The sequence below is a fragment of the Dipodomys merriami genome, unplaced genomic scaffold (assembly GCF_024711535.1).
Source record: "Dipodomys merriami isolate MVZ:Mamm:240054 unplaced genomic scaffold, mDipMer1.0.p SCAF_26, whole genome shotgun sequence".
NCBI lineage: Eukaryota > Metazoa > Chordata > Mammalia > Rodentia > Heteromyidae > Dipodomys > Dipodomys merriami.
This window is the reverse complement of record NW_027204048.1, coordinates 4,616,429-4,754,754: the sequence shown is the minus strand read 5'-3', so window position 1 is coordinate 4,754,754 and position 138,326 is coordinate 4,616,429. Positions and strand designations below refer to the sequence as shown.

The 138,326-nt window shown below is 53.8% G+C and overlaps 5 protein-coding genes and 1 pseudogene across 18 annotated transcripts in view; 3 read left to right on the top strand and 3 right to left on the bottom strand.

The window, feature by feature from the left end:
* Castor2 (cytosolic arginine sensor for mTORC1 subunit 2) overlaps positions 1-21,229 on the top strand; it is a 22,336-nt gene extending 1,107 nt beyond the window's left edge. Inside the window, exons 2-9 of the mRNA XM_070035586.1 lie at positions 10,236-10,306; positions 13,993-14,186; positions 14,281-14,413; positions 14,728-14,851; positions 15,233-15,343; positions 15,728-15,810; positions 16,914-17,008; positions 17,154-21,229. Coding sequence (XP_069891687.1) covers positions 10,236-10,306; positions 13,993-14,186; positions 14,281-14,413; positions 14,728-14,851; positions 15,233-15,343; positions 15,728-15,810; positions 16,914-17,008; positions 17,154-17,219 — 877 coding nt within the window. The 3' untranslated portion in view covers positions 17,220-21,229. The remainder of the gene's footprint in view (positions 1-10,235; positions 10,307-13,992; positions 14,187-14,280; positions 14,414-14,727; positions 14,852-15,232; positions 15,344-15,727; positions 15,811-16,913; positions 17,009-17,153) is intronic.
* A 2,370-nt stretch (positions 21,230-23,599) lies between these two features.
* Positions 23,600-35,112, bottom strand: Rcc1l (RCC1 like). Of its 2 annotated transcripts, none has more exons than XM_070035582.1 (11): positions 34,753-35,112; positions 33,453-33,582; positions 31,811-31,939; positions 31,444-31,510; positions 29,876-29,927; positions 28,807-28,891; positions 27,936-28,117; positions 27,254-27,341; positions 26,359-26,532; positions 26,056-26,141; positions 23,600-24,327 (listed from the first exon to the last, which is right to left on the bottom strand). In XM_070035582.1, the coding sequence occupies exons 1-11, from the start codon at positions 35,068-35,070 to the stop codon at positions 24,250-24,252; spliced, it is 1,389 nt and encodes a 462-aa protein (XP_069891683.1). In that variant the 5' UTR covers positions 35,071-35,112; the 3' UTR covers positions 23,600-24,249. The 2 variants fall into 2 exon arrangements, with proteins under 2 accessions (XP_069891683.1, XP_069891684.1); XM_070035583.1 differs by lacking the exon at positions 34,753-35,112 and adding an exon at positions 34,472-34,494.
* A 2,830-nt stretch (positions 35,113-37,942) lies between these two features.
* LOC138836904 (general transcription factor II-I repeat domain-containing protein 2B-like) lies at positions 37,943-57,968 on the top strand. Of its 5 annotated transcripts, none has more exons than XM_070035577.1 (17): positions 37,945-38,233; positions 39,452-39,555; positions 40,614-40,752; positions 42,372-42,491; positions 42,601-42,717; positions 43,477-43,660; positions 44,244-44,272; positions 45,160-45,214; positions 46,075-46,118; positions 46,868-46,960; positions 50,908-50,961; positions 51,495-51,557; positions 52,285-52,362; positions 53,647-53,730; positions 54,534-54,717; positions 54,975-55,003; positions 55,659-57,968. In XM_070035577.1, exons 2-17 carry the CDS (start codon positions 39,457-39,459, stop codon positions 57,215-57,217), a joined length of 2,931 nt encoding a protein of 976 aa, XP_069891678.1. In that variant the 5' UTR covers positions 37,945-38,233; positions 39,452-39,456; the 3' UTR covers positions 57,218-57,968. The 5 variants fall into 5 exon arrangements, with proteins under 5 accessions (XP_069891679.1, XP_069891678.1, XP_069891680.1 ...); XM_070035580.1 differs by lacking the exon at positions 37,945-38,233 and adding an exon at positions 40,405-40,525 and having other exon boundaries at positions 39,477-39,555; XM_070035578.1 differs by lacking the exon at positions 53,647-53,730 and having other exon boundaries at positions 37,943-38,233.
* A 517-nt stretch (positions 57,969-58,485) lies between these two features.
* On the bottom strand, positions 58,486-65,571 carry Ncf1 (neutrophil cytosolic factor 1). Its single transcript, XM_070035576.1, has 11 exons — positions 65,476-65,571; positions 63,472-63,552; positions 63,313-63,388; positions 63,014-63,179; positions 62,465-62,520; positions 60,977-61,099; positions 60,573-60,680; positions 60,166-60,283; positions 59,151-59,258; positions 58,936-59,057; positions 58,486-58,686 (listed from the first exon to the last, which is right to left on the bottom strand). Exons 1-11 carry the CDS (start codon positions 65,545-65,547, stop codon positions 58,562-58,564), a joined length of 1,155 nt encoding a protein of 384 aa, XP_069891677.1. The 5' UTR covers positions 65,548-65,571; the 3' UTR covers positions 58,486-58,561.
* Positions 65,572-68,357: 2,786 nt separating this feature from the next.
* Positions 68,358-135,495, bottom strand: Gtf2i (general transcription factor IIi). 8 transcript variants are annotated; one of them, XM_070035567.1, is made up of 35 exons: positions 135,153-135,494; positions 116,275-116,378; positions 114,420-114,558; positions 113,220-113,354; positions 111,416-111,599; positions 111,234-111,262; positions 103,511-103,565; positions 103,162-103,205; positions 100,589-100,666; positions 98,711-98,770; positions 96,996-97,052; positions 96,039-96,101; positions 91,285-91,395; positions 88,600-88,665; positions 87,141-87,324; positions 84,822-84,880; positions 83,929-84,000; positions 80,650-80,833; positions 79,807-79,865; positions 79,355-79,426; positions 78,350-78,533; positions 78,174-78,232; positions 77,739-77,813; positions 75,130-75,231; positions 74,733-74,798; positions 74,064-74,247; positions 72,664-72,719; positions 72,257-72,337; positions 71,879-71,962; positions 71,551-71,734; positions 70,540-70,568; positions 70,147-70,188; positions 69,481-69,522; positions 69,096-69,172; positions 68,358-68,996 (listed from the first exon to the last, which is right to left on the bottom strand). In XM_070035567.1, the coding sequence occupies exons 2-34, from the start codon at positions 116,371-116,373 to the stop codon at positions 69,114-69,116; spliced, it is 2,997 nt and encodes a 998-aa protein (XP_069891668.1). In that variant the 5' UTR covers positions 116,374-116,378; positions 135,153-135,494; the 3' UTR covers positions 68,358-68,996; positions 69,096-69,113. The 8 variants fall into 8 exon arrangements, with proteins under 8 accessions (XP_069891668.1, XP_069891669.1, XP_069891674.1 ...); XM_070035568.1 differs by having other exon boundaries at positions 98,711-98,767; XM_070035573.1 differs by lacking the exon at positions 77,739-77,813 and having other exon boundaries at positions 135,153-135,495.
* Positions 105,249-105,804, top strand: LOC138836784 (S-phase kinase-associated protein 1 pseudogene; annotated as a pseudogene). The gene has a single exon (XR_011375061.1). The product of XR_011375061.1 is annotated as an S-phase kinase-associated protein 1 pseudogene (transcript).
* Positions 135,496-138,326: the final 2,831 nt, after the last annotated feature.

Below are 138,326 nucleotides of genomic sequence, written 5' to 3'. Positions count from 1 at the left end.
TGATTTGTCTTGACTGAAGATCCCCGTCCAGCCATTGTGTGGGGACAGTCACTTTTATTGCAGACAGTCTACTTTATTCTCCTCCTCCTCCCCCCTCCTCCTCCCCCTCTTCCCCTCCGTCCCCTCCCTCCTCTCTGGGCCTGGGTACATACAGCCTGAGGTCTTCCGATTGCTGAAGGTAACCCATTCAACCAGTTGTTTAAAACCCAAAGCAAACAGGTTCCATTCAGAGCCCCCCTCCCCTAACGTTCGCCCTCCCTTCTGCCGCCTGCTGCCTCTGCCCTCAGCCCTCAGCCCCAGGCAGCCGCAGGTCCCAGGCTGGAGGTGAGAGAATTCGAGCAGGGGGCTGGCCAGGGTTTTCTCCAGGCCCTGGTCTTCAGCCCCCATGGCCACCATCCTCGGCCACCATCCCCCAGACTCAGGCTGTTGTTGAAGGCCCTGGGGTGGGGGGAGGGCCGGGGGCTTCTTGGAAAGGCAGTGCCCTGTGGGCTCCCTCAGCCCCCCCCCACCGTTCCCTTTGTGGAGGGACTGGCCACCTTGGCCCACCCCTGCACCCCTTGCAGAATTCACTTTGGAAGTCTCAGAAATAAGCCTGGCTCACCTGCCTGACCACAGGGAGGCCGGCCCCTGAGGCCCCCCTCCTGTCCAGTCCCCTCCTGTGTCCCCCTCTCCTTCCATAGACAGCTGGTGACCAGTCCAGTCTCAAGATGACTCAGAGGTCAAAGGTCACCTTTGGTCTGGTTCCAGAAGGTGCCTGCACATTCGTCCAGTGGCCAGGGCCTGCACATGCTGTGCCCTCTGCACCCAGGCGTGGCTTGGGGCAGCAAGACCAGCCCTCACGGCTCTGCTCTTCTCTGGGGTCAATTCCTGGTGTTCAAGGCCTTTGAGACTCTGGGTCCCGGTATACACGCCACACCACTCACCTGCTTTCCCTTCTCTCCACATCCCAGTAAATTCCACTTCAGCCCTCAAGATGCAGGGACCCAGGGCCCAGGTGTGGTGGCCAGAGCTGTGATCTTAGGTCCTGGGGAGGTGGAGCCGGAGGAGGGAGGCTGAGGAAAGAGAATAGAGGTTCCAGACTGATCAGGCAAAGTGTGAGAGACCTTATCTGAAGATCAGACTAAAAGCAAAAGGGCTGGGAGTGGCCCAAGGCGCAGAGCCGCCTGCCCAGCATGCACAGGGGCCTGAGTTCAGTCCTCAGCAGTGAAAAAAATAAAGGTGTAGTGAAGTCACCCATCCTCAGCCCTCCCTTGAGCCTCCTCCGCCTCCGGGTGACTTACTCACTTCCTCCCTCTGGTGTCACCCTGGGGTGGAGCAGGCATGGGGGGCACAGAGGCCTCCAAGACACCCCCCTCTCCCATCAGGAGCCAGGCCTGTGTAGCAGAGTGGAGCCAGGTGTGGTCCAGTGGGGTGGGGGGAGTCCAGGAGGCTTGCTGTAGGAGACCACCGGAATGCAGGGGCTCGGCCAGGTGGGAAAAGGAGTCTTAGACCTTACATGTGGTGTGCCACCGAGCCTGTGGCTCCAGGACAAAGTTACTCACAGTCACACAGTAAGGGGAGGACCAGGGATTGGAACCAGCCTCCAGCCCAGCTTTTTGCTGGTTATTTTGATGATAGAATCTCTTGGTCTTTTTAGCCTTCAAACTGCAATCCTCCCAATCTCGGCCTCCTGAGTAGCCAGGGTTACAGGCGTGACCACCAGCACTGGAGATACTCAGTTTGGCTAGTGTGGGTTGCGAATCATACCTATACCCAACAGTGCCGCCCTGCCCCCATCTGTTCTGGAAGCTCTGGGTGCACAGGGCTCACACCCAGCCCCTTACTTCCTGAGGGTCTGTCCCACACACTGCCTCTCCCCCAGGCTTCTTAACCACTGTCCCAAACCATGCATGTGCTGGTCTTGTTCTTCCTGCTGGACCTGACCCTTCACCCAGAAGGACCCCCTCACCCTTGACCTTTACCCCCTTGCAGGGGGAAGCTGCACGTGATGGATTTGCACCCTGAAGGCAGAGTGACCCAGATTTCAACCAGGGATTTGAGGACCCTCACCCCCCCCCGGGGAGGGCCTTGGAAGACCCCTGGTGGACAGAGACATACCTCACAAGAAATGGGCTAGGTGCCCTGCCCTTCCTTCAGGGGACAGTGGGCTCACGGGGCTGTGTCTGGAGGAGGGGGTGGCCCGGTGCACTCAGTATCTGATAAAGCTAGGCAGGGGAGTATAGTGGACAGTTCACGGTCAGGTCCCTCAGCAAGGGTAACGTCAGCCCACCAGTCTGTCTTGTGACCACCACCACCCCAACACACAGTGTGTCCAGCCTCCAGGCCTGAATTCTGCCCCTTTGCCTGGAATGTTGCTCCCCGTTCCACCCGTCCTCTTGCTCTTACTTTTAGAGTCTGCTTTCAAGTAGCCTCTTCCAGGAAGTCCCCCCAGAGCATGCTACCAGCCTTACCTGCCCTCCACTAGGGGGGGGCCTAGAAGATGACAGGTAATGGAGAGATAACCGTCAGGATGCTTTGGGCTGCAAATAAGAAAAGGCCAAAAAGTTTTTATCTCACTTTACAAGAAGTTGCAAGCAAGGCTATTCCTGAGTCAGTTAATGGGGGAGGGGTGTGCGTGTGTGCACGCATGCACACACACACACACACACACACACGCAAGCAAGTGCGTGTGTGTGCTGTGCACACACGCACGTGTACGCATGCAAGTCCTAGGGCTTGAGCTTGGGGCCTGAGAGCTATCACTGCACTTTTTCACTGAAGGCTGGCGCTCTACCACTTGAGCCATGGCTCCACTTCCAGCTCTGTGTGTGTGTGTGTGTGTGTGTGCGCGCGCACATGTGCACACGCACGCACACGCACGTTCGCACACATGCATGCTTAATTGGAGATAAGAGTCTGAATGGACTTTCCTGTCCAGGCTGGTTTTAAACTGTGATCTTTGGATCTCAGCCTTCTAAGTAGCTAGGATTTCAGGCGTGAGCTGCCAGAGCCTGGCTTCTTGTTATGATTTTAAATGTAAGAAATTAAGTCATAAGGGCAGGCATGATGGTCATGCCTGTAACCCAGCACCTGGCATATGTTGGGACTTGCTAGTTGATGGCCAGAAGCTCGAATGCTACCTGCTGTCTGAATCCAGGCCGAAATCCTGCTCTGTTCCTTCCATCCCTGGAATCTTCCATCCTTCCATCCCTGAATCTGTCATTCCTGGAGCCCCTGCCATGGGCTGGCCCCTCCCCTAGGGGACACCTAGGGAACAAGCCAGAGTTACAAGAGTTTATGAGGCTTGATTGCCCAAGACTGAAAATAAATAAGAAAAAATATTTCAGATTGCTGCTAAAAGCCCAAAGTCACTAAAACAGGAAATGGGGAAAGCAGCAGTGGTGGGGGAGGGGACAGTCATTTGTCCTGGAGCGAGGCCAGGCCAGCCAGAAGCTGGAGCACCACACAAAGATGGGGTGCTCATTAAACTCCTCAGGATAGCTACTACGGGGTGGGAGGAGGGGTGTTGGCAAAGAGATGCAGAGATTGAACCTTAGTGCCCTATAGAAAATAGAAAATAGAATTAAAAGTAGATTCATCATGTGATCCATTAGTTCCCTGCATTTCTAAGTGTGTGTCTCAAAGAAGCAAAGCAGGGTCCCAAAGTAGCATCTGTACACACAAGCTCATAGCAGCAGAATGTGGAAGTGGCCACAAGTGTCCATGGGTGTGTTTGGGGCAGGGGGTGGTGGATGGATGGCTGGCTGAGTGGATGGATGAGTGGATGGATGGAAGGAAGGAGGGGAGGATAGATAGGTGCATGGATAGATGGGTAGATGGCTAACAAGTATCACACACATCTGATGAAATACTACTCAGCTTAAAAAAAAAAAAAAGAGGGGCTGGGAAGTTGGCTCAGTGGTAGAGCGCTTGCCTTGCATGCCTGAGGCCCTGGGTTCGATTCCTCAGCACCACATAAGCAAAAAGAAAAAAGCCAGAAGTGGTGCTGTGGCTCAAGTGGTAGAGCGCTAGCCTTGAGCTGAAGAGCTGAGGGACAGCGCCCAGGCCCAGAGTTCAGGCCCCACGACCGGACCAAAAAAAAAAAAAAAAAAAAAAAAAAAGATGGCATGCTAGGACTTGCCACAGCCTGGGACAAATTTGTGACAACAAAAATGAGCAGAAAATCGGTCTTCAAAAATGACCGTGTGTGATGCTGTTTAGATGAGGTCATTGGAGTTGTCACAACCATAGAGACAAAAAGACGAATGTGGTTGTCAGGGGCAGCTGGAGGTGGGCACAGAGCTGTTTGGTGGGTGTAGCTTCAGTCGTGTGAGATGAAGAGACCCGAGGATAGTGGTGACCATTGTTCAACAAGATACATTTGCTTTATGCCACAGAACTGTTTGTGCTTAAAAAAAGGGAGCCCCCCCCCCCCCGCCCCGGCCGGTGGCTCACACCTGTAATCTTAGCTACTCAGGAGGCTGAGACCTGAGGATCGGCATTCAAAGCCAGCCCAGGCAGGAAAGTCCATGAGACTCTTACCTCCAATAAACCACTAGAAAACCAGAAGTGGCGCTGTGACTCAAGTGGTAGAGCACTCGCCCTGAGCTGAAGAGCTGAGGGACAGTGCCCAGGCCCAAAGTTCAAGCCCCACAACAAAGAAAGAAAGAAGAGAGAGAGAGAGAGAGAGGGAGGGAGGGAGGGAGGGAGGGAGGAGAAAGAGAAGAAAGAAGAAAGAGAGAGAGAGAGAGAGAGAGAGAGAGAGAGAGAGAGAGAGAGAGAAAGCAAGGAAGAAAGGAAGGTAGGTTAAAATGGCCAGTGTTATGTTCCATAGGCCTCACCATAATTTAAAAGCTCAACTAAGAAACCCATCACTGGTACCTATCATCCTATTGGGATGATGAGATCTGGAGGATCACAGTTTGAGGCCAAACCATATAGAAAAGCTCAGTAGACCCCATCTTATTGCTAGACATGGGGGTGTGCACCTTTCATCCTAAGCTACATGGTTCCAAGCCGGCCTGGGTAGAGAAAGTCCATGAGACTCCATTTCCAGATGAAAGCTGGATGTCATAGCACATGCCTTTAATCTCAGCGATGATAAGAAGTTTAAAACAGGTGGATCAAGGTCCAGGTACATACCCAGGCAGGAAGCAAGATCTTGCATCTCAGAAATAACTAGTGCAAAAAAAAAAAAAAAAAAAAAAAAGAGTTGGAGGGAGGGGAGGGGAATAGGATCTTAATCTTCTCCCCACCCATGCTAGAACCAGAGCTTGAATTCAGGGCCTTGCAGTCTCCGTGAGCCTTGTTCACAGCTGGGGCTCTACCACTTGAGCCATGCCTCTGGGTCTGGTATTTTGCTGGTTAATTGGAGGTGGAGACTCACAGACTTTGCAAACTACTTTTGAAGCCCAGCTGGCTTCATACTACAATCCTCCACATCTCAGCCTCCAGAGTCGCTAGGATTGCAGGTGTGAGCCACCAGGGCCCAGCCTGGGACCATGATCCTCCTGCATCAGGCGCTCAGGTAGCTGGGATTACAAGCTAAAATAAACATTTTCAATCTGCTTGTCTGGCCACGCTAGCCATGACTTGGGGTTTGATCCCTACCTGGCCAGTAGGTACCCATAGGACATCCCCCCCCCACATACACACAATCCACTCCTGGGGACCTACACCTCCTCCCCCCACACTGATACTGGCCCTGTCCCGTCCCACTTATTGAGGTGAGGGAAGCTAGGGGGCAGGCACAGGTGAGCCATCTACAGGAGGACCAGTGGGAGCAGCCACGCTCATGGGGGAAGGGAGGGCAGCAGGCCCAGGGAGCTCCCAGGCCAGCAGCCTGCACAGTTTACCTGCAGGGTGGAGCTGGCATGAGGGCTGTCTCCTCTGGCTGCTTCTACTACTGGAGACATACCTGCAGCCCCCTTTTTATTGCATTTGTTTTTGAGATGGGATCTTGCTTTATGCCTGGACCTACCGGGATTGCAGTCCTCCTCTGTGTGCTACCCTGTGCCGCTGGGATGACAGGGGTGTGCCACCACACTTGGCCACTGGTTGAGATGGAGTCTTATGAACCTTTGTACCCAGACTGGCCTCCCAGTGGGACCCTACTACCACCAATCTCTGCCTCCTGGGTAGGTAGGATTACAGGCTTGAGTCACCCACCCAGACCTTCCTCTAAACTCTAAATCACCCTAGGTGATTACTAATATCTGATACAAAGTAAACACACAATCAAGAGTTGCTGCAAATAAAAACCAAGTCTTTACTGGCTCAAGATGGTCGCTTTTTACTTGAAGGTTTTTGATTCAAAGTTGGTTGAGTCTGGATATGGAATGATTCAGGTTTGAAATCTGAAATGTCCCTGGAAGGCTCCCACTGAAGACTGGTCCCTGGGGGGCAGGACCTGCTGAGAGGAAGTGGGTCACAGGGGCGTGTCCTTCCTGTCTGCTTCCTGGCCACCATGGGGATGAGCAGCTCTCTCCTCCATAATGTCCAGCCAGCCCCGCTTCGCTCATAACTAAAACTGAGGGCCTCAGAGAAGTTAAGTCAATTTCCCAAGGTCACACAGGCAATCCATGGCCAAACCAGGATCTGCACTCCACATGGGAAATGCCCTCTTCACTCCATGCTACGAGCGGGGACCTGGCCTGGGTGCATCGGTGGAGGTGAGACCCCTGGTCCTTCCCAGTGGTCACTATGCACAGGCCTCTGGTTCTGGCCTGTACAGGGTCCAAGGTCACTGTGACCTTGGGCAGATCCTTTCCATGTTCTGAGCCTGGGTTTCTATATGAAGATGGCCCATCTAGGCCAGGCGCAACGCCTGTACAGACTCATGCTCTGGCCCCAGCTGCTGGGACGCGGAGGTCAGGAGATCTGAGCTTCGAGGCCAGCCCAGGCTTTAGAGGGCAAGACTGCGCGCTCAGCAAGCGAGTGGGGTGCGGCGGCACACAGCTGTGATCTCGGTCATGCAGTAGCAGCAGGGTCCAGGGTCCGAGGACCCTATCTGAGAAATAACTCAGGCTGGGATCCTGGCTCAAGGGGTAAAGAACCTGCCTCGCAATTGCAAGCCCCTGAGGCTTAAACCCAATACCACCAAAAGAAGAAGTCAGTGTATAGGAAACTTCTAGAAGTCAGCTATCCCCGATGGGACTTGACCTCACAAAGGAGTGGCTTTGTTCCTAGAAATGTGTAGTGGAGGCCCAGCCCACACCTGCTCTGCTGGGGCTTCCCTCCTGTGTACCCCCAGCCCTTTGGGCGGCTGCTCTTCCCGGCACCCTGTGCCCAACCCCCTGTCGGGGTGCTGCCTTTAGCACGGTCCCTGGGAGCAGACCCTGGGGCATGCCTCCCCTCTGCCCACTTTGCCCTGTTCATGGCCACTTCGGCCCCTTCTGCTGGACACTGGCCTGGCCCTCCCCGGGGTGAGGGCATGTCTGTGGCTCGGGGCCCTGCGGGCACCTGGGGTCTCAGGGACAGGCCCGGGCAGAGCCTGGCTGCGCTGGGCCCGGCAGCTGAGAACAAACAGATCGGGTTTCACCGTGATTGAGTTCAGTGTTCTGAGGGGACTCAGCTTCTCAGCCCAGCTGGAGCCTCACCTCAGCTGGACTGCACGGCTGACCTGGCCCAGAGGTCGGGTCTGCCTAGGCCTGAGGGCACTGTGCAGTTGCCCCCCCCTCCCCGCCAGCCGCCTTTGGAGGTTTGGGGTCCAACACCCAACACCACAGAAAGAAAAAATAAGTAATAAGAGCCAGGTATTGGTGGTTTATGCTTATAATCCTAGATATTCAGGAGGCTGAGACCTGAGGATCACGGTTCAAAGTCAGTCCAGGCAGGACAGACTGTGAGACTCTTATCTCCAGTGAACCACCAGAAGCCAGAAGTGGTGCTGTGGCTCAAGTGGTAGAGCACTAACCTTGAGCAAAAAAGCTCAGGCCCAAGTTCAAGCCCCAGATTGGCACAAAAAAAAAAGGAGGTGGGGGAGAACAGAGGCACAGAGGGAGGGGAGGGGATAAAGGAAGGTAAGGGGGAGGAAATGGAAGGAAAGAAGGAAGGAAGAGAGGGAGGGAGGGAAAAAGATCTAGAGTGGGCAGAGAAGGCAAGTTTGGGCCACTTGAGGCCAGAGGATCCTGGGGACCCCCTGGAACTGCCCCCAGTGGGGAAGAGCCAATCAGAGCTGTCCCTGCCAGAGTGGGAGCCGAGGAGGTGGTGCACCGTGTGGCCAGTCCCAGCTTCCAGGCAAAAGCCGGGCCAGCAGGTGCGGCTGGTAAAGCTGTTGGCTGAGCCGGTTGGAGGCCCCGGGGGGCCCAGCAGAGGGCTCGGGGACTGGCCAGGTGGCGACGGGCCCAGGGTGGTGGCCCAAGGAGACAGGAATGAGCAAAGGTCTTTTTTAGGCTGGGGACACTTGAGCAGGGAGAGAAAGAAGCAGGGGCAGGCAGGCCACTTGGAGAGGCGCCTGGGAGCTTGCTTGCCAGGCATCGGGGGTGGGGGGGTGGCCAGGACATTTGGGAGGGGCCCTCTCCAGCTGGGGGGCTGAGCGGACCCCTGGAGCCTGAGCCTGAGGTCAGAGCTGAGGTCACTGAAGGCCACAAAGGCCACGCTGCCCTGCAGGCTGCCTGCAGCTGAGGGGCTGGAGGGGGCTTGACCACTGACTACAGGAGCACAGGGGGACCAAGGGACAGGCACTCGGGTTGCCAGGCAATGGGACAACTGCTCTGGCAACAGCTCCCCCCTTCCCCCCTGGGAACACGCAGGGCCAAGGTGACTGGAGGACCAGCGGGGTCACACACCATCCAGGGCTGACTTTTGCTTGGTGTCTGCCGTGATTCCCCCAGGGATGCCTCGAGCCCCTCTGGGTGGGGGACAAGCCCAGGGGTTGTGTAAATGTCAGAGGCCAGAATGGGGTCCCAGCCCAGACCCCACCTCCATCATGCTTTCCAGAAGCTTCACATCTCCATTAACTCTGGCCCAGGGGACCAGCTTGGATAAAGACTCGTCTGTCTGTGTAACCTGGTGTGGTTGGGGCACATCTGTGCTCAAGCAACTGAGGCCAGAGGGTCATGAGTTCAGGTTCAGCCTGGGCTCCACAGTGAGGCTCTGTGTCAAAAGGAACGGAGGGGAGGTCAGGGACATGACTCACAGAGCACTCTGGCTGCCAAGTGCAAAGCCCTGAGTTCAAACCCCAGTGATACCAAAAAAGGCGGGCAGACTTGAGTTGGGAGGGGGTGGGGCTTAGCTGGCTGGTGACAAGAGCAAGTGACAGGCATGTCCACCTGCTGTCCCCTGCTTTGACGCTCAGCCTGCAGCTGGCAGGCCCCGGCGCTGGCCCCCAGGGGCGGCTTGCTCCCAGGAATCATGTCCACAGAGGCCACGGCTCCCTTCTGTGTGTGTCTGTGAGTGCCACAGTTGCTGGTTTGGTCTAGCTCTGTAGCGCCCCCACAGCCCTCCAGATTATGGGAGCCCACACAATGTCCCCTCACTGGCCTGGGACTTGAGATTTTAGGGGAGGCTATGCAGGGGCTCCCTGAAAGGAGCCAGGCTAAACCCACAATCTCCACTGAATGGGGAGCTCACCACCGAACCGGGAGTAACTCCAGATTCCATCTCTCCAGGCAAGCGTCGTAAACCCATTAGGGGGCAGGTAGGGACAGAGAGGCCATGTGAAAAATGGCCAGGCACGCCTGAAATCCTAGCTAATCAGGAAGGAGGCTGAGATCGGAGGATTTAAACTTGAATCCAGCCCAGACAAGAAAGTCTATGAGACGCTTCAGCCACCAAAAGCCGGAAGTGGAGCTGGGTCTCAAGTGGTAGAACCAGCCTTACACAAAAAAAATCTCAATGACGACACCCAGGCCCTGAGTTCAAGCCCCAGCATGGGATAAAAGGAAGGGATAGAGGCAGGGGGCAGGAAAAGGGAGGGAGGGAGGGAGGGAGGGCAGGCAGTTTGTCTTCTTCTACACAGGCGGCTTCCTTCCCCAGGGAAGGTGGAGCAACACTCTCAGGCCTGGCCGATGGCTTCAGGTCTGGCTGGCTCAGGTCCTCTGGGCTTCCCACAACCTCCTCTGTCAGAAACAAGGAACATGGTTTGGATAAACTGAGTCACATTCCACTGGCCATGGCCGTGCAGCTGTCACCAGGGACTGCCAGAATGTCCTCTGTCCACTCAGGACTGACCAGGCATCCTTTGTCCATATGTCCACCCAGGACTGACCAGGTGTCCTCTGTCTGTCTGTCTGTCTGTCTGTCTGCCTGCCCAGGTGCAAGTTCTTCAGTCTGACGGAGACTCCTGAGGACTACACCATCATCGTTGACGAGGAAGGCTTCTTGGGTAAGGCTGACCCTCACACAGGGCTGGTGCTGCACCTGATTCATTTTCTTTCTTTTTTTGCAGTGCAGACAAGTCCTCGGGGGACCCCAGAAACTTAGACTTGCTAGGCAAGCTCTCCCCTAGTCCTTGGGTATTTTTTGTATTTTGTATTTATTTTGTCAGTCATGGGGTCTGAACTCCGGACGTGGGCGCTGTCCCTCAGCTCTTCAGCTCAAGGCTGGCACTCTAGGCCCTGGGTTCAATTCCTCAGCACCACATAAGCAGAAAAAGCCAGAAGTGGCACTATGGCTCAAGTGGTAGAGCGCTAGCCTTGAGCTGAAGAGCTGAGGGACAGCGCCCAGGCCCAGAGTTCAGGCTCCACGACCAAAAACAAAACAAAAAACAAAAAAAAAACCCTGCCCTGGAAGAGCCCACCTCACAACTCACACCAGGGCAGTCAGCACGGTGAGCATGCGCAGCGTGGCCAGCTGAGACCCCAGCCACTGGGAATGAAAGGGGTTCTGGGGTGTCCTCAGTCCAGCGTGGCCTGGAGGCACACACCTGTAATCCCAGTACTCTGGAGGCAGAGGGAGGATCACAGCCCGAGGCCAGTCCCAAGCAAAGTACAGAACCTCTGAAAAGCAAACAGCAAACGAAAGAGAAAAAGGCCTGGCAGTGTGACTCAGAGTAAAACACCTGTCCAGCAAATACAAGGCCCTGAGTTCAAACTCCAGAATGACAGAGTTATGTTGTGGGAAGATTATGAATGCATTCTCCAACATGTTTCTCCCTTTGCCGTGGCCACTCATGAACCCTTCCCCAGCACTGATGGCTGACTTGGTTTCCGCGGCAGCACCAGGCAGAAAGATCCGAAAGCTATGGGGCCTGGGGCCAACTCTGTGGGTGTGGAAGGCAGGTGTGCAGAAAGTGCCAGAAACAGGGAAGGGCCCTGCAGTGAGGCCACTTAGTCTGAGCCCCCAGGCGTGGCAGGACATGGTGGTTACCGACAGAGCTGCTGGTAGGAGGCCTCCCTGGACCACAGCCTAGAATGAGACAGGAAGCCCGCCAGGCTTGCATACACGGGGGCCAAGCCACCAGCGCAGAGTGCCCACTCAGCCCATCGGGCCCTGGCAGGGACACCCGCGCCCCCCCCCCCCCCCACACACACACCACTGTCCATCCACGCAGCATCCTCCCGTGCTCCTGTGTGACATTGGGAATCGTAAATCAAACCAAGCTATGTCAGGGATGAGCCAACACTGCTCAGCCGGCATAGGTGGCCGAGTGCAGTGGTACATGCCTATAATCCTAGCACTCGGTAAGCAGAAGCAGGAGACTCTCCATTCAAAGGCAGCCTAAGCTACATAGTGAGACCCTGTCTCAAAAATAACCTAAGTTGAATCCAAACACTGGTGGCTCATACCTGTAATCCTAGCTGCTCAGGAGGCTGAGATCTGACAATTACATTGAAAGCCCACCTGGGCAGAAAAGTCTGTGAGATTCTTATGTCCAGTTAATGAGCAAAAAGTCAGAAGAAGAGCTGTGGCTCAAATGGTAGAGCACCAGCCTGGAGCAGTAAAGTTCGGAGGCAGTGTCCAGGCCCCGAGTTCAAGCCCTAGTAAGTTGATATGTGTCACAAACCATGACCCACAGTGCTAAATACTAGAAATTGGGGTGTGTGTGTGAGAGAGAGTGAGAATTCAGGGCCTCATGCTTGGTAGGCAAGTGCTCTACCACTCTAATAATACCTCCAGTCCTGTTTTACTCTTTTAGTTTTTCTTCAAGTAGAGTCTTGTATTTTTGCCTAAGGCCAGACTCTGGCCTTGACCCTCCCACCTGTGGCCTTCTGCAAAGCTGAGACCACAGATGTGTATCACTCCACTGGGTGCACTGCTTGAGATGGGATCTTGCTAACTTTTTGTCCAGATTGGTTTTGAATTGTGAGGTCTCCACCTCCCCTGTCCACAGGACCAGCCAGGAGCCAGGAATCACTCTTTCTATCCTCACTTGACACAGAAGATACTGAGACACAGAAATATTGCCCAGCTTGCCACAGGCCTTATGGCTTCAGAGTTGTGGCATTTCTGCATGCCCAGGACTGACCTGGGCAAGGAGGTGCAGGGGCCCAAGCTGCATGTCTGAGCATCTTTTAGCTCATTGGCAGAAATGCAGGCCAGAGCCACAGTCTGAGCAGGCAGCAGTACCTAGTCCTGCTTGGCAGGAGAAATCTGGGAGGGCTTTCCATAAGAGACATGCCCACAGCAAGCCCTAGGAGAAGAAGTGTGCAGCCAGGGTTTCTGGGACTGGGGCCTCGAGAGTGAGGAGGTGAGGTGACAGGAGGGGATGGGACCCGTGGCTCCCACCTTGCTGGAGGGCAAGGCTGGCTTGGACTTGCCTTTGTACCCACCCCTGCGGCTCATCTGAAGCCCCACGGCTGTCCCTGGGGCGCTGTCAGGACTCTTACATGATGGTGCGCCTGGAAGATTCACCACAGAGACCACGGGACATTCGCTTCCCTTTCTGAGCCTCAGCCTGGCGTGGTGACATGAAGAAGGGACAGCCCCGCGCCTGGCTCTGGAAGAAAGGCCTCGCCTGCCCTGGCCCCCGCCACCCACCCTGACACACACACACACGCACGCATGCACGCACGCACGCACGCATGCACACGATATTGGTGCCTGGGAGAAAGGGCCCACCTAGGGGGCAGAGAACCCTGCCCACCCAGGAGGGACAGAGGGCATCTCACACTGCCCTGGTTAAGCACCCTCCATCGCTAGGTAGAGGATCCTTAGAGCTAGAGAGGATGAAGCTGGGGTTCTGGGGTGCACTGGGGAATTGTCCTGGCTCCCCTCCCAGCCGCTCAGCTCACTGGCTGACCACAGGCCCTTCTGGGCCAGCATGGCCAATGGGCTTGCGTGGCTCCAGTTGCCATGGCGACCAGAGTGGCAGGTGGAAGCCCTGCAGGCCTCCCTCCTCCTCCCCAGTGTTCCGGGCCTGAGGCCTGAGGCCAGCCCAGCCCCCTTCCCTGCCTGCCTCCCCATTGCTCCCCCAGACAGCCCTGCCTTCCAAGTCACATGCATTGGACTCCTGGCCTGTCTCAGTAACTTGAGGGAATCCCTGGCCCTCTTGGGCACCTGGTTTGGGGATGGGTGCCGGGGATAACCCTGCCTCTCAGTGGGGTATGGAGCATCAGTGCACTCGGAGGACCTTGCTCCCTGCCCCATTCTGGGCCCCCGCTGTGGCTGCATGTGGGTTCCTGTGCCCTAGGCTCCTTGGTGGGGGGGTCCCTGCAGGCCCATTCCCAAGGTCTGCCGGGTAGAAGAGAAGCCAGGGCCTGCTGAACCCTCCTGCCCCTCCACCAAACTCCCGGGGAGCCTGGTTTGAAAACCTGGGCACAGTTGCATGTGAGATGAGGGTGACAATGGTGACAGTCCCTTCCCCCCTACACACACACATCGCAGGGAGGTGGGAGAAGCACAAAGGCATTGCCAGCTCTGCTTTGCAGCTGGGGAAACTGAGGCACAAACCCCTTGGCCACATGCTCCCTGCCCTAGCATGTCTGGCTTATGGACAGCCACTCAGGAGGGCCCTGGCTGGCAGGGTGTATGGGAATGGAGCTGCAGGCGTCATGTGGATCCATGAGGGGCAGCACTGGCCACCAGGCCACGGCCCCTGTCCCGGCCTCAGCCTGCCCTGCCCTCCTGCAGAGCTACCCTCGTCGGAGCACCTGAGCGTGGCCGACGCCACCTGGCTGGCCCTCAACGTGGTGTCTGGCGGCGGCAGCTTCTCCAGCTCACAGCCCATCGGGGTCACCAAGATCGCCAAGTCGGTCATTGCACCCCTGGCTGACCAGAACATCTCCGTGTTCATGCTGTCCACCTACCAAACGGACTTCATCCTGGTGAGCGGGGCTCCCCGCCCCTCACCCCTGCACTCGGGCTCCCCCCGCCCCCGGGGCTGCTGGGCGACGCTCAGGGTCCCCGCCCTCTCTCCAGGTACGCGAGCGAGACTTGCCCTTCGTCACGCACACCCTGTCCTCCGAGTTCACCATCCTGCGTGTCGTCAACGGAGAGACGGTGGCAGCCGAGAACCTTGGCATCACCAACGGCTTCGCGAAGCCCAAGATGGGTGAGTTGGCCGCGGAGTGGTTCACGTGGCAGTGCATCAGTCTCGAGTGGAAAAGCCAAGGGAGCGCAGGAGGTCCTGAGTTCAAGCCCCAGGACCGGCACAATTTTAATAAGCAAACACATCCCAGATGGGTGAGACTGGGCCCGAGGTTCACACGGGATGGCGTCGGGTGGCTCCCAGGACTGCCCGTTGGTCCCGCGTCCTGAAGAGGGCGCTGTGAGTGGCGGAGGCCAGACACCAACAAGTGGCCTGGGCTGGCCCGCCCCCCACAGCCTCCTCCATTCCCGCCTGAGCGCGTCCCCATGTCCTCACAGTTCAGAGGCCTGTCATCCACCCGCTGTCCAGCCCCAGCAACCGGTTCTGTGTCACCAGCCTGGATCCCGACACGCTGCCTGCCGTGGCCACACTCCTCATGGACGTCATGTTCTACTCCAACGGGTAGGGGGTGCCCCCGGGCTGCGGCCAGGCCCTGGAGCTGATCTGAGGGGGGAGGTACAGTCCTCGCTGGGAGCTGGTCTGAGAGAGCCTAAGGGGAGAACTGGACTCTGGCATCCACAAAATCTGATGAAGTCTGCAAAGGGCCCCCCGGGGGCGGGGGGGGGGTGTCCTGCCCCCGGGTCTCCAGAAGCAGCATGGGCAAAGGCTGGCATCCTTCCTCATCTTCTGTGAAGCTGGAGTCCAGCACATGCCGGAGACCTGCACAGTGTGTGCCAGGCCCAGCCGCAACCTCTGATGAGACCAGCTTGTCTCTTGCATAGGGGCTGCTGGGCAGGTGGGTGGGACCCCATCCCCCGTCCTGACCAGCACCCTGGTCCCCAGAGTGAAGGATCCCCTGGCGGCCGGCGAAGACTGCGGCCATATCCGCTTCTTCTCCTTCTCCCTCATCGAGGGCTACATCTCCCTGGTGATGGATGCGCAGACCCAGCAAAGGTGAGCAGCTGAGTCCTTCCCCAGGGTCCTCCCCAGTCCCCCACAGCATCCTCCCTACTCCCCTGGAGTTCTCCCCACTCCCCACATCCATGGGATCCTCCCCATGTCCCACGGGGTCCTCCCCTCTCTCCCCAGGACCAGAGCATGATGACATAATGCAGGGCTTTCAACCTGGCCCTAGGCTTGCCTTTCCCCAAGATGAGGTGTGTGGGCACCCCTGCTGAATGCCCGGTCGCAGTGCCCCTGGGGCCCTGAGCTCTGCCCTACACCAGGCCTGGGCCACTGCCCTCCCATCCTGGGGCAGTGCTCATTGAGGCTTCCCTGGAGCTGCTGGAAGGGGGTGTGATGCATGTGCTTCCTCTGAGCATCCTCTCACGCCCGAAGGTTCCCCAGTAACCTGCTGTTCACCAGCGCCTCCGGAGAGCTGTGGAAGATGGTGCGCATCGGAGGGCAGCCTCTAGGGTTCGGTGAGTGGTGGCCGGGGTGCAGAGCGGGGGCCGGCATCTGCACAGGGACGGGGGGCTGCTGGCTCAGAATCTGGGTGATGCAGTCCCACATAGCTCCTAGGAAGACTCCAGCCGCCAGGGACCCCAGGGGCAGACACCCCCACTTCTCTGACTCTCAGTGGCAGCGTACCCGCCTGGCAGGCACAGGGCCCTGGTTCCAGCCCCAGCACCACAGAAGCGATAAGAAAGGAATGACAACCCCAGCAATGGCGGCTTCCACTTGATATCAGGGAAATGGAAGGTGGAAAAATATCACTGGGAACTCAGAATGTTAGTCGCCTTCAGCACTTGGATGTTTGGCTTCTCCAGTGAGCCCGGGACACCCTAGCCCAAAACCGTGACCTTGCCTTGACCTTGTCACGCTGACAGGACCCTGCAGAGAGAATTGCCCACCGGTCCCTAAAACCCAGCCTAGTGCCCTGTCCACAGTTTTTCCCTCAACCTTGGTCTTTGGTTGGTTGGACTGGGTTTGGTTTGGGGGCATCTTTCTCTACATGGCCCAAGCTAGCCTTAAATTCATGATCCTCTTGCCGCTGCCTCCTGAGGGCTGGGATTACAAACGTACACTGCTGTGCCCAGTCTTAGAATGGTAGCTTTTTTAACTAGGTTGAGAAAGTTGGTGACTGGTGTTTTATAAAATGACATAGACCAGCTGGGTGCCGGTTGGCTCACACCTGTAACCCTAGCTACTCAGGAGGCTGAGCACTGAGGCTTATCCTGGTCAGGAAAGTCTATGAGATGCCTGTTTCCAGTTAACCAGCAAAAAGCTGAGGTTGGAGACGTGGATCAAGTGGTAGAGCACCAGCCTTGAGTGAGGCCCTGAGCAAGCCCTGTACCAGAGCGCACGGGCATGCGTGTGCGCGCGCACACACAAACACACAACACAGGTGACAAAGACAAGGAAACAAAAGGCCAGAGGGACAGAGGCAGGTGTAAGGCTCTATGGTGGTGCTTTGGTGGCCCGTGGCTAGAAAAGGGCCTGGATGGACAGGCACATAGCTGAGCCCCAGGGGGGGCAGGGGAGGAAGCCTCTGAGTGGGCATCCTGAGCACCCTGTTTTGCAGATGAGTGTGGGATCGTGGCGCAGATCTCGGAGCCGCTGGCTGCGGCAGACATCCCTGCCTACTACATCAGCACGTTCAAGTTTGACCACGCGCTGGTAAGTGGGGCTTGGGGCTTGGGGTGCCAGGGGCTGGGCAGTGCCGGGGGGAGGGGGAGCGGGGGGGAGGGAGCCTCCAGGCTCGGGCATCCGGCTCTGTATCTTTCCGGCCTCTGGGCTCAGGTGTTTGGGTCCATGTCTGCAGATTCCAGAGGAAAACATCAGCGGGGTGATCAGTGCCCTGAAGGTCAGTCATGCAGAAAAGCACTAGAAGGTTCTGAGCTCCCTGCCGCCACCGCGGGGCCACCGGCCCCTCCTGGAAGGTTGTTCTCGCAGTGTTTATCTAGAGACTGGAAGACGGGCCAGGGGACCCCGGAAGGGGCCTCGGGGACACTCCTTGATTGCCAAGGCCCCCCCAGCCCTCCCGCCCCCTCCCAGAGCCCCGCCCCTCCTCGTACCCCACCCCAGAAGATGGCTTCAGGTTCCAGGGGCTGGGGAGAAGATCGCCCTGACATCGCGTGCGCACGGCCCAGGGCCCACACCAAAGGAAGTCAGTACCCCCCCCACAGATGCTGGGGTCTTGTTCCTTGTGATGTCTTGGGAGAACAGTTGGGGGAGGGGGCGGAGGGTATGGAGGTCGCTGGACTCCAGTTCCATCAGCTCAGGGCTGGTTCCCACAGAGTGGAGGCCAGTGGGGCCCCCAGAGTGACAAGGGGGGGCCCAGTTCTCCCCTGCCCTGCCCCTGCCTGCCAGTCACAGGGCCTGTACCCCAACCCCAGCATGACTGCCAAGGGGGACCCTGTCCACACCCCCTCCACAAGCACCAGGTCCTGGGGGACAGGCGCCCGGGAGAGCCACCAGCCTGGAGTGCCAGCTCCCGCCTATTGCTTTCCCAGCACCCGCCTTGGGTGGGTGGAGCCTCAGTTTCCCCACAGTGGGGGTTTCCCCGGCTTCCCAGGCCTGGGGTGTCTTAGGTCACCCCCTACCTCCCCAGTCATTGACTAGACCAGCCTGGGGCTTCCCTGTCACCCTCCCTGCTTCACTTTTGGGGGACAAGTCACCCGCCGCTTCCCACACTGCAACCCAGGGTGCTGGCGGGCCCCGTACTTGGCTAGGAGCAGCGTGCTAAGTCTTGATGGACGCCGGCGCCTGGCTTTGGTTTTTGTCTAGTGTGTTTGTGCCCAGCCGCTGTGAGCAGTGGTGGCCGGGGGAGCTCTAACAGGAGGTTCTGCAGGTCTTGCAAGTCCTCCGGGACACGGTGGCCCTCCCAGGCCCTCCCAGCCAGCATGGACTTGTCTGGGGCTCAGTGGGGACCAGGAGACCCGAGAGCCGCATGGAAGAGGCCCAGGAGCAGAGCCCCCCACTCCCTGGGTCTTCCTGCCTTTTCTCAGGCTGTGGCTGAACCCCAGGAGGTGACAGATGGGGGGGTGTCTCCTTGTGAGGGGCTGGTGTTGATTAGAACCCCACTTTCCTGTCCACTCTTGAAGTCGATTTATTTTGCACAAAACTCTTGACCAACCAAATCTTGAAAATCATTCGCTGGTTCCAAAGGGAGGTGGGCAGGGGGGCAGCCTAGGGTGCCCGGTCCGCTTTCTGCCCTCGGAGGGCCTCGACTTTCTGGGGTACACCTCTGCATACCCCTTTCTGTCTGCTTTTCTGGTCGGTCGTTCCTTCTCACCCTGCAAGTGTATTAGCCCTGATCCCCCAGAATCGCGTGAAAGCCCCTCCCCTGATCCCCCAGAATCGCGTGAACGCCCCTCCCCTGTACTTCCAGAATCGCGTGAACGCCCCTCCCCTCCCCAACATCCTGGAGTTGTCTGTTGTACACAACTATCAATACCTGTGTTTTATGTCGATAGAGATATATACTGTAAATAGCATATATACTTGAGCAATATATACGTTAATATATTCTGCGTGCGTGAGCGTGGACACGTGTGGCCCAGCACGTCGGCCACGCGCACACAGACACATTTGAGCCACCGAGTTTTTGAATTCAAGTATATAGGCAATGCCTTCAGAGGGCAGGCCATGGTGGCTCAGGCCTCGCCGGTGGGGAACGGAACCCACGCCCCACCCCCACCCCCGAGCCTGGGGCAGGAGTGGGCCTGCGCCCTTTTGGCATGCCTGTTTGATTTGGGGAAATGCTGAGCCAGGGAAACAGGAGTTGGGACTTGTTGCTTTGAAACAGGCTGGTCCCCTCCCTAGCCGGGATCACACCCCCCCCCATCCTCGGATGGCTATGAAGCTGGGGATGCCCGCCTTGTATCCAAGCTCAGAGATGTCTGGCTTTCCCTAGCCTGATGTGCACCAGCCCTGTGTGAGCCAGGTGGTCCCTGCTGTGGGGGCCCTCTACCCCCCCCCCCAGCTTGTTGAATGTGAGGGTGAGTCCGGGTCCCACGTGGAGACACGTGTTTCCATGGCGTCTACGAGGCTCCCTGGGTGCTGGCTGTGAGGTCTGAGTGAGTGAGTGAGTCGGGAAGCGTGAACACTGAGATCTTGCCCTGGCGTGTGACAGCGCTCTTCTGTACCCTCAGCCTAGTTCTGGTCCAGCTAGATGACAGGTATTGCCAGCTTACACCCCCAAAGATGCATGTGGCCCTGAGCCCATCGCCTCCCCTCCCCAAGACCCTGGGCAACGCCTCCAAACCACCAGCCCTTGCCCTTGCCAGAGGCAGGGCCCTGTGGGCAGGGGTGGCACTGGGCCTGGGCCTGGTGCCCTGGCCCCCACCAGGCAGCTGGACCATACTGACCAGTCTGGTGTCCAGCAGACACTTGGTCTGATGAGGCCCCTGGAAGACACGGAGTCAGAAGGGAGGACTTGGGCAGGTTCCAGGGCGAAGCCCTGCCCCCCACCAACCCTGTGTCACCATGTGATTGAAGTTCTTCAAACAGGGAAGCTGGGCCTTGTGCCACCAGTCCCCCATCCATCCTGGGCCAGCTCTGAGCCTCTAGGTTCGATGTAGGACAAAGGCCCCACTTTGGAGGTGCTCCCTGGAGACACCCCACCCGCGGTGGCCATGAGGGCCATGGCTCTCCAGCAGGAACAAGGCAGATCCTTGGATTTCCTGCCACTCTTGGGTGCAGCCCAGAGGGAGGAGGTGGGGGTGATAGTCTGGGGTGCCCCCACGGCCTGGGAGACTGCTCCACGCTTCCCATTTCCTCCATCTTCAAACTCACCCCAGCCCTTTGCAGCCAGGCATGCTTACCTGTCCCCGCTCTTTCCCACAGACAGGTGAGGGAGCAGCCGCCACTCCAGACTGCTCTCCAGGGAAGGCAACCCAGTTGGCCTCGGGCCGTGGCACTGGGGGATGGCCGGCCTGCTGGTGGAAGTTTGTGGCTCTTGGTGTAACAGGAGGCAATAGACACCAGGCCAGGCCCTGTGGGCCAGGGTGCTGTTCAATGTGGAATTCAGTTCATGCATGTGTGTGCCTGTATGTGTGTGTGTGTGGACATGTTCTAGGCATGAGCCTGTGTGTGTGTGTGTGTGTGTGTGTGTGTGTGTGTGTGTGTGTGCGTGCACAGAGCCCAGCCAGGGACTGGTTCATTAAGTATTCAAAGTCCTTGGGAACACCCTCTAGGCTCTGGCTCCCTGGAGAAAGGGGTTGTCCAGGTAAGATGGCCTCACCCCAGTGGGTGCTGGCAGGACAGAGGTATCTAGCAGCCGGCCAGGCCTGCCCAGAGTAGGGGCTCTTCAAATAACCCCAATTCTGAAGACAGTATTCACAGAAAGAGGAGGTGCCCCTCATCCATGGGGGCTCTTCTGGGAATAGAGGTAAAAGGCAGGGCCAATTGAGGGCCCCACAGGCCATGCCCAGTGCATTTCCTTGTCCACTGCCTCAGTTTCCCTATTATGAAACTGATCCAGGAAGGGTTGGGCAGGGTTGCCTTGGGAACCATCGGGGACTGACAAGGATAGAATTCCTGGTCCCCCCTCTTGTTCTATGCCAAAATCATTTCCGTTATCCCGAGATGGAAGGGTGGATGGATGGATGGATGGATGGGGTTCAGGGGACAGCAGGGCGGACACGCCCACCCTCAGCCCCCAACCCTCCTGGCACACTCACCAGCACCAAGGCACCTCCTTGGGCCTGGGCGATGGGGAGACCAGGCAACAGCACCCCAGGGCCCTCATGATTTCTTTTCTTTGTCGAAGAAACACAAAACCCTTGAAATTCATGTACTGTATGATGGAGAGAAAAAAAGTACTTAATGTTCCCTAAAAAAGACAGTATATTTTGTACTTTGTAAAGTGTTCATTAAAATGAAGGGGAAAACGTGGTGGCCGCTGGTGGTCTGGTTTTGTGTGGGTTTACCCAGTCTCTTTCTTCTTCTCCATGCTGTGGTTGGGGGGAACACAGGGTCAGGAGTGGGTGAGGGAGGACTCCTCAGAGCTGGAGGGCTGTATTTACCACTGAAGCTCTGCGAGGGGCCCCAAAACTTACCATCACAGAAGCCGTGGCACATAATCAGGGACAGTTTGGCTCGGCCATGCTTGGGTCATCCTGTCTTCATGTCCTGGCCCATTTCCTGTTCCTCTAGCCAAATACCTGAGCCTGCCTGCTTCATAAAGGAGAGGTGTTTTTTGGTTTGGGTTTGGGTTTGCTTTTTTTTGGTCGGTTGTGGGGTTTGAACTCTGGGCCTAGACAATGTCCCTCAGCTCTTCAGCTCAAGGCAACAGCTCTTCCACTTGAGCCACAGCGCCACTTCCCGTTTTCTGAGTGGTTAATTGGAGAGAGAAGTCTCACGGACTTGCCTGCCTGGGCTGGCTTTGAATGCGATCCTCACATCTCAGCCCCCTGAGTAGCTAGGATCACAGGTGTGAGCCACCAGCGCTCAGCAAGAAGAGGTTTATGAAGCTCCTGGGTTGGGAGGTCCAGCTCAGCATGGCGGTGGTATCCTGGTACAAACTTGTGGGAGAGGGACCCAGGCACATGACAAGACAGGAAGCCGGAGGGGCTGGGGGCTGGGCTGACTCTTCACAAATACTCAGTGTTTTTGTGTGTGTGTCTGTGCCAGTCCTGAGGCATGAACTCGGCCTGGTTGCTGTTCCTGAGCTTTTGTGCTCAAGGCTGGTGTTCTACCACTTAAGCCGCAGCTCCGCTTTCAACTTCTTGATGGTTCATTGGAGATGAGTCTCATGGACTTTTCTGCCAACGCTGGCTTCCAACCACAATCCTCAGATCTCTCCCAATACTCAGCCTCTTAAGTAGCTAGGATTTCAGGCATGAGACACAGGCACCTGGCTAACAACTCACTGTGGCAGGAACTAGCCAGTATCCCTGAGAACTATTTTAATACAGTCCCAGGCCACACTCCCACTGATCCTGCCTCTTAAAGGTTCTTCACGGCACCAGCATGTGGCTGTGGGGCCCCCTCAAACCACTGTACTGAGGGCATCAGCTCCTGAAGTAGTTGATTCTGTGGGAAACCAGGCGGGCCTGGTTGAGGCATAAGGCCATGGTTCTTCCCACAGGACGGGGAGTTTCCTCACAACATGGCACCTGCCCCCTCCAGTTCAAGGGAACCAGAATCCATTCGCCACTGCCCGCACCATATTCTGTAGTTACTGACCCCAGCAGAAGTGACATGGGGGCGGGGGGGAAATGAGGACACTGAGGCCCACCACCCCCTGGACCCCTGCCTGAAACCTCCTGGGCAGAAGCCCAGCAGCCCTGCGCAGTTCCCGCCCTTCTGCATTCCACCTGGGCCCTCAGGGCCTCATGGACAGCAGATGATGAGAATGACATGGGGACACGGCGTGCCGCGTGGCCTCCGCGCTCTGCTCGCTGGAGCGCGAGGACAGCAGGCTTGCAAAGCTCTTATCGCAGCACGGAGCGCCGTTTCTGCTTAGCTGACAAGAGCAGGCCCGAGCAGATGGCAGCCAGGAGAGCCTAATCGTGACCAGGGCCCCACTTCCAAAACCAACCCTAGCACAGCCTTGTACACTAGCAACCATGTTCATGGTGACTGTGGGGAGGGGCGATCCCATGTGGCCTGGGCTAGTCCTGCCCTTCCTCTCAGCCTAGCGAGGGCCAAGATTACAGGCATGGGCCAGAGCATCCAGCCGCTAGGTATTCTCATTGCTGTATCTGTACGTCGGTGGCCATTTGTGGGTTTGAGATCCTAACTTCCAGATAATCAATCCCAGGACCATCGTGAGCAGAACCTGTCCCCCCCCCTCCCCCACCAACTCCCGTCCCAGCCTCCAGGGGTGACCTCAGACCTAGCCCAACTAAGGTCTTCAGAAAGCAGAATGACACGTTTTCTAGTACTATCTATGTAACCCTAGTTTGGCCTCACATTCTCAATCCTCCTACTTCAGCTTCCTCTGTGCTCTTTGTCAAAAGCCTTGTTTGCCAAAGCTAATCTCATAATGATCAGTAATAAAAGACCTTTTGTCAGCCAGGCCCAGTGGCTCGCGCCTGTAATCCTAGCTACTCAGGAGGCTGAGATCTGAGGATTGCAGTTCAAAGCCAGCACAGGCAGGCAAGTCCATGAAACTATCTCCAATAAACCACCAGAAAACCAGAAGTGGCGCTGTAGCTCAAGTGGCAGAGATCTCATCTTGAGCTGAAGAGCTGAGGGACAGTGCTCAGGCCTAGAGTTCAAGCCCCACGACTGACAAAAACAAAACAACAAAAAGAAACCTTTTGTTCTTAAGCAGAAAATAGATTTTATTCTAGAAGGTACTTTTAAATGATGCTTTTCCAGGAAAGACGTGTTCTAAAGCAAATGTTTCCCCCAGTTTTGGAATCTTCTCCAGGCCATGCCCAGCCAGGTGCCGCTGTGGCCTGGCACAGAGGTGGCTTCAGGGAAGGCCACTGCGGCCCACTGGTGCAGGCTGGCACAGGCCCAGGCCGAGGAATACAGGGCTGGCGGGCCATATGCATGCACACAGCATGTGGGCACAGTGATTGGTCATCAGAACTGGGCTGGCGGACCATATGCATGCACACAGCATGTGGGCAGTGACTGGTCATCAGAACTGGGCTGGCGGGCCATATGCGTGCACACAGCATGTGGGCACGGTGACTGGTCATCAGAACTAAGGCCCAAGGTAGCCAGGCCCTGCGGGGACAGCTGAAGTGTCAACAGAGAGTCCAGCGCCTCCCAAGTGCTTGCCCTGCCACACAAGCACAGAACTGCGGTGTGCACCTGGCAGGTGATGGCCATCCTCGAGTCAGTGCCCAGTGTCCTTAGGAGGGTGCTGCCACCTCCCAGCGCCATTGGAGCCATTGCAGGGCCGCTGGCCCCACTCTGCCGGGCACTCACAGCCCAGGCCCAGCAGCTCCAGAGGCTCAGACGAAAGACTTGGCCAGAGTCACCATGTGGTCCACCCCACATGCCACGTCCACAGGCTGGCCGGGAAGCGTCACCTGGAACAGAGAGGGCACAGCATGGTCAGCCACAGGCCCCGGCACTGCCCTGCCTGGCTTAGCCTTTCCCGCCTGGGGTAGAGGCAGGAACAGGCCCTGCCACCAGCCAAGCGGACCCCTTCCCCCGCCCTCGGGGACACAGCCCAGCTGTCACTAGGGTGGCTGGAGCCTGTGCTTCCTAGGGTTCACTGTTCTATGTCCTTGGAGACAGATACCCCGAACTGTCTTGGGTCTATCTCAACCTGTCCCCAAGAGGGCGTGTTCTCTGTTTTTCTTTTGTTCTTAGTTTTCTTGCTTCATTTTTTTTTTTCAGACAGGGTCTATGATACATAGCCCTGGCCAGCCTCAATCCTCTTGCTTCAGCCCCCCAAGGGCTGGGATTACAGGTGTGTGGAACCACGCCTGGCTGTCCCTATTTATTATTATGGCTAACAGGCAATTCGATCACAATGCCACACTACAAAGGGTGAAAAAGAGCAAAGTATTAAATGTCTCTTCCTATTCCACCACCCTCTGCCCCCGCGTAACTACAAACTAAATGCTTGGGTCCTTCCAGAGGATGGTGGTGGTTGTCTGGAATTACCACACTACAACCATACAACCATGCACACGCAACAACCACACACACGCAACAACCACGCACATGCAACAACCACGCACATGCAACAACCATGCACAGGCATGGAGGGGTGCTAGGGCAGATGGCCTGGCTGAACAGTGGCAGATGCTGATCGTAGCTCTGCACCTGAGCCAAGGGCTCAGGCTATTAGGGGCTGCTCCTGACCACAGAGGCAGAAGCGAGGCGCCCGTCCTTTCCTGCCTCACCAAACAGCTGGGGCAGATATCACTGAGCAAACACGGGCGATGGCGGGCAGTGAGCCCTGGCGCAGACCACAACAACGGCCGCCAGGTGGACTCCTAGCAACCTCTGCCTTGAGAGCTGTTTACCTCCCCACAGAAGCCAAGTGAGAGTAGAGTCTGAGCTGAAGCCCTAGTAACGGCATTAAAAAAAAAAAAAAAGTGGGACGTGGGGTCACTGGTTTGGTTTGTGGCCTTTTTTTTTTTGTTGAAACAAGATCTCAGTTATGTCGCCCAGGCTGCCTCAGTCTCCCAGTGGGTGCTGGGATTGTGAGCATGTAGCACCGTACCCACAACAGAGACTCTGCACTCAAACACAACAGTTCCTGGTAACTTAAAAGACCCAGCACAGGGCTGGGGAGGTGGCTCAGTGGGAGAGTGCTTACCTAGCACTCTTGCCTGGGTTCGATTCCTCAGTACCACATAAACAGAAAAAGTTGGAAGTGGCACTGTCCCCAGTGCCCTGGCCCTGAGTTCAAGTCCCAGGACTGGCAAAAAAAAAAAAAAAAAAAAGACCTACTACAATTGGACATCCTTTCCCCTTTAGTTCTGTAATGGGCTTCGTGTACCGCACCCCAGCGCTCAGCGCTGCCTGCAGTCTGTCAGCAGGCGCATGCTTGCTCACTTGCTTTTCCTTTCTTCGGCTGCTGGGACTGAATGGGCTGTGTGCACCCCCAGACGCGCAGGGCCTCTGAGCCACCCCCAAGGCCAGCCACCTTTCTTTCCAGCTCGGCAGAAGGCATCCACAGTGCGGGCTTGGCTGCGGGCTCTCTGAGGCCATGGCTGGGGTGGTGCCCGCGGCGAGGCGGGTCCTGAGCCCCAAGTCCTAGCTCACAGGGCACTGAGAAGGGCAGCCAGGGCCCACCTTACCCGCCACGGGAAGTACTGGTCGTCCAGGCGGCCGATGCCCAGGCAGCCACGCACATTCTTACCCCACACGAACAGCTCGCCTCGGTCTGCAAGGCAAGGATGGCACTGGGAGCGAGGAGCCCTCCCGCCCTCACCACGCGGCTCACCCAGCCCCACCCGCACAGTACAGCCAGGCCTGTGCTGCCCTTTCCTTAAGAGGTCCTGGGCCTTGAACTCAGGGCTTTGCAAATGCCCCGCCCCTGCCCCTCCCGAGGGCCCCGCCCCCTCCCAGTGCCCCTTCCTGTGCCCTCCCCCCCCACTCACCAGTGATGGCTGCGAAGTGGCTGAGCCCGCACCGGAGGCGCGCCACCTGGACATCGGGGGTGAAGTCCGTGGCTCCAAAGAGCGAGGGGGGGATCATCTCGGGCAGTGCTGTCTCCACCAGCCCTGGCCCCTTCCCGAGAATGCCGTAGCCCCAGACGAAGACCTGTCCTTCCTCTGTGGGGCACAGCCAGTCAGGGGCCTAGGCCGCCGCCTCCATGCTGCCCCCTCCCCACGCCGCCCTCTGTGGCAGAGACTTGGTTGTTTTTGAGTTAGGGTCCTCACTACTAGCCCAAAGTAGCCTTGAACCTACAACTGCCACCACACGAGGCTGTGGGTCTGTTTTGTTTTGCAGGCAGGGAACCAGGCCTACCTGCGTGCCAAGGCGGGCTTGACCACGAGCTGGACCCAGCTCTGGACCTGGCTCTGGCCAAGTCGGCCCGGGTAGGGGCACTGGTGGCAGAACACACGCGGGGCACACACAGGCCCAGAAAAGGAACTTCAATACTTTTTTTTTTTTCTTTTTGTCTGTCGTGGGGCTTGAACTCTGGGCCTGGATGCTCTCCCTCAGCTTTCAACTCAAAGCTAGTGCTCTACCACTTGAGCCACCGTGCCACTTCCAGCTTTTTCTGTTTATGTGGTGCTGAGGAATCGAACCCAGGGCCTCATGCATGCACGGCAAGCACTCTACCACTGAGCCACCTTCCCAGCCCCCAAAACTTTACAACTAAGTGGTGGCAGGTGTTTAGGCCCAGGGCCTCGGGCTCAGCAATGCATCAGCTTCTACTCTAGGATAGGACTACAGAGCTAAGCCCTGTCCACACTCCCGTCCACACTCCCACCCATGCCCTCCAGTCCCACCCGGTCCTCCCCAAGCCCAGCCAGGCAACCGCCTCACCATTGAGCACAGCGCAGCCGGTGCCCCCGCATGCCGCCTGCTTCACCCTGCCCACCTGCGAGAAGGGCAGGTTCCGGGGGACATTGACCTATAAAGGAAAGAGGTTAGAGCCAATCCTGGTCCCCGCACACCCACCCACCAGTGCACCCCAGCACCCGACCTCACTAGAGATCAGAGGGGACCCACTTTCCACCCTTCTAGTCCAAGAGAAAAGACATCAGCAGCCAGCCAGCTCCAGCCACACTGTGCGGAACTGAGAGCCACACTGGGGCTGGTGCACAGGCGGCCAGCAGCCCCCACAAGCCAGATCTCACCTCCTGAGGAGCCAAGATTACAGGCTGGAGGCACTGAGCCCACACTCGCTGCTGGACTCCAAGAAGAGGCCGTTTTATGACAGGTGCACTTTGCATAACCAAGCCCACACCTGCAATCCCAGCTACTCAGTAGACTGGACATCCACAGGATCATGGTTTTTTGAAACTAGCCAGGCAGAAAAGTCCACAAGACTCCATCTCCAAAATATCCAGCAAAAAACAGGATTAGAGGCATGGCTCAAGTGGTAGAGCACTAGCCATGAAATCAAGCTGGGCAAGAAGGCCTTGAGTCCAAACCCCAGTACTAGCCAAAAAAGAAAAATGAAGAAGAAAAGCAGCTCTTAGAATCTTCTTTGCTGGTTCCAAACCTGTGTAGATTCCGTGACAGAGGCCAGCTGCAGATACTCAGAGTTCCCCCAACCGAAGACACCTCCATCGGCAGAGACGGCCAAGCAGCAATCGCCATAGGTGGCCACCTGGATGACCTTCACCCCCGAAAGGTCTCCACCAAGCCTGCAGGGGGCACTAGTGGTGTTGTAGTGACCCAGGCCTGCCACCACCAGAGACATGGATTTCAGTGACTTTCTCTTTGCTCACTGACCTAGGACCAGGCTGGTGGCCAGTGCTGGACAGTGAGAGCAAACCACTCCCCTGCCTGCCCAGCTGCCCAAGGTCACATGACTCCTCAGAAGGGAACAAGACCAACTTAACTGACTGCAAAGTTTTAGAAAACCTTTCAAGATAAAATAGTACTATACAACAGACCTTTTTTTTTTTTTTTTGGTCAGTCCTGGGGCCTGAATTCTGGGCCTGGGCGCTGTCCCTCAGCTCTTCAGCTCAAGTCTAGCGCTCTACCACTTGAGCCACAGCGCCACTTCCGGCTTTTTCTGTTTATGTGGTGCTGAGGAATCGAACCCAAGGGCCTCATTCATACAAGCACTCTATCACTGAGCCACCTTCCCAGCCCCCACAACGGACCTTTCTGACTATGCACAAATTAAAAGCTACTTCTCTTGTCTTTGGGGGTTTGGTGGCACTGTTGGGGGGGAACCCAGGCCCTTCCCATGCCTGGCAATCACCCAGCCCAACAGCAATCCTACTGTATCACTGATGGGGCTTGTGGAACACAAGGAAGCCGGCATGCTGGCATGCCCCTGAGTCCCAGCATCTCAGGACACGAGGAGGAATGACCTGTGTCCCCAGGCTCTGGGCCGCCCCAGGCAGGCAATGGGTCTCTACCTGTCTGCCCGTCGGCGCCCCATCCGCAGGAGTAGACCTCGCCTTTGTCCGTGAGGAAGAGGCTGTGGTCCTGACCGCATGCGACCTGCCAGACAGACGGGGCCTGCTGAGATGAAGTTCCAGCCAGCCCCAGCCCACTCCTCAGAGCCCCAGCAGGGGCGAGAGCGGCCAGCACCATGCCAGCCCTGGCCTTTGTCTCCCTCACCATCAACAGTGCTACTGGAGCTCAGGCCTATTAATCCCAGCTACTCAGGAAGCTGAGATCTGAGGATCGCAGTTCAAAGCCAGCCTACACAGTAAAACTGGTGAGACTATTTCTGATTAACCAGTAAAAAGCTGTGGCTCAAGTGACAGAGCAAGCCTTGTGCAAAAAAGAACACAGAACTAAGAGACATTGCCCAGGCCCTGAACTCAAGCACCATTACTGATGAGAGAGAGAGACAGAGACAGAGACAGAGAGATAGGGAGACAGAGATAGACAGAGACAGATACACAAACCCAGGAGCCCCTCACCACCCATGCTCAGCTGTCTTCTGGAACCTTCCCACTGGATCTTGGAAGCAGATCAGCCTCCAGCCAGAGCCTGGGCAGCGCCCGCCCCTCTGCCATCAAACCCTTCCAGTCACCATGCCTGGCCTCAGGAATGCTGGTGTCTCTTCAAGGAGGCACTCCCCCCCACTCCCAGCAACTCCAAGATCCCCACGGTGTTCCACGAGGTACTGTGGGCACTCACTGTATTTCACACAGTACCTACTGTGTGCTAGGCACAGCCCTGTGCTCAGGAATGAGGCGAGGAGTAAGACACACACCAGCCTGGATCACACATCCTGCCAAGTTGCAGGTGGCTCTGCGGCCGGGCGCCTCCTGCCCACCCCACTCCCTCCAGTCCTAGCCAACTCTGGAGTCACAGGAAGGGAAGTAACTTCCAGCCGATTACAGGCAAATCACTAACTTCTACACTAAATGAGTTCAGGAACTTCCCTGCCCAACTTCCCATTACCCCACATGGCTTCAGGTCCTGTAAAAGCTCCCCTGGGACCGGAAGGCACGCTTAGCATCCAGCTCTTACCTGGACCACTTGTCCGTCAAAGTCCTGCATTCGGTGCACTCGGTGACTCTCCCTGCACGCCACATGGAACAGGGAAGAGACAAAAGCCAGTGAGGAGCCTGGTGCAGGGGCGCACACTTGGATTCCTAGCTATTCATAAGGCTGAGCTCTGAGGATCACAGCTGGAAGCCAGTCTGGTCAGGAAAGTCCATGAGACTCATCTCCAATTAACTACCAAAAAGCCAGTGGGGCTGTGGCTCAAGTGGTAGAGTGCTAAAAAAGCAAAAATGCTCAAGGACAGCTGCCAGGCCCTAAGTTCAAGCCCCAGGACCAACACAAAAAAAGCAAATTCCAGCTTTCGTACCAGTACCATGGCTTGCACTTTACCATCTGAGCCAGTCTACTCTTTCCCATCTGCTTTTTGCTGGTTATTTTGAAAATGGAGTCTAGCAACTTCGACTCAAAGTGACCTTGAGCCACAATCTTCAGATCTCAGATCCTGAATAGCTAGGATTACAGTCATGGCGCCTGACCCAACAATGATTTTTTTTTTTCCTGGTGGTGAGGCTTGAACTCTGGGCCTGGGCGCTGTCCCTGCACTCTTCAGCTCAAGCCGAGCGCTCTACCGCTTGAGCCCCATCGCCACTTCTGGTTTTCTAGTGAGTTATTACGAGATAAAAGTCTCATTGACTTTCCTGCCCAGGCTGGCTTTGAACTGTGATCCTCAGATCTCAGCCTCCTGAGTAGCTAGGAAAACAGGTGAGAGCCACCGGCACCTGGTTAACAATAATTCTTATAAACAATTTAGGAGACCAGAATGTAAGGAACTAGAAGGATTTTTTTTTTTTTTGCCAGTCTGGGGCTTGATCTCAGGGCCTGGGCACTGTCTCTGAGCTTCTTTGGCTCAAAGCTAGCTCTCTACCACTTGAGCCACAGAGCCTCTTCTGGCTTTTTGTGTTTATGTGGGGCTGAGCCCAGGGCTTCATGAATGCAATGCAAGCACTCTACCACTAAGCCACATTCCCAGCACAGAAATTTTTGTCAGTCATGGAGCTTGAATTCTGGGCCTGGGCACTGTCCCTCAAGCTCTTCAGCTCAAGGCTAGCACTTTTACCACATGACCCCCCAGTGCCACTTCCAGTTTTCCTGGTTGGTTGTTGAGATAAGAGTCTCATGGACTTTCCTGCCTGGGCTGGCTCTGAACCATGATTCTCAGATCTCAGGCTCCTGAGTAGCTAGGACCTGGCTAAAAACTTGATTTTATTACTATCATTTTGCATTTTATTTATTTCATTGTATTTTGTTGTTTTGAGGAAGGCTCTTGCAGGCAGCCTGGTTGTCTTGGATCTTAGTGGGGTTTTAAACATCAAAATGAAAAGACAGACATGAAACAAAGTTGTATTTGTGGTCTTTTTTTAAGTTAATCAAATTGGAAAAGAAAAATGTTAAATTAATACCCATCCTCAACAGCTTGGCCTCCAGTTCACCCAGCTCACACTCGGGGCTCACCATGGGAGCAGCCCAGGGGCTGCGGGCTTGTCTCCAGAGTGAGGGCCTGGAAACCTGGCCTGCGGGCCCGCGCAGCTCACCTGTACACCTCGTTCTCCACCACCTGGCGTCCACACTGCCCATACGCGTTGTTGCCCATGCTGAAGACTGTGGAGCAGACCAGGGTACGTTAGCTCTGTGGACCCCGGGGCCCAGTCAAGGCTGTGCCCCAGCTCTCTCTCCCTGCACTGGGTCTCCAAGGGCACCGCAGTGTCAGGTGCTGCTCCTGAGCCCCCCAACCCCAAGGGCAGCACCAGCTCCCCGGGCCTATCAGGGACCCCACTCAGAGGCCAGCACCCACTTCCCTGCCACCCCTGGATGTCCACCATCATCCTGCTAGCCCCAACTCCACCATGGTCCTCCAAATACCCCTGGACCCCAAAATAGCCCCACAACTCCCACACTCACCACCTTCCTGGTCCGTGAGCACCAGGGCATGGGCCCGGCCGCAAGCCACTTGCAGCACGCGCGTGTCCTGTGGTCTGTCCAGAGGCAGCGGCACCGGTGACGGCTCCAGAATATAGTCATAACCCCGGCCTGGCAGAAGCGGCGCTCAGCACGGGGAGCCAGGCCCCGCCCAGCTCGCCAGCGGCTCTCTGGGTTTTACTTTCTGGTCCCTTTTTCCCTCGCTAGCATCTCTCACTCAACAGGGCTGGTTTGGGTACCACTCCCACACGTGCCGTGACAGAGTGGGTGGAATCTGCCCACCCCCACTGCGGTGTTCAGCGGGGCTCCCCGGGCCATTTCCATACACACAGAAGATAATGTACCTCCATAAGAGCCCCTTTACCCCACAATCACATCCCCTGTCACCCCATCCTGTCCCGGGCCCCTCCCCACATGCCACAATCACACCACACAGGATACATCTCACAGTATTTTTTTTTTGGGGGTCCGGTTGTGTGGCCTGAACTCTGGGCCTGGGCACTGTCCCTCAGCTCTTCAGCTCAAGGCTAGCGCTCTACCACTTGAGCCACAGCGCCAGCGCCACTTCCGGCTTTTTTCTTTTTGCTTATGTGGTGCTGAGGAATCAAACCCAGGGCCTCAGGCATGCAAGACAAGTGCTCTACCACTGAGCCATCTTCCCAGGCCACACAGTATTTTTTAAGTATATTTTAAATTACATATTTTTTCCCTTTATGCCAAGATGAGGAATTGAACTCAGGACCTTGCATTCTGGATTCTTTTCTGCTCATGGCTGGCATTCTGGATCCTTTTCTGCTTGTGGCTGACATTCTACCACTTAAGTCACGCCTGGGTTTTCTGCCTGAGATGGGTTCAAACCACAATCCTCTAGATCTTAGCCTCCTAAGTAGCTAGGATGACAGGCATGAGCCACGGGCGCCTGGCAAGCATGCACACATGCACACAGCACACACCTGCACACTTTAGGTCTAGATTCCATGTATGAGGGGAAAAACAGGCTCCTGCCTAGCATACACAGGGCTCCATGCCCAGCTGGGATTACAGCTGTGTGCTACCACACAGGGCTAGAAGTGGGCAGCCACTGGGAATAGGTCCTTCAGCCACCTGGGTAACCACGCTCAGTCTCCAGCAGAAGGGTGGGCATTGCTATCTGCTCCTGTGTGAAGATGTTCCTGTTACCTCCCAGAGTCCTTAGTGAGAGTTCAACTGGAGTCTAGAAAACACTAATGGATTCCTTATCATGGTCACACATCACCCTGGCTACTTGGGAGACTAAGGACAGAAGAGGCTCTGTCTAAGGCCAGCAAGGCAGAAAAGTCCACAAGACCTCAACTTGATGGAAGAAGCTGGGTGACACAGCACACTCCTGTCATCCCGGCTATAGTGGGAGAATAAAAAAATAAAAAGGAAAAAAAATAGGAGGATTGTGGTCCAGGCACATATCTGAGCCAAAAAGCCAGACCATATCTCAAAAAGGGTAACCAGAGCAAAAGAAGGGTTGGGGGTATGTCTCCATGACAGAGCACCAGCCATGCAAGCCTGAGGCCCTGAGTTCCAATCCCCCCACCTCCTGTCACGCCAACTCCGTTTACTTGCTGTCAGGGGCACAAGGTGCCTTGCTCACTTTGGTCTCTCCGGCTCCTGTGGAAGCCAAGCTGGGAATCCTTGTTGAGGCCCATGCCCCAGACCTTGGTGACGTCTTTGGTCCGAGAGGCAAGCAGCGTGAACCCGTAGCCACAGGCCGCCGAAGAGATCTGAAACCAAGACCCGAGGAAGCATGAATTGACTGGCGACGTTCACTTCCCCCAGGAGAAAGGCAGGCGCTGCCCAGGTGCACACGAGCATCAGCCACCCTGAGCACTCCTGCTCAGCCCTGGGGCCCTCCCCCCAGCCCACCCGGACAGCCCCACACAGCTTGGCCAGGCCTGCCTGCTGTGTGTCCTGCTGATGGCTCTGCTTCACAGGGGTGTAGGGAGGGTAAAACACAGTCAGTTCATCTGGGCTTGGAGAGTGATGAAGCTGAACACCACCGCCCTCCCCCCCAAGCCAGTTGTTTCATAATGCCAAAGGGCTGCCACAGCGCCGTGCTGCACAGCCACCTTCTCACATCACCACCACGAAGACCAAAAAGTGTCCCAACTCCTGATTTTCTACAAGGGCTCTGCTGGGCGTTTCACACGCTGTGTCCAGTCCTCACCACACTGCTGGGACGGGGCAGAGGGGGCCCTTCCCACACCACCAGTGACCAGTCCTCAGGCAGCCTGAGGCAGTCCTGGTTTATACCTGACATCCCAAGATTCACTCTCAGACAAACTAAATGACGAGGGCTAGTCATCCCAGTAGCCCTCCTGGCCAACGTCTCAGCAGCTAGTGATTTATCAGAGGCCTGTGTAGTGTCTCAGAGACCCCATGAACCTAACCGCTTGAGTAAAAAAGCTGAAGTCAGTGCTCAGGCCCTGAGTTCCAGACCCAGCCCTCCCTCTTCCTCCTTTCCCCTCCCCTCTCCTGCAAGATGAGCCCAGGGGTAACACTTCCTCTCTGGTCTTTCCTCCAGCGTTGCAGCCCACCCACATTTCCCCTGACTTTTTTGAATTTTCCTTCCCTAACACCAGAACTTGTCGTCAGCAAGACCTGAGTTCAAACCTTGGGCCTTGCCTCTGCGTCCCTCCCTTTTCTCCCCTACAGCTGGAGGTGAGCACCACTGACTGAAAGGCTGCTGGCCCAAACGCCTGGCATGTCGCTGTCACCCCATAAACAGCGAGCTCCCCGCCTCCGACTAAGTCCCCCACGCCCCTCCATCCTCCGCTTCTTGGGAGGAGCGCGCGTGCGCAATGAGACGGAGGCGGCGCGGTGGGAGGGGGTGAAGGCGCATGCGCGGTGGGGAGTGGGGGGGGGGGGAGCTGGGGAGCGGAGCGCGGGCGCACCTGGGACTCCAGCTCCAGGCGGTAGGGCACGGGCTGGATCCTGCGGCGCGGCCGGGGGACGCCGCGCGGCGCGGGCCGGGAGCTCGGCTGCACGAAGGTGGGGACGCCCAGCGCCCCCGAGAAGCTGAAGCCCCACACGAAGACGCGGTCGGCGCGGGCCGCGCGCTCCCCCACGTACTGCAGCACGGGCGCGTCCGCCTCGGCCTCCGCCGCCTGGCGCCGGCTTCGCGACCGCCCGGCCGGCGTCCAGTGCCCGCGTGCCAGCCCCGGCCGCGCCAGCCCCGGCCGCGCCAGCCGAGCCCCCGCCGCCAGCGCCATTCTCAGCTGCACGCCTCAGCCGACCCTGGGTGCCGCCATCTCTGCGTAACCTTTGACCTCACGTCCTGCCGGAAGCGCCCATGGTAGCGGCCATCTTTACTGAGGGCTGAGGGCAAAGCGCCTCGGGAGCCTGCGCGGCCGCCGTCCGCCGTAGCGCCCGCCGCTCCCTCGGCCCGGAGCTGAGGCCGCCGTGTGCCGCCTCCATCTATGGCACCCCTAAAATGTAAAGTGAGGCGGTGGGGTCGTCCGGCCAGCAATCCCAGCAACTCCGGAGGCTGAGAACTGAGACGCCTATCGACAGTTAACCCCCGGAAAAGCCAGGACTGTTGCTGTGGCTCAAGCGGTAGAGCCCGACTTAGGAGAAAAAGCTCAGGAAGCAGTGCTCGGGATCCGAGTTCACGCCTCAGGACTTACCAGAATAAACTTATCAAAATTTAAAAGTGAGCCGGGCGCTGGGGGCTCACGCCTGTCATCCTAGCTACTCAGGAGGCTGAGATCTGAGGATCGCGGTTCAAAGCCAGCCCGGGCAGGAAAGACCGTGAGACTCCTATCTCCAAAAAACCACCAGAAAACCGGAAGTGGCGCTGTAGCTCAAGTGGTAGAGCGCTCGCCTTCAGCTGAAGAGCTGAGGGACAGCGCCCAGGCCCAGAGTTCAGGCCCCATGACCGACAAAAAAAACAAAATTAGAAATGAATAGCCTGAAGCCCTGGTTCGATGCCTCAGCGCCTCGCAAACAGAAAAGGCTGGAGGTGGCTCTGTGGCTCAAGTGGTAGAGAGCTAGCCTTGAGCAAAAGCAGCTCAGGGACAGCGCCCAGCCCCTGAGTTCAAGCCCCAGGACTGGCAAACAAACCAAAAAAATGGCGCTAGGTGAGCCCACCTGGTAGGCACAGCGGGCCTGAACGTGCTTTTCTGGAAAGCCTCGATCGGCCGGAGCTGTCGCGGCTCTGGCCACTGGGCGGCAGTGTCTACCCGGCGTTCGCCTGTTCGCTGAGAGGGACCGGGAGCTGGGTGTGGCTCCGCCCCGCTCACAGAGCGACTTCCCCATTTTGCACATCAGGATCGGCTTTACAGACAGATTTCTATGTTGGCAAAGGCTGTTTTTTTGTTCATTTTGGAAAAGATGGTCCCACAGCAAACGTTCCCTCCTCCCTCCATAAGACAGCCTGTACTGCACTTGGACTGTAAACAGGACTTTCTTTTTCGTCAATCCTGGGGCTTGAACTCAGGGCCTGGGCGCTGTCCCTGACCTTTTATCACTTAAGGCGCCCTACCACTTGGAGCCACAGCTCCACTTCCACTTTCCTGGTGATTAACTGCAGATGATAGTCTCAGGAACCTTCCTGCCCGGAGCTGGCTTGGAACTGTGAGCCTCAGCTCTCAGCCTCCTGAGTAGCTAGGATTACGGGTTTGTTGAAACCCCTGCTCAGGACTACTTTATTTTTACTTTTTTTTTTCTTTTTTGCAATGGAGTTTCCTTATGTTTTCCCCATTGTTACATTTTTACCTGTTGGTCTCAAACTCCTGGACTACATGCTCTACAGAACACGCCAACGTGTTTGGCTGGCTTCAATAATTTGAAGTCGATTTTTTTACTTTGGTTAGCCCACGTTTCCATTTTTATTAATAACTTATTTATATGACTGACTGTACTTGGTTAAAAAGAATTATCTAACATTACACGGGGTGCAAGTGGCTCACACCTTTGTGATAGCTGGGGGAGGAGGGGGGGCAGTCAGGAGGATCCCAGTTCCAGACCAGTACAGGTGCAGAAAGTTTGAGAGCCCACTCAACAAAAAGCAGGGTGCAGTGATACTCACCTGTCACCCCAATTACACTGGGGGACAAAAATGAGAGGATCACAAGCCCTGCCCCCCACCACCCCACCAATGCAAACCCAGCTGGGGCACGAAAGTCCAAGAGGCTCTTATCTCCAATTAAGCAGCAAAGAGCTGGAAGTGGAGGTGTGGCGCAAATGGTAAGAGTGCCAGCCTTGGGTAAAAAAGCCAAGGGGAGTGTGAGGCCCTGCTTCAAGGATCACTACCAGGACAAAACAAAAACGGAAAAAAAATGCCACCGAGAATACATGATAAATTTCCAAAAATTTGCGAGTCAATTTCTGGAAGCTGTTCCAAAGGTTTATTGTTGTGCTAATACAAGGTTTCAGCTGCTGAGAATATGCTAATTCTATCAAAAATCCCTGCTTCAGCTCTTCTTTTCTCAAAATTGACTCTGCTATTCATAACATTTACTTCCTGATAAATTTAAAAATCATCTTGTCAAGTGGCATAAAAACATCCCACCGGGTAGGAGATGAGCTGCGTTCAATTCAGGCGGTAATGAGAGAGACTGACTGGGAGACACGACGTCGGGGCTGATTCGCAACCCTGAATGCAGGCGCCACGGTGACCGCGGGCCTCGGCCACGCACCTCTGCCGGGAGAGAAACGCCAACACTCAGGACATCTTCCAGCGCGCATGCGCCAAGTATCCCAGGCACGAATCTGAGCAAAACTCAGAATCGTGAGCCACAATACAACCTCCACATACACCGGCCTCTATCCTAAAATGTGCCCCCAGCCGCGCAGGAGGCGGCAGCTCCAAAGCCGCCCCAGCAGGAACTGACCCAGAACCCAGCTCTAAAATAACCAGCAAAAACTCGGTCGGGTCCGGAGAGAGGCTGGAGAGGCAGAGCACGCGAAACAAGCAAGCAGGCGCCAGCCCCGCGCCGGCCGCAGGGCCCGCTGGGCCGGGCGAGGGCGGCGCGAGGCGAGGGTGGTGACGTCAGCGCGCCCGCCGCCGCCCCCGCCCCCCCCCCCGCGGCGGGGCCGGCGACCGCGGCTGCGGGCCGCCCGGGGGCGGGCCACACTCCCCTGACGCAGCCTCGGGGCGCGGGACCGGCGCCGGGAGGGGGCGCGGGGGCGGGAGCCCCGACCCCACCTCCGGGGGGCGGCGTCTGGCCGAGCGGAGCGCGGGCACCGGAAGCGGCGCCGCCCACTCAGGAGCGGCGGACGCCCCACAAAGGCCTCCCGAAAGCGAGAGTGGAGGAGAAAAAAAAAGCCGAGACGTCCAGGAGGAAGGAGCGCGGGCGGCGTGCGCGCCCCCGCCCCCGTGCGCGCGCGCCTCCCGCCCCCCGGCCAGGCCTCGGACCCCGGCCAGCGCCTCAGGTGGGTACCGACCCCCGCCGCCTTCACGAGCGGGTACTCGCCACAGAGACTCTCCTCCGGCAGACCCGGGGAGGCGGCCTGCGGCCGTCGCACATCCCCCGAATCCCGTTCCCACGGGCAGGCCCGGAGCAGTGGGGGTGGGGCGGAAAGCCCTGCCGCGCGGCCTCCGAGCGCGCGCCCGTCCTCCTCTATACTGATTGGCTGAGCGAGTTCAGGAGGCGGGGCTCTGCGAGACCGGTGAGCGTGAGCTTACGCTCCGCCCAGCGTACGTGTGGCGCGTTTAATTGGTTAGGTGAGGAGGCGGGGCCGCCGCTGTTGCCTGGTAACTGCTCTCCGGCTCCGCCTCCTTACATCACGCTTGGTGTGGGTTTTGTGGGCGTGCCCGACCGGGCGGGGTTGGAGCGCGGCTCTACGCCTCCCGTGCAGAGTTCATGGGGGAAAGGCTGGCAGCGCTGGGGGCTGCCCTCCCGCCCGAGCTAAGGGGTTAGAACGCCGTCAAGGCCCGGCGCCAGGGTTCACCCCTGTAGAATCCCAGCTACTCAGAAGGCTGAGACCAGAGGATGGCAGTTCAAACCCAGCTGGGTCAGGAAAGCCCCTGAGACTTACTTCCAGTTAACCAGCAAAAAGCTGGAAGGGGAGCTGGCTCAAATGGTAGAGCGCGAGCCTTGAGCAGAAAAGCTCTTGTTTTCCTGGGAGGGACGCACATGTGCACACACGCACACACACCTTACCATGTTTAGCTTCTCCATACAGCTGCCTCTGTTTGCCCAGTTTTCTTGCTGGAACTGTTGGTAAAAAAGCTGTTCAGTGTGACACCATGGCAGTGCCACTCACTGCATCCCCACTCACTTGCTAGGCTGACACTCTGCCACTTGAGCCATGCCTCCATCTCTCCTTTGGTCTCAAGAGCTTTTCTACTTTGGCCTTTTCTACTTTGGCCTTTCGGGTAGGTAGGATTACAGACTTGAGACACAGGCCTTTCCCTGACTCAGTAGTTTTGAGGTAAGACCCTGAAGTTCTTTTAATAGTTCAAGGCTGGGCTCAGTGGTGGAGCATAGCCCAGCGCAGAGCTGGCCTATCCCCTGGACTGCAAACACCTAACAGGAAAAGCTTCATCTGGGAGGGAAGGTTTTACCTGTGAGCACTCTCCCAGTGAGTGTGCAGTCAGAGGGCCCCTGGGGCTGTGCTACTCACGTCCTCCTTGCCCCTCTTGCCCAGGAACCATGGCCCAGGTAGCGATGTCCTCACTGCCCGTTGAAGATGAGGAGATGTCAGAAAGTCGGATGGTGGTGACGTTTCTTGTGTCTGCACTGGAATCTATGGTGAGGTGGCATCTGCCCTGAGGGCTCCTCTCCCGTGGGGGAGGGGCGAGTCCAGGTGTCAGGCTGGGTGATAGCATACACTTGTAATCCCAGCACTCAGGAGGATGAGGCAGGAGTATTTCAAGTTCAAGCATAATCTGAGCAAGGAAACAAAACCTCTGTCTCATAAAAATACAAACAAAATGGCAAAAGCAGAGGCTTAAGTGGTAGGGGCATGGCTTAAGTGGCCTAGCACCTGCCTAGCAGGTGGGGGCTCTGAGTTCAAATCCTCCAAGAAATGATTGTTGAGATGGAGGCTGTCACACTGTAGTGGAACATTGCCTCCCACTCTACCTGGGTCCCTGATAAAGATGAAGAGGAGGCTGCAAAAGGAGAGTACAAGGTGGGTACCAGTGGCTCACGCCTGTAATCCTAGCTACTCAGGAGGCTGAGCTCTGAGGATCGCAGTTCAAAGCCAGCCCAGGCAGGAAAGTCCATGAGACTCTTATCTCCATAAACCACCAGGCCAGGTGCTGGTGGCTCATGCTTGTAATCCTAGCTACTAAAGAGGCTGAGATCTGAGGGTAGCAGTTCAAAGCCAGCCCAAACAGGAAAGTTGGTGAGACTCTTATCTCCAATTAACCACCAGAAAACTGGAAGTGGCGCTGTGGCTCAAGTGGTAGAGCACTAGCCTTGAGCTGAAGAGGTCAGAAACAGCATCCAGGCCCAGAGTTCAAGCCCCATGACTGCTCCCCTCCCCCCCCCCCCCGAAAAAAAAAGAGGAGAGTGCATCCACATGTAGATGAGGCTGTGGGGCTGTACAGTTTGCCATAATGTCTGAAAATGGCTTTTTTCTTTTTTTTTTGCCAGTCATGGGGCCTGAACTCTAGGTCTGGGCACTGTTCCTCAGCTCTTCAGCTCAAGGCTAGCGCTCTACCACTTGAGCCACAGCGCCACCTCCAGCCTTTTCTGCTTATGTGGTGCATGCAAGGCAAGCACTCTACCACTGAGCCACCCTCCCAGCCCCACCAAAAGCGTTTTTGATAGTTTCTCTGCCACTTTTGTCTGTCTGCTTGCAGTGTAAGGAGCTGGCCAAGTCCAAGGCGGAAGTGGCCTGCATGGCCATATATGAGACCGATGTGTTCGTAGTTGGGACAGAGAGGGGACGCGCCTTCGTCAATGCCAGGAAGGACTTGCAGAAGGACTTCTCAGCCTACTGTACGTGCTGGCTTCATCCTCGCCCTGAGTTGTGAAGCCCGCAGATCTTTGTGCCCACGTTCTCCACGCACACTCACGTTCCCCACATTCCCCCACGCCAGCGTCGTCATGGTGGACAGCTGCCTCGTACCCGGCTGTCCACGGCCTCCACCCCAGGACACTTGAGTTTTGTAGGATAAATTCAAAGACTGTAGACTAAAGTGTCATTGGATAGGGCCTGTGTTGCCCAGGCAGGTCTAGAACTCCTGGGCTCAAGCCATCTTCTGCTACAGATTTCCAAATGTGTGGAAAGACATGTGCCTGCCACCAGGGCCCTGCATGTCCAGGGTTGTTTCATTTTTATTTTACTGCTGGCATCAGGGCTCAAACTCAGGGCCTTGACTCTTACATGGCTTGATTGCTCACAGCTGGTACCCTACCATTTGTGCCTTGCTTTCCAGTCCAGCATTTTGCTGATCAATCAGAGATAGTCTCCTGGATTTTCCTGCCTGAGCTGTCTTTGAACCTGTCTTCCAGATCTCAGCCTCCTAAGTAGCTAGGGTGGACAGATTAATTTCAGGGATAAGCAACACATTTGCAAACACCCCACTCTTTCTTTTTTCTTTTTTTTTTCCAGTCCTGGGCTTGAACTCAGGGCCTGGGCACTGTCCCTGAGCTTTGCTCTAGGCTAACACTTTACCACTTGAGCCACAGCACCACGTCCAGCTTTTTCTGCTTATGTGGTACTAAGGAATTGAACCCAGGGCTTCATGCATGCTAGGTAAGCACTCTACCACTGAGCCACATTCCCAGCTGTCTTTCTTCTTAATGACAAGGAATTGATATGCAAATGTCCTAATGATATCCAGATACAGTCCCTGTGTGCCAAGTAAAAAGATATTCTGGCCAGGCACCAGTGCCTTACATCTGCGATCTAAGCTACTCAGGAGACCGAGATGTGAAGATCCGAGTTCAAAGCCAGCCCTGTCAGGAAAGTCGAGACTCATCTCCAATTAACCACTAGAAAAGTGGAAGTGGCACTGTGGCTCAAAGTGATAGAGTGCTAGCCTTTAACAAAAGAGGTCAGAGAGGGGCTGGGAAGGTGGTTTAGTGATAGAGTGCTTGCCTAGAATGCTTGAAGCCCTGGGTTTGATTTCTCAGTACCACATAAACAGAAAAGGCCAGAAGTAGTGCTGTGGTACCACTAGTGGTAGAACACTAACCTTGAGCACAAAGAGGCTCAGGACAGAGCGCAAGCCCTGAGTTCAAACCCCAAGACTGGCAAAAAAAAAAAAAGCTCGGAGCCGGGAACCGATGGTTCACACCTATAATCCTAGCTACCAAGGAGGCTAAGATCTAAGGATTGCGGTTCAAAGCCAGCCTGGGCAGGAAAGTCCATGAGACTCTTACCTCCAATTGACCACCAGAAAACTGGAAGTGGCACTGTGGCTCAAGTGGTAGAGTACTTGCCTTGAGCTGAAGAGCTCAGGGACAGTGCCCAGGACCAGAGTTCAAGCACCATGACCAACAACAACAACAAAAAAATTTTAATCTCTGTTTTGTTTCTTCCTCTTGCTTCGGATCGCAGGGGACAGTAGAATGAGCAGATTCTAACCCCACCCCCTCACCCCTGTTTTCAGGCTGTGAGGAAAGGTGGAGCAAGGAGAAGCCTCCAAGCCCTGCAGTCAAGCCACAGGTGCACTGTGGGGAGGCCGAGGTGCTCAGGAGAGCGGTGGACGCCTACTTCTGCTCATGTTATGGTCAGTACATGTCGTACACGAGTCTCTAGATGGTCCCCAAAGAACAGGGACCGAGCCAAGAGAACCTGGAGCAGGGATGCAGGGGGCTCGCCCCTGTCCTCCTTCCTAGCTACTCGGGAAGCTGAGATCTGGAGGATCATGACTCAGAGCCAGCCTGGGCAGGAAAGCCCAGAAGACTCTCTCGAATTGATCAGCAGAATGCTGAACTGGAGGCATCACTCACGGGGTAAAGCATCAGCCATGAATAAGCAAGCCAAGGGCACAGCTGGATGCAGATGGGTGTGCAAGTGTGACTTCAAACCCAGGCTCGTGTCATACACAGCCTAGTGCTTGGGGACCTGGCTGTGTCACCCAGAACACAGCTCGGTCATCTCCCATCCATCCAAACCCCACATCTGTCAGTCTTGTCCTTGATCCCCCTCCAAGAGCCTCACACAGGCCAGGACTGCAGTGAAAGACTTCCCACATAGATTCTGTTGCCTCTCAGCCCTCTACCACCCTACCCCTTCCTCATGTAGTAAGGTAGGCATTTATAGCCAGGTACCCGTGCTCATGCCTGTAATCCTTGCTACTCAGCAGGCAGATCTGGAGGACCAAGGGTGGTTGGTTTTTATTTTGTTTTGTTTGTCAGTACTGGAGCTTGAACTCAGGGGTTTGCACCTCTTGTTCAACTTTTTTCATTCAAAACTGGTGTTCTACCACTTGAGCCACACCTCCACTTCTGGCATTTTGCTGGTTGATCAGAGATAAGAGTTTAAGAGTTTCATACATTTGTCTGTCTAGGCTGGTTTTGAACTACAGTCCTCAGATCTCAGCCTCCTGAGTAGCTGGGATTATAGGCATGAGCCACCGGCTGGGATTACTTTAATCTGTAGATGGGGAGAGTGATTGAATGTCCCTTCAAAGCCCAACACCATGTCTGCATTTGTGGTGTGCCTTTGTGGTGGATGTTAAGCGAAGCTGGTGTCTGCGCACACTGTTCCAGGCAAAGCCCTGGGGACTGTGGCCCCGGTATCCGTGCCCTACGAGCAGATGCTGTGTGGCCAGGTGGCTGTGGGGGTGTACGGGCTGCCAGAAGGACTGGCCTTCCAGCGTCCCGAGAACTACGACCTTGCCACCCTGAAGTGGATTTTGGCGAACAAGGAAAGAATCTCCTTCGTCGTCAGCAGGTGACGTGTTCGAGGCCATCCTAGTAGTCTGTATGAAGGAAGGCTGGGGCTGGACGTGGCAGCTCGTGCCTGTCATCCTAGCTACTTGGGAGTCTGAGATCCAGAGGATTACAGTTTCAGGCCAGCCCAGGCGGAACAAGCCTGCGAGACTCCACTGGAATGAGCTGCTCGTGGTGGCATGCCCCTGTCACTCAGCTCCAACAGGAAAAGAACATAGGAGATTTGCAGCCCAAACAACTGAGTAGCAATGAAATCCCATCTCTAAAACAACCAGTAACAAAATGAGCTGGAAGCATGTTACCTTGGTAGAGCGCCTGCAGCTGGGAGCTTAAATGTGATCAGCTTATTACTGCCTGTTACATTGAAAAGTTCAGCCAGATCTAGTGGTGCATGCTTGTAGTCCTAGCTACTAGGGAGGTGGAGGTAGAGTAGTCGTAGTCTGAGGCTTACCGAGGAAAATGACAGAAGAAGAAAGAGCTGAGGGTGTGGTTTGGGTGGTAGAGCCCTGTAGCAAGCATCAGGTCCCAGCACTGCCCACAGTGCTAACTGTCCACATTTCTCTTGTGTGTCGTTCTTCCTGCAGACCTGTCCATGGAGCCAAGGGGCTGCTGGGTGAGTGACCGCTTCTTCCCAGTGTGGACACCCAACAGGAGCCCACGCTGGAGCGCAGGCCTAGGGAAAGGTGTCACCCGCCCATGGGGTGTTGGCCAAGCCTGGCTGGGGAGAGAGGGGGCGGGCGGAACCTGACTCTCAAGGCCGGGCACAGGGGGTGGCGTGTGGCCTTTGTGAGTGGCCTGAGACTGTGACTGCCACCATGAACCATAAGTAGTGGGGATGAGCCATGGGTTAGGGCTGGTGTGGTGCCGGGCTCAGCTCCAAGCACTTGGCATGGCCCATGGACCTTATGTGTCCGGGGCACCATTCTAAGCCCTGTGGGGCCTCACGGCTGGCACAGAACAGCGTCACCTCCAGACCACACATCTGGTGAACAAACACAGTAGAAATGGCTGCTGTTCAGAGCTGGATGGGGAGGAGTGACATTTGGAGCTTGTGGGCAGACAACAGTTCCCCCCCTCACCCCATTCTGGGACAGCAGAGGCGGGGGCTCAGCAGGGTCCTGCAGCCAGCCACCCCATTGCTGGCATCCTCACCGCACAGAGAGCCCACGCCTGCACCAGACACAGCCCACATCCACACACAGGGCTCACACCTACACATGGGTCCACCACAGGACCACAGCCACACATAGGCCACATCTGCATACAGAGGCACCCCTGCACACATGCATACAGGGACCACATCCGCACATGGAGTCTCAGTACCTGCCCCACCACAGCACTTCCATAGTCTCAGCTGCGGTGGGCTCCTGCCCCTGCTCCCAGCCCGTGGGCCTGAGCAGAAGTCCCATTGCCTCTGTGTTTCCTTTCCTTCCACACGCCTGGCCAGCGGCCATATCTGAAGGTGCTCATGGAGACCAGTGTGTCTTTATTCCTAAACAGATGGCTGTGGGATGCCCATGGAGGCTGAGCGACCGACCCTGCCACCAAATGAGAGGTAAAGAACAGAGCAGCGGCTGGGTGCCGGTGGCTCACGCCTGTCATCCTAGCTACTCAGGAGCCTGAGATCTGAGGATCGAGGTTCAAAGCCAGCCCTGTCAGGAAAGTCCGTGAGACTCCTATCTCCAGTTAAACACCAAAAAACCGGAAGTGGCACTGTGGTTCAAGTGGTAGAGCACTCGCTTTGAGCTGAAGAGCTGAGGGACAGCGCCCAGGCCCAGAGTTCAGGCCCCATGACCGACTAAAAAAAAAAAGAAAGCACAACCAGGAGTCGTGGCACATGCTTGTAATTCCAGTCCTGAGATGACTGAGGCAGGAGGGTCACAAGTTCCAGGCCAGCCCATGCTATGTAACATTCTCAGAAACAGCCTGGGGCTGTAGCTCACACCGGTCATCCTTACTACTCAGGAGGCTGAGATGCGAGGATCAAGGTTCAGGGCCAGCCCAGGCAAGAAAATTTATGAGACTTCAGCTCCAGTTAACTACCAAAAAATAGGACTGGAAGTGTGGCTCAAATGGTAAAGCACCAGCCATGCAAGAAAGTTGAATGAGTGTGAGACCCTGAGTTCAAGCCCCAGTACTGGGGGAGGGGGAGGGATAGACACAGTATAAAAGAGAGTGGACGGGTTCCTCCTTACTGTGTGTAGCTTTCATTGGGAGGAATCCAAGGAATATGAGTTGAATCCTACCACCATGTTTAATTTTGTAGCCGATCATTAAGAACTTCCTGGTTATAGTTGAGGTGGTTTTGCATGAGGTTGATGAAATGGAGTGGGGACCTGGGAACTCTGCATGTGCAAAGGGCCTGGGGCCTGGCTTTTACTGCCTGTCTGAACAGAGTTCCCTTGCTTCTTGCAGCTGTGGCCCCATTGATGTGAAAACTGAACCTGAGGAGGATTCTGGTAGGTGCATGGACACTTCTAGAATCGAGTATTTAGCAGTCTATCAAGTGTTTGTGTTTTTTTTTTCTTTTTTTTTTTTTTTTTTCTGTTGGTGCTGAGGCTTGAACTCAGTGCCTGGGTGCCATACCTGAGCTTTTTTGCTCAAAGCTGGTACTCTACCACTTGAGCCACAGGTCCACATTCAGCTTTTGGTGATTCATTGGAGATAAGAGTCTCTTGGACTTCCCTGTTGGAGGCTGGCTTCAAGCCTAGATCATTTTTTTTGGGGGGGGGGAGGGGAGATCCGGTCATGGGGCCTGAACTCTGGGCCTGGGCACTGTCCCTCAGCTCTTCAGCTCAAGGCTAGCACTCTACCACTTGAGCCACAGCGCCACTTCCAGCTTTTTTCTTTTTGCTTATGTGGTGCTGAGGAATCGAACCCAGGGCCTGAGGCACGCAAGGCAAACGCTCTACCACTGAGCCACCTTCCCAGCCCATCAAGCCTAGATCTTCAGATCTCAGTCCCCTGAGTAGCTGAGTAGCTGGGGTTACAGGCGTGAGCCACCCGTCCTGGCTCCCACTGGTGTTCTGTTACTTGGCAGCTGCTTTTCAGAGAAGCATGCTGGTCACAAGTGGGTCACCAGCCACACACAGTGTCCCGTTTACGCTGGTCCCACGCAGGCAGCCACTGGCAGAGCACAGGGTCACTATCCACACAAGTGGGACCAAAAGACGTGGGTGACTCTGACTGTACTGTTTGTGTCACACAGGTGTGTCACACACAAGTGTGTCGCCGAGAAATGAGGCCGTGTCTGTCAAGAGAGAGTCAGAGGATCCTGAGGACGATGAGGGTGGTGTGCAAGGTAATGTTGCCTCCAGCACTTTCCTTCTCCATGTTTCAAATGACAGGAGGTGACGTCCCCACCCATGCATGCTGACCCTGCCCCCCCCAAGCCGACAGGTGGCAGAGCCTGGCCCTGCGCATGTGCAGGGAGCAGTCACGAAGCACACTTCGGCCAGGCCAGACCAGCCCATCCCCTGGCACCAAGGCCACTGAGAGGGGAGCAGGAAGCGGTAGAGCAGAGGCCCATGCCACCCTGATCGAGGCTCTCCCACAGCTGGTGCTAGGAGGACCATGACAGGGTGGGCAGGCCACACACACATGGGCAGTTAGGACTGGAAAGCAGGACAGACTGCAGTCACTCCAGTGCCCAGTCTCTGCCCATGCCACGAGGATGCAGACGCCATGGCAAAGTGAACAAGTGCCACCAAAAAGTAAGAGTATGGCACCAGCAGCTCACACCTGTAATCCTAGATACTCAGGAGGCTGAGTTCTGAGGATCACAGTTCAAAGCCAACCCACGCAGGAAAACCCATGAGACTCTTATCTCCAATTAACTGCCAGAAAATCAGAAGTGATGCTGTGGCTCAAGTGGTAGATTGCCAACCTTGAGCACAAAGAAGCTCAGGGACAGTGCCCAAGCCCTGAGTTCAAGCCCCACGACCAGAAAAAAAAATAAAAAAGAGAGTCGAGGGCATCTGGAATGTGGAGAGCAAGAGCTTCAGCATGTGGTTCAGGCTGAGCCAAGGAAAGAGGTAGAGATGAAAGAGGGACATGCAGCCAGAGGCCAGTAGCTCACATCTATAATCTCACCTACTCAGGAGGCTGAGATATGAGGATCATGGTTTGGAGGCAAGCATTCCTTGCCTTGCATGCATGAGGCCCTGGGTTCGATTCCTCAGCACCACATAAGCAGAAAAAGCCAGAAGTGGAGCTGTGGCTCAAGTGGTAGAGCGCTAGCCTTGAGCTGAAGAGCTGAGGGACAGCGCCCAGGCCCAGAGTTCAGGCCCCATGACTGGCAAAAACAACAACAACAACAACAGAATGACAAGAATTAGTGTATAACGTTCAGTAATAATTCTGGAGATTAACGATCTCAATTCTCCATTCAGGCATGGACTGGGCTTTGGCCTGGCATATGGGAAGCCCTGGATTCAGTCCCTAGGAGCACAAAAATAAGGAATAAAATTAGATCCTAACTTGGCACCAGTGGCTCACACCTGTAATCCCAGCTACTCAGGAGGCTGCTATCTGAGGATTACAGTTCAGAAGCCTATAGGTATAGGAAGATCTTTCCAGTGAACAAGCAAAAGCTGGCAGTGGAGCTATGGCTCAAGTGGTAGAGCGCTAGCTTTGAGCACAAAAGCTCAGGGACAGCACCTAGGCCCTGAGTTCAAGCCCCAGGGCCAGCATTTAAAAACAAAAATTAGAAGAGATGAAGAAAGTCACACTATATAAAGGAAGCATGGGCTGGGAAGTTGGCTCAGTGGTAGAGCGCTTGCCTTGCATGCCTGAGGCCCTGGGTTTGATTCCTCAGCCCCACATAAGCAAAAAGAAAAAAGCCGGAAGTGGCACTGTGGCTCAGGTGGTAGAGTGCTAGCCTTGAGCTGAAGAGCTGAGAGACAGCGCACAGGCCCAGAGTTCAGGCCCCACAACCGGACCCAAAAAATAAATAAATAAATAAATAAAGGAAGCAACCCCCTGAGAAGCTGTGTGTAACAGTACCAAGGTACACATAGCCAACTTGGACATAAAGAGACTACAGGACACAGAGAGACCCACAGATAGTAACAGCGAGCAACTTCAACACCTCCCTCTCACCATGGACAGGTTAGCCACACCCCAAAGATCAAATCAACTTCCAAATTAAACGACACTGGAAGCATATGCATTTTTTTTTTTTTTGTCGGTCGTGGGGCTTGAACTCTGGGCCTGGGCGCTGTCCCTCAGCTCTTACAGCTCAAGGCGAGCGCTCTACCACTTGAGCTACAGCGCCACTTCCAGTTTTCTGGTGGTTTATTGGAGATAGGAGTCTCATGGTCTTTCCTGCCCGGGCTGGCTTTGAACCGCGATCCTCAGATCTCAGCCTCCTGAGTAGCTAGGATTAGAGGCGTGAGCCACCAGCGCCCGGCAGCAGATGCATTTAACACACATCTACAGAATACTTCTATAGCATCTTTAGCCCAGGGAATTGTCTCCAAAATGGATCATATTTAGGACATAAAACAAATCTTCACAAATACTACAAATAGAAACAACCACCTGTTTTATCAGACAACAATGAAAGAAAACTACAAATCAATGGCAAAGAGAAATATTCAAACATAGAGAAACAGAACAATAAAGCCAGGCGCTGACCACTTACACCTGACATGTTAGCTACTCAGGAGGCTGAGATCTGAGGATCACAGTTCAAAGCCAGCTTTGGGCAGAAAAGTCCATGAAACTCTTATCTCCAATAAACTATTTTGAAAAAGCCAGAAATGGTGCTGTGGCTCAAGTAGTAGAGCACTAGCCTTGAGTACAAAGAGGTTTAGAGATAACACCCAGGCCCTGAGTTCCAGCCCCAGGACTGGCACAAAAAAATAAGAAGGTTGGATCAGACATAATCACAGCTTCCTGCCGGGGGTGGGCAAAAAATATGCCGCCTTTGGACAGGATTCTCACCACCACTCCACCCCAAACAGTCCGATCAAGCCTCTTGATGTAGCCAGCAATTTGCAGGAAATATTGGAGGCCATGAATAACCTCCACAAATTCTGTAAACACCAGAACTTGAGGCAAAACCAGCAAGTTCAGGTCAAAGAAGACAAAAGCCAGGGCAGCTCATCATGTGACATCTTGCTGGCTTGTTACTTGGCTCACGGTAACAGGAGAGCGAGGCCCAGTTCAGTCTCCAAAAACGATGAAAGATACTTGAGGTGCTGGGAAGGTGGCTCAGTGGTAGAGCGCTTGCCTTGCATGCATGAGGCCCTGGGTTCGATTCCTCAGCACCACATAAGCAGAAAAAGCCAGAAGTGGGGTGATGCTCAAGTGGTAGAGTGTTAGCCTTGAGCTGAAGAGCTGAGGGACAGCGCCCAGACCCAGAGTTCAGGCCCCATGACCCACCAGAAAAAAAAAAAAAAAGATACTTGAGTGGCATGACCATGTGTGCTGTGAGGGCACTTGTCAGCTTCTCTTGGGGTGCTGGAGACCCCAGCCCAAAGCCTTGGGCATGCTATGTAAAGCCATCTGCCATTCTGACCTCCACGTGTAAGTTTTGGTAGACTCTAGATTTAAACAGCCACTTATTGCATAGTGGAAAGCAGCTGCAGTGGGAAAAGCACCTTTTATTTATCCGTTAGAATAAAATACTGAGTAAAGCAGTAGTCATCAACGTATGATAAATTTAGAACACAATATTTACACAGTTTAATTTTCTCCTGAGACCGCTTAACTATCACAGTTCACTACAGCAGCAACAAAGGCTCAAACCCAGAAAGAACTCCATGAGAAAGATGCTCCTGAGTTCCATGCCGCCCACCCCTGCACACACCAACAGCCACCCCCATTTATCCACACCCACACGGGCAGGTTACATTCCCAATGAATGGAACTGTCAGCCAAACCCAATCTGATCGGCTGCAATGGGCATTTGCCTGCCTTCTATGCACATGGTCTGATCAGTGGGCAATTTGTGATCAGCTGAATCTTGACTGCTGTGATTGACCAACCTTCAGTTGCCTGGTTACAAGAAAAGCAAAAAAGCCATGGGACAGCATCCAGGCTCTGAGTTCAAGCCCCAGAACTGATGCACACACACAATAAAACAATAAAAGCAGTTTGCTTACCTGCATTCCAACATTCTACTCCAAGTAGTAGAAGTAGTTCAGCATTCCTGTGGGCCTTGAGTTGTATGTGTTGTTAAATCACCTTTTTCTAATTTATGTTTCTCCCTTCATCCTTACATTGCTTACATTTTCCTTTCAGGAAGCCACGAGTCCACGAGCAAAGAAGCCATGGAAATGGATGTGACAATGGGAGGTTAGAAACATGAGAAGCGGGTTCATGCTCGCCCCCTCCCTTGCTCTCTGCTTTTGGAAGCTTGCAGGATGTTTGTTGCCGTTTGCTTATTTGTTTTGTTTGGTGGGTGCTGTTGGTACTGTGGCTTAATTGGAGATAGATAAGAATCTCTCGGACTTTTCTGTCCAGTCTTGCTTTGAACTGTGATCTCAGATCTCAGCCTCCTGAGGAGCTGGAATTACAGGTGTGAGCCATAGCCCCTGCCATCTTTTTTTCATAGTATTCCTAATGACAACAGAATGCATTGTGAGCCTGTGATGCTCACAGCCCTTCTAGAAGGTGGGAGCTGATTACAATGGGATCTGAAGGGCTCTGTCTCCTCTTAGCCTGCCAAAAAAGTCCCTCAGGGTCATCTGCCGTCTCAGTAGAAGCCACGCCCCCTGTTCACCTCGCATGCGATCAGAGTGGGGACCAGCTCCCTGCAGGGTGGAGGGCCACCTGCGGGACTCAGGAGGGCGCATTGCAGATGTCATTTGAGATGGTTTCTTTCCAAGAATCTGCACCACTGAGCTCCTCTGAAGCCAGCGAGGCCCCCCAAGCCCACGTGAAAATGGAAGGTTGGTGGCCAGTTTCCTCATCACAGTCACTTTGTGTGTTTACTCTGCTTCCTGAACAGCTGGGGGAGGGCAACTTCACTTGAGAGAGAGAGAAGGGAGAGAAACAGAGAGGAAATGGAAGACTGATAAGTAGAAGGTGATTAAAAAAAAAAAAAAAAGAGGGAGATCTAATACAACATAGTTGGTAACATCCCATCATGGTGTTTCTTCCCATAGTGCCTTGGGCTCCTGCTCCAATGCTTCCTGCTCAAACACTTCTTCCCATAATGCCCTCAGTCCCTACTCAAACATGACTTCCCATAATGCCCAGGGTTCCCACTCAAACACTACTTCCCATGATGCTCAGGGTTCCCCCTCAAACACTTTCCTTAATGACCTGGGTTCCCATTCAACCAAAGAAAAGAGCCTGGGTGGTCTGTGCACCAGCTGTCAACCAATTAGCACACAGCCCTGGGGAGGAGGTATGGGAGGAGCCCATGCTCTAAAACCCACCCCAGAGGACCGGATTGGATCCTCTTTAGACCCCTTTACATGGAGAATTTCCTTAAAACAAAGGCATTTATTTTCAAGCAAACTTACTCTTTACCTTAAACCCTTTCCTGCCAGTTAATTCTTTAACTAGTAGAGAGAAGGACTCTACCCCTAGATGGTAGCCATGACACTCTGAATCTTTGTGGAGAATTGGCCTTATTCCCCCCACATTCTGAACTGAACTTTCTGTTTTAAGGACACACAGACTCGTCCAGTATCACAGCTTCTGCAGCAAGTATGGAAGACCTTAAGATCGTGCAGGTGACAGTTCCGGGTAGGGATGTTCGTTTGATTTGATCTAATTTATATTTTGTCTAGTTCAGCCATAACCATTATTTATTTATTTATTTATTTATTTTTGGCCAGTCGTGGGGCCTGGGTGCTGTCCCTCAGCTCTTCAGCTCAAGGCTGACACTCTAGCACTTGAGCCACAGCTCTACGTCCAGCTTTTTCTGCTTATGTGGTGCTGAGGAATCGAACCCAGGGCCTGCCTCATGCATGCATGCAAGGCAAGCACTCTACCACTGAGCCACCTTCCCAGCCCCTGTCGTAACCATTCTGTGACATGAATTATTCTCTTAGAATTTTTTTTTGTGTTTTGCATCATTCAACTTGAATACTAAGGAATATTTCAAGATTATAAAATATACTGTAAGTTACCACATACCCAACATGTTATTCATAGCACACATTTTGTGTGTGTGTGTGTGTGTGTGTGTTGTTTTGTTTCGTTTTGTACCAGTACTGGGACTTGAATTCAGGGCCTGGGTGCTGTCCCTCAGCTCTTTCATTTAAGGCTAGTTCTCTGCCACTGCTCCACTTCTGACTTTTTGATGATTAACTGGAGATCAGACTCTCACAGACCTTCCTGCCCAGGCTGGTTTTGAACTGTGATTCTCAGATCCCAACCTCCTGAGTCGCTAGGATTATTTGTTGTTTATGTCTCTGGAATTTTAGATAGTTGTTACTCACAAATTTAAAACATTGCAGAATATGCCTTCCTTTTTTTTTTTTTTTTTTTTTGTCAGTCATGGGGCTTAAACCCTGGGCTTGGGCACTGTCCCTGTGCTCTTTAGCTCAAGGCAAGTGCTCTACCATTTGAGCCACAGTACCACTTCCAGTTTTCTGGTGGTTTATTGGAGATAGGAGTCTCAAGGACTTTTTTGCCTGGGCTGGCTTTGAACCCTGATCCTCAGATCACAGCCTCCTGAGTAGCTGAGTGGCATGAGCCGCTGGCACCTGGCTTAGAATATTCCCTTCTAGCCCTGATTTCTCATTCCTTTTTCTTGTCATATTGCACTGGATAAGATTTCTACAGTAATTCTGAGAAGTGTTGGTTTTGCACAGTATTGAAAATGTTCCCCAGAGGGTGGATCTGTCACTGGGGAAATTCTCTCACCATCTATGATGGTGTCCATTTGCAAATGTCCAAAATGCTCACTTAATGCCAGAAATGACCTGAATAAGGCAGGTAAGTGCTAACTGGGACCCATCACCAGCATCTTTCCCAGTGGAAAAATAAAGTAGCAACCCTTTTTGGTTATGTCATTCTTTTTAGACAGTGAGAAGAAAAAGTTAACAAGCGTGGAGAAGATCAAGCAACTGCGAGAACAGGTTAACCACCTCTTCAGTCGGAAATTTGGTACATTTTTAAATTTATGTATCCAAGAATTATATACTTGAAATATTTCATTGGAAAAGAGTATCTTACAGGAAGTTGATCTGTGTGTAAGGGAGCTGTCTTTAAAGGTAGTGTGTATTTTAATAGCTGCCTTTGATTTGCTCAGTTCTTAGCATGGATGAGTATAATTTAGTACTTGGCATGTATAGTCCTCAAATCTTTCAGGTAGGTACCAAGATAATTCCTGTTTAATAGGTGGAGAAATGATCTACCACTCACACCAACTTCAAAGTCAGTAAAAATCAACCAAGTGACTGAGGCTCACACTTGTAATCCTGGCTAGTTGGGAAGCTGAGATCTAAGGATCACAGTTCAAAGCCAGACTGGGCAGGAAAGTCTGTGAGACTCTTACTTCCAATTAAAGCCAGAAGCAGAGATGTGACCCAAGTGGTAGAGCACCATTTTAAGAAGAAAAAAAAAAACAACAGGCAAAAGTACAAGGTTTTGAATTCGAGCCCTAGGACTGGCACAAAATATTAAATATTTGGAGATTGCCTTTATGCTCTCCTCATATGTACCTGTGTAATATATTTGATCCTCCTTATGCCCTCCATCTCTTGCTGCTGGCTCACTAAATTTTTTGCTGGCTTCAATCATAGACCCTTCTACTACCGCCTCCTGCCTAGCTGGGATTACAGGAGTGAGTGGCCATTGCTGGTTTTCACTTGATGAGGATGTCTTGTAAAACTGTACTTTAAACGTAGAGTGCCGTGGAGAAGAACACAGAGCCCCCATGTGAAGCATCTTTGCCTTTTGCGTGGCAGGTGAGGCAATAGGCGTGGATTTCCCCGTGAAGGTTCCTTACAGGAAGATCACCTTCAACCCCGGCTGTGTGGTGATTGATGGCATGCCCCCGGGCGTGGTATTCAAAGCCCCTGGGTACCTGGAGATTAGCTCCATGAGGCGGATCCTGGAAGCTGCAGAGTTCATCAAGTTCACGGTCATCAGGTGGGTGAGGGGCCCGGCTCTCTCCATCATTATGAAGTGGAGTGAGCTCATCAGGGTCCAGATGCTGCCCTCGCAGACCAGGGCTGCCCAGGCCCGAGTCCCCAAGGCCCTCTGCCCCGTATCACACAGCGTTTGTCTTGGGGAACATGCCTGGTGCCAGCTCCTCCGTGCCTGTCATGGCACCAACAAGAAGCCAGGCAGAGCCCAGGGACAGGAGGGGACCGTGCCATGCACTCACCATGTCTCCTTCTCTGCAGGCCGCTGCCTGGACTGGAGCTGAGCAACGGTGAGTTCTGGGTGCCGGGTGCCAGGCTTCAGGCCCAGGCTCCCACCGCCCCTCCCCCAGCCCCACCAGCCAGGAGTCTGTACAAACCGTTTCATCTGTTAGATTCTGTGTTAACATTTACTTGTTTCCATCCTGGGGATGGAACTCCAGACTCACACGCATACCAGGCATGCATTTTACCAATGAGCTAACCCCCAATCCTGCCTATGTTTCTTTCTTTCTTTTTTTTTGTCAGTTGTGGAGCTTGAACTCAGGGCCTGGGCGCTGTCCCTGAGCTCTTTTGCTCAAGGCTAGCATTCTACCACTTTGAGTCACAGCACCACTGCCTGCTTTCTGGTGGTTAATTGGAGATAAGAGTCTCACAGACTTTTCTGTCTGGGCTGGATTGTTGAACTTCAGTCCTCAGATCTCAGCCCGCTGAGTAGCTGGGATGACAGGCGGGAGCTACCAGCGCCTGGCTTTCCAGGAGACTCTTATCTCCAGTGATTTCCCCCAAAAGCCAGAAGTGGTGGTATGGCTCAAGTGGTAGAACACCAGCCTTAAGCAAAAAAGCTCAGGGATAGTGCCCAGGCCTTGAATTTTCAGCCCTAGGGCTGGTGCACATAAAAAGAAAAGGAGCAAAGTGAAGTCTTTCTTGCTTGTGTCTCTGTCCAAGTGGGCAAGCGCAAGATCGACCAGGAGGGCCGTGTGTTCCAGGAGAAGTGGGAGCGCGCCTACTTCTTCGTGGAGGTGCAGAACACACCCATGTGCCTGATATGTAAGCAGAGTGTGTCTGTGGCCAAGGAATACAACCTGCGGCGCCACTACCGCACCAGCCACAGCCAGCACTACGACCGCTACACCGAGCACGCACGGGATCTCAAGCTGCTTGAGCTCAAGACGGGGCTCACCAAGTACCTCCTGGGCCCCCCCGCCATTGCACTCCCCAATGCTGGCCCACCAGAACCCACCTCGGCCGAGCCCCCGAGGGAGGACTCAGCCGGGGGTCTGTGGGCCAGGCTGCGTGAGAAGATCCGGTCGTTCATGGCCTACTCCCTCGCCATCGATGAGATCACAGACATCAACAACACGGCACAGCTGGCCATCTTCATCCGTGGTGTGGACGACGACTTTGAGGTGTCCGAGGAACTTCTGGATACAGTGCCCATGACGGGCGCCACATCTGCCAGCGAGACCTTCACCCGCGTGGAGAAGAGTCTGAAGAAGTTCAACATCGACTGGGCCAAATTGGTCAGTGTGGCATCCACTGGCTCCCCCGCCATGGTAGACTCCAGCCACGGTCTGGTCCCCAGGCTGTGCGCCAGGGCAGCTGCAGCCAGCAAGGGCTCGGAGCTGAAATCCCTGGGCTGCATCATCCGCCCTGAGACCCTGTGCGCCCAGAGCCTGGACATGGAGCATGTGATGGAGGTGGTGGTGGACTCGGTGAACTGGATCAGCTCCCGGGGCCTGAACCGCGGCGAGTTCACAGCCCTGCTGTACGAGCTGGACAGCCAGTACGGCAGCCTGTGGTACCACACCGGCGTCAAATGGCTCAGCCGAGGCCTGGTGCTCCAACGCTTCTTTGAGTCGCTGGAGGACATCGACTCCTTCCTGTCCTCCCGGGGGAGGCCGCTGCCCCAGCTGAGCTGCAAGGCCTGGGTGCTGGACTTGGCCTTCCTGGTAGACGTGACCACTCACCTCAACTCGCTGGCCCTGGCGCTGCAGGTCCACCCCCAGCTCGTCACCCGCATGTTCGATCTGTTTCGCGCCTTCCTGGCCAAGCTGGCCCTCTGGGAGACCCAACTGGCCCGAAACAACCTGGCCCACTTCCCCACGCTCAGGGCCGTGTCCCGCAGCGCCAGCGACGCCCTCGGCTACATCCCTAGGATTGCGGGGCTCAAGGCAGAGTTCCAGGCACGCCTGGCTGCCTTCCATGCGCAGGAGTCCGAGCTGCGGCTGTTCAGCTCACCCTTCTCGGCTACAGTGGACCACGTGCCCGAGGAACTACAGATGGAGGTGATCGACCTGCAGTGCAACTCTGCGCTGCGGGCCCAGTACGAGCGGCTGGGCGTGCCCGAGTTCTGCAAGCACCTGCAGAGCAGCTACCCCCGCTTCCGCGCCCACTGCGCCCGCGTCCTCTCCATGTTCGGCAGCACCTTCGTCTGTGAGCAGCTCTTCTCCATCCTGAAGCTGAGCAGGACGGAGGACCGCGCCGGCCCCGGGCCCGCCTCCTGAGGATGGCCCAAACCCCACCCGCATCGGAAATAAGCGCCCGCCCCGCCTGTCCCCCTTCAGAAGCCACTGTAGCTGACAAAGTTCTGTGTGTTTCTAAGCTTTGACATGCCTCGTGCCTGGCCTGCTTCATCCACTCCTATTACCTGCCAGACCCAGTAGAAGAGCAGTGGGGATCCAGAACCTATCAGAAGACAGGGCCAAGACGTGGTTTCAGTGAGCAGGTTGAGCAGGGTGTTGGGAAGCTGGGGTGTCTGGGTGGCAAGGCTCCCCTGACGGGCTGGGCTGGTGTTATTCCAGTAGTGGCATCTCGGTGATGTGAGTGGGCGTGGCTTATTGTCAGAACCCTAGCCCTGGGTAACAAAACCCACTGAGCGCCGAAGGCCCTGAATTCAAGTAGCAGCCAAGTGCCAGTGGTTCATGCCTGGAATCCTAGCTACCTTGAGCTGAGTATCAAAGCTGGCCCAGGCAGGAAAGTCCATCAGTTTCTTATCTTCAACTAACCACTAAAAAGTCAGAGGTGGAGCTATGGCTCAAGTGGTAAATCGACAGCCTGGAGTGGATAAAGCCAAGTGTGACAGTGCAAGGGCCCCAAGTTCAAGCCCCAGGACAGGCACACAAATTAGCAGTGCAAGCAGGTAAGGATGATGGGTCTCGTAAAGCTTTAGAATGGCAGGGAAAGACCCGGCTCCTCCCTGTAGCTCTGCCACCTTCTTGCTGTTTTTACCTTAAAACAAATCCTACATTTTCTTCATCTGGCACTCTGAACTAGGACTGTGGGGGAACAAGCCCAGCACCTGGCTGGCCTGCCTTGGGCGGGCACGCACGCACGCACGCACGCACATAGCCCACTTGTTCTATTCCCTACACGGGATGGTGCTCTACCCCTTGAGCCACACCTCCTACTTCCGCTTTTAAGTGGCTGGCTTTGAACCACGATCCTTAGATCTCAGCGTCCAGAGCAGCTGGGATGACAAGTGTGACCCACATTGCTGACAAGTTGCTTCGTGTGCGCTGTTGGCCTTCCCTCTCCGCACCGCACGGTGGCCTCGGCGTCGGGGACGACGCTAGGGTGGGCTCTGGGCCCCTGCGGGGAGGCTGAGGGCGGCAATGGGTCCGAGGACCCTCCGTCCCTGCCTAGTCCGTCCCACCGCGCGGTTCCAGGGCTCTCCCGGACCTCTGCCCCCCCCCACCCCACCCCTGTGAGGACAGGCCGCACCCACGATCCCACCCCTCCTCATTCTGGAAACATCCCCAGGGGGAGACATCGTCCGCACACTCCAGCGTTTATTGAGCGGGGAGAGGCCTGAGCTGCCGGGCACCCCCAGACTGGCGGGCGGCTGGGGCTCAGATGGCGGGCGCCAGTTTTCGCTTGGTGCTCTCGCTGCAGCGGTGCAGAATGAGGTCGGCGCTGGGCCGCGGGGGGACGGCGGGCTGCGGCTTCGCGCGCGGCGGCGTCTGAGGGCTGGCCTCTGGGGGCAGGCCGGGATCAGGAGCCCGCCCCGTCCGGCCTGCCTGGCCCCGCCCACCGGGTGCTCGGTCGACTCGCCCCGCCCCACCCTTGGCTCCGCCCACCAAGCTGCCTGGCTCCGCCCCATTGCCTAGGCTCCAGCCTATCAGCGCCCTCCGGTCCCTGCCTCTCTGGCTCCGCGCCATTGCCCTGGCCCCCGTCAGCGCCCTCCCGCCTGACTAGCTCCGCCCTGGGCCGCGCCTCTGCTTACGCCGCGGGCTCTGTCGGCCGCGCTGCTGCTGCAGGAAGCGGACGCTGTTGCGGCGGTAGGCGTCCTGGCTGAGGCGTTTCCGTGCCCGCTGGTGGATGCTTTGCGCGTTGCGAATGGTGGATCTGGCCGGGCGGGGCGGACACGAGGTCAGGACCCGGGGCCCCGGGCCCCGCCGTCCCCCCCCCACCGAGGGTGCGGCCCCACCGCCAGCCCACCTGCGAGGCGGGGCGCCTCTGCCCCTGGCGGGGCGCGGGGCCTGCGCCGGGTCCTGCCCCGCCCTCTGCAGGTACATGGACGGGAAGTAGCCGGTGGCGTCCTCCTTCCTGCAGCGGAGAAGCGGGCCGGGGCGTCTGTCCCCCGCCGTGCCCGGCCGAGCCCTCCCAGCCTCCCGGCCCTCCTTCCCCATCCGCGGGGACGACCCTGGCGGGACCCCAAGACAACCACCACCACCTCCGCTTCTATCCTAACGCCTGGTTTTCGATTTCATCCGGGCCGGAACCGTGATCCGGCCAAACAGCAGCCCTTGTCTGCGCGGGAGGTGGGGCGGGGGCGTGTCAGTGCGGAGGGCTTTCATTCAGCTCCCGGCACCCTGTGCTGAAGATGGTTCCATCCATCTTTGAAGCCAAGCCTGGTGACTCATGCCCAGAGTCCCAGCTACTTGGGAAATGGACTGCAGCAGATTGAGGGGCAAGGTGGTCTCCGTTTGGGAGAAAAGACAAGTTCATGAGGCTCAATCTCAACCAATGGCGGCGGGGTCAAAGTGGGCACCAGTGACTCACACCTGTAATACCAGCTACTCAGGAAGCCCCGCACAAGTAGGAAAGCTCATGACACTCTGATCTCCAATTAAACACCAAAATGCTGGGAATAAGTTATGGCCCAAGTGGCAGAGTCTCCAGTTAACCACCAGCTGTGACTCAAAGCAGTAGAGTGCTAGCCTGGAACAGAAAAGCTCACAAACAGCACCTAGGCCCTGAGTTCAAACCCCATGACTGACAAAAATAAAAATGGAGGAGGATGGGCCAAGAAGGAGAGAGGCCTTATTTGGACAGAATTCTGAAACTCACAAGACAGGCAAGGTGGGCTCATCTTTCACCTTCCAGCAATGTGGAAACTGAGGCCCAGAAGTGCCGAGGCTTACCCAGAGTCACCTCGAGTTAGTCCAGAGCCCCAGCGGGCCTCCTGGCCGGGCCGGCTCAGGGTGTGGAACATGGGGGGAGGCTGTCCTACCTGACAACCCACCAGCCGTCCAGGAGCTTGTGAATGACCTCGATGGCGTCCCCCTCGGACAGCGACACCTCATCATCCTCCACCGCAGTGTAGCCTTTGATGGCAATGTAGGGCTCTCCTGGAGTCCAGGATGGAGATGCACATGCTGCCAGGGGCCGCCCACACCAGGCTTGCCCCCCACTCTCCCCTCTGGGTCTAGAACTAGCCCAGCTGCCCCCACCAGCTCCTTCTGGCCCCTGCCTGTGCTCACCAGCCCAGGTGAGCCCCCAGCTGCCCACCCCTACCAGAGCCCGGGAGCTACAGCAGTCTGGCCAGGCTCCCACAGATGAGGTGTCCAGTTGTTGGGTAGCCCCAAAAGCATCTGGCTCCTCACATTCCAGCCCTGTGTCCCTCTGGAGGCCAGGTACCTGCATAGTTGGGCTCAGGGTCTTCTGCCTCATCTGGGCTGTCCAGAGGCTCCAGGAAGGACGCCGGGACCCAGCCACGCCTCGCCTTTGTCTGGCAAAACCACCAACCTGAACCAGGGGCGTGGGGATGTGAGTCAACACCCTGGCCTCCCCAACCTCCTCCCCAGCCTCCCTGGGTCTCCCCTGGCCTCCTCGGCCTCCCCCATCTCCCCCAACCTCCCCTGGAGTCCATGGCAGAGGACATGGACACAAGGCATCTGCAGAGCCAGCCTGTGGAGTCCCACACAGGCTCGGGGGGGACGGACTGTGCCCCCAGTCTACTGTGCCCATGCCAGAGCCTCTGCAGGGCCTCAAGGCTGGGGGACCCCACGGGGAGATGGGGCAGCAGCAGGGCAGGGACTGACCACTCTCGCTCTTTTCTACCACGTCCACCACGTCGCCCGCGGTCACCGCCATCTCAGAGGGCGAGCTCTTCTCGTAGGTGGCGATGGCGCGGTAGGTCTGTAGGATGAGGGGGCCTGTGATGTCTGCAGAGGGTACAGGGGCATGGACTGAGCGGGCACAGGGGCAGCCCCCCCCCCCGCTGCAGGCTCACAGGGTGCGCATTTATTCTGTATTTTTTTTAATATTGTCAAGAGGCTGGGAATGTGGCTTAGTGTAGAATGCTTGCCTACCATGTATGAAGCCCTGGGTTTGATTCCTCAGCACTACATACACAGAAAAAAAAAAAACAAGTGGCACTATGGCTGAAGTGGTAAAGTGCTAGCCTTGAGCAAAAGCAGCTCAAGTTCAGTGCCTAGGCCCTGAGTTCAAGCCCCAGGACTGGCAAAAAACAAAAACTTGTCTATCATGGGGCTTGAACTCAGGGCCTAGTCACTATCACAGCTGGTGCTCTACCACTTGTGCCACAGCACCACTTCTGGTTTTCAGGTAGTTAGTTGGAGATAAGACTTTCCTGCCAAGCCGGTTTTGAACCGTGATCCTCAGATCTCAGCCTCCTGAGTAGCTAGGATTACAGGCGTGAGCCACTGGCGCCTGGCTAGAGTGGGTAGTTACTAAGTGCCTATTGTCTTCCCGCAGGGGGACCAGTCCTGGGCCTAGGAAGTTAGCAAAGGGATCAGAGCACACGTGCATATGCGTGCATGTGCACACATGCACACATATGTCCATTACTGGAACATGAACACAAGTCTTCTGCTTGACCACTTGAACCACACCCCCAGCCCTTTTTGCTTTCAGTTTATTTTGCAGATAGAGTCGCACACTTTTGCCCAGGGGATCAGCTTAGGTGTAGGATCTTTCTGCCTGTACCTCCCGAGTACCTGGAGTTCAGGGTGTGCGCCTCACACCCTCAGAGTTAATGCATTGTATACCACGCCTGGCACACTGTAAGTGCTCGGTAAATGCTAACCCATAGTATTAACAGCTCCGCCACAATCAAGATTGAAACCTGGGAGGCTGGGAGTGGGGGATACTCCTGTAATCTCAGCACCCCGAAAGCTGAGGCAGGAGGAGCAAGAGTTCAAGACCTACATCCAACGCTTGTCTCAAAAACCCAAAAAGAAAAAGAACAAAGATGAGAAGCAGACTGGAGATGTAGCTCAGCGGCAGAGTGCAGAGCCCTGGCTTCCATCCCAGCACCAGAATGAATGAATGAGTGAGTGAATGAAAGAATGAATGAGCTGCCCTGCCCGGCTCCACCTCTGAGGCCACCTTGGCTCCTGGAACCCCCTCAGGATCCACATACCCCCCAGGACCCTGGGAGGGCTCTATACTGGGTTTGTAGCTACAAGGACACGTTGCCACCTGCCGGCTGTGGCCCGCCACGGGCCCATGCGCATCCTGCACCTCCCCCTTCTGCCTCCCCCCACTGTCCCTGCCCAGCGCCTCACCTGCTGCATTGCCTCGGCCATCCTTGGGCATCAGGTACGTCTCTGGCTTTTTAGCTCTGAGAAGAGAACACAGCCTGGTTCAGACCCTTCCAGTTGGGGCTCTGGGTCAGACCTGCAGAAGGACTTCCCATGACCACTGCAGAGAGAAGGAGGTGTCTGAGCCAGGTGGGGTGGAGCCTGTGGAAGGGGAAAGGACCCTGGGCCCCTACAGATCATGTGGACACCAGCCGGGCAGCCTTCCTGGAACCCTAGCCCACAGGGAGGGGACCTGGGGTCGCCATCTCTGCCCACCAGCCATCCCTGTGCGAGGCATAGGTGCCCTCCAGGAGGCTGCTCAGCCTCTTCCAGAGGCCCAGGGCTGCCCAGACTCCCAGATCCCCTGCACCAGAGTCCCCACCAGGCGAGCACAGCCAGCCCCATAGTCGGGTGAAGCCGCTGCCCTGCCACCGCCGCGCTGGGCGCCCCCCGCAGCTGCCTGCCCTCTCCAAGCTGGGGGCTCTGGGCTGTCATCCCGCCCTCCCCGCACGGCGGCTGAGGACATCCACTCACTGGCTGTCTGTGGGCAGCTTCAGGTCATCCGGGCGCACCTTGAAGAAGTTGAGCAGGTGTGGGCAGCGCGAGATCTTCGTGGGCAGCGCCAGGAGCGTGTGGAGGTACTCGGAGAGAGCGCCCTGCCGGCTCTCTGCCGCTCGCTGCCCGTCAAACCACCTGGGGGCTTGGGCCACACACAACTCATTCATAGTGCCATGGGGGCAGGGACAGGGGACAGGGTCATGGGACGGGGGACACAGGAAGGGGACATGGGATGGGGCCGCAGGGCGGGTGGGGACACGGCGGGCTGCCCTCACCTGGGAGGTGCGGGATCACCCGGCTCTCGGGGTTGATATCTCCAGCCTCAATAGGAAACATTTCTTTGAGCGTTTTCTAGGAGAGAAGGAGATGGAGGTGAGGGTGAGGGCGCCACGGGCTGGGGCGGGTGGCGTGGCCCCTGCAGCCCCCACACTTACGTGGAACTCATAGATCTCAGTGAAGCGCCGGTAAACCACCTTCTCTGACAGATCCTGCCACTTCACCAGGAACATGTACACCTGGGGAAGGGCCTGCTCAGTGCCTGCCGCCTGGGCCAGGGCTTTGGGATAGCCAGGGCCACTGAAAGGGACTCAGGAGCTGCCAGCCCCAGGGCCAGGCATTGTGACTAATTCCTATAATCCCAGCTAGGCAGGAGAGAGAAATCAGGGAGATCACAGTTCAAGGCTAGCCCAAGGGGAAACGTTGGTAAGAGTCTATCTGCATCAGTGAACCTGGTGGTGGTTTGTGCCTGTGATCCCGGCCATGAAACATAAATAGGAGCGACGTCCAGGTGCCTCCCCTCCTCCTAGGCATATATGAGACTTCATTAATAAAGTTACTAATGCCAGGTATGGGTGAGGGGGAAACCCAGCCATAGGAGGGGCAGGAGCACGGGGCAGGGGGCAAACCCAGCCTGGTCCACAGCCAGCACTCATGCCAGAGAGGTAGTGACACCCTACAATGTCACCAGCCTGCTCTATTCCAAATGACCACATCCTGGAACTCCAGCCTGGGCTGGGTAAGGAGATTCCCATCAAAAGCAAGGAAACAAACCAGTGCAGTGGCTTATGCCTGTAACTCCAGCTATTCATGGAAGTAGAGGTTAGGAACTCAGGCAAAAAAGCTGATGAGACTCATCTCAACAAACTAGCCAGGTGTGGGTATGTAAATCCTAGCGTTGTACAAAACATATAGAAGTGAGTTGGTGTTCCGGCTGGCCTGGACAGCGTTTTTACTTAAAAAAATAACAAAAGCAAAGGGGCTGGAAGGGGCCCAGGTGGAAAGTCTGTATTAAGGAAAGCAGAGGGATGAGACCCCCATTGATCCTGGACTCTTGATCTCAATAAACTTTTCACCACAGGGCCCGTGTGGGGCCACTGAGGAGGCCAACGCTGTCCCGCGTGACCCTTGTTTGTGTGTGTTCACTTCCTGGTTATGTAACAATGGGCCAGGGCTGAGGAAACCCAAGCACACAGCTGGACCTGGTAGCTCACATCTGTAACCCTAGCTATTCAGGGGATAAAGATCTGGAAGACTGAGGTTTGAAGCCAGCTTGGACAGCCAAATCTGTGAGACTCTGATCTCCAGTTTATCATCAAAAAGCTGGAAGTGGAGCTGTGGTTCAAGAGTGCTAGAGCATCAGTCTTGAGCAGAAAACGCCAAGTGAGAGCTCAAGGCTCTGAGTTCAAGCTCCAATACTGACATAAAAAGGAAAAAAAAAAAAAGCATGAGCCAGGTGCTGGTGCTTTTGCCTGTAATCCTAACTACTCAGGAGGCTGAGAACTGAGGATCATGGCTCAAAGCCAGCCCAAGCAGGAAAGTCTGTAAGACTCTTATTTCCAATTAACTACCAAAAAGCTGAATGTAGCTGTTGCTCAAGTGATAGAGTTCTAGACTTGAGCAAAAGCAGCTCAGGGACAGCTCCCAGGCCTTGAGTTCAAGTCCCAGGACCAGCGCGCGTGCACACATACATACACACACACACGCACACGCACACATACACACACACACACACGCATGCGAGCGTGAATATATTTGCACTGTTGGCACTTGCCCTGACTCTGAAATGATTTCAGAATTAAAACGAGTCAGAGCATGAAGTACTTGTGTCCTGGACATCACCTCCCGATCTAAATGGGGTCCTGGTTGACACACAGGGGACCCCTGACAGTGCCCTGGGGTGCTCGCTGATCTGGTCTGGGCAGGCTAGGCTCCCCCTCCCAGGAGGGGGCCCTAGGCTCAAGATGGGGATGGACGGTAGGCGGGGGGGGGGGGGGGGAGGGGATGGGGGCTCCGCTGTACAGGACTCAGGTTTCCCCAAGATGGCATCGGTGGACCCCAGAGTTTAGTGAGACCCAAAGGCTCAGGGTCCAGAAGGGCACCCTGGGCCCTGCCTAGCTGGTGGGTGGGGAGGTGGCTACGCCGAGCCTGGGTGTACTCACGTAGTGCTGGCTGGGGACAAAGCGTTTCTCGAAGCCTAGTAGGGCGATGTGGCGGATGGCGGTGTCCCCCATGGCTGCAGTGGGTGCCCTTGCCACTCTGGGCCACCGGGGCTGGGCCTTATATGTGCTGGGAAGAGGAAGTTGCTTGTCTGGGGCGGGAGGTTCAGGGTGGGGGCGGGGGCTGGGAGGACGCACAGGGCCTGGCTGGTCTCTGGTGGTCTGTGGGGTCCTGGCAGGGACTCAGGCAGCAACTGCGGCCATTCGTGCTGCCCTGACCCCAAGGGGGCAGCACAGAGGGTGCTCCGTTCTCCCAGGGCTGTGGCTGGGTCGGGCAGAGCGTGATCGAGCTTTTCTGCACTGTGTCCACAATGGTTCTGGGGGTTGCGTTTGTTTCTTTTGTGTTTTGGTACCTGTCCTGGGGCTTGAACTCAGGGGGACTAGATGCTGTCCTTGAGCTTTTCCACACAAGGCTAGCAATTTACCACTGAGCGACAGCTCACATCCAGCTTTTTGGTAGTTAATGGGAGATAGTCTCATAGACTTTCCTGCCCCACCTGGCTTTAAACTAAGATCCTCAGATCTCAGTCTCCTGAGCAGCTGAGATTATAGGCATGAGCCACCATGCCCTGTTAAATGAGGTTGTTTGATGAAAGTGAGTGTAGGGTTTGTGCTGGTCTTTCTACGGACACGTGTTGTACAGGAAAAAGCGAGAAATAAAGGAGGCAGCTCTCCTCATCTGGCCTGGCTGGACAGGTGGCGGTTGCAGAAGGAACAGGGGGCCCTTTGGGGACTTCCCACACGACAGCCGCCTCCCTCCCCTGCCAGGCCGCCCCACTTCCTTCCCTTCCTTTCCCCCTTGCGCAAGGCAGTCAAGACCTTGCAAACACGGAGCCTGGCCAGGCCTGTGGAGATAAGCATCTCGTGGACTTTCCTGCTGGACGGGTTTCAAACCCTGCCCCTCGGCTCTCAGCCTCCTGAGCAGCTCAGATCACAGGCATGAGCCACTGGCATCTGGAGCAAGATTTCAAAGCTTTCACTGTGAAACATAAACGTGCACAGGCTATACCTGTGTCCCAGCCCCCCAAATTCTGAAGCTCTGGGGTGCGTGAGCAGGAAGATTTGTGCTGGGCCAGGCCTTGGCAAGTGTTTTTGTCACCCACAGGGAAACTGAGGCACATGGGGCATGGTGGTCGCTGGCCGGCCTGCACACCGCCTCCCGGCAGGTGAACAAATGGCTGGGTGGAGTGGGGAGAGGGGCTGAGGGGCCTCTGGCTGGTGCGGACACCAAAAGTGAGAAGTTGTCACCCAGGCTGCGAGGCGGGGGGCCCCCCAAGACCTTGACTTCCGGGGCCAGGCTGGCCATTTCCTTAGCCAGGAAATCCCCAAGGAGCACCAAGGGCCAGCGTGGGCAGGGGCCTGGCACCGGGGCAGCACTCTGGGGTCAGGGCTGTCGTTCATCCTGCTTGTGCCCAGGTCTGTGGCGGTTTGTGGCATGACCCTGCCAGGCTCTGGGGAGACAGCAGGTCCCACAGAGCTCGGCGCCACCTCGCTTCAAGGGCAACCACCCAACAGCCCTGTGCTGCCCAGTATCCCCTCCCTCCCTCCCTCCCTCCCTCTGTCCCTCCCTCCGTCCCTCCCTCCCTCCCTCCGTCCAGGGATTGCTGGCCTCAGCAGGCAGCCACCACTCTCTGCCCTAGGCCTTGGAATGCACTCTACACCCCCGTGGGTCGTGGGCATGGATGCGCTGGGCCCCATCATCTGCTCCCTGGGCGCGGGGAGCAGGGCCAGCTGCCAGGCCGCCGCTGCCCCTAACCTGGCTCAGGTTAGCCCTCCCAAGCAGGGACTCCAGGCGGGAGTGCCCCGTCCGGCTTGATGGTGTGCTCTCCTATGCAGTGGGGCCACACACAGCGCCTGCGCTTTGGTGCGGGGTCCTGGCAGGGCCAGGCAGCTCACCCTCCAGCGGAGGCCAGTGAAGGCTGCAGCTCGCACCATCGGGAAGGACGCTGAGCCCCACGGCCGCAGGCTTGTGACACGCACACGCGTGGCTCTCACATGCCAGAGTCCCAGCCTCAAACCCGATGCCTCCCTGTGGGAGGAAGCCCGCGCAGGCCAGGCTGTCCCCCAGGCTGGCTGCGGGGGTGTCAGCTCCTGGGGTGGAGACTAAGCAGAGCGCCACCAGGCCCACCTTTCCCACAGGCGCCCTGGCATCTGCCCACTCAGGGCCCACCAAGGGCCCCGCCAAACAAGGACTCCACGTTCTCAGCCCCAGGCTCAGGATGCTATAGAAAGGGGGCTGCGCTGGTTTCTGGGTGCCTCTCAGCCTCGGGAGCAGTGCCCTGGGCCCTACATGCACACAGATGTGGGGCGGGCCCACCGGTACCACGTACCCCAGCACGGCCCACACCCTGGCAGGGCCATGGAGCTTGCAAGCTACATGTGGGGTCCTGACACCTCAACACTTCCCAACTGGGGCTGGACTCGGGGACTCCTGAGCTGCACCCCAGCCCTGACAAAAGCCAGCAGGTCCCCCTGCCTGGTTGTAGGCCGCCATGCTGAAGGCTCCATAGAGCAAGACCAGGGTCCCAAGTGACGGAGCCTTGCATGGGTCACGAGTGGGTAACGGCTCAGGGCCCTTCCTGTCCCCACACCCCCCAGCTTCTTGTCTGTTACCCCAGTGCCAAGCCCAAGATGGCCAAATGAACCCCCAAACTGCCACAACTACCATTGTGCCATGTACAGGTTGTGCGAGGCCCCAGCCACCTTGGGGCGTGGTACCAGGTGCCCCCCGCTCTGGCCTCAGCCTTCTCAGATGGGGTGCCCCCACCACCTGGGCCCATGTGCCCCACGCACCCAAGAAAAGTCCGAAAAAAAACAGCCACGTGTGAAAGTCATGGATGGACTTTATTTGTTACCCTATATCTACAATCTGAGGTAAAATATAAGCAACACAGAAAATGCCTATTTCTGCTACCATGTGATATAATCTCCGTGGGTATCTTCGTGATAAAGCTAAGGAAACTATGCTCCTTGCACTGCGGCCGTCTGTGAACCACGCAATCTACCAGCGGGCGGAAGAGCGAGTGGGGCCCCGGCTCTGCGGCCCGCGTGGCGTGCAGGAACACGCGCTGCAGCGCCCTGCGCCGTCCCGGGCGCAGCAGGCTGGGGCAGGGCAGCCGCCAAGGAGCGGGCAAAGGCGCTGCCGCCGCCGCTCGCAATTGTGACAAAACCACAGACCACAGGGGTGGTTCGGGAGAGGCCAGTCCATGCTGTGACGCAGACTGTCCACTCGGGAACGATTTTTCCAATAGAAAAACTAAAGAGCCGCTGGGCCCGGGAGGAGGCCCACGCCCCACAGCGCCACCCGCTGGCCGCCGCGCTGCAATTCACAGAACGGCTGAAAAAGTAGACATTTCTATCTAAAAGTAGAAAAGAAGGTTTGTATAGAAGGAATTCTGTTATACAAGTACTGTACACAGCTCGGGGCATGGCCGCTCCGCTCTGCTCCGCTCCCACGCCGGCGGCTGCGAGGACAGAGGGAGGAGAGAGGCTCAGCGCCGCGCCCGAAAGCCACACCCCACAGACGACCGCGGCCGAAATGCACAGAAGCACCCGTGGCTCACCTGGCCCTGGGGAGCAGCCTACCACGTGGGGTCAGGCTCCTGCTTGATCTGGGAGCTTCCATCTGCCTCTTTCATTTCTGCCAGGACAAACAGAAGGGCGCCCGTGCGCTGTGCTGTGCGGCAACACACACAGAAAGCAACCCCACACCACAAGCCACTCGATGGGACGGTCCTATGCCCGGTGTGGCCTGGCGTCACGGCAGGGGGACACGAGGGCTGCACCGGCCACCCCACGACTTCACAGAACACACACGTGACACACGAGGCTCTGAGCTGCCCCGCCCCCAGGGACCGGGACACAGCAGCCACTAGCACAACATGCCACCTGCACCCCAAGAGCGACCCATCCTGAGTGCCAGGCCAGGCTCAGTGGGCACCCCCGTACCTTCCGCCACAGGAGCTTCCAACTGACTCTGCTCGGCTGACTCTGAAGGACACACGAAGCACAGCCCAGGTTATTCAACAGCACCTACAGTGCTTGCTCTCTTCCTCTCCCCTTATGCTGGTCCTGGGGATTGAACTCGGGGCCTGGGCGCTGTCCCCAAGCTCTTTCGCTCAAGATTAGCGCTCCACCACTGCACCACTCCCACCTTTTGGTGGTTAATTGCAGGGAAGAGCCTCATGGGCTTCCCTGCACAGGCCGCCTTCTAGTAGCTAGGATTCCAGGCGTGAGCCACCAGCGACCGGCAAGTTCTTACTTTTCTGAGGCGCTGCACGTGAGCAAATCACCAGCGTGTGCAGGCTCTGCTCACATGGAGCTCATCCATGGCACCCACCTACCTCCCCTCCCCCAGCCTGCACAAGAGCAGCCAGCTCCCCCCCCCGCCCCCCGCCTCCTCGGCTTCCATGGTCCCCATGCACAAGGCCCTTCATGGTGCTCCACCAAGTCAGAGCAGCGGCTGCACAGAGACCCACTCCACGCCTGCGCCGGCGCAGCAGCCTAAACTGCGCAGCTCTCATTGGCACACGGCTGGAGCTGGTACGAGTCCCCCCAGGAGCGAGGCAGCCAAGGCCATGCGTCCGTGTGTGCACACGTGCACGTGGCTCTCACCTTGGGTCACGGGGCCCTCCGCCTCATTCTGATCCACCAGCTCTGAAAGGAAAGTGGGAGCGCTGACAGCAGCACCGTGGCGCGGGCGCTTTCTCCCGGGAAGGGGCCCAGCCAGGCCGTGCTGCCAGCAGCCATGTCCTCAGGACAAGGCAGAGCGGTGAGTTCAGGCTTTGCGCACTGACGGTCACCCAAGGACCCGCAGGAGTCATGGCCCTCGGCTCTCAGCGTGGGGACAGTGGAGGTGAGGACAAGCCACCGTCTTGTCACTAGGGACATAAGACCCCTGGTGGCCACCCGCTATGCTTGGCTGGGACCGTGTGCCCTAAGTGCAACCAAAGGCCGGCTCACTACACCCCACGGGGAGCTTCGGGGCCCGGCGTGGGCAGTACTCACGGTTATTAATCACCAGTCCTGGGAATGGCCTGGAGAGAAAACAAATGTGTGAGCACCACCTCCACACCCTGCTGCGCCCCGTGCCCCAGCATGCCCTGCGCCACATGGAAGAAGCTGTTTCCATATGGCCGGATGGGTTCTGCCTGCTGGCCACGTGGCACCTAGCCTGCCAACCACACTAGTATGAACACAACAGACAGAGTGGCTGGGATGGAGGGGCTGCATGACAGCATGCGGCACGCAAGGCCAGGGTGGCTCCGGAAATGGAGCGTCCCTGGGAGCAGAGTGGACAGGGAGATGCTTCAGAAAGGACCCAAGGACCTCTGCGTGCCAGGCCAGCGTTCTCAGCAGGGACATGGGCACTTGAGTCCCCTTACGGGGAGCAGACAGGGAGGCTGTGTGGGCTCAGGGCTCAGGGTGCCGCCACAGGCCACTGCCTCTGAAGGGAACACACAGGCGGGCATGTGCGAACCCCAGGACTCGGTCGGCATGCCATGATCTGCCACCCTGGCTGTCAGGAGCGGAGGAGAGGTCAGGGCGCAGGAGACTGGTGTGTGAGGGGGGGGAGTGCCTGGACCCAGCAATTCTAAAGACTCATGTAGGGAAGTGAAGCGGTGGCTCAAATGGTAGAGCACCAGCCCTGCGAGAAAAAAAAACAAGTGAAACCTAGACTATGGTGGTTCATGCCTGTCAGCTACACAGGAGGCTGAGATCTGAGGATCTTGGTTCGAAGCCAGCCCAGGGCAGGAAAGTCTGAGAGACTCTTATCTCCAGTTAACCATCAAAAAAAAAAAACCCAAGTGGCCCTGAGTTCAAGCCCCAGGACAGACAGAAAAAACAAGTGAGCTCAGACTGGAGTGTGGCTGCGAAGCACACCGGCCAGGGTGCAGGGGGCCCTTAGCCTGGCCCCGCACAGCCTCACAGCTCGCACGCATGCAGCAGGGACGGCGGGGCAAGCGAGGCAAGCGCTCCGCCCGCCACGCCGGCTCCTCGCACTTGCACACGACTCACCTAATGACCGTGAACTTGATGAACTCGGCCGAGTCTAAGATCCGTCTCATGGAGCTGATCTCCAGGTAGCTGGGGGCTTTGAAGGACACGCCAGGAGGCATACCGTCCACCACCACGCAGCCGGGGTTGATGGTGATCTTCCTGTAGGGCACCTTCACCGGGAAGCCCATGCCAATGGCTTCACCTATGGAAGGCAACAGAACAGAACAAAGAGCGCAGTGACCCCCGCCTCCCCCACTGCACACCAACCACCACCACGGCCACAGCACGACCACTTAGCCCTGACCCAACCTCCACCCCTTGGCTGTGGAGGGGCCACGGGACTCACCAAACTTGCGGCTGAAGAGGTCATTGACCTGCTCGCGCAGCTGCCGGGCCTTCTCCACCTTGGACAGCCGCTCGCTGTCATCATCTGGAGCGGGCGGGGAGCAGGGTGAGCCTGCGCTGCCACCCTCCCAGGGGAGCGTGCTTTGCTGCCACGGGGGGGGGGGGGGCCCAAGAGGGAAGGGTGCAGCTTCTTCCCATGAGAGATGGGGGACAGAACACCAGCACACATCCCTGGGAAGCCCCTGATGCGGGGACAAGCAGGTGCAGAAAGCACAGGACTGGCGGACACACGGACGGGTTTAACTCGCTACGGGGCTAGGTGCCCACCTCCAGGCAGGCCACCCAGGGGAGACTGGGCCTGGCCCAGTGGACGCCCTACCTGGAATGGTCACCTGGATGATGTTCAGGTCTTCCACGCCGGAGGCAGTAGTATTCACACTGGGCGATGAATTGATTTTCCCTTAAGACAGAAACTGCATCAGAGAGGATACCACACGCACGAGTGGGGTGCTGCCTGTTGGAGAAGGCACCGGTGCCGGCGTGGCAACACGCGTGGCAACGCGGCGTGGCCCCTTCTATCAGGGCCGGGAGCCTGCACCCTTGCTTGTGTTCTAGTAACATGTTAGACCTCCCCACAGACTATTTTGTTTTTCCCAATGCTCAGAGAACAGCAAACACGTCAAACCACATAGCCCGGGCAGGCTGCACGGCAGCGGGGACAGCAACAGGGTGGCGGGGCTGCCCACAGACGGGGACACCCAGGGAAGAGCAGGCTGGGGCACTCACGGGGTGGGCTCTTGGATGATGTGCTCTCCTTGATGGCTGTCTCGAACATCTCAGGCCTGCAACAGGGGGGAACCACGTGCTGGCCAGCGGTTCAATTCCTCAGTGGGCTCATTGGCCCTAGCATGCTCTGCACTGGGGACTTGCGCAAACCTCAGGGCACAAGAACAGGCCCCACCCCAACCAAGAGTTCAATTTTGGGTGGAAAACATAACCTGGCACCACAGACATCTAGAAAGACACGGAGGACCACGGCCAACGCCTCCCCCTCCTGACCCCCATTGCCCTGCTTCACCCCACATGCCTGGCCTCAAGTAGTAAAGGCGCTCATTTTGTGTGCTGAACAACTCAAAAGGATGCTTTACATGAACTTAGTAACCAGGGCTGCAATTGGTGAGCTTGAGTTGTTGGCAGCAATTACTCTCCATGGGCAGCAACCAAGTAGCCTAATCCACCAAATCCACCAAATTCAGAGGTGCTTAGGTAAAAAGCCTACATAAAACCAAACCAGCTGGGCGCTGGTGGCTTACACCTGTAATCCTAGCTACTCAGGAGGCTGAGATCTGAGGATCGCCGGTTCAAAGCCAGCCCGGGCAGAAAAGTCCGTGAGACTTTTACCTCCAATTAACCACCAGAAAACCAGAAGTGACACTGTGGGTCAAGTGATAGAGTGCTAGCCTTGAGCTGAAGAGCTGAGGAACAGCACCCAGGCCCAGAGTTCAAGACCCACAACAGACAAACAAACACAGAAACAAAAAAACAGGAACCACCTTCCAGGCACCAGTGGCTCATGCCTGTAATCCAGACTAGTCAGGAGGCCAAGATCTGAGACTCTCCCAGTTGAAGGCAGCCCGGACAAACAAAACAGAGAGACTCTGCTAATGAACCAACAAAAAGCTAGAAGTGGAACTGTGGTTCAAGTGGTAGGGCCAGCATGAACCTTGAGCAAGAGTGTGAGGTCTGAGTTCAAGCTTCAGTACCAACACAAAAATCAAACATCTGACCAGTCAGCTGAACATGACGGATGAAGGTTTTGCAGCATAAACGTATTAACTCTCCATATGCCCTCCCTCATGTCTTTTAACTTACTAAACTATAAAACCGGGCATCCGGGGCTGGGAATGTGGCTTAGTGGTAGAGTGCTTGCCTAGCATGCGTGAAGCCCTGAGTTCAATTACTCAGTACCACATAAACAGAAAAGGCTGGATGTAGGGCTGTGGCTCAAATGGTAGAGTACCAGCATTGAGCAAAAGAAGCTCAGAGACAGTGCCCAATCGTGAGCTCAAGCCCAAGGACTGGCAAAACAAGACAAAACAAAACAAAAAACAGGCAGCCAATTTCATGGGACTGCCACCTCACCCCTCCCCATGGCTCAGCCCAGTGCAGCCCGGCCCACCCCTCACTTCTTGATGATGAACTTGATCTTGGCCTTGTTGCGCAGGATCTTCTCCAGCCGGGGAATGCCGAAGGTGGAAGGTCTGCGGAAAGGCACCCCCTCAGGCAGGCCCTCCACATAGAAGTCCTCAGGGAAGGACTCGAAGAGCGCGAAGGGGACCTTCACCGCCTGCTTCAGGCCAAGCGCCTCCCCTACAGAGTAGAGACAGTGCTCAGCACCCCTATGAAAGCCACCCTCCGTTCTGTAGCCACCTTAATGCCTGCACCATAAAACACACTCACTTTAGTTGGAGAAAATGTTCTTTCATAACTTGGTGCATTTAAAATCTCCCACATTTAAACATAAACTTTTTTTTTTTTTGTCAGTGGTGGGGCTTGAACTCAGAGCCAAGGTGCTGTCCCTGGGCTCTTTTGCTCAAGGCTAGCACTCCATCACTTTAATCCATAGCTCCACTTCTGTTTTCTGGTGGCTCACTAGAGATAAGAGTCTCACAGACTTTCCTGCCTGGCCTGGCTTTGAACTGTGATCCTCCGCTCTCAGCTTCCTGAGTAGCTAGGATTATAGGTGTGAGCCACCAGCACCCAGCTTCAAGTGAACTATTTTGCTCTGTTGCCTTCATTTGCCAAAAAAATGACTTCCTATCTCAATAATGTTAAAAATAAATAAATAAACCTACCACATTTTTCATTGAAAAGATTTTCAACTTTCTGCTTCAGGTCGGTAATTTTGGCATTCCAAGCCTCTGCGTGGGGAGAAGACAGAGGTGAGTGTCACATAGAGCAGGAGCGCCGGCTGCGTCCACCCGACGCTAACTCTGCCTGACTGTGACCCTGACTGCGGCACCGGCCATAACGCAATGGCCCATGCTGCACGAAAGGACACGCCTGCTCCCCACCACCGTGCCCAGCAGGTGCATGTGTGGCCACTGGCAGGGCCCGGGCTGAGAAGGGAGCGGCAGAGCAGCTGGGGCTGAGGCCACAGGCCAGCTGGATCATGGAACTGTCTAGCAGGTGTCTACTGACAGCACTGACCTTCCAGCAAGAGATGAAAAGGAAGGAATGCAAAAGTGTTACCAAAGGAAAATTCTCTGCCTCGGGGCTTGAAGGGAACATTGGAGCCATTGGTCTGGGTCGGGGTCCGCACGGCAGAGGTCTGAGGACTGTTGTTATTGGGGCCTGAGGAAAGTGAGAAGAGGTCACCATCACCACAGTTCAATTGTTTACTGTGCATGCCTTCCCAGACCCAGAACACAAAGCCAAACCTCTGGGCATGGTGTCTGTGAGCCCCACAGCCTCCACCCACATGCGCTCTGCCTCCCTCCTCTGGCAGGAGCTCTTCACTGGCCTGACTGCTGCTTCACGCCTCAGCCCACATCCCTTCCTCCGCAGTCCCCAGGTGACAGAGGGGCTCCCAACTGCCCTCCAGGGAGGGACATGGGACTCTTTACTCCAAAGAAGCCCAGCTGCGGGCTGGGAAGGTGGCTCAGTGGTAAAGTGCTTGCCTCGCAAGCATGAGCCCCTGGGTTCGATTCCTCAGCACCACATAAGCAGAAAAAAGCCAGAAGTGGCACCGTGGCAAGTGGTAGGGTGCTAGCCTTGAGCTGAAGAGCTGAGGGACAGCGCCAGGCCCAGAGTTCAGGCCCCACGACCAACAAGACAACAACAACAACAAAAAATGCCCCAGCTGCCCAGACTAGGAACAAGCCCAGCCCAGCCCAGCAGGCAGGGGCCCCACCGCGGCCACTCGGAGGATCTCTGGAGACAACCCATCAGTGGAAACAAACCAGTGCCAAGAAAATGAATGCAGCAGCAATTCTCCGAGTCTCGGGAGAGTGGCCCGTGCTGGGGGGAGCGGAAGCCCACTGCCCTGTGGGAGGCCCACAGAAACAGCCCTGCGGGTGGCCAGTCATGGCCTGACATGGGCCACTCGTCTCTTAAAGTAGCTACGCCAGGCCAGCAGGGCAGCCTGGGCAGCCAGTGCTAAGCAGACACCCGAGAGCCCTCTCCTCAGCCTCATGGCCTGGACACATGCTGGGCTGGGGTCCCAGCAGAGGGAGGCAGGGCAGGAGTATCAGGAGTTCAAGGTCAGCCTACACAGGGAGAGCTTGTCTGAACCGCAGTCAGACAAAAGTCTGAAGGACACCACAGGGCTTCCGGGGTGCTAGAGGGGCCCACCATCTTCGAGCCACTAAGCCAATGCCAGGGTGAGCTGCCACCAGCATTCCATGGCGGGGCGGGGCTTGGGGCAATGTGCATGCATACCACACACATCCCCCACTTCACCCCTGCAACCAGAGCATCCGGTGTAGACATTCTGCTTCAACAGAGACTAGCAGTTTAAAATACAGATAGAAAAGGTTTCTAGAAGTGTGTCACTGAGTTGCTTCTGATTAGCTGACACTAGTTATGCCAAGGAGGATTTCATGGGATCTTCAATTCAAGTTTTTGGGCGCTGGTACTAAGGCCAGTACTTCGAGCCCTGCGCTCTCACTTGGATGTTTTCATGGAAACTACCACACCTCCACTTGCAGCTAGTTTTTGCTTCACCAAACTTTTCTGCTGGGCTGGCTTCAAACCACAATCCTCAGATCTCAGCCTCCTGAGTACTGGGATGACAGGTGTGTGCCACACAGGGCTGAATTCACGTATTTCTGAGATACGTTGTTTGTACAATTCCTGACACTGCAGTAGAAATGGCCTACATCAACACGTAGCATCCACAAACTACTACTTCCTCGCAGGCCTCCAGTACAGAACCAGTGCCATGCAGGCCACAGTCAGCCATGTCTCCACCTTCCTTAGTGTCTGGGGGCTTTAAGGGAGGCTGTATCTTCTGTGAGGATCGAGGCCCCTCTTTGCTCTTGGGAGCCTGTCACTCATGGCAGCGATGTCTGCGCAAGCACTCTCCAGCCTCAATGGTGGCTGTTACTGGCTCTGAACTCGGTGTACTCAAGATTCACTGCTGGGCCACCCTCCTGCCCAGGCTTCCTCCCCCGCTGCCCATGGACCAATCACTTCAGCGCTACACCTGCTCTGGCCTCTGGCACTGAGGGCACATGAATTCCTGGGACATTGGCAACTGTGTGTGTGTGTGTGTGCGTGCGTGCAAGCGCACGCATATGCTGATCCTGGGGGTTTGAACTCAGGGCCTAGGTGCTGCCCCTAGCTTTTTCACATAAGGCTAGTTCTCTACTGCTTGAGCCATAACCCCATTTCTGGCTTCTTTTTGGTGTTTATATGAAAATAAGAGTCTCATGGATTTGATTTTCTACCCAGGACGACTTTGAACTGTGATCATCAGCTCTGAGTAACTAGGTTTTACAAGTGTGAGCCACCAGCACTGGGCTGCAATCTGTGCTGTTGCTTACTCGTACTAGATAAAGCCCATCTCCCGGCGAGGCTCCAAAGCCTGGACCAGGATCACCCGGCCCTGGCCTGCAGGGCCGTGCTTTCCCACCCAGGTCACACTCAGGCCTTCTCACTTTAGCTGTCTTATTTAGGCTCTGGAATTTATGACCAAGCCAGCCTAGACCTCAATCCTCCTAGGCTGACAGGTGGGCACCCCTGTACCCAGCGTTTACTGAGATGAGGTCCAGAGTACTTTCTGTTTTCTACTAGAAGTGGAGACGGTGTGGCAGGACCGGCCAGCACTGCACCTGGGAGCCGGCGCGGCGCAGGCCTACCTTCCACTGTCACCTCGATCTCAGGAACCTTCGCGTTACTCCCCGGGCTGCGTGGTCTTTTGGGGGACTGCAGTGCTACAAGGTAAGCACAAGGTTACTTGCGTTCACCATACAACTCTCAAGGGGACGCTGTACAAAAGCACATGGTAATATGCATACAGTTTGGCTCTTTTCACAGAAACCTGAAGAATTAAATTGGTAGTGTAATCCTCCACATGAGCATCAAAGCTGTGAAAACAGAGCAGAGGATGGCACACAGGAAATCCTCAATAGAATGTGAAGGAACACACAGAAGGGAGCTGCGTGCCATGAAATGACTCAAGAGGCGCGGACACAGCGGAGGTGGGACACAGGCCCTACAGGGTGGAGGCTGGGAGGAGCAAAGGAAGGCTGATCCGGGGTGGGATGATGCCTGGAGCGGGCCGCAAGGCTTACCTTTAGTGTTTATCTTGGTGGCCATTCCTGGAGGCAGGTAGGACACAACTAGCTCTGGCCTAGGAAAAAAGGAGCACAAGAGCACTGAGTGTAAGGGCGCATCTGACCTGGGCATGCTGGGACACAAGGCTTCCTCCTACTCCACCTCCCATGACTGCTGTGGGCAGGGTGCTTACTTTTTCACCACGAACTTGATTTTGTTGCTCCCACGCACGATCCTCTCTAGGCGTGGGATCCCAAACCAGGTGGGGCTTCGGAAGGGGATCCCTTCTGGCAGGCCCTCCACATATAGGAACTCGGGATTGGACTCAAACACAGGGTACGGCACCTTCACAGCCTCCGTGAGCCCAAGGGCCTGGGCTGCCAGGAAACAGAGGGTGTAAGTTCACACTCAAGCTGTCCACAACCCAGCAGCCGGGCGCAGGACTGAGGCATATACTCTGTGCATCCAGCAGAGCTGGCACCTAGGTACTGCGCAGAGGGGCTGGACACCTCTACCACAGGACAGACAGCTCTGCAGCTGGTAACGCTCTGCTCGGACAAAATGAATTAAGGCCGAGTGTCCTCCAAGAGCCAGCGTGGCTCCACCAGCGCTCACCAGGCCAGTGGCCAGCAGCAGAGGACTGAAGACTCCGGACCACGGACCCAAAAGTCAACCAACACCAGTGACTTAATCAAAGGGCACAAGCTGGAGTGGGGCCATGTCTGTATTGCTAGTAATAGAAACTGAGTCAGGAGAATGAGTCTGAGGCCAGTGTGGGCTACACAGTAAGACCCTGCCTCAACGAACTAGAACCAGTAGGTGAGCAAACCAGCTAGTTAAAACGAGGGAGAGAAAAGAAGGTCCTCCCAGAATTCTGCACTCCTCACTTCTGTGCCTGGGACAAGACTCAGGGCACTGACACCCCCATACCCTCAGGACAGCACTGCAGGAAACTGGTCAGCAAATCCAAGTTCAAACCAATATGCTTTGCAGCACCAACTACATCCCAGTGCCCAGTGTGGACTGGAGACGTGACCCGCTGCCCGTCCCCCCTGCCAGGACACAGAGTGGGAAGGACGAGTCTAAAGGACACAGACTAAAGCCGTGTCTGTGTGAAAGTGCTGTGCAGCTTCTCCAGTGTCGAGACGTGGCCTCTATTTGTCTGGAAACAAAGACATAAGCCCTGGCTTTCACATACCAAATTTCAAGTTAAAGATCTCTTCCACTTGCTTCCGAAGCTTGGTGATTCTCACATTCCAGTCTTCCTTGACTAGAGAGCAAATGTGGAGGAATGAATGCCGCTGCTTATTGGGACCGACCCAAGATCATCCTTAAGCCGGACCCCGCACACAGCCCGTTCCCCATCAGAGCGAGCTGCAACGGCTGGTGGGAAGCACCCAGGAGCCCATGCCTCAGGGAAGGTGAGGCCATCACCAGAGCGGTACTGGCAGAAATGCCAGGTGGGCCACAGGGCAGTGGGCGTGGCGGGCAGCCTTGGTAACTTGTACAGGCCTTGCGATCTCATTTCCCATAGAGGCCTGCCCCAAGCCCCACACAGGACTGGGGAGTGTGGGGATTCCATGGATATAAACATAAAAGACAAGAAACCTTCACACCCGAGGGAAAAGCCCATCTGCTCCTTCCCCTTACCTGGTGTATTTGTTCTTGGTTGAGTAACTTCAGTTGTGCTGTGAGTCAGGAGTTCTGGTCTGTGAAAACATGAATGGGTGAGTTACGGCCTGCACATAGCCACACACAGGGCCACACAGGGTCACTGCTGCAGTGACAGTGGACCGTGTGGACAGTTTGGGTGGGGTTCCACGGACATCACAAGGGTTGTTGATGCTGACCAGTGGAAAGCTGCCACTCCTTCTGAACCCAAACCAGCAACTCACAGGCACGATCCTCCCTGACAAGGGCCCAGCAGCAGCATTCAACCACTGAGCTGAGACAGAGCTCTGCTCCTATGCCCCCCTGACTGCCTGCAAAACATGCCTCAAGAACCTGCCTAGGCTGGGCACAGGTGGCTCCCACCTATAAACCTAGCTATCCAGGATCCAGGTTCAAAGCCCACATGGGCAGGAAAGTCTCTGAGACTTTCCAATTCATTACCAAAACATCCAAAAATCAAGCTGTGACACTCAAGTGGTAGAGCATCAGCCATGAGTGAAAAAGCTAAGGGCAAAATGAAAAAAAACAGCAGCCTGGCCAGCATGCAAATGCAAGGGACAGGAGGGAGTCCACGTGGCCTCCCCCCGCCCCAGTCTCTGCCTGCCATAGGGCACACTGGCAAGCAGGATGGGGAAAGAATAAGGCACACCACACACATGAGAAACACCATGCCAACTGATGGCCCTGGCAGGGGCAGGGGCAGGGCCTGGCACAGCCCTCAGCCAGTCCAAAAGGAAGCCTACATGTGCAGCGACAGGCGCCGCTCTGACCACAGCAAAGCCCGCCGCCAGGAGACGCGGCACTGCAGAAGACAGGGCTTACCTTTTAATCACAAACTTGATCCGGTTGCCGACTTGAATGATCTTCTCCAGCCGGGGGATCCCGTACCAGGAGGGGCTCCGGAAGGGGATGTTCTCAGGGAGCCCCTCCACATACAGGTCGTTCGGATGGGCCTCAAATTTTTGGTAGGGCACTGCCTTGGCCTCGCCGCTGCCCAAGGCCTCCGCTGGGGGAACAATGAGGAGGGGTGGTCACCACACATGTGCGCATGCACACGCAAACACGCATGCGCACGCACACAGATGCACACAACTCATACTCAGCAGACAGAAAGGAGCCAGGAGAGCCAGGAGGCTCAGGGGAGCACAACACACAGGGGCTGCCGGCCAATGCACACAAATGCCGACTGCTAGCTAGTCTTGTCCCTAGCCCAGGCTGGCTGCCACAGTGGAACTCTGCTGCTAACCCTCCTGTAACCTTGGGGCCCCATCAGGCCCCCAATTTCTAAAGGAAACTGCTATCTGCAAAGAACTCATGCGTGAGATCGAAGACAGCAACACACCGCAGCAGCTGGAGCCCACACGTGAGCCTGTGTGCCCCAAACTCCACAAGGAAGCTCCACGGGTGACCACGTGTGGGCAAGCAGGGGAGACGGGGCATCCCAAGCCCACACACACTGAACTGGAAGGACAGAGCTGGGGCTCTGCCTCCGGCACAGGAGGAAACAGAGCACAGGACACTAACAGTTGGTATTTGGGGTTCACTGAACTATTTTCCACTACTTCTGAATATCTATAAAGACTGTAACTAGAAATAAAAATGAGCTGGTGCCAGTGGCTCACACCTACAACCCTAGCTAGCTGGGAGGAAGGAATGAAGATCATCAAGGCCTGGGGTGGGGTGTCCGCAAGGCCCCATCTCAGTCAATGGCTGGAGTAGCCACTATCCCAGCACCTACAAAGCACCTACAGGAAGACAAGGGACCAGGCTGACATGGGCAAAGGGTGAGACTACTTCAGAAACAATTAGAGGGAAGAAAAAAGAAAAGCTGGAGACATATTCAGTAAGTCCCACATCATAACTACACCCAACAGCACCAGGAAGGGCACACGCAGACAGCTGCCCCAGACCTGTGCGGATGCAGGCCTGGCTGCCCCGCCCCGCCCCGCCCCGCCCCGCCCCGCCCCGCCCTCGAGTGCGCACTCACAGCTAATTTCCTTGCTCCCTAGTCTCATTCTCCTTTCACAATGAAGGTGCTGTCACCTTCCTCCTCCTCCCTCTCAGTGGCCATACATGGGGCACAGGCAGTAATCAGCATGTCATGAACCCCAGCTTTCAGAGGAAGCATGCCCAGAAAATCAGAGTGCACGCGGCCAGGGCTGGCCTCACACCTGGAATGAATCGTAAGTCTAGAGATTCTGCTTAATAGGAAAATAAACCTAGCTGGGCACCATTGGTTCATACCTGTAATCCTAGCTACTCAGGAGGCTGAGATCTGAGGATCACAGTTCAATGCCAGCTTGGACAGGAAAGTCTGTGAGACTTTTATCTCCAATAAACCACTAGAAAACTGGAAGTGGCACTGTGGCTCAAGCAGTAGAGCACTAGCCTTGAGCAAAGAGCGCAGGGACAGTGCCCAGGCCCAGAGTTCAAGCCCCACGACTGACCAAAAAAAAAAAAAGAAAGAAAGAAAGAAAGAAAGAAAGAAAGAAAGAAAGAAAGAAAGAAAGAAAGAAAGAAAGAAAGAAAGAAAGAAAGAAAGAAAAAGAAAATAAACCTATTTCTAGCAAGCTTTCCATGAACAACAAACCAACAAGTATTATTGGAAGAGCAAGAGCAGACGATATGGAAGGGGGATGGTGATGTCTCTGGACTGTGCTGGGTCTCGCTCCCAACCACACTATGAGATCTGGCAGTTTCCATAAAGAAGTCTGGCCAGCCTGGATTAACTTCACACCTCACAAAGTGAAGCTTAGGCCCTGCAGTCCAGTAACTACTCAGGAGGCTGACCTCTGAGGATCATGGTCCAAAGCCAGCTCAGGCAGGTTAGTCGGTGAACTAATCACTAAAAAGCTGGAAATGGAGCTGTGGTACAGTGTTAGTCTTGAGCAAAAAAACCTCAGGGACAGCATCCAGGCCCTGGACTGGCACAAGAAGGAAGGAAAGAAAGAGAGAGAGAGAGAGAGAGGGAAAGAGAGAGAGAGAGAGAGAGAGAGAGAGAGAGAGGGAGAGGGAGGGAGGGAGGGAGGGAGGGAGGGAGGGAAATTTTTTAAATTAAAAGAAGAAAGAAGGGATGGTAATGGAGGGGTAACAACACTTGATAGGAAATGTACTCATTATCTTTCTCCTGTAACCGTAACCCTTCTGTACAGAGTCTTTACAATAATATATACATATATTTATAATAAATAGCCGGGCACCGGTGGCTCATGACTGTAATCCTAGCTACTCAGGAGGCTGAGATCTGAGGATTACAGTTTAAAGTCAGCCCAGGGGCTGGGAAGGTGACTCAGTGGTAGAGCGCTTGCCTTGCATGCCTGAGGCCCTGAGTTCGATTGCTCAGCACCACATAAGAAAAAAAAAAAAAAGAAGCCAGAAGTGGCACTGTGGCTCAAGTGGTAGAGCGTTAGCCTTGAGCTGAAGAGCTGAGGGACAGCACCCAGGCCCAGAGCTCAGGCCCCACGACCAGAACCAAAAAAAAAAAAAAGCCCAGTGGGGCTGGGAAGGTGGCTCGGGCTCAGTGGAAGAGCGCTTGCCTTGCATGCATGAGGCCCTGGGTTTGATTCCTCAGCACCACATAAGCAAAAAAGAAAAAAAGCCAGAAGTGGCACTGTAGTTCAAGTGGTAGAGTGCTAGCCTTGAGCTGAAGAGCTGAGGGACAGTGCCCAGGCCTAGAGTTCAGGCCCCACGACCGGAACCAAAATAAATAAATAAATAAAAATAAAAATTAAAAATAAATAAATAAATATCCTGATGCTAGAATAATATAGAATAGACAAAATTTTAAATAAAATAAAGTCAGCCCAGGCAGGAAAGTACGCAAGACTCTTATCTCCAATAAACCACTCAGAAAACTGGAAGTGGCGCTCTGGCTCAAGAGGTCAAGCGCTAGCCTTGAGTTGAAGAGCTGAGGGACAGCGCCAGACCCAGAGTTCAAACCCCATGACCAACAAGAAAGCAGGGAAGCAAGGAAGCAAGGAAGCAAGGAAGCAGGAAGGAAGGGAGGAAGGGAGGGAGGGAGGGAGGGAGGGAGGGAGGGCAAAGATAAGTGAATGTGAGGGATGTGTGTTTGGTAGGAAGCAGTGTCAGTCACGGACTCACCAAACTTCTTGCAGAACAGCTGGTCCACCATCTTGCGCAACTTGGTGATTCTGGCGTACCACTCCTCCTTGACTGTGGGACATAGGCTCTGCTCAGAGGCGCTGGCAACGCTGCCAGGCGCACAAGCCCTGCGAGCGTTCACCTCACAGCTCAGGGCACTCTGCAAACACCCCACACTGGGCTCCACAGTAAATAAGGTCGGGAAATAAACTGTTTACTCAAGGGCAGAACATTTCTGCCATGAAAAGTGGGGGGACAGGTTTGGGGTGCTTCCTCCACCCCCATATTATGCTAGAGCAAATACACAAAACACATCATGTCTGTATTTCATTCAAAGGCATGGGATGAGCTCATTATTCTAGTCCAGGCTTCATGATCTAAAAAGCATAATGCTATCTCCTACTCAGGAGGCTGGGACCTGAGGAATGAAGTTTGAAGCCAGCCAGGGCAGAAAAAATCCCTGACACTCTTATCTCCAACTAACCACTAGAAAACTAGAACTAGAGCTGTGGCTCAAATGGTAGAGTGCTAGTCTTTAGCAAAAAAGCTCAGCAACAGTGCTCAGGTCCTGAGTTCAAGCCACAGGACTGGGGGTGGGAACCTAAATAAACCTTTGTCATGTGCTAGATACACTGCATACTAAAGAATGGAGACAGATAATGAGCTGGCACATGCATTCTGGCAGGTAACACATTTTCTATCCAAAAAGGGCAGAGCTTCCCTCACTCTCAAAGAGCTAACAGGCAGCCGAGGTTCCTCACAGACTGAATAGCGCTGAGAACCCGTGGCCCACACACAGCCAGGGTGGCCAGGAGGGGAGATCCTTCCACACACACGGGCAGCTCCAGGAGACCTGTGTGCTGAAGCACCAAAGGCGCCAGGCTGACACGTACCTCCCGACGCAGGCTTGTCCAGCTGCAGGTCTTCCCGAGTTGAGTTGAGCAGCTCATGTCTGAAAGCAGAAGCAGGCAGTGAGCACACGGCCAAGGCCATCCTGGTTCCGGGCACGGAGCGCCCACTCCCCAAGTAGCACAGAGGCTAAGCACAAGGCCTCCACTGCTCTCACAGCCATGCTGCCCGAGGCCTGCAGTCTCCCCTGTCGCACCCCAAACTAACCTCCTCCACGCATCCACCAACACATTAAAGACACATCAAAGACACGAACCTGTAGGGTCATCTGTGTTTTCTCTAAATGCCAGTTTTTAATTCACTGCAGATTTGTTTTTTGGGGGGGGGGGGTGGCTGTGGGACTTGAACTCTGGGCCTAGGTGCTGTCCCTGAGCTCTTCAGCTCAAGGATCTACCACTATGAACTGGGATCCTCAGAGCTCAGCCTCCTGATAGCTAGGATCATAGGTGTGAGCTACCAGCACCCAGCTCACTGCAGATCTGTATGTGTGTGCGTCAGTACTAGGACTTGAAGTCAGGACCTGGACACTGTCCTTTTGCCTTTTTTTTTTTTTTTTTTTGCTGAAGGCTAGCACTCTACCACTTAAGCCACAGCTCCACTTCTGGCTTTTTGGTGGTTAATTGGAGATGAGTCTTACAGACTTTCCTGTCTGTACTGGCTTCAAACCGAGATACTCAGATCTCAGCCTCCAGAGTAGTTAGAGTGTGTGTGTGTGTGTGTGTGTCACAGGCCACCAGCTGCAAGAGCTGGCAACTGCATTATATCACAAATGAGAAAACAAGCTCCCAAGGGCAACACACTGGGGCGCGGCAAACTAATCAGATCTCAGCCTCCAGAGTAGCATGCGTGCGTGCGTGCGTGCGTGCGTGTGTGTGCGCGCGCGCATGTGTGTGTGTGTGTAGCTCCCAAGGGCATCACACTGGGGCGGCGGGGAGGGGGGGGGTTGAGGCTTTCAGAAGCTGCAGCTTCTCTCCACGGGGTGCCTGTGTGCAGCGGTGGCCGCCTCACTGGGGTGACTATGGCCACTCAGCCCCACACAATGGACAACATCAAAGGCGCAGGCTGTACATTTCAACAAGACCTCAGCCCATCTTTGGGCTTCTCCACGGCCATGTCCTGGACTTTTGTGCTGCAAACAGGCAGCTACACTCTGCTCCCTGGTCTGGAACTGGGTGCCAAGTACGCACTGAAATGGGAGTGGAGGCGGAGCCACAGCAGCAGTTCCCGCCCTCCTCTTCTTCTCATCCCCACCAGGGCCCTGATGAGTAGGAGTCCTTTTGTGGCGGTGCAGTGGCTTGGGCCTGTAGTGACAGCTACTGGAGCACTGGCAGCCGCAGCCAGCCCACAGGAACATCCTTGTGAATCCATCTCTTATTAACTAGCAAGCAGCCAGTGGCCCGCATGGAAGAGCCAGCGAGAGCTGGCTGAAGCCCCAGCGGGAAGTGCTGCATTCCCGCCGAACACCTCACCGTGGCCTCCACAAAAGGAAGCGGCAGCACTCAGGACCCCACACAGCTCGCCGGAGTCCCCTGACCCCCACATCATGCTCTGCCTTCACTTTTACAACCACACACACAAATATGCTTTCAAAGTTTTACACCTACCCACACGCCACTGCCTTCAGCACACAGCAGCAAGGGAAATGATGGGCCGGGACGGCCCACCTGGTGCTCAAGTTCTGACTCAACAATCCTCCACAAAATACAAAAATGCTAGAAGAAAATGTGTAATAAATTGTCAACTAAAAAAAAAAATTAAAGCCGGGTGCCAGTGGCTTACGCCTGTAATCCTAGCTACTCAGGAGGCTGAGATCTGAGGATCATGGTTCAAAGTCAGCCCAGGCAGGAAACTCCGTGAGACTCTTATCTCCAATACAAACCACTAGAAAACTGGAAATGGTGCTGTGGCTCAAGCAGTAGAGCGCTCGCCTTGAGCTGAAGAGCGCAGGGGACAGCGCCCAGGCCCAGTTAGCCACACGACCAAAAAAAATTAAAATAAAAAAATAAAATAAAAGCCCAGCACCAGTGGCTCATGCCTATAATCCTAGCTACTCGGGAGGCTGAGATCTGAGGATCTGTTCACAGCCAGGCAGGGCAAAAAAGTCCTTGAGAGTCTTATCTCAAAAAAATTGGAAGTGGAGCTGTGGCTCAAAGTGGTAGAGCACTAGGCTTTGAGCACAAAAGTTCAAGGACAATGACAATGCCCAAGTCCTAGGACTGGCATGGAGGAAGGGAGGGAAGAGGAAAAGGAGGGAAGGCAGGCAGGCAAGCATAAGAACAAAGCTAAGAGCTGGAAAGGCTTACTTTTTGATCACGAAACGAATCCTCTCCTTTGCGAGCAGGATCCTCTCGAGGCGGGGGATCCCGTATGTGGACGGCCTTCTGAAAGGAATCCCCTCAGGAAGGCCTTCTACATAAAGGTCTTCAACGTGGGACTGGAAAAGAGGGTATGGAATCGTCACAGGACCTTTGGCTTTTATAGCTTGAGCTTGAAGGATAAAAAGAGAAAGAAAGAGATCATCATTAAAAGGCAGGCCAGGGAAAGAATGATAACCCAACATGCACCACTCTTTGCTGTGTGACTTTTATCTCTATTCCTGTAGCTATGGTAACGAGATAAACCAGGACAAGCATCCTGAGAGCCAGGGAGCCAGCACTGGTTCAGCCAGGCCTGAGTGAGACAGGTCAGGTTCCCACAATCCTGCATGTTGATAGCCGTGAAGAATGCCCAGCACAGCAGTAGTGCCCGAAGCTGGACAAGGAAAGGCCTGAGTCAGCTACAGAGCCTGCTTGGTCTGCCCACGCCCAGAGGCCACATATAAGCGGCTATGTCAGAGGCTTCTTTTCTTTTCTTCTTCTTTTTTTTTTTTTTTTATTGTGAGAATACCGTACAGAGGAGTTACAATTACATGGGCAAGATAACGAGTACATTTCTTATCAAGCATTGTTGCCTCCTCTTTGTTTCCCCTTCCCATCCCATCTCATACACCCCCCTCCCCTGATCCGATCCTCCCCCCACCCCCCACCGAAGTTGTAAAGTTCGTTTTTCGACATAACGACTTGTACATCTCATTGTTGCAATGGGTCCACCTGTATCCCTAGTTAAACGATTTGTTTTTGCCCTTCCCCTCCACAAATTATACTGACATCAAATACAGTGAAAACATGGGTTATACCATGGGGGAGGGACATACAAAGCAACAAAGAAATCATCTTATAAATACATTAGAAACAATTGCATGAAAGGAAAAAAAAAACAAAAAAAAACATTTGAATACTTATCTTGGGGTTCATTCCCCTACCATCAACTTATCTGACCTTTTCTGCTTGACTCAGACATATACTAGTTATTGCAAATAAGGGAAACCATGGGACCTATGCTTCTTTGGGCCTGGCCGAAGCTTCTTTTCTTACTGTCATTTATATAATGTTTACTTTGGGACACATGAGCCACCAGCTAGGAACCATGGGCACCTCCACCACATCAACTCACTTGGGGGGGAGGTGGTCAGGCCTCTGTGTCCAGGGCCTGGTGCACCCTTGCATGGGACACAACAGGTTCCACAGAATTACACAGAACTTTTCCTCAGAACTGTGGCACTGCAGAAACTCCAGGTTGCCCGTGCTCAGAGTGATGTGGAGGCATGGCACATTCCCTGGCAGGTGAGCGCTGAGCCCACAGGACCCTCAGCCATGAGCAGCAATCCCACTGTCAAATGCTCATAACAGACACGACACGATCCCTGCACTTATTTATACATACCATATTTTCTCTCAAACAACTCTTCAACTTGTTTACGTAGGTCAGTAATTCGGGCATTCCATTTCTCTGAAAATTGACAAAAAAGTTAATTCTTAATAACCAAGGATGGAATGACCTTTAGGCAGCCTGCACTGGACATCCAGACCCACAGCCCTCGGCAGTGCCCCTCCTAGTGTTTCCATGTCTCATGGGCCACTGGAGTCCAGCACATTCACACAACTGCCTCTTTCTAGTTAATTTCTGAAACCTCAGGCAAAAACAAAAAACAAAGATGCCGACAAATTATGCAAAGTTGTGGCACAAAAAGAGCGAGGGAGCCAGGCGTCAGTGGCTCACACCTGTAAACCCAGCTACTCAGGAGGCTGAGATCTGAGGATCACGGTTCAAAGCCAGTCTAGGCAGGAAAGTCCATGAGACTCTTATCTCTAATAAACCACTCAGAAAACTGGAAGTGCTACTGTGGTTCAAGTGGTAGAGTGCTAGCCTTGATTTGAAGGGCTGAGGGTCAGAGCCCAGGCCCAGAGTTCAAGCTCCACAATTGACAAAAAAAAAAAAAAAAAAAAAAAAAAAGGAAGAGAAGCCACCAAGGTCTTCAGGAGCCTCTGCAGCCTGGTTCAGGTGTAGAAATGAACTCAGACTACACAGCCTGCACGTCCATGGTGTCGTGTCCACATACTGGCACTGGGGCCAGGTGGAAGGGCTGCATGAAGCCCTGGGCTGGGTGCCTCTGTCTTGTCTATTAGTATTTCCTGGAGTTATGTGCTTTTTGACTATCGTGACCAGCTGCCCTGTGAGGAATGAATGAATGATGACTGCCAGGTGTGCTGCTCATGACCGACCAGCCAGTCAGCATAGGGAGACAAAGCCTTATATTAAAGGAGTTAAAAGAACAACAATGTAACTACCATGTGTGCTGCTTGTTAGAAAGAGAAATCATTTATTTATTTATTTATTTATTTATTTATTTATTTATTTATTTTTGGTCCGATCGTGGGGCCTGGACGCTGTCCCTCAGCTCTTCAGCTCAAGGCTAGCACTCTACCACTTGAGCCATAGTGCCACTTCCAGCTTTTTTTTTTCTGCTTATGTGGTGCTGAGGAATCGAACCCAGGGCCTCGTGCATGCAAGGCAAGCACTCTACCACTGAGCCACCTTCCCAGCCCGAAATCTTTTATTTTTTTGGTTGGTCATAGGGCTTGAACTCTGGGCCTGAGCACTGTCCATGAGCTCTACAGCTCAAGACAAGTACTTATCCATTTGCACCACAACACCACTTCTGGTTTTCTGGTGGTTAATTGAGCTAAGAGTCTTATGGAGCTGGGCGCTGGTGGCTCATGCCTGTAATCCTAACGACTCAGGAGGCTGAGATCTGAGGATCGAGATTCAAAGCCAGCCCAGGCAGAAAACTCCATGAGACTCTTTTTTTTTTTTTTTTTTTCTGGTCGTGGGGCCTGAACTCTGGGCCTGGACACTGTCCTTCAGCTATTCAGCTCAAGGCTAGCGCTCTACCACTTGCGCCTCAGTCCCACTTCTGGCTTTTTCTGCTTATGTGGTGCTAAGGAATCGAACCCAGGGCCTCACGTATGCAAGGCAAGCACTCTACCACTGAGCCACCTTCTCAGACCCTCCGTGAGACTCTTATCTCCAACAAACCACTAGAAAACCAGAGGTGGTGCTGTGGCTCAAGCGGTAGAGTGCTCACTTTGAGCTGAAGAGCGCAGGGACAGCGCCCAAGCCCAGAGTTCAAGCCACAGGACCAAAAAAAAAAAAAAAAAAAAAAAAAGTCATGGTTTTCCTGCCCAGGTTGGCTTTGAACTGTGATCCTCAGATCTCAGCCTCCTGAGTAGCTGGGATTACAGGTGTGAGCACTGGTGCCCAGCTGTAGAAAGAGAAATCTTTATGGATAGAAAGAAAAGGGCAAGGCCCCTTCTGAGTGGGAAGTCTCCATGGACTTCCTCAGCCTCCTCCAGCTGTATCTGCATCCACCCAGCCAGCTGTGATGAAAAAAAATGTAAACCTTCGAAATAGGTCCCTGTCTAACCTTGGTAATCAGTTACAGTTAGAATGGGTCCTCACTCCCTGATGAGGAAGAGGGGTAGTCTAGATTGGCCTAAGAACCTAGCTGCCTGCCCTGTTTTCAGGCTGGAGGAACGACATTGCACCCCTTTGTACAAAAGGAAATCTCCCACGTCTCCAGTGCATTTCTATCCACAGCCAGCAGTGACCAGAGCAAAAATGAAAAGCCAACATAGCAAACTGTTCTTTTGTTTTTGTTTTTGTTTTTGATTGGCCATGGGGCTTGAACTCTGGGCTGCTATCCCTGAGCTCTTCAGCTCAAGACAAGAGCTCTACCGCTAGAGCTGCAGTGCCACTTCTGGTTTTCTGTTTTTTTATTGGAGATAAGAGTCTCATGGACTTTCCTGCCCAGGCTGGCTTTGAACCATGATCCTCAGATTTCAGCCTCCTGAGTAACTAGGATTACAAGCATGAGCCACCAGCGCCCAGCCAAACCACTTTTATATACAGATAACGGAAAAGGCTAAGAGAAAGAAGTGATCAGTGTGTGCTTGTGCTGTTAACACCAGATGACAGCAATGTGTGGGCTCTGTCACAGCCCAGCCCCGGTCCACAGCACCCTCTGGGCATGGGCAGCAGGGTGGCCGGCAGCCAAGTGGGAGGACTTACCAAAGTTGAACTCGCGCACCTTCCGCTTGCCAGCATTGATCGGCTCAGCCACAGGCGGCGGCGGCGGCTCACTGCTCTTTGGTCTCTTGGTGGGTGGGGAATAGTCGTCATCTTAAGAAAGGAAAATGTCATTACTGGGGGACCAGCTGAGAGGGCGACAGCCACTGCCGGTTCCATGCTTAGCACGGAAGACTTTCAGTGCCATTCTCACCACCTGCCACTGTCACAGCGTGAGGCGTACCTGCGCCCATTACCTGAGCTGCCACACACTACCTCCTCAGCTCCCAGTAACTGCTTACAATCTCACTCTAGTTTTCCCAGAACATGTTTTACTGGAGCTAGCCACTCCAAATGGCACCACAATATCACAAAGCTGGAGGTGGACCCCAGGCAGTGCGCATGCTCAGCAATGCTCCTGCTGAGCTGCATCACCAGCCTTGTGGGGGACTTTTCTGAGACAGGTTCTTACTAAGTAGCCTAAGATGACCTGGAACTCCCAATCCCCCGCCCTCCTCCTTCTGAGTGCCGGGATCACAGGCACTCACCACCACATCTAGTTTTTCATATACATTGAACACTACAAAATCTACAGGATGAAAGAAACAGGGCTTCATGGTGTACACAGCAAATGCATGCATCCCAGAAGCCCGGCCCCCAGAAGCCCCCTGCACAGAAGTGACTCCTCTGTGGACAGGTTGGCATCCCTGCAAACACCATATAGCAGGTCAGAGAATGTGACACACACCCACAAAACGTGGCTGTGGCCTCTTCCCCTAGGCCTGGGGTGACTCTCCAAAGACTGTGCCCTCAAACTCCAGTCACGGAGGACACGCAAAGCTGCCACTCTTCAGTGTCTAGACCAGTCACACTTAGTCGAGAACACAAAGACGCAGTATACAAATGCATCTTATGAAGGCAACCTCATCAACCAGAAACAGAAAAAAGTATGAACAGTCTGTAAAACAACAATTCAACAAAATTACAAAATATTAAAAACACAGTTGAAATCCAGGCTTGGTAGCACATGCCTGTAACCCCAGCTTCCTGGGAGGGAGAGAGAAGGACTGGACCCTCTCTAAGAAACATTTGCAAACACAAAGCCAGGGATAAGGCTCAAACATCCATCAAAATGGGCCCTGGGACCCATGCCCCTGCAAATGAAACAGTGCATACTAACACCACATGGCTGACGACACTTTCTTTTGTTGGCAATTAATGAAATCCCTCCAACAACTATAAAGACTGTTTTATCTGCAATAAAATATTGCATATCCTATTAAGAAGTTGGCCCATTTGCTAATCTTCTGGTGTTTCAAGTCATATGGACTTGGAATGCAGACATCAAGAACAGTTGTGGACTTATCTAGACTTCAGTTCTTTCCTCTACTTACTCTTTGTTGGGGGGAAAATGGTTTTGCAAACAAAAAAGCATGCTGCCTCCAAAGCAGGCCCATGTCCTCCCAGGGGACCGGGGTGACTTCCTAATGGCTCCGTGCCCCTCCAAGCATCCGCCAAGTGCTGGGCCTTTGTGTAAATGTTCCAAATCCAACCAGATCCAATCACAAACTCCACTAAAACAAGCTTTCAACTTTTTTTTTTGGTGCTAGTACTAGGGCTTGAACTCAGGGCCTACGCCAAAGTCTGGCACTCTACCACTTACGACACTGCTCTACTTCCTGCATGTTGGTGGTGAGTTGGAGGTAAAAGAATCTCAACATTTCCTACCTGGGTTGGTTTTGAACCTCATTCCTCCTGATTACAGACACGAGCCACCAGTGCCTGGCTAAAACTCTATGAATATGCAAAAACTGGCTGAACTACCCAGTGGTTATGCCAAATGTCCAAAGAGAAGCCCTGTCCCCATCCAAAAGCTGGACAACCAGTGTCCGCCTTGACAGACACACACACTCAGTCAGCACACAGCTTCCGAGCCAAACTTGTTTCCTAACACACGCACGCACACACGCACGCGCGCGCATTTGGTCAGCATGACAGGATGTCAGGTGCCCACCACCAAGCCATACCTCCGGCCCCAAATCAGTAACACTGCAACATGATCTGAGATTACTGAAGGCTTTACAGAGGGGGAGAGAAATGAGAACCACTGTGCTTGGATCACTGACAGTTCCAAGGAGTGGTTCGATATCACTGGCTACTTAAGGATTTAACTCAGATCATATAAACTTCACAGCCATCAGAGCCACAATGGAAGACGACGAGCCAGGGCTCGGGACCCCAGCCTGCTCAGGGGCACAGGAAAAACAGGTCATACCAAAGCTATTACTGCACAAGAGAGGACACTGTTTAAACAGCAGCAAGTGGCCAGGCTGAGGGCCTCATCTTTGAACGCCCCAGAACCACGAGGGGCTGCCTGCTGCCACACCACACACGGTGGGAGAGGTGCCCTCGTTGGGGTCCTGGGGAATGGCACCACTGGCTACTCCCCAGCACTTCAGCAGGGGCTGTCTCTGGTTTCCTCAGTGCCCAGGCCTGTGGGCTGGTGATCGCGGGTCTAGCTGCAGGTTTAGTCACACACACAATGGTACACGCGGGGCCCTAAGCACGTCTTTACCACACAGACACCCATCACGGTCAGTCACGACAACCATGGTATGGTGACACAATATCTTCCAAACGGTCAGGTGCCTGTGTGTGCAGTGCGGTGAGTGCATGCCGGGGTGTGCGTGAAGCGGCCACCAGAAACCACGCACAGGGACACACCTGGAACCTCAGCACCAAGATCTCAGGAGCCCCATGAGCTCCAGCGACACGCACGATGAAAACACACGCAGACACATAGCTGCACCTGTCAATTATGACAGAGAACATCAAGATGACCGAGGAAGATGAAAAATTAGTAAGAAAATCAAAGTCCTATGTGAGCAGGACAGGAGATACACCTCACACCGATGTGCATGCCCACAGTGCTCCAGCGCGGCACTGCCCTGGCGCCTGGCACACAACCAAGCAACTAGGAAGCACCTCTCCAAGCCACCCGTGGCCCCCTGGCAGCAATGGCGGATTTCTGGGCCAACACAGGAGATGGCACATGTGTGGGCAGACTGCAGGGAGCTGGACCTGAGCTCCAGGTCTGTCTGCCCTCTCCTCCATAAACCCCTGGAGGGCATGGAGGAAGACAGAGGCACCGTTCACAACCCCTCCTCAGACATCGGGGCGCCCTCCATAACTCCTCCTTACTCCTGGAGCTTTCTCACCCAACTTTGCACACCCGTGTTTCTCCAACACTCCTAAATTCCCTTTTCTAAGAGTAGAGAATGCAGAGCAACCTTTCAGGAAGAAGCCACCACAGCAGAGCGACGCGGTCCCCAGCCTCACCCATCCCTCTGCCCTGCACTTCCCGCCAGGAACTCGGGACCCTTTCTTTCTTAGCCATCGACATCTCTTCGAAAGCCTCAAAAGCAAGCAATGCCAGCCCAGGGCCAGCCGGGGCTATAGCAACACCTTGTTGCCAGCCCTTTTTTTCTCTTTGACAATACTGGGGATTAGACTCAAGGCTTCAGGTTCCGAGCCAAGTCCTGCCACACTTTCTGTTCCTGTCCATCCCTGATGTTTACTGGAGACAGGGCCTTGCTATGCAGCCCAGGCTGGCCTCTTATCTCAAGACCTCCCCTCAGCCCCCGGTGCTGGGGCCCGGATGACAGAATTGCACCACCACACCCAGCTTAGTCACCTATCTTTCCTCTCAGAAAGGACAAGTCCTGCAAGTTATATTTTGCTTGCGCTCTTACAACGCTCTCTTCTCACAGGTCTTAAAGTGACAAAAGTTCAGTTAGATAGCAAATAACAGACCATAAACAACTCAACACAACCATCAGGGAAATAAAATGATATTAATGACAAAAGAAACGAAGACTAACACATGAAGTATAAAAGGTGGAGTACAAATCACCTTCCACTCTGGAAGTGGTGAGGACAGACATCTAGAGGACAGATGTTATGGAGGGGTGAGGACAGGCCACGGGGAGCAGGGACAGACTGCACACCAAGCCCCCACACCAAGAAATGTTACATAGACGCTAGGAAATGGTCAACTACCCACATGTGATAACGGGGGGGGGGGGGCGCGGTGGTTGAGGAGTGTGAAGGCTTCTGTGTCCTAATGCATCTTCTGTGTCCTAATGCATCGAGTATTTGTGCAAAGCTCCAGGGTGCGGATGCGGGGACTGGAGCTGGGAGATTAGTGTGGTCTCCCACCTCCCTAGAGCGAGCCAAGAGGCTGCCGCTGGGAGTAACAGCCAAATAGCACAGTAGGCGAGAGTGGGCAGCCTCTGCTCGCCTCCCAAGCCATGGCAGGCCCTGAGCTACTCCAGCTAATGTCTGCTTTGAGATTAAATTTGTGACTCATCATTTTGCAAAACAAATGAATGATATATTCAACTCTAAGCTTTAGGGGCAGCTGGCTTTCCAAGTGGCTGACTAAGGAAAGGTGACAGACTAGTGGTGCACAGCTGCTGTCCCGGCGACTCCTTTGTGGCCGCCTCTCCTGAGCCCCTCCTCCTCCTCAGGCTGCAAGGCTGCCAGCAAGGGGCTCTGGCTCTGCCTTCATCTCCCCTGTCCCCCATCTACTGAATCTGCTCACAGGCTGCTTTTCAGTCCCCACTAGAGAAGGCAGGGCCACCAGCCACATGGGTGGGTGCCCCACCAGGGACAGTGGCCCCCCCCCCCAGGGCCTTATGGATGGTGAGATGCAGATGCAGTGATGTAAGGTGAATTCAGGCTGTCAGATAACTGACCTTCAATAGTCACCTCAACTTCAGGGTCCTCACTTGTTTCTGAAGGGACATGTTGAGTAGAATCTTGAAAAAAATAAAATTCTAAGATGACATTCATTATTAAGCATTTCCATATGTTCCAACAGTGTACTGACTTGGTACTCTCCAAAAGCATCCTGCAATAAAATGCAACTGAAATTTGAATTCACTCCGTATGCATTTTTAAAATATGAGTGCATACTTCCTACTCAGGACCTGTGGAGGTTGACCTCGCAGAGCAGGGGGCTGGGACAGGTGTGACGGTGTCATGTCAATGGGGCATGACCATACACAACACTGAGTTGTGGGGTTAGTGCGGAAGCCGAGTGGTCACTGTGCAGAGGCAAGGAGATTATTTGCAAAGATGGTGTCGTTTGTTAGTAAAAGAACAAAGAGCGGAACATGGCTGCCCGCCAGGAGCACTCCTCACAGACAAGGCTCTCTCGGCTGAGACACAGCCCGTTCCCCCTCCCAGCAAGGGGAGCCATCCAGGTGGGGCTCCTGAAATAGGCAGCCCCAATTCCAGGGCAATCTGAAGAAGGGAAACAGTAAATAAATCCCTACACTGAAACGGCAAACACAAGAACAGAAACCTCCAGAACAGATTCCTTTTTTGTAGCAGAAAGGCTGAGGGAGGTTCAGCACGGCGAATCTGACACAAGGCTGCCTGGCCTTCCCAGCGTCGTCCTTGGGGGGAAGGTCCACATGCTGTGTGACTACGTAAGCTGCTCAGAAGTGGGGCGCCATGCTGCAGTGGTGGCTGAACGCTACATCCACGCAGCCACAGGTGCACCCACTCCCACCATGCAGCAGCACGGCTGCAGAACTCTCCTCCACTCAGGGCCTGATCACCACTCCTTCCTCGCCCCGCACTGCCTGCACGCCACCCCGGCCTGGCCGCGCTGCCTGCGCCCTGCCCGGCACCCCTCGAGTCCTAACCTTCTGCAGGCGCTTCCACCTCCGCTCCTTCGGTGCCCTCGGAGGAATGGTGGCTGCCTGGAAAGAAAACAAACAGCACACGCTCAACCAGTGGGCTCGCTTCCACGGCAGAAGAAAGGAAGCTGGGCAGCGGTGCAACTTAGGATACAATAACCACAACGTGATCCTTTCACCTTTAGTGATAAATACAAATCAGAAAAACAAAAGCAGTTCTACCTTCAACACGTCTCAAGCTGCAGGTACACCGAGCAAGCTCTGTGGCTGGCACGGGGGGTGTGGACATGAGCATGGGCACGCAGGTGTGGGCACAAGTGTGGACAGGGGCCAGGGCACCATCTCCTGCACTGCACCAAGCTCTCCTTCACCATGGAAGACATCACCCAGGCCTAAAGCACATTTACAGGTGGGGAATACACTATACCTGCTGGTAACACTGCGCAGGGGTCACAGGGCGCAGGCTTGGCCTACTGGAGCAGAAGACTGACTCCAAACACAAACAGGACAAATGACCTCTTGACCCCAAAGACAAGGAGGAAGAAGATGATAGCAACAGTGGGTACAATGGCCTGAGGAACCTACACTGATAAGAAGGCCGCAACTCCATCATCCCCCTTTCCTCCACACCTGCCTCCCTCTCCCCTGTGATAAAGCCTACCTCCCACCAGCAAGCATGCTGAGGAGAGGACTGAGCTGTCCCAGCAGCCAATGGCAGCTTCAGAGGCTCGGCCTCAGCTGGAGGCATGCCCCAGCTTTTGGGAAAGCACTGGTTGCGTGTGTCCTGGCTGGTGGGAGAATGCCAGGACTCCCACGCAGGCCAGCCCAGCCGCCAGCGGCCCGTGCTGGGGCGGGGCCTGCGCAGCCCTGCGCACAGTGCGTCTCTTCACCCATGCCTTGCACCTTCCTTGCTCATTCGGGGCTGCAATTTCTTTTTTTTTTTTTTTTTTTTTTTTTTGGGTCCGGTCGTGGGGCCTGAACTCTGGGCCTGGGCGCTGTCCCTCAGCTCTTCAGCTCAAGGCTAGCGCTCTACCACTATGAGCCACAGTGCCACTTCCGGCTTTTTTCTTTTTGCTTATGTGGTGCTGAGGAATCGAACCCAGGGCCTCGAGCATGCAAGGCAAGCGCTCTACCACTGAGCCACCTTCCCAGCCCCAAGGGGCTGCAATTTCTTAAAGAGAATGTGGACAGGAAGCCAGGGTGGAAATAAAATGGGGTGTGTGTGGTGGGGGGGGGTGTTCAAGGACATGAGCACCTCTGCGTTCTCTCTGTTCTACTGAAATCAGAAATAGACAGTTACGTGCACAATACAAGGGAAAAAGCTAAAGAAAATAACTTTTATATACTTACACGGAACAAAGTTTACAAGTAAAAGCCTAAGGCCATCGTGTTTGGAAAAACTGTACAAACATACCAAAGAAGAGGATGGGTGCGTGGCTCCGGGCTCACGTGAGCACCCCCGTGCACGCACGCACGCAGCATGGCCACGCACGGCCTGACCGCCCGCTGCCCCTGGGGCACAGCACCTGCGCAGACACCTGCACAGGACACGTGTGCGCCCGGCGCCACATTCACCAAGGGAAAAATGGTATGGGGAAAGTTTGGCTTGCGAAGTTCATTTATAAGTTAGGCCAATCCATGTCTTCCTTTTCCGTTTGGAAAAGTGAGTGCAGTCACACACATGGAAACGCGGGGCCCGCCGCCCAGGCGGCGACGTCTACCTGGCAGAGGCTTGGCAAGGGGGAGCTTCTCGTCCAGCTCGGGCGTCTCGGAGGGGCCTGCTTTGGGATACAAAGACAAAGGCGTCAAGAGGGACGCCGGGAGCCCCCACCACACGCCTCCATGCGCGGATGACAATGGCCTCTGACGAGTCAGGATGAGGTGGCAAGGACGGGACAGTGAGGCTGAGGAGGAAGAGGGATGGAGCCAGGCGAGTCCGCACCCTACTCCTACTACACCGCACCACACCAGAGCTGCACCTACCTACCACTCACCACACTAAGACAGAAGCAACGCAACCCACCACAGCCACCTAGGCCGGACACAAACCAAAACACTGGAATCTGCCAAGCCCTGGGCCACCCTTCGCATTGCTTCCTGCACTGCAATCCACACGCGCAGGCCCCCCAGTGCACACTAGCATCACCGAGCCTCACCAACACACTATTTTCCCCACGTGGCTGGGACGACAAGCATGCACCCCCACGGCCAGCTCAGTGGTCTCGCTCTCGGCCTCGCTGGCCTTCTGGCCTCAACCTCCAAGTACCTGGGTGTGAGCCTCTGTGCCTCCTCAGTCTCCCAGGCACTGGTCACAGGTCGAAAGACACTGGACGGCGCCATCCTTACTCCTACATGGTATTTTGGGAAGGTGGGGAGTGTGCACATAGACCAGTAACATTTGGGAACCTGGGCAGATTGCCAGGAAGTAGGCAGCTTTAAACCAAGTTCACCCCCTTTTTTTTTTGGTGGTACTAGGGTTTGCCCTCAGGACCTCGTACTTGCTAGACAGGTGCTCCACCATTTGGGTCACGCCGTAAGTCCTGTATTTCACTTTTGCCAAGCATTTTAGAAACCTATATACCGTAAGTACACCAACGTCACACAACTACACCAGAGAGGGGAATTCCTGTTTGGGGCCAGCTGGCCTCCAACTATGCTCCTCCAGATCTCTGCCTCACAAGAAGTTGGGGTCACAGGCATGTGCCACCACACCCGGCTAAGACTTCAGCCTTTCAATTGCAGAAACCCTAGAGTCCTCCACTCTGTCATGCAGTTCCTAACATCGTATGGGTGAGTACACTAGTCAAATGCACTACACATGAAATCCAATAAGGTACAACCTAACAACGTACACACTCACAAACCAGAATAAATTTGAGCACTTTTTAAAGAAAGGATATCCACTAGGCAAACACACATGGGGGTGCAGGCATACACATAGGGGGATGCAGAACCACAGTGGTCTCTTGGCCAGGACATGCCCATGCCGGCCAGAATGTAGGTGGTACCACCAGGACTCTTGCACATGCTACCTGAAACACTCAGTGCCTGCATCTCCCTGCAAGGCCATCGCTAGATGTCTCCTCAATGGACAAGAAGGAACTGGGCCACACAAATCTTACACAAATGTCTAGTCGCTCCTGACAACTAGGACCCAGATCAGAACAAATGGCCACCAGCAGACAAATGGACAGCATGGAGTCCATGCAGTGCATGTGCATCCAGAGTACTGCAAGGCTCCACCAGGACACAGCCCCCGCCTCCAAAGGGGCCAGCCTGCTCCATAGGCCCACACCATGCTACCATGTCTAGGAAATGGAAGAGGAAATGACAGCAGGTGGGGGACGACACAAAGACATGATGGACACGATGATGGCAGTATGCAAGACATAGACTTCCACGTGACGGGCATCAGGACAGTCAGTGTGTACCAGGAAATGGATGTGTCTGCTCCATGCCTGGGGAGCCCAGCGTACAAGCCCGGCCGAGAAGCCCAGCCTTTACCTTTGTCATCAGCGTTCAAACCACCTGACACAGGACGAGGAAAGGCAGAACGCAAGTCTCATGCGAGCCCCGCGTGGCAGGAGGGCAGCGCTTACCTTGCAGATTGTACTGGTAGTAGTCAGGATCTTCAGACTCCTCCTTCACTGTAACAGCGGCCATCTCCAGGGAGATTCCTGGCAAAGCAGGAAATGTGTCCTTAGCCAAGCACACGCGATGGATGCCAGGCAAGCATGAGGAAAGCAGCAGCACCAGTACACAGCGCAGCCCACACACAGGCCCATGCACACCACACACGCATCCCCAGCACACTTCAGCACAGCGCACACACGGACCAAAGCACTGAGCTTAGAACCCAGGAGAACATCTCCTACAGCAAACCCCTTCTTGCTAACAAGGGCCCAGCATGCCTTCTGCACAGCTGTGCAGAGTGGGTGGACAATCCACTCCAATGATGCCTGGCATCAGAGGGGGAAAGAAGGAAGCGATTAGAGGCCAGGAGCTGGGCATGTGGCCCTCCTTCCCTCTGCAGTGTGGGGAGATCCACACATGCACACACTTCTCACATTTTAACCTAGTTATATGCCCACGTAACTAGTTTATCCTAGTTACATGAACCCCTTCTGAGAAAATGGGACTTTCAGAACGGGGTATGGTGGTGTATGCCCGCAGTCCCAGCTCCAGGGAGGCCGAGGCAGGCAGAGGATCAGGAGTTCAGGGTCCCTGGTGGAAGGCACAGTCCGGGAAGGGGCAGGCAGGAAGGAAGTACAACACAGCGCCAGCACAACTCCACCCTGCTCCCCTGTGCGTGCTCATCAGCACCTTCCCACAGACCAGTGTATGGTGCCCCTTGCTACCGGAGCCCAGGGCCTCTCTGCCTCTCAGACTCCAGTACCAGCCTAACAGCCTCCCCACTTGGAAGGCAAGGCCTGAGAGATGGCCCCGACTTCAAACCTCTGCACCACCAATAAAAACATTAGGCAAAGGCGGGCATGGTGGAGCCACATGTATGTCACTAGCCCAAGGAGACAGGGTGCAGAGGAATGACCCTGAGACCAGGAGTGAGATGCTAATGACTCTCTCTCCTGGCAAAACAGGCAGAGCAGCGGGGTGCCGGAGGCTCATGCCTGTAATCCTAGCTATTCAAGAGGCTGAAATCTGAGGATCTCTATCTCCTATGAACCACCAGAAAACCACAAGTGGAGCTGTGGCCCAGAGTGGTAGAGTGCCAGCCTTGAACAATTTTTTTTTTTTTGGCTCAGCAACAGTTAAAAAAAAAAAAAACAAAAACAGGCAGAACTGGGCAGAGGTAGACGGAGCGAGCGGAAACAGCTGGCGTCTCCTCACCACACTTTCAGGTGGCGACCACTGGCGGTCAGAGCACCGAAGCACCGCACTCCCTCCACGAGGTCTGGGGACATCACCGCACTGTGCACTGCACAAGGGCTGAGTCGCTGCTGAAGGGGTGGCAAACAGCAGAGAACCCGCCTTGCAAGCCCCAGGCCCCGAGTTCAAACCTCAGAACCACAAACAAACCTGAACTCAATCTAGTAGGTCCTGTTGAAACAGGTGAATGTTGTGCTACCAAAAAAAGAGCAACAGCCTCTAGGAGCTAATACTTACTAAACTCCATTTATACCTAAAAGGGAATGAATGCCAAAAACAGCTTTCTTCCAAAGTAGGAAATGAGTGGAGAGAGAAGGAGTGGAGGAAGCCGGGTGCCAGTGGCTCACGCCTGCAATCCTAGCTACTCAGGAGGCTGAGATCTGAAGATCGCGGTTCAAAGCCAGCCTGGGGGACTGGGAAGGTGACTCAATGGTAGAGCGCTTGCCTTGCATGCCTGAGGCCCTGGGTTCGATTCCTCAGCACCACATAAGCAAAAAGAAAAAAGCCGGAAGTGGTGCTGTGGCTCAAGTGGTAGCGTGCTAGCCTTGAGCTGAAGAGCACAGGGACAGTGCCCAAGCCCAGAGTTCAAGCCCCAGGACAGAAGAAGGAAGGAAAGAAAGAAAGGAAGAAAGAAAGAAAGAAAGGAAGGAAGAAAGGAAGGAAGGAAGGAAGGAAGGAAGAAAGAAAGAAAGAAAGAAAGAAAGAAAGAAAGAAAGAAAGAAAGAAAGAAAGAAAGAAAGAAAGAAAGAAAGAAAGATGGGCTGGGAAGGTGGCTCAGTGGTAGAGTGCTTGCCTTGCATGCATGAGGCCCTGGGTTTGATTCCCCAGCACCACATAAACAAAAAGAAAAAAGCCGGAAGTGGCGCTGTGGCTCACGTGGTAGAGCGCTAGCCTTGAGCTGAAGAGCTGAGGGACAGCGCCCAGGCCCAGAGTGCAGGCCCCACGACCGGACCCAAAAAAAAAAAAAAGAAAAGAAAAGAAATTAAGAACGAGAGAGAGAGAGAGAGAGAGAGAGAGAGAGAGAGAGAGAGAGAGAGAGAGAGAGAAAGAGAGAAAGGGTGGAGGTGGGCCAGGCATCGTGGTCTACAGATGGATGGGAGGGGGAGAGCAGTCAATTCTATCATCTAGAAGCCCGTGTGCCGCAGCTCATGTGCACAGCCAACAGCACCTCAGCGAACAATGCCATACGACTAGCTGGCAGCGTGGAGTGCAACCTTACAGGCAGGGAGCACTCACTTCTCAAGTACACCCAAATGCTACACCCAGTATCAGAGCACACACGTACCAGAGTCTTCTGTGGGCTCCGTTTTCACCTTGATGGGGCCACAGCTGGAAGAAGAAGGAAGCGGGTCAGACTCTGCCATGGGGAAATCACTCACACAGCTTGAGGATAAACCTAGACAATACTGCATCATGACTAGCAGGCCCGAAGGACAGGTGTTGGAGCACACACCTGCAATCCCAGCACTGGGGAGGCTGAGGCCAGGACAGAGTCTGAGACCAGCCTGGGCTGGTAAGACGCCATCCCAAACAAAACAAATCAAGTTTGTGCAAGACTCCCGGAGGATGTGCTTGCAGAGTCAGGTCAACACTCCCCCGCTCCAGCTCTGTGACCACAGCCCCACCTTGCTTACCTGCCGCCCGGAGACAGAATCGACCTTTCCACGTCTGGTACCATCACACGACCACCTGTGCACAAAGACAAGAACAAGGCTTCAACCCTTCGCCTCTGACTAATACATCGTGACTAACTGCAGAGCCACAAGCAGGGAGGCACCAGGTCAGTGAGCAGCCACCATGAAGAACCAACTCTGACCTCTAGTGGCAGAGCTGGCAAGATAATGGCGGGGGGGGGGGTTCTTGTGGGGATGATGGAAATGGTTGCACAATTTGTAAACATACTAATAAATCCACTGAGCTGAAGGGGAGAATGAAGGAAGGGGAGGCAGTGTTCAAGATTCACTGTATGCATAAACTCCTTTGTTGAATGTCAGCTAGTTAAAGAATCCACACAAAGCCAGTTTTAAACTAAATGCTCTAAATAGTAACAAACAAGAAACCTACTGAACTGAATACTTTAAAATGATGCATTTTATATCAGGTGCGGGGGCAGGAGAATCATGGATTCTAGGCCAGCTTGGGCTACAAGATAAGAACTCATCCCAAACTATGCAGCAATGAGCAGGACTGGAGGCATGGCTCAAGGGATAGAATGTCAGCCAAGCCAAAAAGCTATGCCAGAGTAAAAGGCTGACAGGTACCAATGGCTCACACTTGTAATCCTAGCTACTCAGGAGGCTGAGATTTGAGGATCGCAGTTCAAAGCCAGCCTGCGCAGAAAAGTCCATGAGATTGCTTCTCATATTATAGAAATTATTAGGATGACACAGCTGTGAGATAAATGACCCTATTGATGATACGGTGTTTCATGTAGTATAAGCATCTGGGTAGCCTGAATAATGTCGTGGTATCCCTGCTAGTCCTAGGAAATGCTGAGGGAAGAATGTTATGTTTACACCAATAAATATGATAGTAAAGTGAACTTTAGCTCATATGTCATTGAGGGTGTATTCAGTAAATAGTGAGTATCAATGGACAAAACCACCTATAATTGCAAATACTGCTCCCATTGATAAGACATGTGGAAATGGGCTACTACATAATATGTACCATGAAGAACAATATCAAGTAATGAGTTAGATAATACGATATCTGTTAGTCTTCCCACAGTAAAAAGGAAAATAAAGCCTAAGGCTCAGAGTATGGCTGGTGATCATTTGATATTGCCTCCATGTAGTGTGGCTAATCAGCTGAATACTTTTACTCCTGTAGGAATGGCAATGATTATGGTGGCAGATATAAAGTATGCTTGGGTGTCTACTTTGAGACTCTTATCAGTAATAAACTACCCAAAAAAAGGCCAAAAATGGAACTCTGGCTCAAGTAGAAGATTAAAAGAATCTCAGGAACAGTGTCCCAGCCCAAGTTAAGCCCCAGGATGTTGGTCAAAGAAAAAAAAGGAGGAGAAGGAGGAGGAAGAGGAGGAGGAGGAAGAGGAGGAGGAGGAGGAGGAGGAGGAAGGAAGAAGGAATACAAGATCTTGAGTTCAAGTCCCAGAACTAGCTAATTAAACAAATAAGTAAACCCATGGTGTTATGTACAAGGACCTGGGTTCTATTCACTGGCACTGGAAAAAAAACCCTATAACCCAACAGGCGACCAGTCCTTAATGTAATATCCAAGAGAACCCCAACTTCCATCACCAGATATGTGAGAAAATTATGCTGTGTCTGTAACAGGTGCGGTGGAGTGAGGTTACATATATCTATAATCCCAGCAACCACAAGGTTAAAAAAAGAAGATTGCGAGTGGCCTTGTCTTTGTCTTTCTCTTCTGCTTGCGTGGATGTTGCCTTGCTCCTGGCAGACTCCTGTCCGCCGTCTTTTCGAGACCAAATACCATGCCTTCAATTAAGTTGCAGAGTTCTGATGGAGAAATATTTGAAGTTGATATAGAAATTGCCAAACAATCTGTGATCATCAAGACCATGTTCGAAAATTTGGGAATGGATGATGAAGGAGATGATGACCCAGTTCCTCTACCACATGGTAACACAGCAATACTTAAAAAGGTCATTCCGTGGTGCACCCACCACAAGGATGATCCTCCTCCTCCAGAGGATGATGAGAACAAAGAAAAGTGTACAGATGATATTCCTGTTTGGGACCAAGAATTCCTGAAAGTTGACCAAGGAACATCTTTTGAACTTATTCTGGCTGCAAACTACTTAGACATCAAAGGTTTGCTTGATGTCACAGGTAAGACTGTTGCCAATATGATTAAGGAGAAAACTCCTGAGGAGATTCGAAAAACTTTCAACATTAAGAATGACTTTACTGAGCCGGGCGCTGGTGGCTCACGCCTGTAATCCTAGCTACTCAGGAGGCTGAGATCTGAGGATCGCGGTTCAAAGCCAGCCCGGGCAGGAGAGACCGTGAGACTCCTATCTCCAATAAACCACCAGAAAACCGGAAGTGGCGCTGTAGCTCAAGTGTAGAGCGCTCGCCTTGAGCTGAAGAGCTGAGGGACAGCGCCCAGGCCCAGAGTTCAAGCCCCACGACCGACAAAAAAAAAAAAAAAAAAAAAAAGAATGACTTTACTGGAAGAGAAATAACTGTATTGCAAAGCTCATAGAACTCATAAATGTTATAGACCACGATAGACAATTTGCCCCATGAAAGTTAGAATGTGCTTGTGACTTTAATTAAGAATCACTATCCCACAATACTGTGAAATTTGGGAAATTATGTAATCACTTAATCACAAAAAAGAATTTAGATGGGGCTGGGAAGGTGGCTCAGTGGCAGAGTGCTTGCCTCGCATGTATGAGGCCAGGGTTTGATTCCTCAGCACCACATATGCCAAAAAAGTCGGAAGTGGTGCTGTGGCTCAAATGGTAGAGTGCAAGCCTAGAGCTGAAGAGCTGAGGGACAGCGTCCAGGGCCAGAGTCCAGGGCTAGATTTCAGGTCCCATGACAGACAAGAAAAAAAAAAAAAAAAAAGAACAACTTTACTGAAGAGGAGGAAGCCCAGGTACGCAAAGAGAACCAGTGGTGTGAACAGATGTGAAATGTGCCTGACATTGTAACATTACAAGGATTGTTCCAAATACTAGTTGCACTACTGTTTATAATTGTTAACATTAGACAAACAGTAGACAAATGTAACAGCACATCAATTGTATTAGCGTAATATTGTCCTCATTGCATGTGTAGTTTGAATACACAGCCTAAATTTTGGCTGAGTCTCTTCAAGTCCAAGTGAAAGCTTCTCTTTTCTGAATAAAACAATTGTGGGTTCTCTGTGGAAAGTGGCATTTTAGGATTTCTCTCTTTCTGTAGAGCAATTTCTGCCTAGTTTATTGTCTAGTTAACTTTAGTTAAGCTCCCAGAAGTTGGCATTGTAAATAAAACAAGTTGCAACAAGGTTTCTGATAGAATTAACAAACTATATCTTTATTCACAAATTGGAAACTGGAAAAAGGCTACTTGAAGTTAATGTTGTTAGCAGGCTTTTTAGTATATTGTCTAGAGTCTAGCCAGAACCACTGGTATGTATGAAGCAGGGCTCTTAATTGGACCTGAGGACTCTTTTTTCACCTAATTTTTAATCTCAACTTTGAATATGTTGCCTAGAAATTCAGTTACTACCAAGTTTATGTAGCGTTTTGGGTGGAGAAATGTAACTAGACAACTGGTTAGCTTTTTTGATTAAAAACACTTAATTTAGTCTGGGCGCCGATGGCTCACGCCTGTAATCCTAGCTACTAAAGAGGCTGAGAACTGAGCATCGATGTTCAAAGCCAGCCCAGGCAGGAAAGTCTGTGAGACTCTTATCTCCAATAAACCACTAGAAAACCGAAGCGGTGCTGTGGCTCAAGTGGTAGAGCACTGGCCTTGAGCTGAAGAGCGCAGGGACAGCGCCCAAGCCCAGAGTTCAAGCCCCACGACCGACCAAAAAACAAAAACAAAAACAAAAAAACACTTGGTGGCATGTCTTCTTTTTCTGATCAGGATTTTCTTGTTGAGAAAACAGTTCATATTAGTTACATGTAAAAAAGCAGTTAAACCTTTGCCATTGAATAGGTGGCTAAATTTTAAAAATCCTTCATAAGATTCTTTCAATAAAAAGTAAGTTGCAGAGTAGGAAAAAAAAAAAAAAAAAGAAGATTGTGAGTTCAAGGACTTCCTGGGCTACATAGCAAATAGGACCCTGTCTCCAAAAACAGAACAGTAGAATAATATACATAATATAAATGTGGACTAAATTAGAGTACTGTTCAGTAGGAAAACAGGATGAACTATGGCTCCATGAAACATGGATGCTTTTCACAAGAACAAGGTAAGCTGGGCACTGGTGGCTCATGCCTGTAATCCTAGCTACTCAGAAGGCTGAAATTTGAGGATCACGGTTCAAAGCCAGCCTGGGCAGGAAAGCCCATGAGACTCTTATCTCCAATAAACCACCAGAAAACCAGAAGTAGCTCTGTGGCTCAAGTGGTAGAGCACTAGCCTTGAGCTGAAGAGCTGAGAGACAGCACCCATGCCCAGAGTTTAAGCTCCATGACCGACCAAAAAAAAACAAGGCATCAGAAGTCCACACACTAGGATTCATTTATAGAACAATCTGGAAAAGTCAAATGAAGGTAATGGGTCAGCAGAAGCCCTCAATGTCAGCCTGGGGAGACCCAGGGCAATGAAGACACTCTTGGTCTGGAACGCATATACCAACTGCAGGTGCACCCTGGGACTTTGGGATGAGCCTCCTGACTTCTCAACTAATTCAGGTTTGGTAATGAAGTCCAGCCCTGCAGCCCCAGCCTGGAGTGGCCCAGTAGCCGTGAGCATTCACCCATGACAGAACAAGCCAGATCCCTCCCATGTCTCAAAAACAAATGCCAATGGCAGAGGACACCAATCTAAACTATGTCCAAGTAAAGAAAAATAAGTTAATAAAATCAAAGAGGACCTGGGGTACAGCTCAGTGCTTGGAGGCCTGGCTCCCTGCCAAGCATGAGAACTTATTACAAAAGTGTTAAATGGACACACAAGGTCATTCTATGATCTGTACACGGTCCACATCCCCCGTGATGTCCCAAATGTACACAGCCAGGAATGAAAAGCAAGCTGCAGTCCATCCATCTGCACTCTAATGTACGCATCTGTGTCAACTGGAGCCCAGGCTCACAGCACACTGGCCTCCTTTAGTCCTGGTGCAGGGCCAACCATCAGCCCTTCCAATGGATGCTGACTCTAGCCAGAACAGAGGCAAGAAAGAAGGGCCCCCAGACAGAGGAGGGGCAAGAAAGGGGCCAGTGGAGGGGGCGCTGTCCTGACTCTCACACTGCATGAGCTGCTATGGAAAAGCCCAGACAGACATAGTCAGGGTCAGCTGATTCCCCTCCAAGTTGCCAGGGCAACCCAGGAGGAAGGGTGTACTTTTCAGCACTAAACGCTGGAACAACTGGACAGCCACAAAAGATGAATGCACAGTCTCACCTGGGACATGTCAGCTTTAAGTCAGACCCACTGCAGACTGCAGACTTGGGCTGGCTCAGCAACAGAGCAATGGGTCTGTCTACCAGAGCTATGGGTCTGTCTACCAGAGCTAAAGCTGTTAAGACTTGCAAAAGAAATCTTCAAGACAATGGGTTAAACAATGTTGGGGGGCTGGTTTGATTTTTCCAGGTCCCAAGGGTCAAACCAGGCCCACAGGCAAGCAACACAAGTGCTCACCCCACTCTGCTCCCAAGTAATGGTTTATGGGATGAAACATCAAAGCACAAAGAGTCAAAGAATAAAATCGGTTTCAGTCAAACTTAAAGCAAGTTAAGAGATGTGATGGAATTAGAGAAAGAACTTGCCAATCATCTAACAAGAAACAGAGAGAGCCCGGTGTATGTAGCTATAGTCCCCCAAGAGGATGGAGAGTTTGAGGCCAGCCCAAGCTGCATCACATCTGTGCAGTGCTGGGGATGGAACTCAGCAAGTCTCCCACACCAGCCAAGTGCTGTAGCACTTGCTTTTTAGATTTATTTTTTATTTTTTATTTTTTGGTCAGTCATAGGGCTTGAACTCTGGGCCTGGGCGCTGTCCCTGCACTCTTCAGCTCAAGGTGAACGCTCTACCACTTGAGCCACAGTGCTACTTCCGGTTTTCTAGTGGTTTATTGGAGCTAAGAGTCTCACGGACTTTCCTGCCTGGGCTGGCTTTGAACCTCGATGCTCAGATCTCAGCCTCCTGAGTAGCTCTAGGATTACAGGCGTGAGCCACCGGCGCCCGGCTTAGATTCTTAACATTTCCTAAGATTCATAGAATTGTACAATTAAAATGGGTTCATTTTCAAAACAGGACTTAAGAAACAAAGAACTCCCACTCATCTGGTTGAACCACTACCAAATATCCCCATGCTGCTGATCACATATATGGTATATAACATGTGAGCACCGTTATATATTACAGACTGTGATAGACAATTTGCTCCAGGAAAGTTAGAATGAACTTGTGACTTTAAACGAGCATCATTATTCGACAATACTGTGAATTACCAGAAATTAAGTAATCACTTAATCACAATCAAAAAAAAAGAACCTTGGGGAAGGGAGGGAGGGAGGGGATGGTAGGGGGAAAACAATGGAGGAGGTAACAATGCTCAAGAGGAAGTGTACTCATTACCTCACTCATGTAACTGTAACCCTCTGTATAGTATCTTTACAATAAAAAAATTTAAAAAAAAATGGGTTCATTTTAAGATGTGTTAACTACACTCCAATAAAGCAGGTAAAAAAATTATTTTCAACATGTTGAAATTTTTTAAAGAAATTTAACAGAAACAAAGTCTGTGTGTGTGTATTTTTTTCCTCTCATTCTTCCATAGTTAAGAGGTTCCCAATGACGGGCTGGGGATGTGGCTCTGAATGCAAACACTGCACCATCCAAACAGGAGTCTCCAGTGACCCTGGCTCCCTGTGTCACCTTTGCCACTCTCATTCTCACAATGCAACAGCCAGGGGTCTCTGAAAGCAACCTGCAGGATAGCTCCCACTCAGGACCGCATCCTGAGCCTCTGGCCGGGAGCCTTTCCAACCTCAGAGGCAGGACTTCCACTGAAGGCCCAGAGTCTTTCTCTAGGCTGTTCCTAGGGCTGTCCCAGTCACTCTGGGAGGTGTGCCAGTGTCATTGCTGGGCTGTCCTGGTCACTCTGGGAGATATGACAATGTCACAGCTTTGTACACAGCTGTGGTACCCTCAGTATCCAGGCTTGTGCCAGGCTGGCTCTATCACCAGCAGGGCAATTCCACAGTAGTGCAAGTCAATGTGTGCGGGTTGCACTAAGGCTGACAGGCCTCTGTCATCAAGTGTCATAAGTGGCCTCTTTTTCACCTTGTGGCCTCTTTTTTCACCTTGTGACCTCTTTACCAACTAAAAGGTATTGGTTGAGCCAGGCACCTGTGGCTTACACTTGTAATCCTAGCTACTCAGGAGGCTGAGATCTGAGGATCACTGTTCAATGCCTGCCCAGGCAGGAAAGTCTATTAGACCTTTACCTCCAATAAACTACTCAGAAAAAGCCAGTAGTGGCACTGTGGCTCAAGTGGCACAGTGCTACCCTTGAACAAAAGAAGCTCAGGGATAGCACCCAGGTCCTGAGTTCAAGCCCCATGACTACTCCCCCACCCCCACCCCCACCAAAAACGTCTTGGCTCTGCCAGAGCCTCAAGAAACTCAAGAGCACTTGGGGTCCTGTGGTGTGGAGGGACAGGTCTCTCAGAAACAAAACACAGATGCACACACTCACCTAGGTGTTTCTTCGGCTCTAGGAAAGGCCTGCATCATAAGAAAACAAACAAAACAGCATGTATGAATACACAGAACTATTTTAAAGCCTAAGTGTTAATGATACCTCATTAAAATATTGTAAAGAAGTTCTGCTGGTCTTTGAGAAGAATTGACACTGGCCAAGAAGGGAGCACACTTCACCTCTTAATGATGAACGAGATCCCTGCTTTGTTCTCCAAAATCCATTTGAGGGTGGCCAGATCGTAGTTCTCGGGATGCTGGAAGGTCACCCCCTCAGGGAGTCCCTGTACCACCACAGCAGACTGGTCCCGCAGCATCTTCTCGTAGGGGACAGGGACCACGGTGGACTTGCCTAACGCTTTCCCTGATGGAGGAAGAGACAAACCCCGCCACACTCAGCGTCTCAGCACCACGCCAGACAGCGCACACTACCCCCGCCATGTCTCATTTAAAACTGAGCTCAAGCGTGTGCCAGTCCAATGCCGCTGAGCTAGAGTTGCAGAAATGAAAGAGCCAAATAGTAAGCACATCAAACCCACAGGAAAGGGGAGTCTTTCAGTCACATTTCTTGCATGTAGCAGGAAATGTTCATTTTCCATTTCTCTGAATCTTAACCTGTTTACACTAAATAAATCAATGTTAAAACTTGAGGAAAGGGCGCCGGGCGCTGGTGGCTCACGCCTGTAATCCTAGCTACTCAGGAGGCTGAGATCTGAGGATCGCGGTTCAAAGCCAGCCCGGGCAGGAGAGACCGTGAGACTCCTATCTCCAATAAACCACCAGAAAACCGGAAGTGGCGCTGTAGCTCAAGTGGTAGAGCGCTCACCTTGAGCTGAAGAGCTGAGGGACAGCGCCCAGGCCCAGAGTTCAAGCCCCACGGCCGACAAAAAAAAAAAAAAAAAAAAACTTGAGGAAAGGCTGGGAATGTGGCTCAGTGGCAGAGTGCTTGCCTAGCATTCATGAAGCCCTGGGTTCAATTCCTCAGCACCACATACACAGAAAAAGCCAGAAGTGGCACTGTGGCTCAAGTGGTAGAGTGCTAGCCTTGAGCCAAAGAAGCTTATGGACAGTGTCCAACTCCTGAGTTCAACTGCAGAACTGGCTAAAAGCAAACAACAACAACAACAAAAAGAAACCCAAAACATAAAAACCATAAGGAAAACAGGTGGCTCAAGCCTGTTATTATAACTACTCAGGAGGCTGAGATCTGAAGGTCATGGTTCAAAACCAACCCAGGCAAGAAAGTCCATGAGTCTTATTGCCAATTAATCACCAAAAGGCCAGAACTTGAGTTGTAGTTCAAATGGCAGAGCAGTAGCCTTGAGAAAAAAGCTCAGGCACCACCAGGCTGAGAACCCCAGCCCTGGAACACACACACATACACAAGCACACACGCACGCACGCACACACACACACACACACACACACATGGAAGTAAAAATAGCTAATTTCTAACAGGACATAGCTCAGAAGGTAAAGGGAGGAAGAATCCAAGTTCAAAATAGCTTGAGCATGGGGTGCGACTATACTCCCAACACACTCAGGAGACTGTGGCCAAAGGATAGACTGCTCCAGTCCAGCCTGGGGAACCAAATCAAACCTAAACAGTAGCACAGCCTGATTTCACATTTAACACATTCTGCATCCCTACACTACAACCTGACAGATGCTACTGCCACCAAAGCTCCAGGACATTTTTAAACTGAAGTTCCTGTGTGAATGCATTTACACCCACAGGAACCAGAAGGCCTGATCCCACCGTTCAACTTTCCCTCCTCTCCTAGCCAGCCACTGGCTTTTCCTGTGACTCAATTCGCACAGGTGGCTTTGCAGGGCACGGGGTCTAATGGCTATGCTGGCCTCTAAAAGGAGGAATGGCTGTCCCCTCGGCCTGCACAGTAGTCAGCACAGTGGGTACAGATGCATCACAGGACTGCAAGGACACAGCGACATGTGAAAAACGCGGCACACAATGATCTTTTACCATAGCAAAAGCAGAAATAGTCCTCAACTGTTTTTCTGAGAGTTTCAATTTCCACAGCATCCACGCTCATCCGGCTTCCCTGGCCAGCCACCTTCATCTTGTGCATCTCGGCCGCCTTCTCCTCTTCCTCAACGCCTGTGAAGAATTGACCAAAAAAAGGCTCATACCCAGCACCGCAGCATCTGCCTTTCAGCAAGAATGTTTTGTTCTATTTGGCAGCAACTATGCTTTGTTATAAAACACAAAGGAGGGAGAGTGATGGGGCTGACTGGGACACACCGCTCACATGTGAGAATCACAAAGGGAAGGAATAAGAGACATCTTATATGGTCAAATCCTCAAGGATATAAATGGCTCGCATCCAACTCGTAAGTAAGCATAGCTATGACTATAAACACATCAGATTATTAGCTGGTGAAAAAAGAAGCAGTAAGAATAATTCATCAGCTACATCTGTTCATCTGAGAAGGTCATCACCAAATAACTCTAGATTTGCAAAGTCCAACATAATAACCACTAAACTAGACAAAAGTGAGAACCTTACCTTAAAATTAATCAGAGCAAGCTGAACACTAGTAGCTCATGCCTGTAATCATAGCTGCTCAGGAGGCTGAGACATGAGGATTACAAATTTGAAGCCAGTCAGCAAGTCTGTGAGGTCTCTTATCTCTAACCACCAAAAAGCCAGAAGTCGAACTATGGCTCAAGTGGTAGAGTGCTAGCCTGAAACAAAAAAGCTTAGAGAACAGCACCCAGGTCCTAAGTTCAAGCCCCAGGACTGGGAGAATATATGTATTTATAGGGGAAAAAAATACAGCTAAGGACCCAGAGCAAGAGCTAAATGAAGCTCTTTAAGGGTCAGGGCTGTGGCTCAATGCTAGGACACAACGCCCAGGGGAAGGGGGAAGGAGAGGAAACAAGAGCTGAGGGCGGTGGTCACACTGTGGCTCCGTGGTACAGCCCTTGCCTAGTATGAGCAAGGGCCGAGGGTCCATCCCCAGCATGCCCTCGAAAAAGAGGAAAGAAGAAAACACCTATACGCCTGCTCAGATACTTCACCTGTTCCATAAACATTGGCAAAGTCTTTTTGGTTTTTAATCTAAATCTCATTATGTTTTAGGAAGAAGAAATGGCATTTCTCACCTATAAATTCTTAGGTTTAGATTTACAAAATACAAAAGAAAAAGACATGCTGCTTACAGTATTTTACAAAGTCCTTCTGGAAGTCCTTCCTGGCGTTGACGAAGGCCCGTCCCCTCTCGGTCCCCACCACAAACACGTCAGTCTCATACACGGCCATGCAGGCCACTTCCGCCTTGGACTTGGCCAGCTCCTTACACTGCAAGCAAAAAGCAAGCACCACTATGTATGGGAAGTACAAAACATGCCACCCAGAACTGCCTAGTGCCCACCTGCAAGCACATGGCACAGCCCACTGCCACGTGCTTGTCTTGCCTCATTGCCTAGTTTTATTTTTTTTATTTTATTTATTTTTTTTTTTTTGTTGGTCGTGAGGCTTGAACTCTGGGCCTGGGCGCTGTCCCTCAGCTCTTCAGCTCAAGGTGAGCGCTCTACCACTTGAGCTACAGTGCCACTTCCGGTTTTCTGGTGGTTTATTGGAGATAAGAGTCTCACGGTCTTTCCTGCCCGGGCTGGCTTTGAACCGCGATCCTCAGATCTCAGCCTCCTGAGTAGCTAGGATTATAGGCATGAGCCACCAGCGCCCGGCTTCATTGCCTAGTTTTAAACAGGAGAAATGAACTGGTAAACGAGGCAGCAGAAAGCCCTGGTACTCCGAGGGGAAGGTCCAGAAGCAGACGGCGCCTGCTAAGCTGGGCAGTGGGCAGCGTAGGCAGGGCACTTCCCAACAGTGGCTGAGAGGGGTGTGAGCCAGCTGAACCCTGTGTGGACCAAAGCCACGCACCTCCCATAAAAGGACAAGGTACATTCCAAGGAAACTCGATCCTGGGGCTTGAATTCAGGGCCTGTGCACTCTTTCTGAGCTTTTTCACTCCAGGCTAGCATACTACCACTTGAGCCACAGTTCCATTTCCAACTTTTTGGGTAGTTAATGGGCGATAAGAATCTCATGGACTTTCCTGCCTGGACTGGTTTCAAACCATGATCCTCAGATCTCAGAATAATTAGGATTACAGATGTGAGCCACTGGCACCTGATGGAATTCAGTATTCTTAAAAGTTAAAGGAAGCTGGTGTTGGTGACTCACGCCTGTAATCGCCGCTACTCAGGAGACTGAGATCTGAGGATCATGGTTGGAATCCAGCCCAACTATCTTATCTCCAACTAACCACCAAAACTCTAGAAATGGAGCTGTGGCCAGAGTACCAGCCTTAAGAGAAAAAGCTAAGGGACAGCACCCAGGCCCTGAGTTCAACCCCCAGAGTATATACACATGTACATATACACACATACACACACGCACACTCACTCACTCACACGGACACTGAGCCCTGAGGTAATGACCACTACAGCAGAGTAAGGACAACTGATAGGAAAGTAGACAAGAGTATATGAAGCTTAACTCAAATACATGACTTTGTTCTGAGTTACTTCCAATATTATATATAAATGCAGTGTTAACACTTGCAAAACAGGCGACTGCCTAAGAAAAATTCAATTTAAAAAGAAATATTTAGATAAGCTAAGCATATACTGAAACATGGTAACAAAGTGTGAAGTGTAGCAATTATTCCAGGAAAAAGCTGTCCTCATCACAACTAAAAACCAAAACAAGCTACTTGGGGGATTGAGGCAGGAGTATGCCAAGGGCAGATGGCCAGGCAACTCAAGGAAACCTGTCTCAAAATAAAATTACTCAAAAGAGGCCAGAGGTGTGCTCAGTGTTAGAGCACTTGCCTGGGTTCAATCCAGAGCATGCATACATGCATAAATAAACTCATTACTATTTTACAAAAACCCAGTTTTTGTAAACTCATTACTATTTTACAAAAAACAAGTTTGTCCACAGGCCTAACTGCATCATCTCCCCCCCGCCCCCAGCATGCGCACACTCCCCAGGGCAGAAGCCACTCACCATGGACTCCAGTGCAGACATGAGGAACGTCACCACCATCCGACTCTCTGAGGACTCTTCATCTTCAACGGGCAGCGAGGACATCGCCACTTGGGCCATGGTCCCTGATCGAGAGAGAGGCAAGGAGGATGTGAATGGCACAGCTCCAGGGGCCCTCTAACCCCAGAACACAATCTTCCTTGCTGTGAGTACAGTGTTAAATACCTCCTAACTTTCCATCTTCTGTCATTTTCCTCAAGCTAGCTTACCATCCCATCCCGACTAAACCTAGGGGCACCAAGCCTGTGAGAAGGACAGGCTCCCCTATTGGTGCATCTACCACAGCTCCACCAAGAAGGCTATCAGCTCGGTTCTGCTGGCACTGACACAAGAGAAGGCGGGTGAGGCCGGAGCCTGGGGAAGAGCTGCTTCCTAAGGAGGGTTCAGGACAGCCGGGGACAGCTGCAACTCTGCCACAAGAGGATCAGCCAAGAGCCTCAGTGGAATTTCGAACGCTATTGAAAAAAAACAACACAGAACCAAAGGATTGACGAGCTGTCGGCAGGGTCCCAGAGGAACTGGACCCCTCGTGCACTGCTGCTACAATGTGAGAAGGTTCAGCTATTGGTACAGAGTTGAGTACTTCCTAAAACATAAACAAGCAATTATCATGCAATCCAGCAATTCTACTTCCAAACACTCAAAGCAAGGGTCCAAACTATTATTTGTACAATTTCATGCACAAATCAAAAGGTGGAGGCATCTGGGCACAGCTGGCTGACATCTGCAATCCCCACTACCTAGGAGGCTGTGGATGGGAGGACTATAGTTCAAGGTCAGCCTGGGCAGAACAGTCCAGAATCCCTGCTCGACCCAGATGAGCACTGAGGCACACACCTGTCATCCCAAGAGGCATGCTGGAATGCTGAGATTGGGAGGATCATGGCTCCAAGCTAGCCTGGGCAGAAACATTATGAGACTCCAGCCACACAGAAGGAAGCCAGTTGTTGTGCTTATGCATGCATCCCAGCAACAACAGGAAACCTAAAATAGGCAGGTTACAACCCAAGTGTACACCTGGGCAGGAAGCAAGAGCCCATCCAAAAATAACCAGAGAAAAACAGGCCTGGGGGCCTGGCTCAGCAATGGAGCATCAGCCTAACAAGCATGAGGTTCTGAGTTGTAACTCCAGTACCACCAAAATTAAATACATAGTAAAGTACAAACAACCTAAATGCTTGTCCATGGTACATAAAACAAATTATGAAATGTACACATATAGATTATTGGGCCTTAAACAGAAAATTCTAGCCAGGTGCTGGTGGCTTACACTTGTAATCCTAGCTACTCAGAAGACTAAGATCTGAGGACTGTGCTTGGAAGCCAGCCCAGCCAGGAAAGTCTGTGAGACCTTTATCTCCAATTAACCAGCAAAAAGCTAGAAGTGGAGGTGTGGCTCAAGTGGCAACTGCTAACTTTGAGCAAGAGTGTCTAGTCCCTGAAATTCAAGCCTTAGGACTGCATGTATGCACACACAACACAGACACAAAATATCCATTCCAACTGAGTGCCATAAAGTCTATTTTAGCATGAGACAGAAAGAATCCACTGAGCATACAACAGAAGCTGAGCCCCAGAGGTGGGTGGGAATCCATTCTGAAGCTTCGTGTACCAGAACACCCCTTCACCAGAGCCAGGGGAGTGCTCATGGCCTGACCATGTGAAAACGACTGGCTAACACACTGTGCACCTCTCCCCACTGCCCTAGACCACCACTCAGCCTGCCTGCCATCCATCACACAAGCTAACTGCACATTGCATGTGCACACCCAAGTATCCAGTGTTGCACAGGTAAAGCTTTATAAGAAAAGCCAGCTGAGCCGGGCGCCAGTGGCTCATCCCTGTAATCCTAGCTACTCAGGAGGCTCAGATCTGAGGATCGCGGTTCAAAAGCAGCCCGGGCACAAAAGTCCGTGAAACTCTCATCTCCAATAAACCACCAGAGAGCCAGAAATGGTGCTGTAGTTCAAGTGGTGGAGCACTAGACTTGCGTTGAAGAGCTGAGGAACAGCGCTTAGGCCCAGAGTTCAAGCCCCATAACCAAAAAAAAGAAAGAAAGAAAGAAGGAAAGAAAAGCCAGCTGAGCCAGGCACTGGTGGCGCAGGCCTGTAATCCCAGCTCTTCAGGAGACTAAGATCTGAAGATTGTGGTTCAAAGCCAGCCCGGGCAGGAAAGTCCATGAGACTCTTATCTCCAATGAACCACCAGAAAATAGGAAGTGGCGCTGTAGCTCAAGTGGTAAAGAGCTCACCTTGAGCGCCCGGGCCCAGAGTTCAAGCCCCATGACCAACCAAAAATAAAATAAAATTAAATAAATAAATAAATAAATAAATAAATAAATGAAAGCAAGCCAGTTGACACTTCACCCCCCCCAATACCTGTGGACATACACAGCCAGAAAATGCACAAACAGGCCAATAGCTAGATCACTAAAGTATGTGCTCTAACAATCTGGGTCAAAGGCTGACAGCTTAGGAGCTGGGAAGGCCAGCCCCTCCAGCCCACTGGGTTGTACTCTCTTCTCTTTGATAAACAAATTCCAAGTAAAGTGAAATTGAAATGTAGGTTTGTCAAAATGACCAACAAAGAGCTGCTAGAATATACTGTTTCTGAATGCTCATAGCCTTTAACCCCCATGCTGGTTTCACACTTGCTAGGCAGATACTCTAGGAGACACGCCTCCAGGCCTTTTTGCTTTTAGGGTCTTGGTTTTTTTGTTTGGATTGTTTTTTTTCCTTGGGGGGGAGGGTCAGTCATGGGGCTTGAACTCTAGGCCTGGGCGCTGTCCCTCAGCTCTTCAGCTCAAGGAGAGCTCTCTACCACTTGAGCCACAGCGCCACTTCCAATCTTCTGGTGGTTAATTGGAGATAAGAGAGTCTCACAGATTTCCTGCCTGGGCTGGCTTTGAACCGTGATCCTCAGATCTCAGCCTCCTGAGTAGCTAGGATTACAGACGTGAACCACTGGCACCCAGCAGGGTCTTGCTTCTTATCCAGGCGGTCTGGACAGTGATCCTCCTATTTAAGCTTCCCATCCTAACTGCCAGATGTACATCAGATGTGCAGCTCCATCAGGAATCAAAATGCCACATCCCAGCCTCACCAGTGCTGAGATTACAGACGTGAACCACCGCACCGGCTACAGCATTATCCCACAACCTCAATTTAGCTCTCATTTCCCAGCAAGAAAAAAATAGGCTCATTCTCATTTTACGAACGCTGTGGTTTCGCAAGGTCACAAAGCCACTTTCAGAGGCACAGGAGGAAACTAGAACCATTTTTTCTGCCAAATGCTGCTTCTTCTCACCTCATTGCCATGAACCTCATGACTAGGGGATGGGCAACCCCACCCACTTCCCAGTCCAGGGCCCCCCCATATCATTATCACAGCCCACTTTGCCCACCTGCTGACTTCTCCCTCCCTTTCGACCCCTTCCCACCAGGGTATCCCATGGAGGCATTCTGACAGAAGACACCATGGCCAGGCCTGCTGCTCTGAGCCTCCCACCAGCAAAGCTACGGAAAAAGTGCACAGTGGAGGCCCAGGCACCCCGGGCCTTGGTGCATCCCCCAGTCTCAAGAAAGCTAGAGGGCACGTGCCCCAGGAAGGGCTGGAACAACAAAATCTCCAGGACCTGACCAGCTCCTTCCTCCTGTTTCCACACCACTCAAAACACAGAAGCCTTGGGGAGAACGTAAATCAACAAGGCCCAAGGAATGCATGGGAGCACGACAGCGCTTCTCAGCTTCATGAATGGGCAAGCCTTGTTCCCACGAAGGATGGAGGCAGGAGGAAACGAGGCCCCTTAGGGGACGGGGCATCCTGTGGGTGCATGCCTCACGCACCAGCCCTCAGAACCCCATGCTACCCAATATGGGAGCCAGGAGCCCTGGGGCAGTGACTTCATTGAAGTCCAGTCCACGTGTACCTATATGGTGAATGTTCTCATCAGCACAGAGCTCTCATGGTCTTGAGTGAATTTCCTGAAATGTGTGAGAGCTCCTCAGGCCCCTGTGGTGGCGGCTGCAGTGAAAAGGGAGTTAAGCAGGGGCGAGGGAAGGGCGCAGCACGGGAGCAGTCCCCACAGGCACTGAGCAGAGGACAGCTGTGCAGGTGGCAGGGGACTCAGAAGAGCACTACATCTATCCACTACCCAACAACTCTCCCAACACCCCAACAGGTAACCCTGGCCTTTGTGGTTGGCTCCCCAAAGGAGACAGCACCAACAGGTGCTGTGAGAGCAGTGCTGCTCACCTGGAGCACGCCTGGCAGCATGGGGTGCTCGGGAGAGGGGCAGAATCCTAAGGAACGCCTCGTTTCTACCCAACGGTGGCCACTGCTTTACTCATACAAGCAACACGCACAGAGGGGAAGCATGGCACAAGCATTAAAAGCTGGCCCTGAGGGGCTGGGAAGGTGGCTCAGTGGTAGAGCACTTGCCTTGCATGCATGAGGCCCTGGGTTCGATTCCTCAGCACCACATAAGCAGAAAAGCCAGAAGTGGTGCTGTGGCTCAAATGGTAGAGTGCTAGCCTTGAGCTGAAGAGCTGAGGGACAGCGCCCAGGCCCAGAGTTCAGGCCCCTCGACCGGACCCTCCCCCCCCCCAAAAAAAAAGCTGGCCCTGAGTTCAACCCCCAAAATACCTAATGCAACACTTTCTCCAGTTTTGTGGGGGCGGGAGAGCTTGAACTCAGGGCCTGAGCTTTTCTTTGCTTTTCTTTTTTGTTGGTTGTGGGGCTTGAACTCTGGGGCTCAGTGCTGTCCCTCAGCTCTTCAGCTCAAGGGGAGCACTCTGCCGCTTGAGCCACAGTGCCACTTCTGGTTTTCTAGTGGTTTATTGGAGATAAGAGTCTCACGGACTTTCCTGCCTGGGCTGGCTTTGAACCTCGATCCTCAGATCTCAGCCTCCTGAGTAGCTAGGATTACAGGCGTGAGCCACCAGCAACCCAGATCCAGGGCCTGAGCTTTTCCACTCAAGGCTAGCATTTTACCACTTGAACCACAGCTCCTCTTCCGGCTCTTTGGTGGTTAATTGGAGACGAGTGTCATGGACTTTCCTGGCAGGGCTGAACGCTGAACCTCAACTCTCAGATCTGTTTCCTGCATGGCTAGGATGACAGGCGTGAGCCACCAGCACCTGGCCACTGCTGATTTTGTGTGTATTTAAACTGAGTTTTAGTGCAGTATCCCCTTCTTGACACTTAACATGGAAGCATGCTTATTTCATGGCACGGCCTTGGGGTTCCCACACCTCAGGTGGGAAGCATGGGTTATTTCAGCACAGCAGGTTGCTGCGTCACCTCCTGGCTTCACTGTGCTGTGTGTGCTATGTGTACTCTGGCATTGGGGAGCCCCTGTGGCCCCTCTACCACAAAGTCCCCCACTTCCTGGCTTATGTTACCTGTCTACTTGTTTCAGGGTGTGTCTAGGGTGGATTCTGGTGATTTACAAGCTCCCTCATCCCTGGCCTTGGTCCCCATGCATGGAAACTCAGCTCTGCTCCCTCCACACGCCTGGAGACCACCTTGACCCCTAACCTCCGTACAGCCGAGTGTCTAGGGCACTAGTGTAGATAGAGCACCTGTCGCTGGGTCACATCATGGTCCACTTCCTAGACATTTTCAAGCTATACCTCTCCAGACATGCAGAGCAGAACTGGGATCTGTGTGTGCCTCTGGTGGTCCATGCTCAGATCCCCAGGGCCCAGCCCTTGTCTAATACTCATCCTTTCCATTTTGGGGGGGGGGTGTTGGTCGTGGGGCTTGAACTCTGGGCCTGGGCACTGTCCCTGACCTCTTCTGCTCAAGGCGAGCACTCTACCACTTGAGCCACAGTGCCACTTCTACTTTTCTGGTGGTTAATTGGACATAAGAGTCTCATGGGGCTGGGAAAGTGGCTTAGTGGTAGAGTGCTTGCCTGGCATGCATGAAGCCCTGGGTTCAATTCCTCAGTACCACATACACAGAAAAGGCCAGAAGTGGTGCTGTGGCACAAGCGGTAAATAGAGTGCTAGCCTTGAGCAAAAGAAGCCCACAGTCAGTGCCCAGGCCCTGAGTTCAAGCCCCAGGACTGGCAAAAAAAAAAAAAAAAAAAGTCTTACGGACTTTCCTGCCAGGGCTGGCTCTGAAGCGCAATTTCAGCCTCCTGACCTGCTAGGATTACAGGCGTGAGCCACCAGCGCCTGGCACCACTTTCAATTCTTTAGCTGGGATTTGAAGTCTGGACGGAGGCAGCTTCTGCAGGTGTCTGAGTCCCCTTGCCCTGGAGCAGCCCCAGTGGAGTCGCTGGCAGCCGACTCAGCCAGCGTCCTGGCTGACTGCAGAGCAGGCTCTGTCTCCTCTCGGGCCGGACCGTGGAGCTGTGGGAAGGCCAGGACTTCACAAAGCTGCCCATACTGTCCACATGAGCCAGCAAGGTTGGGGGTACTTTTGTGCTGGGGGGAACTTGGGGCTAAGCAAGCCCTCTGCTTCCCTTTTCATGGCAGCCCTGCCCTCAACATTCCTTGCTAGGGTGGCCATTTCTTGGAGTTTTCACAGAAGCTTTAGAATTTGAGCCTTCTTGATGGTTTGCAGTGAGTGACTGGTCCACACCTCCAGCTCTACCACTGGCTCTACCTTCTCTACAGGATGCAATAGAAGGAATTACCTCAGACAGATTATAAATTCCCAACTCAAGCCAATGTAAGTAAAAAAAAAAAAGAAGTTTTGATTGCTTCCTTTAATTAAACATCCAGGTTGCACTAGGCTTTGGATAGCTAGATCCTAACACAAAACAAAAGCCTTCCCTCCCGCCTCGAGCAAGGCCTGGCTCTGGTCTGGACTTGAGCTGCAGCCAGAGGCATCTTTAAGCTCCCCCTCACAAGCACTCACAGGCCTTACTGCACTTGTGTTGGGAGCCTAGCCCAGTCCAGTGGCTGGGGAGAGCAAATCACAAGATGTGTATAAGCACTTTCAGTCCAGCACACACCTGGACAAGAGTGGACAGCTGTCCACAGGGGAGGCAGCTCACAACCAGCTGGGGCCCCTCTCTCAGCAGGGGACCCTGAGTGTCCTACACAGTTTGTTCCAATACAAACTCACTTTGTGTGTCTGTGCCTGCTCTAGGGGCTTTAACTCAGCTCGGGCACCATCCTTTAGCTTTTTGCTCAAGATTAGTGCTCCACCACTTGAGCCATAGCTCTACTTCTGGTTTTTTGGTGGCTGATTGGGAGTCTCACAGATGTTCCTGCCAGGGCAGGCTTCCAACCATGAAGCTCAGATCTCAAGTCTCCTGAGGAGCTAGGATTACAGGTGTGAGCCACCAGAACCTGGCATATATTCACTTTTGAACTAGCCATAGGAAGAAATTAGCAACAACTAATAATGAAGTTCAGTTATCACAGTGTACTTTATAACAGTGAAATGGAGGTAGCATCTGTGTGCCTGTAAGCACTCGTGGACAGTGCCCACCCTCTGCCCACTTTCCTCCCATCCCAGCCTGCCTCTGGCCCACATCCTTCCCCTGACCAAACTCTGCCCCTTAGCTGGTCACCGGGCTGGTCACCCCCCCACACCCAGAGCCTCTGGGATTTTCCAGTGCGAACCCAGTCCTGAGCCTAGGCAGCCATTCTTTCCTTGGGTTCCCAAGTCTTGGAACAAGCTCGGGCTTTCTGGCATTGCCCTGCCATCATGGCATGTATCCGTCCATGCGTTCCACCCACAGCTAAATGCCCTCTCCATCTGTGCCAGGCCCTGTATCCTTGTGGCTGTGACCTTGGTGTTCTGAGGAATCACAGCAAAGCTAGCACAAATTCATTTTTCCTTTGTGATCTCACCAACAGAAGACTTATTCTTTTTTTTGGTTGGTGGTGGGGCTTGAACTCTGGATCTGGGTGATGTCCCTCAGCAATTCAGCTCAAGGCAAGCACTCTACCACTTGAGCCACAGTGCCACTTCCCAGTTTTCTGGGGGTTAATTAAAGTCTCACAGACTTTTCTGCCCAGCCTGGCTTGAACTGTAATCCTGAGATCTCAGCCTCCTCACGGAATACAGCCATGAGCCACCAGCACCCAGCCAGAAGACTCATTGTTACCATACATCTTATCATCCCCAGCAAATAGAGAACTTTCACCGATCCAGCTTCTCTCTGGCGTCTCCAAATTGCCAATACCAGGACTCTTGAGCTTTGGGATCATTATGAAAGTAAACACAGGTAACTTGAACACGAGACTCCATCCCTAATCTGATAAGGGGGTTCTCATGAGTGCTGACAAAGGGAGGGACTGTGTCCCACCTGCAACAGCAGCTACTTGGGGCTGCCATTAATACAAAATATAATTCCAAAAATATGCTTCTGTAAGTTTCCACGCAGCACTTCAGCGCGCAGGTGAAGCTGGGTGTGGAGTTGCTGCTGAGGGCGGCACTGGCGTCACACTGCGCTTATTCACCCTCATTCCAGGAGCGACTTTCTGTCGTCATCTTTCAATTCCCTGCTCTGATTTTACTATTCCTTTGCAAGTTTCAAAGATGGACTTAATTGACCCATCACTGTCTCAATTTTCATCTTTTATTCTAGAAGCTATTGTTTAATAGATGCAGTGCCTTTTATCTTTGAAAACAGACTCCTGCCATTCTTTGAAATCTTCTTGTGTGTCTGGTGGAGATCCATTTCAGGGATTAGGTTTATCTGTGTTCCTGCTCCTCTGATCTGCTCCATCTCAAAACAAGCCAATAATTAATTCCAGCTAAGATTTTCATCTACCTATACAGCTTTAATTATTGATCCTTACTATTAAAACTGAAGGCCACCAAAAACCCTTTTTACTTTCCAGTGAGTCAGAGGCCGCTGGCTCTGGCGGCACTGGGCGGTCACTGCAAGTGCACCTCTCTGCATGCGCACTGCTCCCGACACTGCCACACATGGGAAGCAAAGCATCAGGTCAGGTCGGTGCATGCCACACAGGCGCTCAGCCACGAGCCATGCCCCCGTGCTCACATTATTTTGCACAAGCATCTTCGCTTTTTTTGGATGTGTAACAACAGCACAGAACTTTTAGCTCTCGCTCTTAGCCCTGATACTTTCCAAGTAAGCAGGCTGAATCCAGAACAGCAAGCTGCCCTGCTAAGGTTCCCATACTTCTTTCTGTAACAAGGTACTAGAACCCATCACTAATCCCAAACCTGCTGCACAGACAAGAAGCAACGCATGAACAGAACTGTGGTGCTGGGCAGCCTCAGTGCAGCAAGTTCATCCTGCCCATAAAAAAGACTGTGTGGACACAAAGGGCTCCACATACCACCTCAGCCACGCTCCAGTGTGGTGGGATACCAGCCAGTCACTCAGGTCACAGACACCACCGACAGGAAGCTGGCCACCAGAACTTGTCCTTCAAATGTTTTATTTATTTGTTTGTTTGTTTGTTTGTTTATTATCGATTGTGGGGCTTGAATTCAGTGGCTGGGCACTGTATTGAGCTCTTTTGCTCATGACTAGTGCTCTACCACTTTGACCACAGCTCCACCTCTGGTTTTCTGGTGGTTTATTGGAGGTAAGAGTCTCACTGACTTTCTTGCCTGGGCTGGCTTTGAACCCCAATCCTCAGATCTCAGCCTCCTGAGTAGCTAGGATTATAGGGGTAAAGCCACCAGCACCCCACCCTTCCAACACTTTCAACACTCTGAAGACCAACTGCCTACCAAGACAGGTTCTCAAGCCAGGTACCAGTGGCTGATGCCTGAATTCCTACCTACTCAATGGCTGAGATCTAAGGATTACAGTTCAAAGCCATCCTGGGCAGGAAAGTCCATGAGACTTCTTTCTCCAATAAACTACCCAGAAAGAAGCCAGAAGTGGCACTGTGGCTCAAGTCGTAGGATGCTAGCCTTGAGTAAAGAAGCTAAAAGACAGTACCCAGACCCTGAGGGTCAAACCCCAGGACCGGGGGGGGGAGGGACGACTGTTCTCAAACATCACTGCTGCTTTACTTTCTCCTACACAAGTCTACAGATTGCTAAGATTCCTTTTACCTGTAATAAACCAAGAGTTACTTCTGCACAGTAAATAAGACTGCAAAAAAAATCAGTTCAAGCCCCAATACCACAAAAACAAGATGCACAAATGAGCAGATTCCCTAGTTCAATGCCTAGCACTAAACACCAAGCAGCACCTGATGTCACATCCACTAACACGGAGCCCCAGCCCCAGCCACCACTGTCATGGAGGCTGTGGCCACAGTATCAGGCAGGCACCCCATCTCCATCCCTAACTACTTGGGGGAGGGAGGTAGTGGGAAGGGAGGTAGGTGGGGCAGAGGAGGGGGGGAAGGAGGCAGCTTTGGTTTCTGGCTCTCTGAAAGGAGCTGAGGGGCTAGGGGGGTGGCACCCTCTGGACCACATGCATGTCCCCAGGCCAAGCTAGCACCTCCTTAATTATTGACATCTTTTACTTCTCTTCATTTGCTGACACCCAGACTGGTTACTTTTTTGTGTATGTCATAAAATATAAAACTCAAATTTTAGGTTGTTTTTATTAACCAGTCACTAACACCAACAAAACTGAAAGCGTAAAAAACATCATCTAGGGGCTGGGAATGTGGCTCAGTGGTAGAGTACTTGCCTTGCCTGCGTGAGATCCTGAGTCCGATTCCTCAGCACCACATAAGAAAAAGCCAGAAGTGGCACTGTGGCTCTAGTGGTAAAGAGCTAGCCTTGAGCTGAAGAGCTGAGAGACAGTGCTCAGGCCCAGAGTTCAGGCTCCACAACCAACAAAAAAAAAATTAAAGAAAAAAAAGAGTCTCACAGACTTTTCTGCCCAGAGTAGCTTTGAACCTCAATCCTCAGATCTTAGCCTCCCAAGAAGCTAGGATTACAGGCGTGAGCCACTGGAGCCTGACGACATAGTCTATACTTGAATCCATACACTAACATCTTCACAGGGCTGGGAATTCGGTTTAGCGGTAAAGTGCTTGCCTAGCACGCACGAAGCCCTGGGTTCAATTCCTCAGTATAAACAGAAGAAGCTGGAACTGTCAGTATGGCTCAAGTGGTAGAGCATTAGCCTTGAGCAAAAGCTCAGGGACAGTGTCCAGGCCCTGAGTTCAAGCCCCAAGATGGACCAAAAAAAAAATTTCCAGAGAATAAAGTAACCTCAAATATCACTTAAATTACTCCTTTTGTTCTTTTTTTTTTTTTTTTTTTTTTGGTCGGTTGTGGGGCTTGAACTCTGGGCCTGGGTGCTGTCCCTCAGCTCTTCAGCTCAAGCGAGTGCTCTACCACTTGAGCCACAGCACCACTTCCGGCTTTTTCTGCTTATGTGGTGCTGAGGAATCGAACCCAGGGCCTCATGCATGAGAGGCAAGCACTCTACCACTGAGCCACCTTCCCAGCCCTTCTGGCTTGGTTTTGTGGTGATCAAGAACAGAATCGCCTTGGGTTCAATTCCTCAGCACCACATAAGTAGAAAAAGCCAGAAGTGGAGCTGAGGCTCAAGTGGTATAGCACTAGCCTACAGCTGAAGAGCTGAGGGACAGTAGAGTTCAGGCCCCACAACCAACCACAAAAAAAAAAAAAAAAAAAAAGAACAGAATCACCTGGCATCAGTGGCTCACGCCTGTAATCCTAGCTACTCAGGAGGCTGAGATCTGAGGATCATGGTTGAAAGCCAGCCCAGACAGGAACGTCTGTGAAACACTTATCTCTAATAAACCACCAGAAAACCAGCAGTGGTGCTGTGGCAAGTGGTAGAGCGCTAGCCTGGTGCTGAAGAGCTGAGGGACAGCTCCCAGGCAGAGCTCAAGCCCCATGACTGACCAAAAAAAAACAGAATCAAATCTCTCCACTAGTCAGATGGTCTCTTTCAAGCACACCATACACTAAAATTTCATCCCACTTTAAGAATTTCATTACTGACAATATTTAAGCTTCAGAAAAACCCTGTGTTTTCAGGGCGTTAAGATAACAAGAATAACAGGATTTAGTCCAGGCACTGACCTCTATTCAGAGGAAAGCTTAGGTTCCACTCCTCTATAAAGAGAGGAAAGATGAGAAACGGCATCACGTGCTGCGCCTTACCACATGATCAGTTAACCCCAGCCACATCTAGTCTCCTGGATCATGAGGGAGAAATGAACAACCCAAGTTGAAAAGCATGCTGTGGAATGGCTGCCCAAGTATCTCACAAGGCCAGTGGCATGAAGATGAACGGCCGGGGAAACTCAAGGACTGCGGGGCCCAGGCCCCACTGCCAGTAAAGACCACCACACCGCCAAGTTGGGCAAAGCCTCCATGGCAGTCCCTAGGAGAAGTACTGTGGCAGGTTCGGTTGTAATTGCCTTTTAAGTCTGTGTTCACAAAGGGACAATGCACACTTGTATTTAAGGAAAATGTCACAAAATCTCTAGACAAACGGTCATTTTTTTTCTTCCTTTCTTTTGCAACACAATTTCACGCTACAGGCAAGCTGCTAGACCCCCCACCCCCAACTCCACTGGAAGAATAGGGCCATGCATGCAGTGAGGCTTGAGCCAAGCAGCTCCCCATCAAAGCTCCACTAGCACCCTGTAGTTTCCTCACCCTGAGAGCTAATACATCACTGGCCAAAGTGCAGAAGTGTCATTTCACCTCAGGTAATTTTACCTGATCTGTTGTCCTGTAACTGTGGGGCTAATCTGTGTGTATGTATGTATGCTCGCATGTGTGCACTTGTGCATGCATACATACATGCATGCATGCTAGTCCTGTGGCTTAAACTCAGGGCCTGAATATTGTCCTTGTGCTTTTCTATCAAGGCTGGTGCTCTACCACTTGAACCACAACTCCACTTCCAGCTTTTAGAAGGTTAATTGAAGATAAGTCACAGACTTTCCTGCCTGAGCTGGCTTCAAACCACAATCCTCAGATCTCAGCCTCCTAAGTAGCTAAGATTACAGGAATGAGCCATGGGCTCCTTACTGTTTTTCCTCAGGCAAGTTGACAATGAACATCTCCACAGCAGTGTCTGCTCTGGGGAAAACTGCTAATCATACAGGGGACCGCTGGGAGCCCAGCCCACCTTTCCCCTATAGCCTGCACAGGGCCAACCCCCTCACCCCGCCCTACCTTGTAGTACTTGAGTTTACCTCCTCTCACTGAGCACACCTCCAGCAAGCTTACCAAGTGCTCAAGGCTAGCACACTACCACTTGAGCCACAGCGCCACTTCTGGCCTTTTCTGTTTATGTGGTGCTGAGGAATCGAACCTAGGGCTTCTGCATGCTAGGCGAGCACTCTACCACTAAGCCACATTCCCAGCCCTAGCTTACCACTTTTAAAACAACTAATTTCTATTATTGGACTAGTTTAAAATTAGTCCTTGGAATCAAAATCTGTCACTTCTGCCTTCTAGAAAAGAAACTTCTATAATCAGAGCCCTAGCAATGCAGAATGCTCCTCCCACAGCCTGCAGCTTCTGGCTAAGCCCCTCTCCATCCTCCACCCTACCCTCCACATCTCCCAGTCTGCCCAGCAACTCCCAGGTTCACCCCAGATTGGCGGAAGGGACAGCCAGTTAAAAGAGCAGGAAGTTCCACTTCATCTTACATGCTTTCTCCATGCTACAAGAGACTTGCTCAGACCAAGCCAACCCTCAAAGGTGATTCTCTCTCTCTCTCTCTCTCTCTCTCTCTCTCTCTCTCTCTCTCTCTCTCTCTCTCTCTCTCTCTCTCTCTCAGCTAGGTATACACAAGGAAGGCTTGAAAACAGAGACCCAACCGTACTTGCATATCAATGCTCACGGCTGCATTAATCATACTTGCCAAAAAGTGGAAAAATGCAAGTGCTCACCAACAGAGGAATGGATAGAAGATGGCGTTACTCAGCCTTAAGAAGGAAGGGCGTGCTGAAACACGCACAACACGCAGCCTGCCAACAGCACAGCGCCAGCAAGCGCAGGCAGCCACACACAGCACAGATGTGGCAGAGCTGGGGGTCTGTGGCTTGTGGGTGGCAGCACCAGCCCAGCATATGCTGGGCTCCACATCCAGGGCTGCAACAACAAATAAGAAGCTGAAGCAGGCTGTGGGTGGCTCACACCTGTAATTCTACCCCCTCAGGAGGTTGAGATCTGACGACTGAGTTCAAAGCCAGCCTGGGCAGGGAAGTCCTTAAGACTCTTGTACATTTTGGTTTTTGGCTTTTGCTTGTTGTTGTTGTTGTTTTTTAGGGGGGGGTGTCGGTCATGGGTCTTGAACTCTGGGCCTGAGTGCTGTCCCTGAGCTCTTCCGCTCAAAACTAGCACTCTACCACCTGAGCCACAGCCCCACTTCTGGTTTTCTGGTGGTGAATTGGAGATTAGTCTCAAGGATGTTCCTGCCCAGGCTGGCTTTGAACCATGATCCTCAGATCTCAGCCTCCTGAGTAGCTAGGATTACAGGCAAGCGTGAGCCACCAGCACCTGGCTTCCATGAGACTCCTATTTCCACCAAAAAAGCCAGAAGTAGAGCTGTGGCTCAAGTGGTAGGAAGCAAGCTAAATTTGAGCAAAAGAGCTCAGGGGCAGCACCCAGGCCTGGCCACACACACACACACACACACACACACACACACACACACACACACACACACACACACACACACACACACACACACACACACACACACACACACACACACACACACACACGCGCAAGCAGAAGAAAGAAAATGGAGGAGGAACAGGAGGCAGGAATGAAATGAAGTCCTATCCAGGGAGGGCATGCACACATGACCAGCTCTTCACTTCAAAACTTCAAAGGCAAGGCCTTCTGTTCAATCTTTAGTACCACCAAAAAAAAAAAAAAAAGTGCCAGTGTCTCAGCCCTGTAATCCTAGCTACTCAGAAGGCTAAGATCTGAAAATACAGGGTAGAAGCCAGTCCTGGCAGGGGAAGTCTGCAAGACTGTGTGTGTGTGGAGGGGGGGGGGGGGGAAGGGCAGGTGGTGCGTGTGCGTGCGTCTTTCCTGGGATTTTTTTGTTTTGTTTTTGCTGGTCCTGGGGCTTGAACTCAGGGCCTGGGCTCTGTCCTTGAGCTTCTCTGTGCTCAAGGCTAGTGCTCTACCACTTGAGTCACAGCACCACTTCCAGCTTTTTCTGTTTATGTGGTACTAAGGAATTGAAGCCAGGGCTTCATGCATGCTAGGCAAGCACTCTACCACTGAGCCACATTCCCAGCCTGTCCTGGAGTTTTTGTTGTTGTTTTTTGTTTTTTAACTCAAGGCCTCTGCACTGTCCCTGAGCATCTGTGCTCACAAGGCTGGCACTCTACCATTTACACCAAGCCCCACTTCTTGCTTTTTTGGGGGTGTAGTTAATTGTAGATAAGAGTTTTACAGTCTTTCCTGCCTGGGCTGGCTTCAAATCACAATCCTGAGAACTCAGCCTCCTGAGTAGCTAGGATTACAGGCATAAGTCATTGGCACCCGGCTTTAGAGAATGCTTTCTATCTGCCACAACCCTATCCTCACAGGAACGGCAGGCTGGAACAGGGCTAAGGGCTACAGCACTTGCCTGACACACATCAGGGAGACCCTGGACTCAGCACTCTATATAAAGGTGAATAAGGAAAGTTTTTAAATATGAATTTAGAACAAAACACAGAAGCAGGCCATAAGTACAAATGGCCATCCCCATCCTTACAATGAATGTACCTAGACACAGGTGTGAAGTGAACACACCTGTGGATGGCTTCATCCACTAGGCAAGCCCCTCAGATTATAAATGTGGTGGATTTTCACCACACCAACACATTAGTAGCCGGCTCACACCTAATTCTAGCTAGTTGGGAGGCTGAATATAGACAATTACGGTTTGAAGTTAAGTCTGGGCAGAAAAATCACGACTCCAACACCACCAGCAAAGACAATGGGTGGTAATATAGCAGAACTGTAGAGCCACACACCTCTAAAACTACAGCACAAAGAGCTGGGCTGGTGTTTAGCTAACTGGTAGAGAACCAAACAAACATGAGACTTTTTTTTTTTTCCCCGCCAGTCATGGGGCCTGAACTCGGCCTGGGCGCTATCCCCGAGCAGTTCAGCTCAAAGCAAGCGTTCTACCACTTGAGTCACTGCACCACTTCTGGCTTTTTCTGCTTATGTGGTGCTGAGGAATAGAACCCAGGGCCTCATGCGTGCAAGACAAGCACTCTACCACTGAGCCACCTTCCCAGCCCAAGCATGAGACTCTTAAGATTAAACTCCAGTACCAAAAAGCAGTCCCTTCACAGGGCTAGGTACAGCTCAGTGGTAAACTGTATGTCTAGCATGTGAGTGCTGAGCTTGCTGCGCACACACACAAACAGAGGTTGTACATAGGTTGGGAGCCCATGTTCCCTTGAAAGCCCACTTCTACCATGGAGCTTCTTGGCTGCCTGGCATCCTACAGCTTCAGAATATGTCTGAATAAAGGCCCTGGGGTCAAGAAGATAAAAGTCGACCAGGCAACGGTGGCTCATGCCTGTAATCCTAGCTACTCAAGAGACTGAGATCTGAGGATCAAAGTTCAAAGCCAGCCTAGGCTGGAAAGTCCAAGAGACTCTTATCTCCAAAAAACCACCAGAAAACCAGAATTTGGCTCTGTGGCTCAAGTGGTAGAGTGCTAGCCTTGAGTTGAAGAGCTGAGGGACAGTGCCCAGGCCCAGGATTGAAGGCCTACACGAACCAAAAACATAAATATATAAGTCTAAACCATGAACAAATTCACAATGGATGTGAACCAATTTGGGTCTGAGGCCCCTTGTTATACTGTGTGGTAATGACTAAATCAACAACTCTGGACAACTCACACTAAGCAGCTACATTTTGTGGGGGGGGGGGGGTTCAGTCATGGGAATTGAAGTCAGGGCCTGGGCTGTCCCTGAGCTTTGAGCTTTTTCACTCAAGGCAAGTGCTCTTTGAGCCACAGCTCCATTTCCAGTTTTCTGTGGTTAACTGGAGATAAGAGTCAGCCCAGGCTGGCTTTGAAATGTGACCCTCAGCTCTCAGCCTCCTGAGCAGTGAGGTTTACAAGCAGGATTCACCAGCCCCCAGCTATGGCTGCCCTTTTTGGTTGGGGATCTAGTTGTCAAGTAATGAATAGCAGACCTGTGGCCTCCTTCCCCCCCCCCCCCACGCCCTCAACTCTGCAGACCTGGGAACTACTCAGGATGCACATTCCTGCTGGCCTGCCTGGGCTGCAGCTGGCACATGGCCAATCACCTGCCAGGTGAGCAAGAGTAGATTACCCAGCCTCTCTAGCAACTTTTCTGCAACTTCTGCCTGGTTACTAGGATGAAGCAAGAAAAACACAGATAAAGTGCTTAAGAGCCGTCTGGCTCGTAAACACCCCAACTTTTGCCGTGGTGATGACCACGTGCAAGTCGCTTTGAAGGAGGAGAGGGGAGGAAGACAAAGGCGAGGGAGCCCCTACCTGCCCTGTCCCACCGGGAGCTCAACACGGGGGGAGACGACAAGCCGTGGGGGCTTGGGCGTAATTCAATCCCCTCCCCAGCAGGGAGACAAAGGAGTAAACGGACGGACCTACGGGCGCGCCGGGCAGAAGGCTTCCCAGAGGTGATCGCAGAGGAACGAGAAAGGTTTCCACAGCCTGCAGCCACGAGAAAGCTCATTCTAGCCTACAGGGTGTGAGGCAAGACTTGGAGAAGGCGGCGGCAAGGGGAAGAGCCCCAGGCCACAGACTGCACGCACACAATCCTCCAGCAGCGCACTCCAGCCTCCTGGCCCGGGGCTAGGGCCGGCTCCCGCGGGCGCTTCACCTGCACATCCGCACTTGCAAAACAACTTTCTCTCCTCTCCCCGGAGCGCCCGAGGCCGGCTGGGCCCGGAGCGCCCGGCTGGCTCCCTGCAGCCATTGTGTGCTGCAAAGGCGCAGCTCGGGTTTGCAGCGGCCGTGACTCCAGCGGCGCCCCGACGGCCCGCACGCCCACGAAGGGACGGCGGCTCCGCCGTGGGGCCCGGGACGCACGCCATTCGAGGGCCAAAGTTACGGGGAAAATGAGCCGACGAGAAGACGGACACATTTACTTTCCTGGCTTGCCTGCCCGTCGTCCGGGTGTTCAAGCAGCCCAGACAGACAGCTTATTTCCCTGGCCTCAAGGCTGAGGTCTTCCTTCCGGCCATTGTGCTTATTTCCCCCAACACACGCACCCCCAAAAACAGAGCAGGCTCCACGGAGCCAACGCAGGACAAAGCCCTCGGCGGCTCCACCTGGGAGCGGGGCGGGGCCCGGCTGCGGGCAGGGCCGGGGCAGGACGGGCGCCGCAGCTCGCCCGCTGCCAGGCTGCCAGGCTCCCCGGCTGCCAGGCTCCCGCCCCCGTCCCGGCAGGCCCCCACCCCCGCCCCACCGCAGTTACCAGGCAGCCGCTGCCCCGCCCACCCCGCGCCCGCCAGCCAATCCCCTGCGTCTGCTGCCCGGGCGCCGGAGCCCCAGATACACCAGGCGAGCGCAACCCCACGGCTCGGGCCTGGCACCGCGCGCGCCCCCGCCGGGCCGGACAGCCAATCAGCGGCGAACGCTGGGCTCGCCCACGCGCACGCCAGCCCGCACGAGCCCGCCCCCCCCCACGCCGGCCGGCGCGCGCGCCCCTCCCCCACGCGCGCAACTGCCGTCCCCCGCGACCGCCCCACCCCCCCAGGCCGCGGCGCGCGGGCCGCCGGGACCGCCGGGGACCCTCGGCGGGGACCCTCGGCGAGGTGGGGGTGCCGGCGCCAGCCCGGGGGCAGCCGGTCCCCAGCGCGCGTGGCCTCCGCGCCCACAGCCCCTGGTCAGCGCAGGCCTCGACGGGGCAGAGTGGCCAGTCGAAGGCCCAGCTCGCCGCGGCCCCGAAGCGAGGCCAGGGACGCCCGGGACTCACCCGAGTGCAGCCGCCTCCGGGCAGCGGAGCGCCGACGGGACGCTAACGGGGCCGCGGAGGACGGGCTCGGCGGGGGCAGGCGGGCAGCAGGCGGAGATGGGGGGCGACGGGCCCGAGCGTCTCGGCCGCGCTCCTGTCACCGCCTCATGGCCGCCCCGGCAGGGCCTCGCTCCGCTCCTCAATCTGTTCTCGGGGAGCAGCGGAGAGGCCCGGGCGAGCGCGGCGGCCGGGGCCGGAGAGCGCGCGCGGAGGAGCGGGGGGGCGCCGGCGGCCCCTTTTCTCTGCTCCCGGAGCTTCTCTCTCACCCTCCTCCTCCTCCTCCCCCTTTTTTTTTTTTTTTTTTTTTTTTTGTTCCTCGAAGGCGTGCTGCGCGTGCGCACACGCAGCGCTGCCCACTGGGGGTTGTAGTTCGCGATTGAACCTGCACTAGTGGGAGGACGGGATGTGGGGAACTACCATTCCCACAAAGCCCCGCGCGGCGAACCCCAAAGGCCGAGGATGGAGCGAGAGCCCCGGCGCCCGGCCCTCTCCGGCGAGGACTGTCAATGGAGGCGCGGGTGGTGGGAGCGAGAACATGGCTGCACCCGGGGCCTGCGCGGCCGCCGGGGTGGGGGAGGGGGCCGGGGAAGGGACGGAAACGTCCGCTGCCGCCGGCCCCGGCCGCGCCCCCGCCGCCCGCCCCCCCGCACTGCCTGCAGCCGGCCGGGTCCGGGCCGTGGCAGAGCGGGCGCCCCGTGCTGCGCCCCGCCGCCCGGGACACAAAGGGCGCCCTGCCCGGGGGCCACTCCCCCGACTGGGGCCCAGCCGCGGAGAGAGCGAACTCGGAGGCGCCCAGCTCCGCGCCGGGGAGTCCAGCCGGCGTGCGGCGAGGCGCGGCCCCGGGGTGCGGGTTGGGTCATCGCCTTGGCTTGGAACGTCCACCCGAGACCCTTGGGACCCGGGGACCCGCCGCCGCGGCCCGGTGCGTGGCGACCCCGGCCCGGCCTCCTCCGGCCCCTTTGTGGTTCGGAACGCGAACCTTTCGGGACGCAGCTATGCCGCGTGGGTCGGGGACCCCCCGATGTGTCTCCTGGCCGCGGACCGCAGCCCCTGGGGTCTCCATGTGGGTTTGAGTGAATCACACTGAGGGATCCGACACCAGGGACGGCCGGGCGTCCTTGCCTAATTCCAGGGTGACTCAACTTTCCTCACTCTGGCCAGAGCCATTCATTAAGTTGTCACAAGAATAACTTTCTCTTGGCACCCACCAACATTTCGGAGTCTTTAATTAAATAACATTCCCAGAATAGTGCCTCCACCAGCCATTGTTGTGTAAGGACTCATGGACGGTGCCCACGCTCTGCCGCTGTCTCCGCTGTCCGCCCAGCCCAGTCCGCCCCTGGGCGCATCCATCCCCTGACCGGCCTCGGCCCCTAGCTTCCCGCGGGCAGGCCCGGCCACCCCAGCGCCCCTGGGATTTTCCAGTGCGAGCCGGGTCCTGAGCGTGGGCAGCCGTCCTTTCCTCGGGTTCCCAGGTATTGGAACAAGCACAGGCTTTCTGGCGTCGTCCTGCCGTTGATGTCACGTGTGTCCCGTCCATGTGTGCCACCCACAACTAAAAGCCCTCTCCATCTGCACCAGGCCTTGTCCACAACCACAACCGTCGTGACCTTGATGTTCTGAGGGCCCACGGCAAAGCTGTTGAATTTCTTCCTCCTTCCCAATCCCTGATCTGATCACGGAGACAGGCAGAAACCCCACGACAGGGCACACACAGTGAGGGCACTCTGGACAGAGGAACAAACTTCCCCAGGGTTGGGGGGAACTGGAGCCAGACAGGTATTTCTTCAGGCCACTCAGAAGCATCATCTGGTTTAAAACTCCCAATTCACGTGCATATTACCCATACCCAGAGTGCAAATGACATATCTAGGAGAGGAAAACACTTTCCCCCTTGTGCCTGTACAGGGCCTCATGCTATTGTTCCCCTTTTTCTTTTATTCTTTAGTCAGTCCTGGGGCTTGAACTCAGAGCTTGGGCCCCGACTCTGAGCTGCTTTTGCTCAAGGTTAGCACCACTTGAGCCAGAGTACCAGTTCCAGCTTTTTCTTTGTATGTGGACTGAGGAATCGATCCCAGGGCTTTATGCATGCTAGGCAGGCTCTCTACCACTAAGCCACATTCCCAGCCCATCCACTTTTTCTGATAAAGGCTAGTTATCTATTGTTTGAGCCTCACCTGCAATTTTGGCTTCTTCCTGGTTAATTGGAGGAGACATTTCTGCCTGAGCTAGCTTCAAACCATGATCCTCAGATCTCAGCCCCCTGAGTAGCTGGGATTACAGGTGTGATCCACCTGCCCCTGGCAAGTGTGTGACTGTTTTTTCCAACAGTATGTGTTCTGCACGAGAATGAGATTGTAAAATTGCATTTCATCCCTTAAACCCAAGTCTCCAAATTCCCACACCAGTCCAGATTACTTGAGAAAGGACAGAGTAACATCTTTCACTGTTAAAACAGTGATCTGAAGTTTATTATTACCACGACGGGTTTTTTTAAGCTATTGTAAATTACTAAAATAGAAAATCGTTTGGAAAACTTGAATACTTAGAATCCAAATAAACGATCTTTTACAGTATGTATAGTCCTCAAACTCCTGTGGAGGAGAAACCTAATCCAAGTCATAATTTATTCACCATGATGAATAATGCAGATGTGAGCTGCACAGCTCTTCCGCTGCATGCTGTGCCTTCTGCTCGCGTCCTTCCTGCACAGGAAGGGGCTTTCCCTGAAAACCAGTGTGAACTGGGCTGGGGGTGTAACTCAGCAAGACAGCACTTGCCTAACATATAAGCTCCTGCTAGAACACTCCCCCCCCCCAAAAAAAAAAATCTATTGGGTTAATAGGATTTCAGTGAATGCTATTTTGCAACTTTTTTTCTTGCATTTCTGAGGGTTAGAACTCAGGACTTCCTGCTTGTTAGGCAGGGGCTTTACCACTGGAACCTCACCTCCAGTTTCCAGAGTTTTGCTTGTTAACTAGAGATAAGAATCTCACAAACTTTCCTGCCTGGGCTGTCTTTGAACCGCAATCCTCAGATCTCAGTCTCCTGAGTAGCTAGGATTACAGGTGTGAGCCACCCGGCTGGCTGAAGCCTCGGTTCTTGACCAGCTGTTGCAGTGTATGTTAGGCTACA

What these genes read in the sequence shown, in the direction of transcription:
- Rcc1l (XM_070035582.1), bottom strand. Translation starts at nt 35,070, where the DNA reads ATGGCGCTGGCGGCGGGGGCTCGGCTGGCGCGGCCGGGGCTGGCGCGG. An exon ending in GCTCACGGACCAGGAAGGTG is followed by an intron (nt 31,511 to 31,810) that starts GTGAGTGTGGGA and finishes TCTGCTCCACAG; the next exon opens with TCTTCAGCATGGGCAACAAC. An exon ending in CCACTTCGCAGCCATCACTG is followed by an intron (nt 26,142 to 26,358) that starts GTGAGTGGGGGG and finishes CTTGCCTTGCAG; the next exon opens with ACCGAGGCGAGCTGTTCGTG.
- LOC138836904 (XM_070035577.1), top strand. Translation starts at nt 39,457, where the DNA reads ATGGCCCAGGTAGCGATGTCCTCACTGCCCGTTGAAGATGAGGAGATG. An exon ending in CGATGAGGGTGGTGTGCAAG is followed by an intron (nt 46,961 to 50,907) that starts GTAATGTTGCCT and finishes TTTTCCTTTCAG; the next exon opens with GAAGCCACGAGTCCACGAGC. An exon ending in CGTGCAGGTGACAGTTCCGG is followed by an intron (nt 52,363 to 53,646) that starts GTAGGGATGTTC and finishes CATTCTTTTTAG; the next exon opens with ACAGTGAGAAGAAAAAGTTA.
- Ncf1 (XM_070035576.1), bottom strand. Translation starts at nt 65,547, where the DNA reads ATGGGGGACACCGCCATCCGCCACATCGCCCTACTAGGCTTCGAGAAA. An exon ending in CCCTGAGCCCAACTATGCAG is followed by an intron (nt 60,284 to 60,572) that starts GTACCTGGCCTC and finishes CCTGGACTCCAG; the next exon opens with GAGAGCCCTACATTGCCATC. An exon ending in AGAGGCGCCCCGCCTCGCAG is followed by an intron (nt 59,058 to 59,150) that starts GTGGGCTGGCGG and finishes CCGCCCGGCCAG; the next exon opens with ATCCACCATTCGCAACGCGC.
- Gtf2i (XM_070035567.1), bottom strand. Translation starts at nt 116,373, where the DNA reads ATGGCCCAAGTGGCGATGTCCTCGCTGCCCGTTGAAGATGAAGAGTCC. An exon ending in GAAGGACTTTGTAAAATACT is followed by an intron (nt 113,355 to 114,419) that starts GTAAGCAGCATG and finishes AATTCTTCACAG; the next exon opens with GCGTTGAGGAAGAGGAGAAG. An exon ending in ATCAAGTTTGTGATTAAAAG is followed by an intron (nt 79,866 to 80,649) that starts GTAAGCCCTGTC and finishes ATGTTTTCACAG; the next exon opens with ACCAGAACTCCTGACTCACA.